General features: G+C 46.4%; 2 protein-coding genes across 2 annotated transcripts; one reads left to right on the top strand and one right to left on the bottom strand.

The window, feature by feature from the left end:
• Window positions 1–32,347: 32,347 nt before the first annotated feature.
• On the top strand, window positions 32,348–53,503 carry TSPAN31 (tetraspanin 31). Its single transcript, XM_033138473.1, has 6 exons — window positions 32,348–32,467; window positions 41,232–41,399; window positions 47,961–48,041; window positions 49,336–49,476; window positions 52,224–52,337; window positions 53,170–53,503. Exons 1-6 carry the CDS (start codon window positions 32,405–32,407, stop codon window positions 53,242–53,244), a joined length of 642 nt encoding a protein of 213 aa, XP_032994364.1. The 5' UTR covers window positions 32,348–32,404; the 3' UTR covers window positions 53,245–53,503.
• Window positions 53,504–59,591: 6,088 nt separating this feature from the next.
• On the bottom strand, window positions 59,592–83,419 carry CDK4 (cyclin dependent kinase 4). The gene is made up of 8 exons (XM_033138472.1): window positions 83,314–83,419; window positions 79,047–79,295; window positions 72,385–72,520; window positions 72,091–72,258; window positions 70,780–70,889; window positions 64,719–64,769; window positions 62,501–62,636; window positions 59,592–60,532 (listed from the first exon to the last, which is right to left on the bottom strand). Exons 2-8 carry the CDS (start codon window positions 79,262–79,264, stop codon window positions 60,440–60,442), a joined length of 912 nt encoding a protein of 303 aa, XP_032994363.1. The 5' UTR covers window positions 79,265–79,295; window positions 83,314–83,419; the 3' UTR covers window positions 59,592–60,439.
• Between the last annotated feature and the right edge of the window lie 36,624 nt (window positions 83,420–120,043).

Raw genomic sequence — 120,043 nt, 5'->3', positions numbered from 1 at the left:
TTTGTGCAAGATCTCAGTATTATTCTTTTAAAAAACACACAAATGGAAATGGATATTGTGTTCCCTCCACACACACCCTCTCTCTCGCACAATAAGGGCAGCTCTGACAGGAGGGCCAATATCCCTTCTTGAATCAAATAAAGTTGAAATATTCCAATTAACACTTACGAATTTTGATTTAACAGTGTACACATATTTGCACAACCCTTGTCTTTTTTTTTTAAGACTGCATCAGTTGCTTTTAAGCAAAGTCAAATATCAAGTTCCATTAGTATAATTAACAAAGTAAAAGCTCCTGTACAGTTTGAGGTGGGCTTAAAAAAAAAGCAGAACTCATTTTACTGTAGTGCACGAACGCCTACATTAAAAATAGCTAAATCAAACACATGATAGGCTTTGCATCTTGTGACTGTCGCCAGCCTATAAAATGTTATAGCACCAATGAATTTCATATTAAACACATTACAACTGCACATGCTCAACATCAAACTAACGGCATTCAAATATTGAACAGCAGGTATAGAATTGTTTATAGAAATAATGTAAGAATCCACATGCAGGCTCTCCAACCTCCAAGACTGAAAAGTACTGGGAAAATGTCAAATTCACATTTCTGCAGTAGGAACATACACACACACGTTAGAGGAGTCATTTTAGGTCTCACATCAACTCCAACATAACCTATAATCTGCCTATCTGGCAGATAGGGTTGCCACTTTTTGAACCCCTGTAGGAATCAGCAGGGGAAGCTTTTCACAGGCATGGAAGTAAATAAATATTATCACTTGCTAATCCTGTATATCCAGAGCCATTAAAGACACAAGAGCAGGCCATTCCAGTTTTCCTTCTGGTCGGCTGGCAACCCCACTTGCAGAACCCAGAAAGAAGCCAGTGGTTTTCATGGGTGCTTTCACCTACGCAGAAATCCCTGCTGACTTCCAGCTATACTTGCGTGCTCTCAGCAAAGCACGTTCATGCCAACGCAGCAGGCTAACTCAGGGGTAGACCAGTTCTTGTATATGCAACTATCAGTAGCTGCTAGCCAAAGTGAAATTCAACCGTGTTGATAATGACCAGATGAGACACGAGCAATGCAACTGTTTTCTTGAGTTAATACAATGGAGCAGTTTTAATATTTCAGACCTTCAAAGTGTCCCTATTTTCCAGGGACAGTCCCGGATTTACAGAAGCCGTCTCTGTTTCTGATTTGATACTGGATTGTTCTGCTTTTCCTTACGACGTCCCTATTTTCATCAGAGAAATGTTGGAGGGTATGGTAGGATGTTCCTATTTTCATTGGAGGGTATGGAGTTATGCAATCACTGAGCAAAGGTTATAAGTAACTATATAACCTTTAGAAGATATCTGAAGGCAGCCCTGTATGGGGAAGTTTTTTATGTTTAATGTTTTGCTATATTTTTATATATGTTGGAAGCTGCCCAGCGTGGCTAGCACAGCCCAGTCAGATGGGCAAGGTAGAAATACAACAACAACAACAACAACAACAACAACAACAACAACAACAACAACAACAACGGAACAAGACATATTGGACGGCATGGTGTTTTTTAAGGTCACATTCACATCATACATTTATTTTAAAGTACTATGATACCACTTTAAATTGTCGTGTGCTGAGTGTTATCAAAGAGCTACATTTTCCAGACTGGTTTAAAAATCAATCCCTCCTCACTCTGGGAATTGTAGCTCCATGAGGGGAATAGGTGTCTAAACCACAGAGCCTCTTGGGCTTGCCGATCGAAAGGTCGGCGGTTCAAATCCCTGCGACGGGGTAAGCTCCCGTTGCTCAGTCCCAGCTCCTGCCCACCTAGCAGTTCAAAAGCACGTCAAAGCACAAGTAGATAAATAGGTACCGCTCCAGCAGGAAGGTAAACGGCGTTTCCGTGCGCTGCTCTGGTTTGCCAGAAGTGGCTTAGTCATGCTGGCCACATGACTCAGAAGCTGTACGCCAGCTCCCTCAGCCAGTAAAGCGAGATGAGTGCCGCAACCCCAGAGTCATTCACGACTGGACCTAATGGTCAGGGATCCCTTTACCTTACCACCCGCACCAAACTGCAGCTCCCATAATTTTGGGGGAGAAGCCATGGCATCATAGGGCTTCAAATAGATGGTATGAATGTGGTAAAGTTAAATCTTTGAAAATGTTTTTGAATATGATTTCCAGGTTCCTTTAAAAATATATTCCTTGTTTACTAGATACCCGCGCTCATTCACGTTTTCTCTCTTTTTGCATAGGATCCATTTCCATCTTCCATATACTACGCAATAGGCCATCACTCAGTGGCAAATATTTTGCAAATATTTATCTTACTCAGTAAGATAAATCTGCATACCACTTCATTGTCAAAACGCCTGAACACTTTACATAAAGCACACGTTACAATTATCTATAAAAGTCAGAAATTAAAAACAAGTTGATATTAAAAAATAATAATTAAAATACAAATAAAACCAGTAGTTAAATATTTACATGTTCAGAAAGAAGAAAATTACCTATTAAAATGCAGGTCAGTTGTACATATTAGAGTAGGATTGCCTAAACAAAAACATGCGTTTATTTGTGAAATTACTACCCTACTCTTCCTCCCAAGGGAGCCCAGGGTGCCAGAAACAATATACTGTGAAGGTGTCTGCCTCATATCAATAGGCAGGGAGTTCCAGGGTGTCGTCAGACTGAAAGATTGGTTCCGTACAAGTGCAGAACAGACATTGTGTAGCACTTGCAAAAGCAGCAGTTCTGCAGATCTAAGGTGGCCTTCCCATCTATGGATTTATGTTGCCACGTGTCCCTGAGTATATTAGCATCCATCTGCTGGGAGAAACTATACTTCTGCCTGTGGCAATTGCCTGGGGAGAACATAGAAGAGCGCCTTGCTGCTGCCAGCAGCAGGAGGGAGCTCTCTGCTGTCAGGGCTGTTCATCCCCATTGTGAAGCTAACCCCAATGGACTGGATATCAAGGCAAGGGGGTTCTCCCCGCTGCTCCCTTTAGGAAGGGGCGTTCCTTTTAGGCAGCCAGCTGCCTGCTGCTACTGCTCAATAGATCCATTTCAAGCTGCTGAAGATCAGCCGATGTCTCCGAGTCCCCACCAAGATGGGAAGTGACAAGAGAGCCGAGCGCTTTTCACTTGCTGTTTCAGGCTCTGGTGCGCACAAACATTGCAAGGGATGGGCACACACACTAGGGTATCCTGCCTCCCCCGTTCCATTGTGAGAATCCCCTACTGAAGCCAAGTGGATGGTATGATTTCTTCATCTCAAGTATTGTCAAACAGAGCAGATGGGGCTCGTCATCCTGGGAAGGTAGTTCATCTAGGGGAAATAAGCACTGATCTTAAACCCCCACTGCCTTGTGGCCATACTCACTGTCGAGAAAAGCTTCAGGAGAAAACCCCAGGGAACAATCCATACCTGTTTCCTTGAAGGACATATTTGGGAGAAGAAAAGGCTAAGGAGTAAATCCTACAGAAACGTGGAGTCTCTAAGACGGTTGGATGGCACCTCATAGAATCATAGAACTGGAAGGGACCCTGAGGGTCATCCATTCCAACCCCTTGCAATGCAGGAATCTTTTGCCCAAAGTGAGGCTCGAACCCATGACCCTGAAATTAAGATTATCCTGCTCTACCAACTGAGCTATCCCAGAAGTTTCATACCAGGGCTGGGGAACCTGCACTGTTGCAACAGATGCTGGGTGCAATTCTCAACTTGCACACGATGTTGGCAGCAACATCAGAAAGCGTGTGTGAGTCCAGAGGCAGTTGAAAAGTCTAGCCTTTGCTTTCTAAGGCCTGTCAGCATGGAAGCAGACCCCACCAACAGTTTCCCAAGGCTGTGCACACATTACAGTTTGCTCCGTCTCCCATGCTGTCTTACCACTGGTGTTTAAGCTGTGCACAATGATGCGAACTATCATCCCTATCAATCCTGCAGCTTCTTGAGAAACGCTGCTGTTTGATGCATTACCCCTCAAACCAGCTTCCACCCGATTTGAAAACGTGTAATCCACATTCCCTTTGCTGTTTAAGCTGAGGTGTGTACGTTTGAGACAGCCGCTGCGCATGCTCAGACAACAGCTTTGTGAAAAGGAGTTCAGGGGTGTTGCAGATGTGGGGGGGGGGGGACTAAACAGGAAATGTGCATTAGGTGAAGACATCCCTTTCCCCTTTCTGGTGTGTATAGCAACATGCAAATATGACTTGAAACATACGGGAATGGCCTTGCTGAGTTTTAAACTGCTAATGTGTGCATTAAACACCTTTTAATTCTCCCTTGTGCTTTTAGACAACGGCTTAGGCCTTGGCTGTTTCATGCCTTCCCTGTTCCCTCACAGCCTAGTGCTGCCCTCATGAGGCAAGTCACCCGCAGGCCTGTCGATAGGGAGGAAAATACAGGGCTGAATTCAGGCCATTCTTCCACCCTAGACTATCACTGGTTTGAAATCATCCACCTTCTCCTATCTCTATCTAAATTCTTTCCCCTCCCATTCCTCTCATCAAATTCCCCCTCGCCCTGACAGATTTTTCATGTAGATCTCTGCTGGAAGCACCCCAAAGCACTCGGTGGCGGGATGTTGTGCGTGCGTGTTGAGGAAATGAAATCATTTCCTACAATTGATGAATTGACAAGTTGACATATGTTATGCCCCCTGCCAGCAGAGGCTGAGCTTTATGCTAGGGTTGCCATATACCGAAGAGCAAAAAAGAGGACACCTTTCTAGGTGGGCCTTACCTTTGCTATCTTCGGCCTCCTGCTCGCGAGACGCTGCATCTCCAGGCGATGCGAGGCTGAGCGGCCCTAGAAAGGCCAGGTCAAGCAGGCCTCGCGGCCACCAGAAATAACACAAGGCCTAGGCCGCACAAGGCCTCACCACCACGAGGCCTAGAGCGGCCCTGGTACGAATGGGGTACAAACAATAAAAAATAAAACCCAGGGCATTTTGCAAAATTTTAAAAATCCGCCCTGAACGGTGATTTTACCTTTGCAAAAGAGGACATGTCTGGGAAAATCCGGGTGTATGGCCACCCTCTTAAGACCAGACCTTCTGAAACAAAACACAAGTCAACATACTGGGGGACCATACAGGGTTGAAGGTGTCTTCTTCTGTTTGTCCCCGTGCTAGTTTTAGGTTGCTGGTTAATTTTTCTAGTAGGGCTGTTTCCCATACTACTTGGTACCATTGGTCCATGTTGACTCCTGACAGGTCTTTCCAGTGTCTGGTTATGATGTTTCTGGTTGCTGAGAGTTGATGGGTTATGAGTTCCTTGTGTAAATCAATATGGCTAACCTGATCCAAAACACCCACCCACCCCACTCACACAGGAAACCAAAGACCACCACAGCCAACCACAAATGAACAATCAAACCCTACGCCAATCGCAACCTCTCACTGCCAAAGAAACACAAGCAAACAACAGAGAACCAACACAAGTGACGCTGATACCAAATCCTACATATATTAAGGAAAATAGAAACATCATCTCTCCTCCCCACCCTCCTATCCATCCCACCCACTTCCTCCCCCCCCCCCTCTCCCTAATGTCTCAACAACTAAAATTGATCTGTAAAAATGTTTTATGGAAAAATACGAGAGACATTACACACACTTTGTAAACCAAGAAAATCTTTAATAATAAAAAAACATACTGGGGCTGCCACCCAGCCCAGCCAGGCTGATTACTGAGGCAGCTGCATTTTACTGCCGATCTACAGGTGCTGTTTGGTTTATTTATTACATTAAGTCGGCCATCCTAAACCCACTTGCCTAGGGGTAAGCCCCACTGAATTCCATAGGGCTTATTTATTCTGAGTCCATTTCTCCTCCATCTCTGGCTTCATGGGTGATAGAGCATGTGAAACCAAGTCTCCTCTGTCCTTGTCCAACACCCCTAAAGACGCTCTGTGGTTGGAATCTAACCACTACACCATCCTGGCTCATAAGGTTACCCATTCACATAAATGGTTCTTGCACGTGAACAGGCCCAGAAGGCCCAGCAGAGACTTTCCCTGCTTCTGAGATACCCACATGGTGACCTTCCCTTGTGTGAGTCAGCCCAGTTTACTTGGAACGTCACATTTAGGGACTGCTGATAAGCTGGTATTTCCATGTGTGTATATTAAAGGGGCACAGGGTTGTCTATGGACCCTCCATAATTCACATGAGACACGCTGCTACACACACTTAAGGGGGAATCAGAAACAACTTTTACACTTTGGAGAGGAGGCATTTTATACAGTACATGGCCTCTTTTACAGTGGCACCAGAGTTTTGGAGCTCCCCCTGCAATGGTGAGGTGGGGGAAGTACATTCTTTCCCCTCACTGCTAGTCTTCCAACAGCAAGGAAATACTGTTTTCTTTCAGACGGCATTTGGGGCATCAATATTCCACACCCACACCCACACCCAATTGCAGACCTGTGTTTCGTTATTTTTACAACTTCTTGTCTATTACAGCTGTTTATTAATTTTGTTGTAAGGTGCTTCAGTACAAGATGGTGCCCTGGATTTTTAAAAAATTAATAAGCAAAATAATATATCTTTATCACATTGTAGATTCTTAAACACAAATATTGATCCAACAAGGGCCCAAGAATGATGCACCAGAGCAGAATAGCGCCTGTTTGGGAGCATTTATGTATATGGCCAGATCACCATTGCTATACAAAGTGACTATTATTGTAACCACGATAAAGGCCGGTGTTCCAAGTCCACATGCCAAAGCCACCTCCATCCCTTTGCTTCAAAAATAGGGGACAATTGTTGAACCTGGTTATTACTATGCGGGACTAAAGAAAGACAAGGCACAACAAAGGCTCTTCAGATACAGTGCTTTGTTAGAAGTTTAATTTCTGCATGTAGCGCAAAGCAAACCCTGCTAAGAATCTTGCTCCCTCCTCCCATCTGAATCTGGCATGCTTTATTGCTGAAACCCTATAAATACCAAGTGCAGAAATACAATGGCCGTTTGGAATTACAATTGCCGTCTTGGCTACTGCTACATCTTGTGAGATAAACTACCTAGCATCACTTCCATCTTGGAATTTCACCACCTATCCCCTTCATTTCCCGTCATGAGCTATCACACGTGTGTGTTCCTCCCTCCCTTCTCCCTAAACAATGTTCTCAGCTCATCAAAGAAGCTAAATAAGCTTGCCAAGAGCTGAGCTGCTGGACCAAAGTAGAGTTTCTTGCAGGACCTCAGTTCATGAAGTTCATAAGAACCTAAGAGCCTACTGGATCAGGCCATCCAGTCCAGCATCCTATTCTCACAGTCAGGGCCGTCTCGTCCATAGGGGCTGGTGGTGCGGTGCGCCAGGGCGCCGGGCCCCCCAGGGGCGCCCCCGCGAGCCTGCCGGCATACCAGGTGCCCCCTCCCCAACCCGCCCATGCTGCCCATGCTGCTCCCGGGCAGGCTGCAAGCCGGCCGCCCTCGCCTCCCGTCCTGCGCGGGGACGGGGAGCCCCAGCTGGAGCGCTGGAAGGGCGCGCAAAGCCCTGTGCCGCTCCAGCGCCACGCCCCCCACCCCCCGCTCGCCCCCCCCTCCCGAGGGGCGGCCAGCGCAGGAGGGAGGCGGGCGGAGAGGCGGCACGCCGGGGCGCCGAGGGATCGCCGTGCCACGGCGGCCGATCTCTCTAAGACGGCCCTGCTCACAGTGGCCAGCCAGATGAAACCTGCCAGCAGGAGCCAAGCATGAGAGCCCTCTCCCCACCTGTGGTTTCCAGCAAGTGGTAGTCAAAAGCATTACCACCCCCAACCATGGAGGCAGAGCCCCACTCCCCAAGTCGATGAGCATTGCCATTCAAATGGTGTGCTTTGTGCCTCATCATACGATCAGTTATGCAGAGCAAGGTTACCTCCCCCCCCCCAATATTTTATTCAAGTTGGCACCCCTGTCCCAGAGTGCTGGTAACAGTGGCAACTAGTTTTGGGCCAGCAGCCTACCTGCTTCGTGTGCAAGGCACTAAATCTCTCATCAAAATATCAAATTTGATTACTTCTGTTTGTGCACATCCCCTCTGTCTCTTTCTCTTTCTCTCCCTCCCAACCACAGTGCCTAGAACAGAGATGGGTAACTTGATTCCCTCAGGTGCTTTTGTGCTCCATCAGCCCCAGTCAGCATGGCAAATGGGCAAGAGACAACTTCCCCCATAAGTTGTCAGTCTCTTGCCTGAAACTACATGGTTCACACACGGGTGTAAAGACAGGATATCAGTAAATGGGAGGAGGCTTTAAAAAAAAATCTTCATCACATTCTCCTACCCAGCCTTCTGAATGTGACTCTGTATGTTTCTGCTTTGAATTTCTGCAGTCAGGAGCAATTGTGCAGGAAATTGCAAAACCTACATGCATAACCACATACCTCCTTGCATGAGATCTACTACCCAGAAAGCTTAGACTGCATGAAGCAGTTTCTTACAATACTGTACATGCAGCTCAGATACATTTTATCAGCACTGGGGGAAACTGTGGCTTCGTACAACCTTGCCTTTCCAGTATGGAATATTGCCTGCCTATTGTCATGTGTGTGAGAATCTTACCTGCCTCTAAGTTGCTGCAAATACATGTCTGGGAATCGGATGTGGGAAGCTACATATGGAATTTGTGGGATTTTCTGTAGAACTTTTGCAATGCTGTTGAAGGGGAGTCTACTGGTAGATTTCTGCATGGTTTGCAGTAGACCGACAAGCGACAAATCAAGCTGCCGAGTTAAAGAAAGCTGGCCAGGTGGGAACTTCCACGCTTGCTGATGTAGCTCGGGGCAGCTCCACTTCTTGTGAAAAGATGGCGAGCTTTGTTCAGCTGTGGCGTTGAAAATACATTTCCAGGCTCAGAATGTGCTCCGAGGCACACTGTTCTTTTAGTTATAACATCAAGCACGGGCTTGCTGAGGCTGCTGGGAGATGTAGCTCAGCAAGGGAGGGCCAAAGGCTGCCCACACCTGCTCTAAGTCTTTTGCACCTGCCTCTCTTGAGTTCATCTTGGAATTCTAATTTTAAAAAAAGTAGGCCTGGCAAGCCCAACATCTGCCCGTCCCTGCAGTACACCCTACGACTGTGCTGCCACCTTCCCTCCATTCCATTAAAAGCCGAGAAGGTGATTTGATATAGATATACTGGAAAAGCAAAACACTGCCTTACAATCTTATTGCTAAGGTTTCTTAGCGGCATTTCACTTGTACTGTAAAGGGAAGAGCCACAGCAGAAAGTCCTAAGTTCATTCACCAGCATCTCCGGGTACAGCTGGGTCCCTTGCCTGAAAATCCTGGAGAGCTGCCGCCAGTCAGCCCAAACAATTCCAGGTTAGATAGACCAATAGGCTGATTCAGCATAAGGCAGTCTCCTATGTTCCCAATGCATTTTTAATATATTAAGTTAGACATTTTTAAAAGTTATTATATACCTTGCAAGACCTGATGTGAAAGGCACTATAAAAACCATGCAGACGACACATGCAGGATGCAAAATGCCAGTGTTTGTCCCTGCACGGAGCCTTACACATTCATGTGTGTGTGCATTGACACACACATGCGCTAGAGACGGAACACATCCACTCCCAGGGCTGTCTTAAGCATATGCGGCACCGGGGTACAAAGATCCACACACCCCAGGTTGCCCAGTTCCAGGTGCCCAGGAGGGCGGAGCTGGCCGGCCGCTTCAGCATCTCCCTGGCTCGGTCGCCCCCGAACTCGCGGCGTAGAGCCGCCCGCAGCAGAAGAGCCCGCCGTGGCACTCCAACCAATAGGTGGGCTCTTCCCCGGACTCAACTCTCGGGTCCCGGACTCTTGGCCTAGCGCCCCTGAGAGCCTGGCGCCCGGATGCCCTGCACCCTTAGCGCCTATGGGTAAGTCAGCCCTGTCCATTCCTCACTCAGCTCTCTTAGCTTCTAAATATCCTTCAGTCGAATGCTGAAGACTGACAGCTATAGCAAGCCACAATACAAAATAACAGGAACCATAAAGCAGACTGACCCTACTAAATGAAATTCGGAAACAAACAAAAAAACAAAACAAAAAACAACTCTCAACAGATGCTGAAGGGAGCGAGGCTTTTTATTAATGCCCAATGCATTTTGGCCCAAAAAGGACCTCCTCTGGACGAGAGCTAATAAACTATGCTTAAAAGACACTTCTTAAAATAAATAAATAATGCTTTTATATATTTTAAGCATGGTTTATTAATTGTTGTTCAGTTGTCTTGTTTTATTTTAGTAGAAAACCCCCCAAATGGAAGCACTTTGGAGCCGTAGCCATAGCAAACCGAGTCACTTGTGAGCATATAATCCTAATAGCTGATGGAGGCCCCTGACTGCAGGTGGCCATTGTTTCCTCATTACGTATATAATTTCTGCTCCAGTCTTATCCTAAACATTTGTCAGGATACTGCTGTGCAAATAATGTAGCGTCACAGCAGCGCTGGTGTAACAAAGCTGGAAAAGTGACCAGCGCAAGGCAGTCAAAAATTTAAATACGAGCAGACTAATTTCCTTTAAATTGACGCTTTTAAATGCATTAACAAATTAAACACCTGTGCTTAACAGTTAGCCCAGTGCTGTGTCACTCATTGGCAGGTTGCTGATCCATTGGTTAGATGTACTTGTTACTCATCAATTACTCATACAATACCGCCTTGCATGCTTTTCTTACGGTTGCAGACTTGGAGCATGATCCTGGTGACGTTTCGCATGCTTGAGTCCTATTGATTTCAGTGGGGTTTAATAGTGCTCATGCTTAGATTTTGAATATATTGTACCTCTCGCGTCCCCCCCTCCCCATTTTTTGTGATGGAAGCCACTGTGAAAAAGAAGCAGCAGACATTCTAGGAAGAGGGCTTATTGTAAATAATATGTATTAAATTCACCCGTATGATTAGTCAACTAAAGTGGGGTTAGGGAATTTCCAGTCTGTGGTCTGAATTGGCCTTCCAAGCCTTGCTGTGTACAGCCTTTGACAGTCTCCAAAGGCAACCCCCTACCCCTATATCCGCAGACCACCCCCTTCACCATCCCATCTCTGTGCCTTGCCAGATTCTCTTCTTGAGCTGTGAGGATGCTTCTTGAATAGACGTGTCTATGGGCATAGAAACGTCTGGCTCTTGTGCAGCTGGAATTCCCCCAGAGGATGGCCCACGAGGGAAGGTAATTCTCAGGCTGAAAAGGACCCCACGATCCTGAACTAAAAGTTCAGTCAGATTAGAAGCTTGCCCCCCCCCAACCCAGACTAGTTTGTGATGATGGCAAGTTACTCCTGGCAAGGTAACCAGGTTGCCAGTGGGGGTGGGAGCTGGTAGGAACAACCTGGGCAGCTCTTGTGCCTTTAGCATCAGCTTGGTGAAGCTTTGTGTCATAAGCATTGTGACCTGTTGATGTTGGTCATGGATGCTGCCTCCTGTTAAAGGCAGAGGAGCAGGAGGCAGTAAACAACAACACTTGGCAACTTTACCTACAAGACATTTCTATCTGGATGTTTTAGAGCCCTTTCATTTCAAGAGTCAATTTGACTCTTTCTCGGGTTACCACTCCCTTCCTTCAAGACTTTCAGAGACTTTTGAGGCTTTGTGGTATATGCAAATTGAGAGAGTTAAAGCAATTTAAAAGATTGACCCATTAACGGGCCCCCAGGAGAAGTGCGGAGGGAGGGGGAGAAGAGTTCACTCCAACAGAAAGTGTTTTTTAAATGAGTGGTCCGAGAGAAAAATGCTTCTAGCCTGCCCACACAGTCCCTCCATCCCTCCCTTTGAAAGGCCCAGCCCCCCGTACCTCTCACGATGCTCAGGGACGTCTTGATGTTGCTCTTCAGATGCGGGTCCCCGACCAGCTCCACCAGCCGGAAAAGTTTGTTGAGCTGCACTTTAACTCCCTCATATCTCTGTGCCTCAGTCCTGATGGCTGCAGATGTCAACTGCCTTTGCACATTCATGATGGACGTGAAAACACACACGCACAAACAAAACTCTTGACAGGGCAGGCAGAGGATCTCAGCCCATGGTACAGCCCCCGGCTCAGTGCCTTCTCTTGCCAGACAACTTACGTATGCCTCATGCGCAGATAAAGCACCAAACTCTCTCAGATGTTTGGCCTGTTTCTCTCTCTCTCCCCTCTCTCTCTCTTTCTGTGTCAGTTGCACTTCCTGAGCAGAGCGTCACATTTCAGAGCCACTGCTTTCGGTACCCCCATCCATATCTGATTCTGACACCAAGCAAGGGCGTAGCACAACCAAAATACAGCGCAGCTACTTCTCAGCCACGGCTGTGTGAAAACGTCCTCCAAGGATCTCAGGCAGAACTGGGTGCTCCCAAAGCAGGCGGGACAGGATTGGCAGGTGTTTGGAGCTCTGGCTTTCCAAAAGGTGTAATTACGGCAATGCTTTTTTTGTTTTGTTTTTTTCTTTCTGGCAGCTGCACCTAGATAAACAAAGGGCCATGTGAAGGCACTCGAGAGGCCAACAGGCACGCAGTTTGTCATCGCCGTCCATGCATGCAGGCACACCCATCCAACCCTGACGCATCATTTTTCGCAAGTGTATGCTATCATCCTAGCAAGGAGAAACCAGCACCAAGAGATGAAAGGGAGACTTGGGTCTGTAACGGGTGTGAATGCAAGACCATGAAAAGAGCCTTGCCAAAAGCCCACCTAGTCCAGCATCCTGTTCTCACACTGGCCAACCAGATGCCCGTGGAAAACCTGCAAGCAGGACCCAAGCACAAGAGCCCTCTCCCCTCTGGTGTTTTCTTGAAATTGGTAGTCAGTAGCAGATGGCCTCTGGCTGTTGGGGCAGAGCACAGCCATCACAGCTAGTACTAACTGAGAGCCCTCTCCGCCATGAATGCATCTAACGTATTTTTCGCTCCATAAGACACACTTTTTTCTTCCTAAAAATTAAGGGGAAATATCTGTGCGTCTTATGGAGAGAAGGGTGGTCCCTGGAGCCGAATTGCCCAGGGGCCAAAAGCAGATAGTGCTTTTTATTTTACAAAGAGAAAAAGGGGTGTTGAAAGGACCCCGCTCAGCAGCTGATCAGCAAGAGATCGGGAGAGAGATAAGAGTCCCGGCTCCCTTTCAGCCCCACCCTCCTTTGTTGAATGTGCTGCAGAGGGAGGTTGTTTGTTTCCCCAGTTGTTTGTCTGGAAACTGTAGAAATGGCTGCCTTTCCTTCAGAAGCTGCAGAAATGTGAGTTGAACCCCATAAAAAATGGGGCTTTTCCTCTTTGCTTTTCCCCTTTTGCAAAAGGAGCTTTGCTTTTCTCCCTTTGCAAAAAAGCTGCAAAACTTTTAGCTGATCCTCAAAAAAAACCCAGGGCTTTTCCCTTTGCAAAAAAGCTGCAAAACTTTTAGCTGATCCTCAAAAAAACAGTGCTTTTCCATTTGCAAAAAAAGCTGCAAAACTTTTAGCTGATCCTCAAAAAAACAGGGCTTTTAGAGGAGGAAAACCAGAAAAATATTTTTTTTCTTGTTTCCTCCTCTAAAAACGAGGTGCGCCCTATTGCCCGGTGCGCCCTATGGAGCGAAAAATTCGGTAATCCTCTTTTAAAGCCATCCAAGTTGGTGGCCATCGCTGCCTCCTCTTGGGAGCAAGTTCCTGACTCTTCCATGAGTTCTAATGTTATATGAGAGAGAGAGAGAGAGAGAGAGAGAGAAACTAATATGTGTCCGCTTTCTCTATGCCCTGCATAATTTTATAAACTTCTGTCGTGTCACCTCTTATTCACCCAACTCTACGGGAGCCTTTTTTTGAGGTGGGGTGGGGTAACCAGAACTGTACAGTGGTACCTCGGGTTAAGAACTTAATTCGTTCTGGAGGTCCGTTCTTAACCTGAAACTGTTCTTAACCTGAAGCACCACTTTAGCTAATGGGGCCTCCTGCTGCCACTGTGCCGTCAGAGCACGATTTCTGTTCTTATCCTGAAGCAAAGTTCTTAACCTGAAGCGTTATTTCTGGGTTAGCGGAGTGTGTAACCTGAAACGTATGTATCCTGTAGCGTATGTAATCTGAGGTACCACTGTATTCCAAATGTGGTCGCACCATAGATTTGTATAAACCCCAGCAAAATTTCAAGAAGCAAATGAAATTAGGGCGTGCCTATTTTGACCAGGATTGCAATCATACAAGGGTGTTAGGGACGGTGTGAGGGTGTGAGGGACACATTGTGTTCCTTCTGGGGTAGTTTGTCCACCTTTGGTCCCCACCCTGCACTCAACTCTCATCTGTGGCTCCTAGAAGCTGTCAGCATGCGACAGCAGCCACACCCCAGGAATGGCTTCAACTAGCCGGCTAAACCAGGTGAGTGTAACCAATTGGGTCTCAAACCCTTGGTAAGTTAGGGACTTCCCCTGCATGTGAAGACAGGCTCCGATTGAGCAGACAAGACCAACAGTGGGTCCCAGGGTCAAGAAGATTATTTCTGCACATGCCGTAGAAAGAAGTCAGGGGCCGATGGGGCTCTTCAGCCAGGGAAGGTAGCCCATCTAGAAGGAAAACTCTGATCCTAAACCTCCGCTGCCTTGTAGAATATGTGTGGAAGAAGAAAAGACTAAGGAGTAAACCCTACACAAATATGGAGTGGAGTCCCTAGGATGCCTTGCATGCCTCCTTCCAGCAGCTCCTGCAGCCCAGCCGGTGCTTAACATATTGCTCTGCTTTCCTTTGGGCCACATCAGTGAGGCCAAGACGGAGGTCTTGCTGTCTGGGCAGCCATATAACACCGGTCCTGAAAGACCTATGCTGGCTCCCAGTACGTTTCCGAGCACAATTCAAAGTGTTGGTGCTGACCCAAAACAGCCTCATCCCAGTATACCTGAAGGAGCATCTCCACCCCCACGTTCAGCCCGGACACTGAAGTCCAGCTCCAAAGGTCTTCTGGAGGTTCCCTCACTGTGAGAAGTGAGGTTACAGGGAACCAGGCAGAAGGTCTTCTCAGTGGTGGTGCTCGCCCTGTGGAATGCCCTCCCATCAGACGTCAAGGAAATAAACAACTATCTGACTTTTAGAAGACATCTGAAGGCAGCCCTGTTTAGGGAAGTTTTTAATGTTTGATGTTTTATCGTGTTTTTAATATTCAACTTCCAAAACGTTGGGAGGGTATAAATAATAAATTATTGTTACTCCATATACATTGCCCAGGCTTGTGCCAAAGGGAGGTCATTTCAGTGTTGCTAAGAGAGCCAGTGTGGTATAGTGTGGTTAAAGAGTGGTAGACTCGTATTCTGGGGAACCAGGTTCGCGTCTCCACTCCTCCACGTGCAGCTGCTGGGTGACCTTGGGCTAGTCACACTTCTTTGAAGTCTCTCAGCCCCACTCACCTCACAGAGTGTTTGTTGTGGGGGAGGAAGGGAAAGGAGAATGTTAGCCGCTTTGAGACTCCTTCGGGTAGTGATAAAGTGGGATATCAAATCCAAACCCTTCTCTTCTTCTTCTTCTTCACTCTCGAGGCACACTCCATTTCTCTCGAAACAGAGGACTGCAACAACAATCATACAGAAACAAGCCTTCTGATAGGGTCTGGGGGGCAACAGGTGTCATCCTCTGGTCAGGAAAGGCCATTGCTCAGCGGAACAGCATCTGCTCTGAACACAGGAAGGTCCCCACCAGGCAGAGCTGGGAAAGGCTCCCTGTCTGAAATCCTGAAGAGCCAAGGGTAAATGCTGAGCTTGATGGACCAACAGCCTCGCTCAGCAGAAGGCAGCACCCGACATTCCAATAAAAAATATTAACTATTCTGCTGGAAGGGGATCGTAGTCTGTGGGCTCGTACCACACACCTGTTCCTGTACCAGGGCAGAGTCATTGGATGAGGCATAATACTTTGCAGAAGTAGGTCTCAGGGAGGGGTGCTTTTCTGCCTCCAACCTGTCTCCCTGTCATTAAGAAAAGAAATCAGGATGGAATAGCTATCATTTTGAAGTTTTGCTTCAGGTGTGAAAAGATCTAGGCTCTCCTTTGCCTGAAGTCTACTTTCAGTGCTAGGTTTCTGTAAGCAGTGCCCTCAGCTGGTACAGATGGAGGATTGCCCAGGATCCATGGGCAGCTGAAAGACTCACTGAGCTAACTCTTGGAAGAGAGGCCACAGTGACGTCAGTCTGAACTCACATTCCATTCTGCTGTTCCAGTGTTCCGGTGAAGGCGGATTACAAGTTTTGGAAACAAGCTACAGGTGCGTTCAGGAGACAGCCCCAGGTCTTTTACACTGTGTCCCAGATCTTTCTGCACATAACACTTTAAAGAAAAGAAAAAAACCACACACACACACAGTGCCACTGAGAACCCAGCCACCTACCATCTTAGCTTGCCCAGAGATCCAAATTTGCATCTCAAATCAGCATATGCAAATTTGCTGCAAGTCTGTGTCATGGGCCTATGTACCAAACCCTCTAAGTAGCAATGCCCCTGGGTGCATTCTTCTTGGTGGGAAACCACCAAGGGGTGGAGGTGGGGGGAGAGAAGCCACTGGAGCAGGTGTGGAGGACCTGTGGCCTTCCAGATATTCATGGATTACAATTCCCATCATGCAGCTCTGATCACTGGCCATGCTGCCTGGGGCTGGTGGGAGTTATAGTTCAACAAGTATCTGGAGGCCCACAGGTTCCAGTGTTTCTCAAAATTGGGTCTCCAGCTGATGTTGACTGCGACTGCCATCATCTCTAGCAAGCAGGACCAGTGGCCAGGGATGATGGGAGCTGTGGTCCTACTACAGCTGGGGACCCAAGTTTGAGATACACTGGGTTAGCCATTCCTGCACTGGAAGGATTTTGCCCAGAAACCTAGAACGTTCCCCACCCAGAAGAATATTTTCTCGAACATGTCGCCAAGTGATTCTCTCCAGTGCTGTCAAGTATCCCGTTTCCCCCGGGATTCTCCCTTATTTCAAGCAGTTTCCCGCTGCTCTCCCTTATTTTTTCCCCCCTTAAATTCCCCGTTTTTAATGGAAGCAGCTCCTCCCCTGCTGGCCAGGGACTGGGTGGGAAGACCCCGCCTACTTGGAGAGAAAAGCCTCAGCCCTCAAAGCAAGTGGGAGCCATTTCCCGTGCTTACAGGGGGGTGTATTCCTCCCCCTGCATCAGTCCCTATCCGTTGCCGCCGAGCCCCTCAGCCGGCCAATAGGGTTAGCTGGTGGGTGGAGCCTGGCTGCCTTTGAGCAGCTGCTGCTTCCTGCCCTGTTTTGATGGGATCAGACAAGAAGACGATGGGGCTCCATTGCGCGGAGCACATGGCTGCCCTCCTCTTTGCTCCGCTCTGAGCCCGAGCCCCCTTGGAGTTTACATTGCTGCTTCGCCCACTTTTGCTTCTGGCTCTGCCCACCACTAACATGTGACTGTCACCGGGATAGGTGAGACTGCTGATCCCTTATTTTCAAATCCGAAACTTGACAGCTATGATTCTCTCACCACCGAGTAACCACAACTACAGTTGCCAGGCAGGGCCGTCTTAAGGATATTAGGTGCCATGGTTCAAAGATCCTTCTGGTGGCCCCTCCCCCCCCCCGCTTCACCTTTTTACAGCTTTGCTGGCAGCTTTGCGGGACTGGAGGAGGCGGGCAGCGGCTGGAGGGCGACTCCTTCGGCGGAGGCTCCGGCTGCAGCGCTGCTTCAGTCCGGCAGGCGAGGGCAATGAGCTGATGCCCGGAGGCGCTGCGTCCGGCCTCTGCCTGTTCCCAGGCTCCCTCCAGAACTTGGCGTGAACTTGGAGCCCTGGCGCCCCGCGCCACTTGCCTCTATGGGCAACACGTCCCTGTTGCCGGGCTGCAGCTCAGAGTTATGTGCTGTGCTTTTGAATTCACCGTTGCAATGGGAGACAAAAGATAGCCACAGCTTCTCCTGCCCTTCACCTGCCCATTATTCCACCCCCCCCCCCCCAGTCTTCTTGTGTGGCCTCTTGCCTAACTGCATAACCAGAGTCCTGCTCGCTATAGCAGGTGAGGAGTAACGGGAGGAAGAAGTCATGAGTGCTTGTCTCCAACCACACTGGGAAAGGCAGACGTACAACACAAATCTCCGAGTTACACCTTGGCAATCCTAAGCACATCCAGTCCTGCACATACACACACACCCAGAGTTAGAGGCTGGAGGCTTCCATGGCAGTTGGATTCACCTCTTAATTTAGAAATTAAGATTTGCAAACCCACAGTCACATGGAGAGGATGATTTGATGCTTAAGAGACTGGGGCAAGGCACCTGAGTGTCTCTTCCAGCCCTGCCACTGAACTTCAGGGCTCCTCGAGACAACCTGTTTATAGGAAGCATTTGTCCTGATTTGTTTGCACAAAGCTTACATGGAGCCCAGACCACAACCTTTGGAGGATTGGGTCTGTTTCATTTGCAAGTCAGTTCTATGACAATGAGCACTCATCCTGATTTGCTGTGGGGCAGTATTTACATGTCTTCCCATCAAACACTTGTTTATATCACACTTTTATGTGCATTCCCCCATCACTTTCCTAACCTATAATGCAGCAGGAATGGGTGGAAACAAAAACACAATGGAAGAAGGGTGGGACGTATTAAATTTGATGTTAATTTGTTAAAAAAATTAATTGATTTGTTATGCTAGGGTGACAGAGCACTTTTACTGCACACTCTCAGCTACTGCTAGAAAAATTATTTTCTTTGTGGCCAGTAGTGCAGTTAGATAATTTTAGACTCTAGACAAGACTTAATGATCACTTACTTCAAAATGTGGTAAGCCAACTCTGCTGTGTTTGGGGGCCCAGGACTCCACCCAAAGTCCTGTCCTGAAGGCACTATACCCCTTGGCCACCATTTGTTCCCTCCATTTCCTGTGGGGAAGAGATTATGGCTTCACATGGCTGTGTGTAGTGTTGTATCTTAATGGGGCCTCAAAGAAAAATCGCTTCTACTTTCCTTTTGGCAGCAAGGTTTTTTGAGTCAGACAGCCTAACAGATGGGAGTCAGCAACTGTATCCTATTGATAGTTGCCATATTTTCCTCAGATCTCTTAAATGCTAATGCAGTATGATCTTCTTTTGCAGCTGAGGGGAAGGCACACAGAAAAACAAAACTAACCGCCCCCCTCGCAGATCACACTCAAGAAGAAGAAGAAGAAGAAGAAGAAGAAGAAGAGTTTGGATTTGATATCCCGCTTTTCACTACCCAAAGGAGTCTCAAAGCGGCTAACATTCTCCTTTCCCTTCCTCCCCCACAACAAACACTCTGTGAGGTGAGTGGGGCTGAGAGACTTCAGAGAAGTGTGACTAGCCCAAGGTCACCCAGCAGCTGCATGTGGAGGAGCGGAGACACGAACCCGGTTCCCCAGATTACGAGTCTGCCACTCTTAACCACTACACCACACTGGCTCTCTCAAGGAGGCTACAGTGCCCACCCACTGCTAGTATGTGAAGCCGGGTACACATGACACTAGCCACAACCCCTCTCTGTCCTGTAGTTTGAGAAATACTCCTGTTTGACACTTTCCCCCTCAAACCAGCTTCCATCCGATTTGAAAAACTAAGATGAGGTGTGTAAACACCATACATTAAAAACATGACCCTTTCCCTCAGAATCCTAGGAACTGTAGTTTAATCAACAACAACAGCAACAACAACAATACAGTTGTACCTTGGAAGTCGAACAGGTTAGTTCTCGAACATTTTGACTCCTGAACGCTTCAAACCCAGAAGTGACTGTTCCGGTTTGCGAACTATTTTTGGAAGCCGAACGTCCGGCGGGGCTTCCACGGCTTCCGATTGGCTGCAGGAGCTTCCTGCAGCTAATCAGGAGCCGCGCTTTGGTTTTCGAACGTTTTGGAAGTTGAACAGACTTCCAGAAAAGATTCCGTTCAACTTCCGAGGTATGACCACTGGCAGGCGAAGGTGGGGGCGGGGGAGCGGTTCGCCCCGGGTGCCATCCCAGGGGTGGGTGACTTCACGGCCACCAACGCCCCCGGGACGCTTGGCGCACACCCCCAGGACGCTCGCCGCTCACTGCGCACCCCCGGGACGGATGCCGCTTGCCTGCACCCTCCCAACACACGCCACGCCCCCCACAGGCAGCGCGCCATGCCCCCTGGGACATGACCCATACCCCCTGGGACGTGACCCATTATTTTCTGTAATAATATGATGCCACACATCTGACTGGATTATATACCCAAATTAAATACCCAAAAGACAGTAGAAATGGTAATTGATTTCAGAAGGCACTCTTCCGTTCTGCCACCACTTTCCATTCTTGGTAACATGGTTCTAGTATAGTAGAGTCCTTTAAGTTCCTGGGCTCTATAATTTCTGATAACTTAAATTGGTCAAGCAACATCAATAGTATTATTAAAAGAACTTCCGGTTTGGCGCCATCCTCGCCGGTTGGGAGAAACCTCGCGTCCGAGGTTTCTCCGCCGCTGCGAGGGAAGGGGGTGTCGAGACTACGCCTCGACCCCCCAGAAACACCAGGTTGAGAGTCCTGGTGCCTTGGGATCCAGCGGGCCCCCCAGGGTGCCTCCCTTGCTCTCCGGTTCGCCCTAGTAAGGGCTGCCGTGACGAGCGAGGTAGAAGGCGCGGGGGCTGTGGATACACCACTAGCTTCGCAGCGGGAAGTAGCGATACCGGCGGGGGAGAGCGTCAAATTCTTCTTAGATTCGGCTAATTGGCTTTTGTAAGTACCGATCTGGACAAAAGTTTAAAAATTGATTTTAAAATTGGGAAGTTTCGGGAACTCTAAAAACGGAAGTCGGTTCCCTTAACGTTGAAAGAGGAGGAAACAGTGTAATTTTGAATTCCGAAGCAATGTATAGATTTTGTAAATAAGAAATTTCTGAAGCTTGTAAGTTAGCATTGCACCCTCTTTGAGACATTATTTTGGATTGCATAAGCTTGTTTGATTCTATGGACTTTATTGGTCGTATGGACTTTACTGACCTTATGGACTTTATTGATTTTACGGACTTTTATGGACTTTGAAGATGCCCAAAAGGAAATGGACTAAGGAATTTAAAATAAAAGTTTTGGAACTTTTGTGCAACTTAACAGATGGAATTAACCATTTAAACCAGCTAACGGGGACAGTACCAGCTGCGGACTTAGCTGCGCAGGAAAATGATTTTAGGACCTTTTGTGAGAACTATGAGGAAAAACATAATGAGGAGGAGAAAATCCGAGGAAAAAACGGTGGACACAACCCATCGAGGAAAGGCAGAAAAATTAGGAGGCAGAAAACAACAAGAAGAAAAAATGGGAAAACTGTTGGAAAAAAGAGTGCCTGGTGGAAGGTGGCGCAGACTCTAGTTGTGGAAAAATTTTCAAGGACACATGAGATAAGAATGGAGTACAAACCAGTTTCCCAGGACTGTGGAACTTCGGTATTTGAAAGAGTGGGGGTGGGTTGAAAACCTTTATGAACTGTGTGGAAACTCTCTGGGTATTATGGTATTGACACAAGGTACGGCTAATGGATAATGTTATGGTCTTAAAAGGAATGGTGAAGTAAAGGGGGGAAGGAGTTTTGGTTAAGAAAAAATGAAAGTTTAGAAATACAGTGAGTGTGGAGGATAGTTAAAAAAAAGAAGAAATAGATTCGCAAATTGGAAAAGTATTCTGCTAGAAATATTAGTAAATGTGAGAAGGAGAGGAAAAAGTATTGTGATTATTGGTAATAACTGTAAATTAGGTTTGATTTGGGAGTCAACGGGTGGGAGTCGGGGAAGTCCCAGAAGTTAAGATGATATGTGAATGGTAAGGTGATTAAATTGGCAAATTAGAAGTGTTTGCCCCAGTGAGAGGGGGGTCTATTTGGTACGCTCCTCTTGGTGAGAGAAAGGGGGGTTAGAAAAATTTAATCATGTGTTATAAATTGATTGTAATTTGGTTTGTAATTGGAAAAAGTCTAATAAATATTATTTTGAAAAAAAAAAAACAATAGTATTATTAAAAAGGTCCACCAGAGGCTGTATTTCCTGCGTCAACTAAGGAAATTTAAATTGTCCCAGGAAGTGTTGATCCAATTCTACAGAGGCATCATTGAAACTGTTCTCTGTAATTCTATAACAGCTTGGTACGGTACAGCCTCCAAGAGAGACAAGAAAAGGCTCCAATGAGCTGTAAGAATTGCAGAAAGGGTAATTGGTGTTAGCTTGCCTTCAATAGAGACAATTTATGCTACCCGAGTTAGGAAGAGAGCAGAGAGAATTGTGGCAGATCCTTTACATCCCGGTCATCATCTGCTTGATTTACTTCCATCTGGACGTCGCTACAGGACTTCATATACAAAATCGGCCAGGCACAAGAATAGTTTTTTCCCTTGTGCCATTAAATTTTTAAATTCATAGTTGCATAGCTTAAGGGGAGGTAAAATATGGGTGGGGTTTCTTTGCTTCTTTGTATTGTGAGAGGAACAGTGTCTGTATGTTTACAGTGCAATGTAGCCGAAACAAATTCCAAGTATGTTGGAAAATGTACTTGGCCAATAATAAATTATTCCTATTCCTATTCCTATTCCTACCCTCCAACATTTCTCCTATGAAAACAGGGGCCTCCTATTCCGTAACAGGAACAAAACTTTCAGGAATCTCTGGCGGTGTAAAGAAAGGTGCAGCAAGGCTTCATGATGGATGGCCAGCTGGGGACAAATCAAGCGTGCTCCTCTTACAGTAGTCCAGACATGAGGTCGTTGTTATCACAGGCCTGAGGGCCGAAGGATCAGAACCTCAATTCAGCACACAGCTTGATTTATTATTGGCAAAGGGAGGGATATATATCCCTTGCCTTGGCTGAGAAACTGATTGGATATGATGGGTTGATGTTCGTCTTTTCACTTAGAATCACCCGTTTTCTTACCCCTTCCTGCCCCCTTGAGGCACGGAAGAGCCGTAACATCGGTAAACTAAGCTCAGAAAACCACAGCCACAGAGGTTCTAATTATACATTAAGGCATGTAAAAAATGGATATGTACTAAAAAAAAAAAAAAAATCAGCCGTATACCTGCACAAGTGATTGCCAATGACTGACAATATATCAGAGACATTTTGTATTTATATAGCACTCAAAGCACATGACAAGGTATCAGCAATCCCTTACAACAATCTGGCAAGGTAGGCCATTATCTTCTGGGGGAGGGAGAGCTGTATTTTTAGAAAGTTTGCTGCTATTCAGCTCTTAAAGGCAGTGGGGCCTTGCAGGAAGAGGGGAGGTTGCCAATATTATTCTCAAAAAGTGTTCCAGTTACTCCAACCTGTAACAGCCGAAGCCTCTGTCACTGGGGCAAAATCCCAACAGCTGGAAGCTCTGCACAGAATGTGTGGCACCTTTGCTTCTTTGCTGGTCTTTACCTCTGAGATTGGGTCTCGCTCCAGATGCCATTTCCGTCCCTTGCTGGCATCTTTGTCAGCTGCCAGCTGCCTCCACTTCCTTTCACAGACCACCAAGCATCCCAGTGCTAACCTCAAAAATACAAAAAAAGGCAAGGGAATAGAGATGAATTCAATATGATTGCAGAGGCTTGTGCACGAAGGAGCAAAACAAAACTCGTGTTATCATAGATAACACAATCTGATAACCACGGTTGGGAGTGCTCTGTGGGTTCAAAGTGCTTCCTACATGACAAGCTACATCTGTTGAAATACCCTGCACTATTTAAAAGTGCAGGAGACTCTTTTGCATCTAACCACCCTGTGCTTCATATTTAGGAATTTAGGAATTTTAGGAATAATTTATTATTGGCCAAGTACATTTTCCAACATACTTGGAATTTGTTTCGGCTACATTGCAATGTAAACATACAGACACTGTTCCTCTCACAATACAAAGAAGCAAAGAAACCCCACCCATATTTTACCTCCCCTTCAGCTATACAACTACGAATTTAACAATTTAATGGCACAAGGGGAAAAACTATTCTTGTGCCTGGCCGATTTTGTATATGAAATCCTGTAGCGACATCCAGATGGAAGTAAATCAAGCAGATGATGACCGGGATGTAAAGGATCTGCTACAATTCTCTCTGCTCTCTTCCTAACTCGGGTAGCATAAATTGTCTCTATTGAAGGCAAGCTAACACTAATTACCCTTTCTGCAATTCTTACAGCTCGTTGGAGTCTTTTCTTGTCTCTCTTGGAGGCTGTACCGTACCAAGCTGTTATAGAATTACAGAGAACAGTTTCAATGATGCCTCTGTAGAATTGGATCAACACTTCAACAATATACCTGTATATTATCTCACTAATCTTTACTTTAAGCTTATAACACAGGTCATGAGAACATAAGAGAGCAGCCCTGCTGCTTCAGATAAGTGGTCCATCTGGTATAGCATCCTCCTTGAAGAAGCCCTCAAGCAGGGCTCAAAGGCAATTGTTGCCTGTTACTGCTCCAGCTCCTGCCTCCACCAGCTGTTGTTATTCAACAGCATCCGGCCTCTGAATTTGAGAGAAGGTTGCATGCAACCATCATGATTAGCACCCATTGCCCCAGGTCGGTAGGTTCATTCTGGAGTTGTTGAATATGGTCTAAACCACTGAGCCTCTTGGGCTTGCCGATCGGAAGGTCGGCAGTTCGAATCCCTGCGACGGGGTGAGCTCCCGTTGCTCGGTCCCTGCTCCTGCCAACCTAGCAGTTCGAAAGCACGTCAAAGCGCAAGTAGATAAATAGGTACCGCTCCGGCGGGAAGGTAAACGGCGTTTCCGTGCGCTGCTCTGGTTCGCCAGAAGTGGCTTAGTCATGCTGGCCACATGACCCGGAAGCTGTATGCCGGCTCCCTCGGCCAATAATGCGATGTGAGCGCCGCAACCCCAGAGTCGTCCGCGACTGGACCTAATGGTCAGGGGTCCCTTTACCTTTACGCCAACTTGTTGTTGTTGTTTAGTCGTTTAGTCGTATCCGACTCATGACCCCATGGGCCAGAGCACGCCAGGCACTCCTGTCTTCCACTGCCTCCTGCAGTTTGGTCAAACTTCGAGAACACTGTCCAACCATCTCGTCTTCTGTCGTCCCCTTCTCCTTGTGCCCTCCATCTTTCCCAACATCAGGGTCTTTTCCAGGGAGTCTTCTCTTCTCATGAGGTGGCCAAAGTACGGGAGCCTCAGCTTCATGATCTGCCCTTCCAGTGAGCACTCAGGACTGATTTCTTTAAGGATGCATAAGTTTGATCTTTTTGGAGTCCATGGGACTCCCAAGAGTCTCCTCCAGCATCATAATTCAAAAGCATCAATTCTTTGGCGATCAGCTTTCTTTATGGTCCAGTTCTCACTTCCATACATTACTACTGGGAAAACCATAGCTTTAACTATACGGACCTTTGTTGGCAAGGTGGTGTCTCTGCTTTTTAAGATGCTGTCTAGGTTTGTCATTGCTTTTCTCCCAACTTTTATGCCAATTTAGCATGTTCAAATTGCATAAAGTGTGGCAGGATTTGGCTAGTAGGCATTGATAGCCTGATCCCCCAGGAGTTTGTCTAATCTTTTTTAAAATCCACCCAAGTTGGCGGCCTTCAGTATTATTATTTTTTATTTATTACCTTTACCAGTCATACAAAAGTAAATGCTTCAAAGCGACATGGCAGGATAGAACACAAGAAACAAAAGCATTTTAAAACCAGAAAAAAAGTAAAGCAATGAACAATACAAAAATACGTAAAATGCTCAGTCAGTAAAATATTAAGGAGTCCTACTCACCTCACTAAAAGATGAGGGTCACCATAGGAGACAACTTAATGAAAAGCCTGGCACCAAAGAACTGACAAGGTGGGTGCCAGGCCTGTATCCCTGAGGGCGAGCCCTCCGCAGACGCAGGGGCCACCACTGAAAAGGCTCCTTCTCACCACACTACATCTCTGCACTACATTTTGTGTACGTTATGGAATTTTTGTGAGGAAATTCCATCATTTAACTGTACACTATTCAGTGTTGCCAGCTTTTCAACCGGCCTCTGTAGCTGCGCTTGCGAAGGCAGCGGGTCGTATCTCCAAGCTGCAAAATGCTTCCTCTGCTAAATCCTACTGAACATGCCTCTTTTAAAGGTGCATCTACAAGTCTGGTTGGAAAGTTCATGGCCCTACTTTCAGTTTCTGTGATTTCTACTATACAGACCTGCCCTGCGGTTAAGATACGCTGTGGAGGTTTCTGCTAGCTTTGCCAACCTCAACGGAGACCTGCTATGCAGCAATAATAGAATCATAGAATTGTAGAGTTAGAAGAAGAAGAAGAGGAGGAGGAGGAGGAGGAGGAGGAAGAAGAGTTTGGATTTGATATCCCGCTTTATCACTATTTGAAGGAGTCTCAAAGCGGCTAACATTCTCCTTTCCCTTCCTCCCCCACAATAAACACTCTGTGAGGTGAGTGGGGCTGAGAGACTTCAGAGAAGTGTGACTAGCCCAAGGTCACCCAGCAGCTGCATGTGGAGGAGCGGAGACGCGAACCTGGTTCCCCAGATTACGAGTCTACCGCTCTTAACCACACTGGCTCTCCAAGGGTCATCTAGTCTAGTGTTTTTCAACCACTGTTCCGCGGCACACTAGTGTGCCGTGAGATGTTGCCTGGTGTGCCATGGGGAAAATTGTGTTTATTTGATTCCTATTCAAGAGAATTACTTTATATATAGTCAATATAGGCACAGAGTTAAATTTTTTAACATTTTCTAATGGTGGTGTGCCTCGTGATTTTTTTAATGAAACAAGTGTGCCTTTGCCCAAAAAAGGTTGAAAAACACTGATCTAGTCCAACCCCGTCGTGCAGGAATCTCAACTAGATCATACATGAGAGATGGCCATCCAGCCTCTAATTAAGAACCTCCAAGTAAAGAGAGTCCACCACCTCTCATGGGATTCTGCTCCCCTGTTGAACAGCTTACTGTCAGAAAGTTCAATGGTTGTGTCCCATCTCTGGAACTCCCTCCCCTCTGAGATATAGCTTCCACCCACTTATTACGGTAATCCTTTTGACACCAGCTGAAGACCTTCGTATTCACCCAGGCTTTTTGCTGGACTTTAGTGCCAGCGTTGATGTTTATTTTAGTAGACTGGTAGCAACTACGGTACCTGCCTTGTTTACAGTACTGTACGTGTATCTGGGTTTGTTTGACTTTGTCACCAGCTTTGGAATTGCATTTGCAAGGAACAGCTAGTTAGAGATGCTTTAATGAGTTGATGTAAATATCATCCCGATCTGAACTTCCCACTACTTAAGGAGGGGAGGGTGTGTGAAAAAAATAATAATGCGCATACTTCAAGCGCATGCCAAACTCTGCACAGATCCATCTGCACAACTCATTTATTCAACACAGCAATTCAGTTGTGGGAATTGACCTTGACTCTTCGTCCTCCAGTTTTGGGGCTGGCCTCCAACTCCCACCAGTCCTAGCCAGCATGGCCAATGGCCAGGGATGGCAACAGTTGTAGCCCAGTTACAGGTGGGTAGCCGTGTTGGTCTGCCATAGTCAAAACAAAATCAAAAATTCTTTCCAGTGGCACCTTAGAGACCAACTGAGTTTGTTCCTGGTATGAGCTTTCGTGTGCATGCACACGAAAGCTCATACCAGGAACAAACTCAGTTGGTCTCTAAGGTACCACTGGAAAGAATTTTTGATTTAGTTGTAGCCCAGTACATCTGGAGGGCACCAGGTTGGCTACCCTTGCTCTAAATGAAAGTGGCTTCCAGGGAGGATTACTGCCCCAACACACCCCATTTTTCTTCTTCAATAGGCATTGCCCATATGTTTAATCAAAGTTTTGCTTGACAATGGAAACAAAGGAAGGAATCAATGTGCCAATACTACCAAGTGTTTAAAGCACAGCCGACACACGTTTAAATCACATTACTGTACTTCCCCCCAGAGAATCCTGGGAACTGTAGTTGGTTAAGAATGCCGGGAATTGTGGTTTTGGGAGGGGGAAAGCTGCAGTTTCCAGGATTTAAATGCACGGTGTGGTCTCAAACGAACAACAGCTGGAAGCCTCTGATGTGACGCCAATTTAAAAACAGCAACAGCAACTCTGCACTCGGTATTCTTTAGCCTTAGTAACAGACTTTGCATTGGTAAAAATGCTGAGAAACAGATGTTCTTTGCACAGCCAAAGGATGTTGCTGAGATGGGGGGGGGGAGAATTCTGCAGTGTGAGAGCCAGGTGGCCAGACGCAAAGGAGCGCAGGGATCTCGCACCTTTAATCACAGTGCAGTAGAGGGAGTTTCAGCATGCTGCAGCTTTTCTACACCTGCCCGAATCCCCTTCTGCTTAACTGTTTCTGCATATGGACCCCCTACTGGCTTCTTGAGTCACCTGACAGCAGCTGAGCATTCCTGCAGCGGTGGCAGCAAAATGCACAGAACAGCAGAGCAAATACTCAAACTTTGGGCAAGCTGCCAGGATGGCAGAGAGATCAAGGTCGAGACATGGTCTCCCGCTCCATGTAGCATGTCAAGGGAAGACAGCAATCAGCTTCTTGCCACCTTGGGTGTTGATCTATATGAAACCACCCATCTTCTTCAAAGCACAAGACAAAACAAGGCTATGTAGGTATGACGCAGGCAGTGGAGACTGGTCTAGCTAGGTTCGTGGAGCACTGAGCCACCAAGCTCAGCCAGACCCCCACCAGCCTAATTCCTTATTTACAACCAGTTCAAGGAGTAGCACTGGCTATCAGCTTCCTTCATCTTCCTTAGTCTCAGAATTGGCCTTGTAGAACTCAGCAGGGAGGAGAGGAGGCAAAACTAGAACCAGCTGGCTCTGCCTGTCTTTGGCTCTCTGGCGCCACTTACTGTTGGCATCTCATCCTTTTGCCCCACCAGATCCAATGAGGAGGGGGAGCTTTGGGGGCAGAGAGCTGGGCAGAGGTAATTGGCAAACGTCTTAACACCCCATTTCCTGCTAACGTGGAAACTTGCCCCTTTCTTTCTACGCCTGAGGAAGCTCTGTGTTTAAGCTCAGAGCTGCTGCTGTCATGTCTGGTATGGCCCTGGCACTCATCTGTCTCAATGGCAAATCAGGAAATGTCACAGGCTGCGCAGCAAAGAACATAATCCACAATTTTTTATTAATGAGGCCTAAATGGACAGCTTGGTGGAGAGCCGGTTCCTGTCTTTAGCTCTTACACCAGACATTCGTCTTTCAGAGCCGGAGCTGCAAGTCTGAGCTCAATTATTCATCGGCGACATGCACGACGATCCTTTATGATGCGCTACCTATAAGTAACGGCACTAAGAAAACAGGGCTGCACTTTTGACACACTACCTTTTACATCAAACTTCCCAGGGCTCCTCGATGCAAATGGTTGAATGAGGCTCTGCCAAACCTGACGGCACTCAGCACAGCGTGTCAATGCAGGGAACTCCTCAGTGACCACTGTAGTTTTGCATCTCTCTTGTAAAGCTCAAGTTCGAGGAATCTGCTGCAGAGGGAGATGCAAACATTACAAATGAAGAACATGTTAAGCAAAGAGCAGCTGCCAGACTCCTGTGTTCAGAAAAGCCACAACAACATTAAAAAAGCAAGTTAACAATGTGACGACGTGATACTGTTGGGAAGACCTTGAAGATTTTTACTAGCATTCATGGTTTTGGCTATTCTGCGATACTCTTCAAAGGAGTAGCTTGAAAAGAAAAAAGCACCCACAATTTGAGAAACTTCACATTATCACCATTGCTCCTTCTAATACTGAACTTGGGTGGGGTGTGCCGGTGGCTTTGTAGCAAAAATGGCTGCACCCCAAAACAAGAGGGAGGTATCTGTGAACTAGGGCGAAGCCCATGATTTGTAGAAACACAGTAATTAAATTCAGACCCCCCCCCCCCAAGTATTATTATTTATTGAGCATTTGTAATTCTGCTGATATATAAACTAGGTTCCTGCCATAGCGGCTTTCAGGCAGTTCCCAGGATACTTTGTACGTGCTTTAAATGTATGGCGTGTAACTGAACACAGTGGGGCTTGCTTCTGTGAAAATGTGTGCCGGATCAGGCCACATGAGTGGACAGTGAGACAGAAAGATCCTGGAAGGAAACGGAAAGCAAATATTCCATCATCTCTAAACAGGATCAATTGGCACAGTCCTCTCCTCTTGCTAATAATGGAGGTCAGTGGAGGAGACAGTCAGGCCCACATGTTCCCTACTGACAGCTGGAAGGCATAAGGCATGGCTGCAGGTATGGGAAACCTGTGGCACTCACTCCCTGAGCATTGGCCATGAAGGCTGGGGTTAAAGAGGGCTGGGAAAACTTCCAAGAGGCCAAATGGAAATGGTGGGTGGGGTCAGAGGCAAAATTGGGCAGAGCAACAGATGCAAGTTTTGCCTTTGTACAAGTGGGCGGTTTTAGGGTAGCGTGACTGGTGCGGTCGCACTGGGCATCGCACTGCAGGCAGTGCTGAAGCATTGATGTAAAATGGAGCGCAAGAGGCGTGGGGCACCAAATTTTAGCATCTCATGGGGCACTGCTGAAATTTGAGAGCCTCAAGTCTGCCACTGCTAGCTTCCACACACCTCTCTTCTGCACCCAGGCAAGCAAGAGGCACATCCTCAGAGTGCAAGGTAGAGCCAGAGAGGGGCGTGGCCTGAGAAGAGGGGGCGTGGCCTGAGCATTGGCCTGCACTCGGCTCCCAGGGCTGTAATTTCCCACCACTCTGCTAGAGACAAGGTACACAATGGAGCTTTATATGTGAGGGTCGCTGCAACTGCAGCTGCTGCCAAGCTTGCCGGCTCCGCCATTAGGCAGAGTAAGGCGGTTGTTTCAGGCTGCTGATTTGGGGTGCCATGAAAAGACAGCAGTTTATTATTGCCGTGCCTTTACTATCAGGGATGGGGAGAGATGCATGTGAGATTCTCTGCCTTGGGTGTCAAAATAACTTGGCAGACCTTCCGCTGCTATACATTTTGACCGGGGAGAGAAGCATCAAATGCTGCTTTCCACCTTAGGCAGCAAAATGTCTCGCGCTGGCCCTGAAGGGAGGGAGCGATGAGCAGAGAGCGTTGATGCGTTCCTCCAGGCTACTCCTCTATGAGTTCTAATAATCGTCCGCTAGATGTCAGGTTGATAGGAGGAGGAGAGAGGCACGCTGTCCGGCAACAGGAGGCAGGCAGCCAATCACTTTCCGTCCTGGAGAAGACTGCTTCCCTGCTGGTTCTGTGCAGCCATCAGGAACTGGCTGTCGTCAGGCAAACCACATCTGTGCAAAGGAGTCAAACCTGTAATGCAGGGTTAGAAGGGGGGGTGGGTGGAAGAGAGATTAATGGCAGCATGTAGAACTGAATGCAGAAAGCTGCAAAATGCACCTCTTTTTTATGCACGACATCCAAACAATATCTAATGAGGGCAAAACAACAAGTTTTTTCGGGAGATGGGGCTGCTACCCTAGACAGAGTTGCCTGGGTGCTGAATTCAGTGGGATTTATTTCTGAGTAGGCATACAAAAGATTGGGGTCTCAATACACACAGGACTATTTGTGGCACATGATAAACGTGTCTATAAGGCATAAGCTTCAGGTCTAACCTCATAGCGACACGCTGTGCCATTTCAGCTTCCCCTCTGTACAGAAAAAACTGAAAATCCGAAGAACCTCCTTGTATGAAAGCTATCGTGATTTCATTCTTTTCTATTCCCTCACCAACTAGTAAAGTGAGCTAGTCTGGAATTTTGCATTAATGTGAATAAAGCCTACATTATCACTGTAGGGCTGACCTAACTAAAACAGTGGCTGCAATTGCCTGCTAGGAAACCTCCAAGTGGCAGTTGGGGGGCAGGCAAAGGGAGGAACTCGGGCGGCGGGGACAGCAGCCTCCTTCTTCTCCACTGCCTCCTCTTCTTCTCCGCTCCTCTCCTCTCGCCCCGCTTTTTCCTCAGCCTAAATGGACGCGCCGGGCAGCCCGGGCTGCGGCTCCTCTCGCCCGGCGCCGACCATTTTTGCTTCTGGGGGGGGGGGCAGCTGGCTTCTAGGGGGGGGCACATGCCCCCGCCTGCCCCCCCTTGGGTACGCCCATGCTCGTACGTGAATCACTACGTACTTCCGCCACCTCCTTGACCCGCATATGGCGGAGCCGAACCGGCACCGGAAGTGAGGGCTGCGTTAATTTCCCCCTGCCCTGTATGTTGACGCAACTTCCTCCTCCTCCTCCTCCTCTTCCGCAGTGCCCGGATGGGATGGAACGCAAAATCCCCAATGAGGGAAGCTCCGCCATGTGCGCGTGCGCAGCAGGGAGAGGGGCGGAGTGGGTGGGGGCAAGAGTAGGCGCGCTAAAGAAAGGGAACGCGGCGCGGAGCCGGTCAGAAGCAGCAGTAGTAGTAGCAGCCGTCGTCGTAACAGCTGCGCGCAGGCGCACTGGTGGCGGGCTGATATTTAAAGGGACCGCACCAGCGGCTGCTGCTGCTGCTGCCCCCGGGAAAAGAAGGAGGCGCCGGTCTCTGGTTTTTTCGGCGGGGTGGGGGGCCAGAGAGAGAGAGAGAGGAGGCTTCGCTTCTCCCGTTCGAGAAGATGGTGTGCGGGGGGTTCGCCTGCTCGCGCAATGCGCTGTGCGCCCTGAACGTTGTTTACGTGGTGAGTGTGACAGCCGGGCGACCCCTCCCTTGTCTTAGCAAGATTGGGGGGGGGTTGTTTTTGGGGAGGAGGCCTGAGAAAGTGGGGAGGGGAGGGGGCTCGGCCATGAATGGGGCAGCTGTGGGCCCTTTTAGGATCACAGTAGGAAGTGTCTTCCTTCCTTTTTTGTTAAAAAAAGGAAGAAAGAAAGGGGTGGGGGAGGGGTTGAGAGGGGGTGGGGTTTATTTGGGGGGGAGGGGTTGAGGAGTGGGGGTTATTTGGGGGGGGTTCAGCTCCTCCCTTTCCCTGGGATAATAGGTGAGGGTGGAGCAGGGTGGCTCTCTGGTGGGTGGCCTCCTCCTGCTTGGAGAGAGGATGGCAGGCCCGTTCCCTCCCTCCGAGGTGGGGTGGATGTGATATGGGGAGGAGGGTGGAGGTGGTAAAAGGAAAGAACTGGGTTTTTAGGCCAAAGCCCAAGAGACCCGGCAGGACTGGAGAGGTGCGATGCCAGGCCAGTGCGGATGAGAGGGGATCTGGCAGTGGTACCCGCCTGGAGAAGACCGTAGAAGTTACAAAGTGTGGCTTCTGGGTGTTTTTTTTTTAAAAGATGCTGTGACTGGGGCTGAGCCTCCTGTTGTGTCAGTTGCCTGTTTCTCGCCCCATCTAGTTCTAAGGGGCTGTGAGTTTTACCTGTGTGCATTCTGCCAGCACCGCTGTACCTGTGTTTCTTTGCTAGAACAGGTCAGAGCTTTCCTTTCACGCTTCTTCATAGCAGATCTTGAACATTGCTTCGGGGTGCTCCTCCGATTACTTGGAAACTGAGATAAATGAGGAGGGAATGGCTATTACCTAGTTTCTTGCTTGTGGGTGTCGGCACTCCCCAGCATTGGCCTATAGGCCTCCTCACCAAAAATAATCTCTGCCGTTTACGAGGAATAACTTGAGCGAATGTAAAAAGGCTGCTTTAATAGCAGTGCAGTATTTCATGCGCAGGAAGTATTAGATAATGGTGTTATGAGCAATGGATGTCTCAACCACTTGGTGGACGGCTGTTCAGACCTAATTATACCTAAGATGTACAAAAGATTTACGGTGAATAAAGCATGTATGGGTGAATATAAGAGGTATGTGCTGCTGTGATAATGCTGGAATATTAGGTGGGAAGAAGAACAGAACTTTAAAAGACACCTGAGTCTGATTAACTTACTAAGTTACGCTGCAATTCTAAACCTACGCATTGGGCATTAAGTTCCATTGGACGCATTATCTGAGTAAATGTGCATAGGATTGCACAGTCAGGGAGGAAAGATCACCAAGAGTTAAGAGTAGGCCAGTCTGCACCAGGTACCCAGTAACCTGATTCCACATTTAACAGGCCAACCTGTAGGCACATGTAGTGTTCCTATGCAGATGTCCCTGAAAGTACAAGTAACTTTGAACTCATATTTTTAAGCAAAGTATGTTTTTATTTTTTATTTTTGCCTTGAACACTTAGACCAGTGGTTTTTAACCAGTGTGCTGTGGCACCCTGGGGTGCCTTGAATGATGGTCAGGGAGGCCGCAGGCTACACTGGCCTCTGTCCCTTTCCCCTTCCCTCCCTTCTCTGATGCCCTCTTGTCCCTCCCTTCTCTGATGCCCTCTTGTGTCTCTGCCTCCCAAAGGCTTTCACGGCTGTTTGTTGCAGCAGCCCTGGCTACAAGCTCCCCAGGAGAATGGTTCCTCTGGGGCTGGCCAAAGGGGTGTTGGTTGCCAGGAGCTGAGGTGGCCCCAGGATAAGCAAGCAAGCAAACGGGCGAGGGAGCCCAGCCAGCCAGTTCACCAGCCCTTGCTGTTGGGAATGGAGTATGGACAGACAAGTCCCAGGTGCCTATGGGGCAGTGTGAGGAGGCATCTCTCTTTGGGGCATGGGCAGGGCAGATCAGAGACCATCAGAGGACTCGCAAGGAGAAGAGAGAGGAGAGGGGGCTGAGGGAAAACTCCACAAAGGAGGTTGTTTGATAAAGGTGGCATAACTGGGTTCCTGAGCCCCACAGGGGTGCCCTAGAAAGAATGCAGTTGGTCAAGGGACCTATAAACCCAAAAAGGATTAAAATATCTGCCTTAGACAGTAGAAAATCTCAGCTAAAGATTCAAGTGTTTTTTGAATGTCTTGCAGCCACTGCTTCTTTTCTCTATAGTTTGTAGGATGGAATCTACCTGAAGGCAAGCATCCCTCTCCTCCTGTTCTTCAACAAGTTCTGGGGGGAGGTGTAAATGCTTCTACCAAGCTGCTAGTAGAGAGGGAAAGTATAGTGGAACCCCGGGTTATGCATGCGATCTGTTCTGGGTCGCCGTGCGTAATGCGGGTGTCTGTAACTGGAACGCGCGTTTTAAAAAAAACCCGAAAAACCGGACGCTGCGCGATTTGAGCACTTCTGCGCATGTGTGAAGTGCACAGAAGCGTTCTGCACATCCGGCAGTCATGCGCGTTCCGGAAAACACTTCCGGGGTGTGGGAGTGCATACCCCAAACGTACGCAACACGGAGTGTACGCAACATGAGGTATGACTATGAAGAAATGTTTGCTGATAGGACAGTCTCTGGGAATTCCATGTTTTCTGGTCAGATGAAACTGTAGCCCAGCCATGCTTGCATCTTTAGTGCAGAGATGCAGTTAAACAGTTTGTTCAACAGTGTTTCCTTGCAGCCACAATTTCTTGGCCCAAACCAAGAGGTGTTAATGTGCATGAGATATCCAGATATGTTGATATCCAGGGCTGAGCATATTCAGTATATCTGCAATTCCACATAAAATGTCCAGCTTTTAAAAGAAGCAAGTATTTGCCCCTTGATGGTTGCTGGGCTAAAATGTTTCTTCCCTCCAATCACCAGTCATTTCTCACACAAATCAAGAGAGGAATATGTGGGCTGTATGTTGCACATTCCCATCTCTCTTCTGTGTAACCCCTGTTCCCTGCTAAAAATGAATTGTCCTGATCTTGATGGACGTTTCGAAATCTTCTCAAAACTTGGAGTTAGGCCAAGCTATGCAAAATAAGCAAATACTGTAACATCATCTGATTCTGTTTAATTTATCCAAGTAACAGAACACGAATTCTTCTATGGTGCAGAGCATATATAGTCTTTTTTTACTTTACCAACAACATTCCTGCCATTATGATGGACATCCCTTTACATTCTCCTGTAAAAGTGGTTGTTCCCTTTGAGCCAAAGTAATGGGGCTGTGCTCATGGATGTAGTTACTTTGGGGGCAAAGTGTTCTTTTTGCTAGACTGGGCAGATTTTGGCTTCCAACTCAACACTCTTTTCTTGATTAGGAGAGTTGGAGGTTGACTTGAGGTCTTTAGTCTTTCTGCCCCCTGCTTCGTGGAGGAAATCGAGGAAGAGCCCCACCCCAACAGATTATGGTGCAGCCTCTGCTTGAAAACACCCCACAACCACAACGAGAGCCCACCACTCCTCTTGGTAACTGGTTCCTTTGTGTAACTCCTCTTACCATCAAGTTGTTTTTCCTAATGCTCTGCTGAAATTTAACCTATAACATCAGCCCATTAGATCTAGCTCTTGCCACCTGGAAAAGCAGAAAACAGGTCTTTGCAGAGGCGTAGGAAGGTCAGGTGGTACCCAGTGCAGAAAATTTATTGTCACCCCCCCATTGATCCCCCCCCCCCGCAAAAATGGTTTTAGATTATTTCATATTTTCTTACAAAGGAATAATAACAAGTAATAATAATAATAAACTTTTATTTATATCCCGCCCTTCCCGGCCGAATTCGGGCTCAGGGTGGCTGACATCAGATACATAACATTGGTATAAAATCAAACAATAATTAAATTACCTCCTAAAAACATCTCAAAATCAAATTAAAGTCTAATTAGATGGCTTTCCACAGGGTTAGGGTTGGGAACAGTAAGTGCTCCACTGAACTGAAATTTCAGCCTTCACAACATAGGAAAACAGCCAAGTAAACAGCTATTTTGGTGGAGGAGGGTCAAGATATTAACCAATATGCATGAAATTTCATATATAGCTATATAATCCCTAGTATAGTAAGATAAGACCTTTGGAGCAGGCATTTTTTTTAAAGTTTTTTATGAACTGCCCCAGTAGGGCAGTAATTGTTCCGTGATAATTTGTCACCCCCTCCATTATGGAAAATGGGGCGGACCACCCCCTTGCTACGCCCCTGGGTCTTTGCTCACATAGAACTGAAAGAGGACAATATTTAAGTACCCGTAGAGCTCTGTCATGTCCTCAGCATCCCCATCTTTGGTTTTTCCACCTCTAAATTATGCAGTTACTTAAATCTTTCTTCATTTATTTTCTGCAACCATCTTCAACGCCCTCCTTTGCGTCTGTTCCAGTTTGTCTACATTCTTAAAGTGTGGCACCCAGAACTTGACACACTGCTCAAGATGAGTGTGAGGACTGCATGGAAGTCAACAAAAGCCCTTCACTCTTACAAATATAGATGACCAGTGCTGGCAGCTGAGGAGCACGGCATCCTCTTAGTGGCTTGATTCTCAGTGAAGAGTGAGGATCTGATTTAGCCCTTTAACTCAGTGATGTCCTTGAGTGAACCAAGCAGAGAAAGCCATGCAACCAAAGATTCACTGTAAAAATACCAGAACAAAAATACAAACCCCATTTCAAAGAATATTTACATTTTTAAAAAATAATAATATTTATTAAAGTTTTTTTTACTAAAAACATACAAAGAAAAAAGAACACAACTACATTAATAACAAACATAACAACTTATACAATTATTAAAACGAATATTCCTTCCTCACATCATATTGGGACTTCCTCCTGTCTCCTCCTCTTGCGTCCCTTGTAAATACCTTTTTTGTAACTTCCAAAATTTCCTAAAATTCTTTTCTATTCTCTAATAACACAAATCATGAATATTTTATCTCTCTTAATCTGTATTATACCATTCCCGAAATAATTCCTCATATATCTCAATCCTAATCATCCTCTATCTTACTCATTTATCTTCTATTCTACAACCTAACTTACACTCAAATTATATCTAACTTTCAATCATACAATGATTTTTAAAATACAGTTTAAAAATTTTCCATTCTTTTTCCACTGCGTCATCCCTCTGGTCACGGAGTTTCCCGGTCATTTCTGCGAGCTCCATATAGTCCATCATTTTCATCTGCCATTCTTCTATCGTTGGTAATTCTTCTGTCTTCCAGTTCTTAGCTATCAAAACTCTAGCTGCTGTTGTGGCATACAAAAACAGATTTCTGTCACTTTTAGCAATATCCTGGCCTAGGATGCCCAGTAAAAAGGCTTCTGGTTTCTTCTTAAATGTGTTTTTCAACACTTTTTAAATTTCATTATATATCTTTTCCCAGCAGTCTTTCACCTTAGGGCATGTCCACCACATATGGAAGAAGGTTCCTTCTGATTGCTTACATTTCCAGCATTTGTTGCTCTGACCATGGTAAATTTTGGCTAGTTTCACAGGGGTTAAATACCACCTGTACATCATCTTCATAATATTCCCTCTTAATAAACTTCATGCTGAAAATTTTATGTTTGTATTCCATAACTTTTCCCAATCTTCCAACATGATGTTGTGCCCCACATCCTTTGCCCGTTCAATCATTGTTGATTTTACCATTTCATCTTTAGTATGCCACTCCAGCAACAAATTGTACATTCTGGAAAAGATTTTTATTCTTTGGCTCTATTAATTCAGTCTCCAACTTAGATTTTTCTATCTGAAAACCAATTTTCCTATCTGACTTGAATGTCAAAGAATATTTACATTTTATTGCATGTATATAAAGCTCTGGTAGGTCACCAATTTACTGGAATGATTTATAAGGAGGAGTGGAGCAGCTGAACTGGAGAGTCATCAGCTGATGTTGCAAGTGATACTAAGTGCAGAAGTGGGATGTTCTTCATTGCCTCTGTATGAGGGCAAGCACCTAGCTTTACACAACTTGCTACGGCATGTCTGCCCATGCTCAATTCCGGATCAGTAGGCCTGGGGACAGCTTTGAACCATTTAAATGCAGTTAACATAATTAAAAGTTAACATCCTGGATGGGTCCATGGCCAGCAAGAAAATCTTTGAGTGCTTTAGGTGAAATTGTTATTGCCTTAGTCACTATGTTGTAGTGTGATCTATTCTTCCACCTACTTTTATCTAGGTGTTTAGTATTCTGTGTTATCTATGGAATATGGCAACAGCAGGGAAGGAGAGCATGGGTAGGGTTTGGGGTCAGGGGTTTTGGTGGGCCACAGGCAGCTGGAAAGGCTCCTGGAACTTTGCCCCTGATCTCTTAGGAGATGCAGAACCAGTCTTGTAAGTCATCATCTGTTTCCTGCTGCAAGGATTAACAAAGAAGGTTGAACCTGCAGAGCAATGTGAGGCAATGGGTGTGCGAGGATACAGGAGCAGTGCCGTCATGGGATTCCACCAGCTGATCAGGGCTTCCCAAAGCCTGGTCCACAGACCATTACTTCATTCAGTTGGTCTGCCGCACATCTGTGGATTTGTGGCTGAAGACGGGAGACGGCAGTCCATCACATCAAATATTCATGCTGATTTTTAATTGTGTTTCAATTTCCGCGTTTATTTCTTACGTTGTATTTTATTGTACAACTGTTTGAATTCTGCGGAATACAACACATAAAGGAATGGCAGGGCCAACTAAAGTATAATTAAAATCATACAGCATCTAGTAAGAGTGCATTACCATTGCTACAGCTGGCAAATAAATAAATAAGCAGTCCACCTCCAGCAGTTTTCGAGTTGTCCATGGTAGGGTGGCAACCAAAATATGAAATGCCTTCTAGTTTTTAGGTATTTAGGGCGGAATGACATGTTTAATTGGCAAATGTGCTTCCCAGCTGGGGAATGGCAATTTAGTGACTGGGCATTTGATTGGGAGGGTGGGTGGTTTGATAGGCTGGGGTTTGCATGCGCACACTTGCACTCTTAACCATTTCCTGCCCACAAATGCTGTGTTTGAATTCCTACCCTACAAAGGTAGAACAAGTGCCAGGATGGAGGTTGCAGGTCAAAAATAGTAAGGGGAAGAAGAGTTAAGCACATCCACCTGTGAGCTGATCCTCCCTTGCGAGTGCTGCCAGGTCCTTTATTTGCATTTATATGGCAAACATGGTTTTGAGGTCCCTGCATGTGTTGTGTAAAATGTAATTCTGTGTTCTAGAAGCTGCTAATGGGTGTTGAAATTTCTCAAGGGCAACCATGAGAGCTAGAAGTATGCTTTAAAACAGAGCTAAATGCTTCTGATCAGGATTCCATTATTAGCTCTCTAATCCCATATTCCATGCTATTACTGCTGTCGTTTTCATACGGGTTTTGAGATTTCCTCATGTAGTCATGACACGCAATATAGATATTACACTTGCACAACCATAAAATAAAATAAAATTGCTTAAAACCAGGGTGGATTTGATTTAAATCACGATTTAAATCACCAGTCAGTAAGGCTCAGGGTGGATTTAAATTTTTTAAAAAATCCGATTTTTAAAATTTAAATCCACCCTGAGCCTTACTGACTAGTGATTTAAATCGTGATTTAAATCAAATCCACCCTGCTTAAAACGAAACAAATAGGGAGCAGGGTACATTGATGACCATTTCACGCAGGGGTTCTGTTCCTGACCCCCACGTGCATTGGAGGAGTGTGCATGAACGCCCACGCCCCCATTACGCCCTTTTAGGTTCGTGCTTTTTTGGGTCACTTCCAGGTCCTGCAATGTGTGCATGCGCGCAACCGCGTATCATTTAGATGCACATTAGTCGGTCATTGCCTGTGCTACCATTGCAGGCTGAGTGCACAGCACGGTGCAGTACAGGACTAAACTTATTTTGCCTTCATCACCTCAATATGTTATTTCATGTGGCTATGCACATATGCAAAAGTTCTTTAATGTACCAAATGTGTAAGAAGGTAATGGCAGTAGAGAGATAAAGATATCTTCAGCTGGGAACATGGGCAGTTGAACACTGATAACCTTCCAGTCTTCTCAAATTATAGCATGCACTCAGTTAACATTGCACACTATAACTTATCTGTGGGCTTGTGTAAATTCTAAATATGACCTTAGGTCTCAGAACAGAAATGGGAAATGTCAATGGATCTTCTAACATGAAGGAAAGTACCTAGGGACTAAACAAGAGGCGGCAAATAAGACAGGTGCAACAGTCAGAGTTCTGATCCTGCTAGTGCATGAATGATCCATTTTTCAAATAGCCCCAAACACGCAGTGAAGAGGTTAGAGAAAGGAGAAGGAAGAGGAGGTTCTTATTTGCGGAAGAATCTTGCAGAGTTCACAAAACAGCCTACAGGTTTTAAGTGAGTGGAGCTGGCTTCCTCTTGTTAGAAATGCTTTAAAATGCCCATTAAAAACAAACATACGGTGTGAGCAGCGATTTTCATGTTACTGCCCAATAAATTTATTGCGTTTTTGAAGGAAAGCCTTAGATAGGCCAAAATGAAATCATGTCACAGGTGATGGGAGGCCTGATCCAGCAACCTGCCGATTTAGAGGACTGTGATTTCTAAACAAGTATTCGTGCCTGTTGACTTCGGTGGGATTAAACCGCTTTAAATCTGAAGCATGCGTGTGGCTGAAATGAAGAGGGCGACCAGAAAGAGTTGGAAGATACGTATGAATGAACTAAGCCTCAACGGAAAGAAGTGCTGGTGCTGCCATTCCCGTCCCCCTTCTGTTCTATGCTTCTGATTCCTCCATTCTGACTCCCCTGAACTCTTCTTGCTTTCCAGCTAGTCGGGCTGCTGCTGATTGGCGTGGCTGCCTGGGGCAAAGCCTATGGCATTGTTTACAGCCTCCACATCATCGGAGGGGTCATTGCTGTGGGTTTCTTCCTGCTTCTGATCGCCATCGTGGGACTCATCGGTGCTATCAACCATCACCAAGTCATGCTGTTCTTTGTATCCTTCTGTGCTATTGCCAAGCGGGGACCATCACCATTCTGCCTTCCAGAAACCGGTACTTTATTTTCTTGCCGTGCAGGCACAAAGCTGGACATGCCCAGCTAAATTGCACCATTTGTAGAAGCAAAGAGCTCTGCCGGTCAAGAGAGGGTTATGGTTTTATTCTTTGTCTTCACTTGTGGGCTTTTATGGGGTGCAGGAAGGAAATGGAAGCACACATATTTAGCTTAAGATGTTTATAGGTTTTTCCTCTTAGTCTTTGGCATATTGGGATTGCCAGAAAGGACACACACGCGCACACACCTTTTTTGCAGCTAGCATTTGAGTTCGTACTGAGAATCTGCTGTGCAGATTCTTGTTCTGTCTGTGAGGTTGTGTGGCGAGCCTTGCATTGATAAAAGGAGAAGAGCAACTTAGTGGAGGATCCTATCTTAAGGCAAGTGGGGTGGAATTTGATTACCACCTAACCCAGGAGTCAGCAACCTTTTTCAGCTGTGGGCCGGTCCACCGTCCCTCAGACCATGTGGTGGGCCGGACTATATTTTTTTTTGGGGGGGGGAGAGATGACGAATTCCTATGCACAAATAACCCGGAGATGCATTTTAAATAAAAGCACACATTCTACTCATGTAAAAACACACTGATTCCCAGACCGTCCGCGGGCGGGATTGAGAAGGCGATTGGGCTGCATCCGGGCCCCAGGCCATAGGTTGGTTGCCTACCCCTGACCTAAACCACCCCTCTGACTCAATTAATTCTACTCCTGCATATTAAGTGTAAGTGTTGTGGCCTGAGTTGTGACAGACTTTTTCTTAAATTTTCACCTTGCCCCTTCCTCCGTTTTGCATCTCACAGCAGCCGTTCCAGGTAGCTTAAGTGGAGAGATGTGACCTCTCCAACCCAGTGAGATTCGGAACCAAGTGGGGTTTATGCGACACAAGGGTGTATGCTCTCTTCTTAAGGTTCATGCGGCTTAGATGCAGGGTGGATTTGGTTTAAATCACTAGTCAGTAAGGCTCGGGTGGATTTTTTTGATTTAAATCCACCCTGAGCCTTACTGACTAGTGATTTAAATCAGTTTGATTTAAATCAAACCCACCCTGCTTGGAAGTGAAAGCCACTGGTGTATGCCGTGCGCCTGGAAAGTCAGAGTTGGACATAGTGGAAGCCTGACAAAAGTTAACATCCCTGGGCCTTGTTCTCCGCTCTATGTGAAACTGAAGCAGGGTGTGATATCAATCATGCAGCAAGTTTCCTCACCCTAATGATCCATGCCATTGTATGCTGTAGTTGACTTAAACTTGCAGCACTATGACATCACAGGGGATGTGTGGACTTGCACGTATACACCGCACCCTGGGACCATGTAGCGAAGGGCAGGAAATAAGTCCAAATAAATAAGGACTTTGGGAGAGGTGGGGAGCCTCTTATCTGCCATATCACCTACCGTATTTTTCCGTGTATAAAACTAGGTTTTTCCCACCCCCTCCAACAAAATGTAAAAAAACAGTGGGCATCTTATACATGGAGGGTGGGTGGCGATTGGTTGTTGCCCCAAAATAGGGGGCGTCTTATACATTGGGGGGGGGGGGTCTTATAGAAGGAAAAATACGGTAATTCTGCCAGAGGGTCAACCCAGGCATCCTCATCTTCTGCAGTTACTCCTGCCGATAAGTTCAAAGCATACAAAAATGGAAGTGGGGGAAATAACGACACGAGGGCTGTTTTTTTCCTAGGGCTGCCATACGTCCAGGATTTCCTGGAAAATGCCAGGATTTGGCTGCCGAAAGTCGCATCCAGGCGGAACTTTCGTCGACCGGTTTAAATGTCCAGGGAAACCCAGAAGTATGGCAGCCCATTGTGGAAGTGGTTTGTTTTTTTTGCCCAAGTTTTTTTAAAAAAATCTTTAAAAAACCCAACAACTTGGTCAAAAAGAAAATAGCAACTTTTGTGTCCGGATTTCTACCTCCTGGAATATGGCAACCCTACTGTTTTCGTGCAATATAGTACGGTGTCCTGAGTTGCAGGAATACAGGTATCTGCCACAGTAAGCTTCATTCAGTCACTGCGTTTCCTGTAAAAAAATTAAAAAATAGAAATCCCTGTCTAAATATACTATTATTTTATTACTTTACTATGTATGGCATCATAGGTGCCAACTCCAAGGGGCCCAGCTCTTGATTCCCCCTCCACCAATATTTTCCCCCCCAAAGACTTATTCCAGCATGTTTCAGATATGCAGAGTGGCCCAGTGAGCGACACAGATTTATCAGGTGGATGTGTCTGCCAGCGATGTGGTTTTTTTAAAGAGACCGCTTAGTATGAAATCCCACTCCTCCCTACGGGGTCAATGAGATTGTCTGGGCACCGTTTGCCTCTGATTTTCAGTGCCTGGCATGGAACGATACGAGATGCCCCAAATATTCACTGGTTCCAGTGGCTTCTAGTAAAATTTGGCTTGGCAGGGATGGTCCAGTATACCTGAAGGAGCATCTCCACCCCCATTGTTCTGCCCGGACACTGAGGTCCAGTGCTGAGGGCCTTCTGGCGGTTCCCTTGCTGTGAGAAGCCAAGTTACAGGGAACCAGGCAGAGGGCCTTCTCGGTAGTGGCACCTGCCCTGTGGAACGCCCTCCCACCAGATGTCAAAGAGAAAACCAACTACCAGACTTTTAGGAGACATCTGAAAGCAACCCTGTTTAGGGAAGCTTTTAATGTTTAATAGATTATTGTATTTTAACATTCTTTTGGAAGCCACCCAGACTGACTGGGGAACCCAGCCAGATGGATGGGGTATAAATAAATTATTATTATTATTATTATTATTATTATTATTATTATTATTTTATTTTGATATAAAAATAGCCTTCCTTGAAGTGGTGATGGTTGCTTCGAATGTGGACGGGGAAACTCTTTTAATTAATAGGAAAGCACTTAAAAGAGTTAAGCACTAAAATAATAAACTTTTAGGGTGCTAAAAGTAAAATAACAATGTATCAGTGGACAAAAGGCCTATGTAATTCTTAAAGAAAAACAATAGCTTAAGGAAGATGTTCATTATTTTCATAGGGTGGCATTTTGTGGGGCAAGGGCTGCCTTTCTGTGTTTGAAGTTTAGCTTCCTCTGCCCACCCTGATCCCAGTACTGGCCAAAACCATCCAAGGGTTGCCAACATACGCTCCAAGGGCGTGTCAGAAATGATGCACACAATATTTGGTGATGAATAGCATTCTGCCTTCTACATGGCTTTCTTTCATAATCAGGTTTGGCAAACTTGTCTTAACAACTTCTGCTGTACAAAAAATGGATACCATTTAGCTAGCGAGGCTTATAATAAATCTTACTGCCACCTTCCATCTGATAATACCAGACAGCATGGCTTCATGTCAGTATCTCCTGTGTTCAGAGGGTACTGCACTCTTAGGTTGGTACTCGGTTAAGTTTTACGCAGTGTAAACCCACTGAAATTAACAAACACGAGTAAGTTAAGTCCTGAGTAAAGCTTAGTTGAGGAAGATTTTTGGCATGCCATTGAATTGTTCCGGAGCTTGCCGGAATCCACTAAGATGCCTGAGAATGGCCTTGGGTGTAGGAGGAAATGGCAATGATTGTGGAGGCAGAGTTTGGTCCCCAAGGTTGTGGTCCTTTCTGTCATTGATAACCCATAGTACATTGCTATGGTAACCCATGTTTTGTGGGATTGTTGCAACACACACGGCTGATGTATGGGTGATTAAATAAAAAAAATTGGCATGTGGGGAGGAAAGAAAGAAAGAAAGAAATGCAGTTGTACTGAAAAAGCCCTTTTTTTTGAAAAGAGCTGTAACCAAAGGAAGACTAAACCTGTGAGCTTCACCTAGTTTTCTGCTGACACAGTTAAATTTCCCAGAAATGAGATTTGGGTTTTTTAGAGGGAGAGGGTGTTTGACGGGAAAGGCACATGACACTCAAAATGAAACCACAGAGCACCTCAGAGTTTCAGGTGGTGCTTCTGTCTTGAGGCTGCTGTGTCAAGACCACAACATCTGAGAGAGGACTTTAAGAAGGGTGTGGCAAATCAGGGGTCTGGGGGGTGGGTGGGAACCACACACACACACCATCCGTTTTCTTTTATGGTAGTACTGTAGAATACATCTCTTCCCTCACCCATCCTCCAAATTGAGGTCGTTTCTGTTCTTGTGGATTTCTGAATGGAACGGCAAAGTTCATGAATGACAGGATGTACGCATGGGAGTGATCAAGTCACCACTTTGTTTCCTCAGAGGCCTGGGAAGTGCTGATGTAAGACTTCCTAGTAATTACTGTTAGGGAACTTCGGGTATAACCTATCCTGGTAGTTTCCATTAAGCAGCAGGACAGAACTGCAAAGGCTCCTTCTGTCTGTGTGTTCCGAGATGTCTGGAAGCAATACAGGTGAAACTCGAAAAATTAGAATATCGTGGAAAAGTCCATTTATGTAAGCAATTGTTTTCATTAGTTACTGGAGTTTAATATATGAGATAGACTCATGACATGCAAAGTGAGATATGTCAAGCCTTTGTTTGTTATCATTGTGATGATTATGGCGTACAGCTGATGAAAACCCCAAAGCTGAAACAAATAAAGGCTTGACATATCTCGCTTTGCATGCTATGTGTCTATCTCATATATTAGTTTCACCTTTTAAGTTGAATTACTGAAAGAAACGAACCTTTCCACGATATTCTAATTTTTCGAGTTTCACCTGTATCTCTTAGACGTATAAAATATCCCATTCTTGGATGGACTTCCCACTGGTTTCCTATCAGATTATTTATCATGTCCACGCACTCTCCTAGCTTCTGCCGCTTTGCAACGTCAAGCACTTCCATTCAGAGGACTCCTTCCGGCTAGATTTTAGGGAGGATGTGTGACCTCATTAAGGACGGCTGTAAGAATAAACCCAGCCAGGAGCTTAACACCTGTGGTTCCCTAAAGCAGAGTACTGCATCAAGGAGCATTCCAGAGAAAAAACTTCCCTGCCTCGCCATGTGATGAATGGGACCTCCATCTGTACTAGTCCAGGCTTTGAAATCCATGTTAATTGCTGAGATTCATCTCTGGCTAAGGAAGGTCCCACCACCGCTGTTCTAGCATTTTGTTTTTATTTAACCAATACTTGTTAAATAAGGGGACGCGGGTGGCGCTGTGGCTTGCCGATCAGAAGGTCGGCGGTTCGAATCCCCACGACAGGGCGAGCTCCCGTTGCGCTGTCCCAGCTCCTGCCAACCTAGCAGTTCGAAAGGACGTCAAAGTGCAAGTAGATAAATAGGTACCACTCCGGCGGGAAGGTAAACGGCGTTTCTGTGCACTGCTCTGGTTTTGCCAGAAGTGGCTTAGTCATGCTGCCACATGACCTGGAAAAACTGTCTGCGGACAAACGTTGGCTCCCTTGGCCAGTAAAGCGAGACCCCAGAGTTGTTCACGACTGGACTTAACTGTCAGGGGTCCTTTACCTTTACCTTTTTACGTGTTAAATATCTGACTGTAAGAGAACCTCTAAGCAGTTTAGCATGTAGTCAGAACAGGCGCCATAATATTTATTGGCTGTAATAGATAGGTTGCCCAGACGTCAATGCACTTGATTGCATCCTTTTACGAAGGGTGATCCTCTGCTTGTGTGAAGACTACAGAATTGCAGAATTCAATGTAAGACCCCTCTTAAAGGCCTCTAAAGAAGGACCGCTTTCAGAAGCTCCTCCTGCTGCTGTTGTTTCCTTCCCCACCAGAACTGTGTTGACTCAAAATCTCCCTTTCTTGCTAATGTATGGCAGATACTCTGTGTGTGCCTTTTAATATGATCTTCCAAGGGTGTCAGTGCTGGAGATGGGGAGCATTAAGGGACCAAGGAGATTTGGGTATTGAAAGTCTTAGAAGTAAGTTTGGTTTCGAAGTCGCTGAAAGAGATTGCAAGCCACCCTTCGCAACTAAAGGAAGGCAGCTTGGGAACCAGCAGTAAACTTTTAAACCTGGAGTTAAATTTACAACCTAAAGAAAAAATAAGGCATTTATTCCCTGTGTGTCCAAGATGTCTGCCAGAGGTGGGGGAAAACCTCTCTGAGAAAACTGTTTGGTATACCATGAAATGATAAGAGTCTAAAACACGGTGATTCAACTTTCTAGACCAAATGAGCCACACACACACACACTGAATTAAGTTTCGATGCCGTGAATAAAGTGTTCTAATGTTATTTAATATACACAATCAATCAGTATAATTAAATACACAATAGATTTAATAGATTTAATTATTAAGCAAAAGTAATAGATGTGCTCTCATCAACAATGCATTGCACAAATAATATTTTTAAGGCTATAAGGAGTTTTTTCTAGAATATTACCAAGTGCTGCCAAAAAAAAAAGGCACCAGGGACTGCATGCTGGACCACCCTGGTCTAAAAAGACGCGTGACTTAACGCATTTCAAGTTGAAAACTGGAAGAAGTTGGAGGTGTTTTATCTGCAACTAGCTCTTCACTGGTGTTTCCTTTTAGAACCTCTCTACTTTCCCAAGAATTTCTTTAACGTCACTTTCTCATCAGTACATGATCATTTTAGGGCTAGTGTTTCTCTTCCAGTTTGGAGTCTCCTGTTCGTGTCTGGCACTCACAAGAAGTAAACAGGTAAGGGCACCTTCTTGCCTTGAAGTTCATTCAGATTTTGAGGGAACTTGCGGAGTGTCTTTTTTAACCTGCAGCTCAGGTTGGGAGAGAAATATTGGTTGGGAGAAAAACGAAAGGTAAATCTTCATTTGCACGTCACTACTTCCAGCTCGGACACGGGTGGTGCTGTGGGCTAAACCACTGAGCCTAGGGCTTGCTAATTGGAAGGTCGGCGGTTCGAATCCCCGCGATGGGGTGAGCTCCCATTGCTCGGTCCCAGCTCCTGCCCACCTAGCAGTTCAAAAGCACGTCAGAGTGCAAGTAGATAAATAGGTACCACTCCGGCGGGAAGGCAAACAGAATTTCCGTGTGCTGCTCTGGTTTGCCAGAAGCGGCTTTGTCATGCTGGCCACATGACCCGGAAGCTGTACGCCAGCTCCCTCATCCAGTAACGCGAGTTGAGCACCGCAACCCTAGAGTCGGACACGACTGGACCTAACGGTCAGGGGTCCCTTTACCTTTACCTTTTTACATCCAGCTCAATTGCACCCCCTTCCCTCCAGTGCATCCCATCCAGATCTTAAGCACATCAGCGTGTTTCTTTTATTAATTGGGGATGCCGGACAGAAGAATAGGCTCAACCTCCTCTCCCTATAGCACCCCTACAGTTCTGAGCACACAAAAGTTGCTGGCTAGTAACAATGTGTAGTAGCCTGCTGGAGACTGGTGAAAGAGGGGCAGGTTTCAATCCCTGGCTGGGTATGAACGAAGAGATGTTCTTCCTCTGGCAGCCTACGGTCGTACCTTGGATGTCGAACGGAATCCGTTCTGAGAGTCTGTCCGTTCGACTTCCAAAGCATTTGAAAACCAGATTGCAGTTTCTGATTGGCTGCAGGAAGCCAATCAGAAGCCGCGGAAGCCCCATCGGATATTCGGGTTCCAAAAGAACATTCTCAAACTGGAACAATCACTTCCGGGTTTGCGGAGTTCGGGAGCCTAAACATCCGAGTTCCAGGGCGTTTGGGATCCAAGGTACGACTGTATTTGGTTTCTGTGCTGGGAACGGGGAGGGCCTCTTCCGCAAGACTTCTCACTCACCCACATGCAATTCCTTCTTGGCCATGGATACCAGGCTACTACTTAAAATAGCAAGGTTGCTTTAGTAATTGGTTTTTGGGGTGCTTTTATTCTAATTTAACCATTTACCATGAATTAAACTCCCTGTCCTCATTCCTGCTGTTCGTTATGAATTGAGAGGGGATTGTATTTCAATACGGAATGTCAGCCCTCACTATTTTTTTTACTTTCCTCTCAGGAAAGTCTCCTGAATGGTGCCTGGGAAATGAGCAACGAAACCAAGAAGTCACTGGAAAAGAACTTTAACTGCTGCGGGCTATTCAACAACTCTCTCGAAGCTGGCAAGAAATTCAAGGCTGACGTTGAAATGTGCAACGCGGTAAGTGTTCACTTCACCTTGAACCCTTCGTGTCTCAGGTGACGGAGAAAGATCTCCGTCCATCGCTAAATTACTGGGGATAATGGATCTCAAATTAAGAAGGCTTAGTCAAAGGTCTGCTGCTTGAAGGTTGCTGGGTGATTGTCACTATACACTGCGAAAAATAGGTTATCAATGAATATATTTAAATGGTGAAAACATATTGCTGTGATTGCGGTTGTTTAATTAAATTTCGAAGTCATGGGCAATGATGGAGGACTCTTAATCTTTGTGCTCTTTGCTGCACTTCTTCTAAAGTTGGATACAACCATGTTTGTGACTTGACCTAGCAGACCAGATCATCGATTGGGTGCTAAAAAAAATCATTGAGGTTTGTATGCACTGACAGTTGGCAATACCTAATGTTTTGCCAACTATCATTTTTAATATATATATATATTAAATTTTATAAAAACAACAATCAACAAAGACAAACAAATACAAAACAATACAACCAAACAAAGAACAAACCTACAATAAAAACAGAAAACCTTATTACTATCACTACATTCTATCCTTTACTTTGTATATTGACTTCCTCTCATCTCCCCTTCCTGCGTTCCTTGTCAATCATCTTTAGTAATTTCTATACATCTTGCAAAATCTTATTTTACTATAAAAATACCTAACCATTAGTCTTATCTAATATCTTAACTCATTCTCTCACAATTCCTAAACACTTATCCAAACTCTGAATCTACAGTTTTTCTTCCAAATTAGATCTAATTTTCAATCATACAATGATTTTTTAAATACAGTTTAAATTTCTTCTGCTCTTCTTCCACCGAATCGTCCCTCTGGTCACGAAGTTTCCCGGTCATCTCAGCAAGCTCCATATAGTCCATCATTTTCATCTGCCATTCTTCAGTCGTTGGTATTTCTTCTGTCTTCCAGTTTTTAGCTATTCTATCATTCTTGCCAGGTATATAGGAACTAAACTCTCAGCTTAAACAGGTTGGCAGAACCTTTCCCTTTAGAAAATGCCTTCTTTGGAGAACACAAAACTGACGTGGCGCATGAGTTTGGATGTGAGCGGCTAACACCCCAATCCTAAGCGAGTTTACATTCAAGTCTTGGCGACCTCAGTGCATAAGAAACTGCAGGTCTCAATGCTTCAAGTCTTTTTCATTTCTGATGCAATCAACCATTTTTCACCATCTTTATTTGAGAAGTCCATTTGTTCTTTTAACACTACCCTTTCCTTTAGGGTTTTGACATTTTTGTTTAGAAGCTCACTCGCATAAAACTGACTTGTTGGGGGCTATGCCCCAAAAGCTAGTTGATATATATCAGGGGTGTCCAGCAGGTCGATCGCGATCTACTTGTCGATCCCCGGGAGGTTTTGATAGATCGCGGTCGATCGCAGGCTCCCTTTCCTTTGCGGTGCCAAAAGAGCACCCGGCCCCGCCCCCTCGACCCGTCCTCCATTCGCGCATGATTGCTAGAACGGAAGATGGGAGTTTTCACTCTGAGGCTGATTGTTTCCTCAGCGATCTTTTGGTGAGTGACTTTCCCCCTTTCCCCTTTATTAAAGTGCAAAAGAAAGCGCAACAACTTTGGCCTGAAACACCTCCCCCCCCCAAAAAAAGTGGTAGATCGCTGCCAGTTTTTTATTCTGTGAGTAGATCGCAGTCTCTTGGGAGTTGGACATCCCTGATACATAAATAAATGGCACAGACACACACAAAATACAGTTTAAAACTAAACTGAATGGGTGGTAGTCAACTAATGAGTTCCACCAGTGGAAGCCAGTGCAAGGACACTTTGCTAGCACAGCAGAGTTTCCTCTCCTCTCCTTTCCCCTGTGCACCCCACCCCTTAAGATTGGTGGGGTGGGGGTGTCAGGAGAACCCCCAGAACAGTGTGCTGGGGGAGGAGAGGGCAGAGCAGAAATGCCTACACTGATGAAGCCATCTGCATAGTGCTGTGTAGGGTTTCTCCCAGTGTACGGAAGCAGTAGAGAACTGTGCTAAAACACAGGCCATTTTAAAATAAACGAAACGGCAGTATAAATCCCGACAGCTAAAAAAGAATGATGCATCTCTTTTTATGAGAGTCTCATTTTTCCTCTTCTGATGCTGCTGCTGCCGTCTTCAGAGGCTTACTTTCCTTTTTGAATACCTTTTCTGTTCTTTCTACCTTCTTCCATTTGGGGGCACTTAACCAATTCCTAAATTACCAGACCATCCCCAACTGTGTATTTCCTCTCATTGTGAATTTTGATCAGTATGGCTGGCCATTGAAGACTGAACAGGGATCGAATCCAGTTCTTTTGCCTCTTCTTTCCCCAAAGTGGTTTGATAGTCCTCTTTTTAACACTAGCGGTCCTTCTGTTCCTTTTGTCTAACGTGCCTTGGGGTATTTTCCCTGCCCTGCCCCTTTCTCTTTTCTGTTATTTTCCAAATGCAGAGTTGTTTGTTCCCCCCCCCCAAAAAAAACTTATAAAATGGGCTTTGCCTAGGGATCCCCAGCTCTTTACAGAATATTTTTGGTAATATACTTACTGTTTCATATAGGATGAGCCAGACCTGTTCTGTTTCACAATTGCCTAGAACATGGCATTTCAGGAGAAGACTGGCAAGCTGTATTTTCAGAGAAGTTTGTCCGTCGTTAATGATCTTTGCCCCCCTACATAGTGTAGAAACTGTGAGCATCTCCCTGCAAGTGATAACCAGACTCACAGTGCTTTTTTTTTTTTAACCCTGCAGCCATGCACAAAATCAAAAACCGGGTGCATCAGTTGCGGTGAGGTGATGATGGAACATGCAGACGAGGCCTTGAAAATCCTTGGCGGAGTTGGACTCTTCTTCAGTTTCACAGAGGTAACTCTGTCTGTTAGGCTGAATGGGGGAGGGACAGGAGAATATTCTTTGTACATCATTGGTAGCTTTTCCACCTCCTCCTTGGCCCCCCACCCCCGCCCAGGGCTCTTCCTGTGCAGCTGAGAAGCAGAATTTCAACAGCTGCAGACTTTGCTGGTATGAACGGTAATGCTGTAAAAACCGTAGCCGTTTGAATTTCTGCTTGCCTGATAATTCAGATATTTAATAAAGGAAACTATAAAATAAAGCTGGGAAAAGAGATCAGACGTCTCCAAACTACAGCCCGCGGGACTCAATTATCCGGCCCGTGGTGACCTCCGCCACCCTCTCTTAACGGCACTGCGCGACTGCCCACTTCCAGGTTGGCAGAGCACCGGAAATAAGCATGTGCGCATGCACAAGCGTCATTTCCGGTGCACATCCGGGTCCAAGGAGGCCGTGCACATGCGCACAAGCTATTTCTGGTGCTCCGTGGACCCAGAAGTGCGCCGGAAATAGCATGTGTGCACGCGTATGGGCGCACGCTCCCCCGTGCGATCGGTGCTGGAGGAACCAGCCCGAGGCCCAGTAAGTTTGCCGACCCCTGGCCTAGATGGATGGTTGCTGCACCTTCTCTTGAAATCCCATGAAGGAGATTCTGCACCTTCCCTAAAGTGACGCCTCTTCTCATTTGGAGAATTCAGTTTGAATTGCAGCTCTGATGTGACCCACACCATCATGATAATTAATGCTCCATAAGTAAAATATTGAACAAGGTGATTTGGGGTGTGATTTTTTTTTCTTTCAAGGAAGTCCCGTAATTAGATCCTCCCCTCCCCCTTTTCTCTTCCAGATCCTTGGAGTGTGGCTTGCCATGCGCTACAGAAACCAGAAAGACCCCAGAGCCAACCCCAGTGCCTTTTTATAGACCACCATTTCCCCCCATCTTCTCTCTACCACCTTTCCCAACCGACCATGTGTTTTCCTTTCAATTAGTTGCACGTCCCTTATTCAAGAGATCCTTTTTCGTCACACAAGAAGAAAAGCAATCCTTGAAGCAGCTGTGAGGGAGCTGGGGTTTTTGCCATTATGCCAAACTGCTGATTGGATGAAATAGCAGAGCTAAGGTTGCATCCTTGACATGAAGCCTTTGGTAGGTGGCAAAGACGACTCTGCCTTTTTTGGGGGGAGGGGGGAATGGAGTCATCCCTTTGCAGAGTCACTTATCTAATTGCGGCTCATAGCTACAATCACTTCTGTGTTTTTAAAACTTGTGCTTTGGGTCATTGTCTTTAGTGGGGGCCTTTGGTTTTTAAGGCACAGGTTATGGGGAACCTGTGGCCCTCCCAGATGTTGCTGGACTCCCATTTTCCATCACACTTGGTTTTGCTGCGGTCTCACTTGGGCCAAGGGCAGTAGACATGAGAGCCACATGCAGCGATTCTGTAAGGGAAGTTTTTAGATTTCAGCTGAACTACATGGGTGGGTCTTTTTATTATTATTAAGAAGTCGTGGGTTTGTTTTTAAAAAATAATAATCCGTAAGTTGAATTTTGCCCGACTTAATCATAAGTGCAGGTTCCCTCCTTCTGAAAGGAAAGCAGGGGCCTGTGTAAACCTTTAAAAGAACTGGATCACCCATAATGCAACTGAAGTTTTTATCTGGCGTACACATTTTTAAGCTGGCTTGAAAGTGGTTTTTCTGATGACTTGCTCTAAAGGAACAGAGGACCAGAATCTTGTCGGTCTACTGAGTCTCAGATTCCTGGTCCCTTTGCAGTCCTCCTATCCCTTTGGTTCCTTGACTGGGGAAAATAGGCTTGAAGCTGCTCGCAGAATAGATAAGCTCTGTTGCTCCTAGAATATTAAGCACTGTTCAGGCTCTTCTCGCCTAAATCGATCCAGTAAGGATGTATACAAGGAAATGCATAGCTAGCTCCAGGGGCCTGTCTTGAGTCCTAGCCCAGTTCATGTCCCTGCAGATACTTCCAGTCTTGGTCTACTGTCATTTAGTTATAGACGGGCAGCAAGGAGAAGCCGGAACCACAATTCCACTGAGCAGCGAAATGCTGTAAATTTGTACTAAGCTCCTATACTGCTGCTTTCCACTGGCAGCATAAGGGGGGGGGGGGGACTGCTAAGCTGTGGGTGCTTCTTTCTTCTATCTATTTGTCCCTGAAAACTCACCTTGGCTGTTTTAGAGGAGGTTACTTGGACGTGAGTAAGCCATCACCAATTTCTTCTCCAAGAATAATGCATATTGGTTATTGGGGCTCTTAGCTGCCTACAATGGACTGCTTTTGAAACCCAACATTACACCTTCCTATTCCCTGTAACCTTGGAAAACACCCACATTGGACTCCTTCCAGAGTAGCGGCTGGGCGGCGATGATGATGGCAGAACAAAGGATCCGGCAACAGGACCGTTCAGCAGCTCCACCGTCTTCAACTAGGGTACATGTGACCTACTGCCTTAAAAGGGGGAGGGGAGTTACAATGACAGAGACAATGACATCCAGAGCGGGACACATGGGGGACATTACAGCTGCAGCGAGAATGTTCCCTTTCCCCCACAAACCAAGCCTCTTAGGGCAGCAAGGACTCTCCCATAAGGGGGAAGGTGGGTGTGCCTTCAGCTGAGGAGCAAAAGTCTGTCCCCTTAACCATCAGCACAAATGGGCACGCACCCGCTTTCCCTGGCACTTGGCAGAGTTGGAAAGGTGGAGATGTTGGAAAGCTAGGTTAAGAGGGAGGTGGGTTGTGCAAGAAAAACATGCATTGATAGCATTAAGCCTAGGCCAGCTCAGGGCCATGGAACCTGTGGCTCACCAACTGCCGTCGGACTCCAGCTCCACTCTGCCCCTGTCAGCAGTGTCAGGGGTGATGGGAGTTGGTAGTTCAGCATCATCTAGAGGGACAGACGTTCCTCAGCCCTGGCTCAATGCGAATGAGCAAACAAGGAAGTTCAGAGCGAAGACTGTGGCTGCGGCGCTCCTCCTGTAGTGCTAGCCAACGCTAAACCATGGTTTGACACAGCGCCACCACCAAAACCATTCTCTCTTCCTTCTCCCTCCCCCCCTCCCACAAGCACATGTTAAACAAAGAACAAATCTTGGGTAAAAGCTTGTGGTTCGCATACAGTGAATGCTGAGCCAAACCATGGCATAGCCCTGGGGAGCATGGCAACTGCCACCTTTTCTCCAGTATCATTACACACACAAACCAGATTTTATACTACACCGCTGTGACTGCTCTAATGGGCACCATGCTATTTATTAATGGGGGTGGGGGGTGGGGAGACACCTTTTTCGAAACCTCCACCAAAGTATAGGGCAGTTTGGATAAGGTGGCAGCTTCTGCAGCAACCGTTGAGCCGAGGAGTGTTCTGATCAGGTGCAAAACTGACCTCGTACAACCAGTTACTGGCTTGAGCTTAGCCTAGCAAGGGCTAACAGTATTTAAAAGATAGGGATGGTACTGCTCTGTACTACCCTAGAGTAAGCCAGAAAGAGGACTTGCTCTAAGCTTAAACTGCTGGGGTGGGAGACACAAGGCAAAGCTGAACTGCAGCAGCAGCAGCAGGGGCTGATCAGAACAAGCTAAAATGCACTTTATTTAGGGTATAGAGCACATAAACGTTGCTATGACTCCTAGCCAGGTTGGTATTGCAAGCAGGTCTATCATCCTATTGACTTTAAAGGAAATACTAAACAATATGCCTGCTCAACCACACCAAGGTAGGCAGCTTTGCTGGCCGCTTCCAGGGGCCCGGGAGACTTCATTCAGCGCTGCCTATTTGCTAGAGACTATCCTTGCCCTGAACTTTTGGTAGTGGGGGGGGAAGGAAGATTGGCATAGGTTTAATGTGTGAGAAAAAAAGATTCAATGCTCAGAAGTTCACATCACCAGATGGCTTTGTTAAAACCAGTATACTTCTACCATCATGTACACTCTGACTGCTGCTGTTGTAGATTGGAGTTACTACTTGAATAAAGTACATTTCTCTCAAGCCCAGGCTTTTGTGAGTTTCGGGGAGGAGGGTCGTAGAGAGCATACTTAAAAAAAAAACAGTATGGTACTTGAGGGCAACATCCCACCAGCCATCTTGCTCGCCGTGCAGTTTTATGTTGTGACCGCCCTGAGACGCAAATTTAATTAATAAACAATAATATGCATGATGTTTCCCGAAGAGAAATTATGTTCGTGCCAACACTTCCTTTGTTCTCAAACTCTTAAAAGGACCCATCTTTATAGACCGGGGCTGGTGTTTCATCTACTAAAATCTTCAATCCGTTCTCAATTTTATTTTTTATTTTTTGCATATCGGCATTCTTTCCAGCAGAGGGCAACATAATCCCCATTGGATTTAAGCCAACTCAATAGGCCTATATATCAAAGGAATAGCGGAGCAAGGCAGCGAGCTGTTGCCATCTTTTGAGTGAGCGTTGTCCGCTACCTAGAATTGCTTTGCAAGATCAGATCGGGTCTCCCCCAGTCCAGCAAACCAGGCAGGTGAGAGGACAACAGGCTTTCCTTCGCGGTTTGTCCCTAGCATCTACTATACAGAGGTAATAAGCTTTCTTATTAAAAGTTCTGCCAGTAACTTAATCTGTCAAGTGAAGACTTGTATGTGTGACGGCTTGCTGCATCCCCTCCAAGCGATGTGATTTAATGAAGGAAGTTGACAGATTTGCCTGCAAGGCAATTGCAGTTTGGAGAGGCCCCGTGAAGTTATCTTTCAAGAGGTGGCTGCTGCTTACCAGAAAAGGGAACTTGACAATTTTCATTTGAGAGTAGTAGGCAGTTTACTTGAGATAAGATTGCCTCTTGCACCCAGGGCTGAAACGTAAAGAAATACCCTCCAAATTTGGCAACAAGGAAGCACAAGAGTATATTTGCATCTACAATTCTCCAGTTATGTGTTCGTTATTTAGAGATTCCAAAAGGGGTTAGGGCAGTGTTTTTCAACCACTGTTCCGTGGCACACTAGTGCAGTGTTTTTCAACCACTGTTCCGCGGCACACTAGTGTGCCGCGAGATGTTGCCTGGTGTTCCGAAGGGATCTTTGCGCGCACCCCCCCCCGCCCCATTCTCGGTGCAGGGCTGTAAATTCCTCCTGTCAAGCCACAGATGCAGCAGCAGCAGCGAAACCTTGCCGCTCTCCGCTCTCGCCGGGCTGCGGCGCTGCGCCCTGGCTTGCAGCCTTCGTGACATGCGGCAGCTCGTACTGCCGCTGCGACTGTTTCACCCCGGACTGCTTCGGATCCGGTGCGGGGTTTCCCACTCTGCGCGCTGCTCTGGGGCGCCGCAGGGTGAGGCCGCCGGCGGAGCGCCTGTCCTGCAAGTCCCAGCCTCGACGGCCCGCCCGACGGAGGTCACCTTGCGTCCCAGGAGGGGAAGGGGGAGAGGTGGAAACTGCGTCCGTCCCGCCTATGCCCCAGCCAAGACGGGCGACGAAGTCTCGGGGGGGACGGACGCCTCTCCCTCCTCCCCGCGGTTCCGAAGTGGCGCAGCACTACGGGGAAGGACCCTCGGGACTTTGGGTGGGGGGACACACCCCAGGTCTTGGGACCTTTGGCGGCGGGGAAAGACCCTCGACGAAAAGGTCCCAAGAGCTGCCCGCAGTAGCGAAGGTTGAGTTGCCTTCTCGGGCGTCGGGTCCAACCAACGACGGCAGCCGCTTCTCCACGTCGCCAGCCCCGATCTTTCGGGCATGCGAGGCATGTGCGCGCCCTCGCCACCCGCCTCCGCCCGCGTGGTTTCGCTAGCCTGGGGGTGGGGGAGTAATCGAGTGGAGCTGAGGCGCCCCCGAACTCGCGTCTTCTCCTTTCGCAAATGCGGCGCTTCGCTTGCCGAGAGTCGCGGCTGCACTTTGGGCATTTCTGCTCTTTGCACGCTCCGGGACTGGGCTGGGGAACTTTAGGGGTCCTTGCACCCTGGGAGACTCTGAGAAGGGGTCCCTTGGTAGAAATCCACTCAGGGGTAATTCCCCAACTGTGAATATGGGCTTTGGGCGAGCTGCAGTCACAGAATGGTAGAGTTGGAAGGGAGTCCCAGGGGTCATCAATAAAGTATTTTATAATTTTTCATATTTCTGTTTACTTACTATTTCATAATAAAGTAATTATAAAATACTTTCTTTGTGTTTATTTGATTCCTATTCAAGAGAATTACTTTATATATAGTCAATATAGGCACAGAGTTAAATTTTTTCACATTTTCTAATGGTGGTGTGCCTCGTGATTTTTTCCATGAAACAAGTGTGCCTTTGCCCAAAAAAGGTTGAAAAACACTGCACTAGTGTGCTGCGAGATGTTGCCTGGTGTGCCGTGGGAAAAATTGAAAAATTCAAGAGAATTACTTTATATATAGTCAATATAGGCACAGAGTTAAATTTTTTAACATTTTCTAATGGTGGTGTGCCTCGTGATTTTTTTCATGAAACAAGTGTGCCTTTGCCCAAAAAAGGTTGAAAAACACTGGGTTAGGGGGAGAGATTTTTAAGATTTTCAATGGGTAAGCACTGGCTCACTGGGCAGGGGTGTGTGCGCGCAGAGGGCGATTTTCCAGGAAGGCGCTCTAGCAGTCCTCAAAGGGACAGTCCACACATCCTGGCAGGAGTGGCCCGACTAGACACTGGGCAAATTCTCCCTCCTGTACCTGTATACCCACAAACACAGGCTTGCCAAATGCACTAAGTCCTATTACATTATAAAATAGTTACCTGCATTGTTACTGTATGGGACTCCACGACGGAACAGCTGTACTCTCAAGTGCCAAAAATCAGTTACTGGATTTTTGGAAGCAATTCCTGCCCCCGCCCCCCTTTAAGAAGATGGCCATTCAAAGCTGTTTTATACCGAATCATATAGCACTGAAACACTGGAGTATTGCTCTCCCAACCACATCCCCACAAAACTCTTAAGATGGGAACTGAACCAGGCACCGTTCTGAATGCAAATTTTGGGCTCTTTCACTGAGCCCAAAATACAACATTCTCTATTATGCACAGGGTTGGGGGGGGGGGTTGGTTTTTTTAAAATAAAGGTTAAAGGGAACTGTAATGTGCTAATTAAAATCAGATTCTTGGAGCCAACATTTAAGATTCCTATTTCAAAAAGCAAAGATTAAGTTGGTAGAAGATTCCCATTTCAGTCCTTAGCAGAAATTGCCCCCGCTTATCAGTGGATCAGCACTCAAGCAACCCATTCCCAGACATGCGCGCACACACAAACAAAGGTGTTCATTCATCATACTAATAAAAACACAATACAATCTTCAAGTGACAGGAAAGGGGGAAGACCAAGCTATACTTGCCTGGCCCCCCGCCCATCCATATTCTTTATTGAAATTTCGTTTTCGGAAGTTTTTATATTGAAAAGAAAAGCTTCACATCAATGACTGGAATCGAGACAGATGTAGCTGATCTCTCCATCTGAGCAGATCTCCCATGCCCAGATCCCTGATTGCCCAGATCCCTGATTACGTAGGTCTCTCCTGACCAGTGTCACGTCAATTCAATGAATTGTGAATACTTTATACAAAAATATCCTTTGCTCCCGCTTTCACGGCGTTTAGTGTAACAAGTTAAGGCAAGGCTTTAGTGTCAAACTGTTAAGCCACAGGAATGTGATAAAAGGCAGGAACATTATTGTGTGTAAACTGTTATAAAAAATTTATTCATTAAAAAAAAAGTAATTGGAGACGCCTTTGGCTATGAACTCAGATGGGCAAGAGAGAGAAGCCTCAAACTGGGCTTTCTAAAACACAAACTGACCTTCAAGAACACTGCTGGGACTCAACCCAGGAACACAGAAAGTGAGTGTGCACGTACATCTGCGAGGGTGTGTTGGCACAGAGATACCACAGGAATCCTATTTATTTCCAGGGCAGGAAGGATTTCAGCGTTGCACTTCCTGCAACATGCGCCTTTTCGTTTTCGTTCCGCATGTTGGCAACAGCTCCAGTCCCCTCCCCGCCCCTCAAAGTCCCAGCACAGCCAGGGGGCTTGGGAGACAGTCTGACTGCAGCCTCCAGGTGGGGTGCCCAATTATCCTCATACACACGCAAAGTCTTTTTTGTGTACAGTCTTTTCACCCCGTGCCAGGAACCTGCTGGGATGCCGCTAGCCTTCACCTGCACTCTGGTCTTGAAAGTACTGGTGATGCAGTGCTTGGAAGGCAGAGATCCGCTTGTATGGGTTGAATGTTAGCATTTCCTAGAGGGAGACAGAGTGGGAAACATTAGGAATATCACATCACTTTTCATCGCAGGCAGGACAGAGTCCAGACCTCCTCTGTGCAAGATCTGCAGGGTATCCTGAATGAAAAAGTAAAAGGACCCCTGACCGTTAGGTCCAGTCGCGGACGACTCTGGGGTTGCGGCGCTCATCTTGCTTTACTGGCCGAGGGAGCCGGCGTACTGCTTCCAGGTGATGTGGCCAGCATGACAAAGCCACTTCTGGCGAACCAGAGCAGCGCACAGAAACGCCATTTACCTTCCCGCCGGAGCGGTACCTTTTTTATCTACTTACACTTCGTGCTTTCAAACTGCTAGGTTGGCAGGAGCAGGGACCAAACGGGAACTCACCCCGTCGCGGGGATTCGAACCGCCGACCTTCTGATCAGCAAGCCCTAGGCTTTGTGGTTTAACCCACAGCGCCACCAGCGCCCCTTTAAAGTTAAAAAGGACCCCTGACCGTTAGGTCCAGTCATGGACGACTCTGGGGTTGCGGCGCTCATCTCGCTTTACTGGCCGTGGGAGCCGGTGTACAGCTTCCGGGTCATGTGGCCCGGAATGTATGCAAACCCCAAACTGGGACACAGTGTGCCATTACTCCCACCTCCAAGGATTCTTCTTGCTACACAGCTTTCAGCTCCCGAGCGTCTCTAAAATCCTATTTTGAAAACATGGCCCCGCATCATCCTATGACTAAGGGCGAGTTCACACGGTACATTATTCATAGGGCAGTGATCACCAACAGCCGGCAGTCACTCCCAGTCGCCAAACACTTGAGTCACCAACATTTGTTGCCTATTTACTTCCACAGACAAATTTCCCCCAAAGGCAGGTCGCTAAGAGCCAGCGACTAATGGCCATGTGGCAACTTACTCAAAATAGTTTGCTTAGCAGAAATGATAAAACTCTCCCCCAACCTCCAGATACTGCCGGATTCCCAACTGCCGTGAGGCCTAACAAGCAAGGCCAATAGTCAGGGAAGAGGACCAATTCTAGTCCCAACAACATTCTGAGAGCTCGGCTAGTCTAGGCATATTTAGTTTTCTTGTGCAGGGGTCCCACTTTGATAAATCAGGGAGAATTTAATAATGTCCCTCACACTTTCCAGCCAAAGCGATCTGCAATCGGGACCAGTTTTGCCACTGGAAGATGCTGCTCCTTTAGACTGCTCTCCAGGGTGGATTTATAGGTTAATGATGTGTATAGATTTATTTTTTTTAAGGTAAAGGACCCCTGGACGGTTAAGTTCAGTCAAAGGCAACTATGGGGTTGCGGCACTCATCATGGTTTCAGGCCGAGGGAGCCGGCGTTTGTTCGCAGACAGCTTTCCAGGTCATGTGGCCAGCATGCCTAAACCGCTTCTGGCGCAACGGAACACCGTGACGGAAACCAAAGCGCACAGAAACACCGTTTACCTTCCCAACGCAGCGGTGCCTATTTATCTACTTGCACTGGTGTGCTTTTGAAATGCTAGGTTGGCAGGAGCTGGGACAGAGCAACGGGAGCTCACTCCGTCACGGGGATTCGAACCGCCAACCTTCTGATCGGCAAGCCCAAGAGGCTCAGTGGTTTAGACCACAGCGCCACCCGCATCCCTTGTGCATGGATAGAAGGCATTGAGCATATGCACATTGCTCATGCGGTGCCATTTGGAGGCTACCCAAACCATGCTAAGATCTTCCCTCTCAGTGCAGAAGCAGAGTAGATCCCAACTCCTGGAGAAGAGCGCTGCATAATGTGCATTTAATCCACTCTTGAAGCCACCCTTTAAGACCACCTGGCGGAAACACAGCGAGGCCAAGGCTGCCCAGCATATTCAGGATTAAATCTGTGGAGGCACAGCTCATGCTCTTAACCATCATTCCAGCTCCAGCTCTCAGATCTACCTGCTCCCCTGGCCTATTCCCCCTGACTCACACAGTGACCTGCCCATCTCTGTGGAACGTACCAACAGCAGCTGAGCTCCCAGGGGTTCGATTTCCGGCACAAACTTCTCGACGGGCTGCGGGGAACGGGCAGCAAAGGCACAGCGTGGCAGAGACACGTCCAGGGGCCAGTCCTCCTCAGATGGGAGCCCAATCAGGCTGCAAGTCAAGGAGAGATTGTGAGCCAGAGTTGCGTGGTGGCTTCCCAGAAGGCAGCCCTCTGCCAAGATGTGTGGGGTCCGGGAGGTTACCGGGGTTCAACACCATCACCCCAGCAGCATGTCAGTTCCTGAGCTACGCAAAACCGTTTCCTCCTAATTTTAGTTACAGGTGGGTAGCCGTGTTGGTCTGCCATAGTCGAAACAAAATAAAAAATTCTTTCCAGTAGCACCTTAGAGACCAACTGAGTTTGTTCTTGGTATGAGCTTTCGTGTGCATGCACACGAAAGCTCATACCAAGAACAAACTCAGTTGGTCTCTAAGGTGCTACTGGAAAGAATTTTTTATTTTGTTCCTCCTAATTTTGCCACTGTTGTTCTGTTTCAATGTCTCCGCAGCCTTAACGGATGCTGAGCACAGCTATGGGGAACCTCTGGCCCACAGACTGAATTATGCTCACCAGGCACCCCCATTTGGCCCGTGTGTCAAGTTTGGTGAGGCCATGTTCACCTGCCTTAAGCTGTGCTAAGTACATTAAGGCTGGGTGAAAAGCAAGTGTGCCGGAACTACCAATTAGCAGGTGCTAATAATAATTGATAAATTTTATTATTATTTTATTATTTATACCCCACCCAACTGGCTGGGTTTCCCCAGCCACACATGCTCCGTTCACCTGGTTTCACGAGCCTTGGTGATGAGTTTATCACCAACACTGTGGACTGTGCCTTTGCCTAAGCAGTTTAATTTCAAACTATGTGGGCAAGAATGGGTCAAATCGCCCATGATGGCAGATGTCCACTTATCAGACCTGGAGCATGGAGGTGGGGTGGAGATATAAGGATCTGGCCCACAAGGCAGATCCAGTTCCCCACCCCTGCCTTAAGATATCTAATAGACTGGTCTTTAGTCAAGTCACCTGAGACCTGAACCAGGGACATTTGGTTCATGCCCACCACAACAGCGTTGGCCAACATGGGAGTGCTATTGTGCTCAGTTCCTGTCCGTGGGGTTGGCCTTTGGACTGCAGCTTCCTAACCCCCTTCCCTCACCTATTTCCATATCACACTGGCTCTTGTGAATGTGCCAGTAGTAGGCAGAGCTATCAACTTTCCCTTTTTTTTGCAATGGGAAACGGCGCTGGAATAAGGGAATTTCCCGCAAAAAAAGGGAAAGTTGACAGCTATGGTAGTAGGTCCCCTAAAATTATCCGCTTCAGTTTTTTTGTTTTTAATCCCCTCTTCCAACGTTTTACAGTTTTAAGTCACCCTGGGACATTCACAACTTTTCGGTTTCTTTAAATTCTCGTGCTTTTCAAGGAAACCTTAAGGAAACAATGCTTTCGATTTTTGCGAGGCTGAGCCCACTTACCCAGGGGTAAGCATCAGTGAACCCAATTAAGCTTATTTTTGAGTAGACGCATACAGGATTGTCTAAATGGAACTGGGAGACTTCATAGATCATTCTTGCCACTACTGTTTCCCTTCCTTTCTGCTGTTTGTCCCACTTCACGAGTGAGACATGCATCTTGAACTACTATAGCTTCTCACAGTGTTGGAATGAGTTTAAGAGATCCAACAGACTAAATAATCCAGCATTTGCATTCATTATGCCAGTAGCATATTTGGAAAACTTGGAAATTTTCTGACTTGTACACACACATACACACATATTAATTTCATTGTGAATGATCCAGAGACCAGGATCTTTCCCTGCTAACCACCAATCATCAAACCCAGTGCAACCTTCAATTAACTGGGGCTGTCAGAGCAGACAACTCCAACCGACATCACCAGACAGGTTTGTGCTCTGCAGTGGAGAACACACACTAGAGTCACTAAGATGAGGCAATTTGAACAGGGTGGGGAGGAATCCCTCAGGACCCCAGGGCAGAAATCACTAAGTAATAATAATAATGAGGAACTTTGCTTATGCATCCACATGCCTTGACTTAGCACACTCATAAAAACGAGCAGAGCCATGCACGATTATGCTGAGTAAGGCAGATGACCTAACGAAAGAGACTTCCCTTTCCCCCGGTGACTTTCACCATCCCTTTGGAGCAAACAAAAAGGCGAGACTCACTCAAAGATCTTGCCTAGCTGGTCAGCTTCAGAGTTGCCACAGAAGAGGGGCCTGCGGAGAGGACAAAAGGGAATTGCGGTTACTTGTCATCACGAGCCCTAAACATGAATTACCAGAAGCCTCTGTCATCCGTTTTTTTTTAGTTCACGTGTTTTACAGGCAGTCCGTCACAAGGCAGTTGTGACTTGATCCACAGAACCAGGAAATGTTAACATTCAACACTGCACCGGGCGAAGACAGGATTCCCTGGCCCAAGCCACGCCCCAGACAATGGTGAGTAGCAAACAATGAGAGACAGGGGTGAGGCAAAGAACAGATCTATTGTTGCACCTCAGGATGGTCTAGTTACTCATCTCACTGGTCAACTGGAAAGGCTAACCCAGGGGTCAGCAAACTTTTTCAGCAGTGGGCCGGTCCACTGTCCCTCAGACCTTGTGGGGGGCCGGACTATAAAAAGAACGAATTCCTATGCCCCACAAATAACCCAGAGAGCCAGTGTGGTGTAGTGCAGTGTTTTTCAACCACTGTTCCGCAGCACACTAGTGTGCCGCGAGATGTTGCCTGGTGTGCCGTGGGAAAATTACTTTATATATAGTCAATATTGGCACAGAGTTAAAAATTTTTAACATTTCCTAATGGTGGTGTGCCTCGTGATTTTTTTCATGAAACAAGTGTGCCTTTGCCCAAAAACGGTTGAAAAACACTGGTGTGGTGGTTAAGAGCGGTAGACTCGTAATCTGGGGAACTGGGTTCGCGTCTCCTCTCCTCCACATGCAGCTGCTGGGTGACCTTGGGCTAGTCACACTTCTCTGAAGTCTCTCAGCCCCACTCACCTCACAGAGTGTTTGTTGTGCCCCCACAAGGGAAGGGAAAGGAGAATGTTAGCCGCTTTGAGACTCCTTTGGGTAGTGAAAAGCGGGATATCAAATCCAAACTCCTCCTCCTCCAGAGATGCATTTTAAATACAAGGACACATTCTACTCATGTAAAAACACACTGATTCCCAGACCGTCCTAAGGTCAGATTTAGAAGGCGATGGGGCCGGATCCAGCCCCCAGGCCTTGGTTTGCCTACCCATGGACTAACCCTTCCCCAGTTGTCCACATAAAATGGATGTCACCAAGGAATTAAAGAGGATTTCATCATACACACAGCAACTTCATGAACCACTGTCTCACACCCAACCAAGGAAGAAGAAGAAGAAGAGCATGACAACTTTCAAAATTAAGAACTTTTCATTTAAAAAGGTTTATAGAAACAACACCATTGCTACACTTACGACCAACCCTTTCTCCCTCATTTGACCGTAGCTATCACCCTGCGAATTAGGTCAGGCTGGAAGAGATACAATAACTGGCTCAAAGTCTCACAGTTTCACGGCTGGGTGGGGATGTGAACCCTGGTCTGCCAGGTCCGAGTTTAACCACCACACCGGCTCACGAATGGCTCTGCTTCCCTCCACCTTTTGGTGGAACCAGGGATTTGCATGGGGAAGGACATCCCATCAACAGGACTTTGCGAAGCCAAGTCTACATGTCACGTTTTTGCGCTCCTGTGTCAAGGTGGAGAACCAGAAGCACAGGAAGTAGTCATGGAAAAAGGCTCTGGAAGGAGGCAGCCATCTTTTTGGCAGCCACTTCCTGTTATGCCGTGCCCCCTTCTGGACCTGAACATCTGAAAAGAAGCGTACACCTGGTGCGCCATGCCTCAGATAAGAAGCGCTTTTAAACAGCAGTCTTCAGCCATTTCAAACCTGAAACCTACCTTAATCTAAATCAGGGGTCGGCAAGGCTTACCGGGCATGGGCTGGATCACTCCCACAGAGATCCTTCATGGGCCGGACCGGCGCAGCGCAAAAGCAGAAACCGCTTCTGCGCATGCCCAGATGCTGAAAATCATGCCTGTGCAGAAGAGATTTTCGGTGTCTGGGCATGCGCAGAAGCAATTTCCGGATCCGCAGAAGAGAGTCCCCACACCGCACTGCACTGGTTTAGCGCAGTGCGCGGGGACTCGCTAAGTGGGTAGCTCATGGACCGGTTAAGCGACCCTCATGGACTGCTTCTGGCCCACGGGCCTTACGTTGCCGACCTCTGATCTATTCCGCCTGGCCTTCAACTTAGCCTGATCCTTCCTTCCTTTTCCCTTCCCCTTTTTTCTATGAAGAAACCCTACTGAGATCCCACATTGTCTCCTTGCTGACCCTAGCAGGATTAATCTGGCCAGTTAGCCCTGGTGATGCCACATTTATGTTGTATTTATGCTGTTTTCAAACTCGTTTTTAATCAATGTTTTTATGTTTGTTGTTAGCTGCCCTGAGCCAGGTTTTGATCGGGAAGGGCAGGGTATAAATAAATAAATAATAATAATAATAATAATAATAATAATAATAATAATAATAATTATAGCCAGTGTGGTGTAGTGGTTAAGAGCAGTGGACTTGTAATCTGGTGAACCGGGTTCGCATCCCCGTTCCTCCACATGCAGCTGCTGGGTGACCTTGGGCCAGTCACACTTCTCTGAAGTCTCTCAGCCCCACTCACCGCACAGAGTGTTTGTTGTGGGGGAGGAAGGGAAAGGAGAATGTGAGCCGCTTTGAGACTCCTTTGGGTAGTAATAAAGCGGGATATCAAATCCAAACTCCTCCTCCTCCTCTTCTTCTTCTTCTTCTTCTTCTTCTTCTTCTTCTTCTTCTTATCATCATCATCATTACCATTTGGGGACCCACTTCTTAATATATTAACATTATTTATTTGTATGGTGGTATGTTTGCTGTTACCCATCTTACGCCAGGCAGCAGTGGCCTCCAACTCTCCAGCTGAAAACCAGTGGATTAGACACAACAGCAATTGACAAAAGTCTCTTCGAGCAGCTTTTTTTCTTAGGGGGGTGGAGGGGGTGGTCAAAAAGGCGTCTCACTGCTCTGACAGTGCATGACAAGGAGGGTTTGCAGAGAGATTGATGAGCATTCTCATATGCCAAATAATACGCAGATTGGGTTGACAGACCAATCTGACTGCCACCTCACCGCAGCGGTGTCTTGAACAAAGACAGTGATCTCAGAAACACACGAGGCCTCTGCGAATGAGCACACAGTCGCAAGCCAACTTTGAGCCAAATACTGAATCATATTAATTCACCAAGAAGCAGTGGGAGGGGAATGCTGCTCTATCTGATGTTTTTATTAATTGAATAAATTTTTTTAATCATGATATTATATTTTACTATGTGTTGTACACTGTTTGGATTCCCCCCCACGCCCACCCAATATTAAGGCACCTAGAAATTTTCCTGGCAACCTTAACATTATTAGCTGTGAAGATATGTGACCATTTTAAAAATGTTTTTGGATGCTCTTAATTTTTTTTAGAAGCTTTGCTTAAATTTATTTGTAACTATTGTGTTTTTCTGTCTTGTTAGTTTGCCAGATCCAGAATCCCTCCCATCAGATGTCAAGGAAATAAACAACCATCTGACTTTTAGGAGGCATCTGAAGGCACCTCATTATAGGGAAGTTTTCAATATTTGATGTTTTACTGTGTTTGATGTTTTAATTTGTTGGAAGCCGCCCAGAGTGGCTGAGGCAACCCTGTCAGATGAGAGGCATATAAATGCCGTATTTATCTGTCTATAAGACACCACAATGTATAAGACGCCCCCTATTTTGGGGGACACAGAGGGGGAAGGAGACGTATCTGTGTATAAGACGCCCCCTAATTTTTGACACTATTTTTTTAAAAAGGAAAAAAACCTAGTCTTATACAGCGGTACCTCGGGTTACAGACTCCGCTAACCCAGAAATAGTACCTTGGATTAAGAACTTTACCTCAGGATGAGAACAGAAATTGCGCGGTGGCAGCGGGAGGCCCCAATAACTAAAGTGGTACCTCAGGTTAAGAACAGACCTCCAGAACGAATTAAGTTCTTAACCCGAGGTACCACTGTATACAGAAAAATACGGTAATAATATATTACTACTACTACGGCTACAAATTCCTTCCCAAGCAGTCGTTTTCCCAAAAGCCCGAACAACATAGCCGAAGTGCCTGCGTAATTGTAGCAGGAAGAAACAGAATGCCCCCAAACCATTTGCAAGCTGCTGCCCCCAACGGCGTCTGTTGCCACTCCATCTTCTGCAAAGCAGGTCACCAGCTCCTCCCTGCCTAGCAGTCCTCAGCCCGAAAGATAAGCAAGACAGGAGGTTTGGGGCAGGCCCAGCCCTAATCTATTGTCTTCCAGCTGTGCCGAAGGCTTGGGGATCTAGCAAGTGGAGCGTGCCCCAGAAATTCACAAGATCAGCCCCCCAACTGCAGTTTGCAAATCCTTGGCAGAGTTTATATTGTCGGGAGCGCACGGAAAGCATGCAGGTCTTCAGAAGGGTGAGGAGACGTAACATATTCTTGGGACCCACATGTTCTCCCTAACCCTACTTGTGTCTAAACCACCCCACCCCATTGGGCCTCCCTTGCTGCTTCCATTAAGTTGGAGTGGGGTACATTTGAGCCCACGAAACTCGCAGCACGACTTGGGCCAGGCACTGCCTCTTAGCCTGTGACGCAGAGTTGTTGTGGGGATAAAATGAGGTAAGGGGGAACTGTGTACAGTGGTAGCTCTAGATGCGAACGGGATCCGTTTCGAAGCCCCGTTCGCATCCTGAGCAGTCCGCAAACCGCAGCGCCGCTTCTGCGCACACGTGGGTCGCAATTCGGCACATCTGCACATGGCATCATTTCATGCGCATACGCGCCCAGCCAAACCCGGAAGTAATCCATTCCGTTACTTCCAGGTTCGGCGCGTTCGTAACACGTGCCATTCACAACCCGCAGCGAACGCAACATGAGGTACGTATCAGGTTATGTATGCTTTGGGTTGCGTACTTTTCGGGTTACGACCTCCGCTAACCTGGAAGCGCAACCTGAAGTGTGCGCAATTCGCGCATGCGTGTTTTCACGGTCTGTGCATGCGCAGAAGCGGTTTTCGAGTTTTTCGGTTTGCACATGCGCAAACCAAATTTTTTAGGTTACATACTTTTCGGGTTACGTACAGAGACCCGGAACCAATTAAGTACCGTATTTTACGGCGTATAAGACGACTGGGTGTATAAGACGACCCCCAACTTTTCCAGTTAAAATACAGAGTTTGAGATATACTCGACCGCAGATTCTCCACCCGGCGTATAAGACGACCCCCGACTTTTGAGAAGATTTTCCTGGATTAAAAAGTAGTCTTATACGCCAGAATACACAGTATGTAACCCGAGGTACCACTGTACTCCACCTTGGGCTACTTGGAGGAAGTGGAAAATAAATGTATTAATAAATAGAATTTTTTCCAAAAGGCTGACACAAAACACACACGCATGCAAACCTCCTTTCTTGCCCAGTCCTCCCTCGCCTCTGCAAACAGCCGATCCATGCCAATTTGTGCAAAGCTTTTAACAAAATACAATGCACAAGACTACGAAAGTCTGGTCAGACTGGCAGTGGTTTCCCAGGATTCAGACAGGGGTCTTCTCCCACCGTCTGGAAGTGCCAGGGATTGAACCTGGCCCCTTTTCCATGCAAAGCACTTGCTCTTTCCCAAAAGAGGGGTGTCCTTGCCACAGAATGTGCCCTGCTGTGTCAGTTACTGAAGGCACATTGGCCCCATCCATACTACCCATTGAAAGGAGCACCGTACCACTTTTGAGTAATCAATAGCGTCCCCCAAAGAATTCTGGGAAGTGTGCTTGATTGTTAAACCAGAGAACTCTCCAAAACAGCTCTCAGCACCAACAAACTACAGTTCCCAGGATGCTTTGGGAGAAGCCAGAGCTGTTTGAAGTGGAATGCTGCTGCTTTGAACGTTATGGTGCAGATCGGGACTTTGGCACACAGCACTAGTGCTACAGCAGATCAACTTCCCGCCCTACAGCGGTGCCCCCAACAGCTGCGTTGGAACCCCTCTAACGACAAAGGCCACATCTGCTTGGCCAAAGTATCACCCCATTCCCTGCGCTTGGTGAGATGCGCCAACCCTGCCGCCACACACCCCCTCGCGTGAACGGTCTTCTCGCGCCACTCACTTCCTCCGAAACATTTCCGCAAAGATGCAGCCGACGCTCCACAGGTCCACGGGGGTAGCATAGGCCGACTGGAGCAGCACTTCTGGAGCCCGGTACCAGAGGGTGACGACCTGCGGCAGAGATTTAGCAAGTGTTCACAGGTAAAGGAGGCGGCTTGTTTATAAAGCGCCCCCACCGCTTCCGCTCAATGCATCACCACGAAAATCCCTTGAACAGCCCGTGCACTTTGGACTTAAGGAAGGCCTAGTTTTCAAGAGACATGCTGGGCATGGGGCCAAGCCCCATTCCTTTCAGCTACACCGGATGAACTTTCTGTCTGCTACGTTGATTGGCAATGGGATACACCCAGCCCGTCCCACTTCCCATTCTCAAGGGGGCTCCTGGTCGGCCAGCCTCGGCTGGGATTCAGCATAGCCTTACAATCTGCAGCTCTGTGTCCCAGAGTCAGGTTTCAGGGAATCTGATCCCCCCTGCCTCACGGCTGGCAGCCAGAAATGGGAAAACAAGAAGTTCTTATCATGGTATTTTACACAATATTCACAGAGAGAGACAGATGATGCCAGCTCTCAGATAATGCCGTTGCTCTGAGTAAAGTCCCACCCCTTCAGTCCCTCCTATTCTACGTCATCCCTGTGCTGGCTGATCTGTGCTTTCTGCCTCTGAGCTTTCTGTTCTACTACTCTCAATGCATGCCTGGTCCTGGGAGAGGGGAGGTCAGGAATGCTTTCTAAAGACACTGAATCTGTCAACTGTCTCTCCCCGTCTTCCTGCTGCTCTCCCAACATTTCCCAGCTACTCCCCTCTGCAGCCTCTGAACTATGACCTTCTGCAAACCACTGTTCTAAATCTATAATGTCCTCCTCTTCTCGGGAAGGTTCAGGAAGAGTGGGGGGCGGGGCAGGGTGGTCCCCACCATTCCTCCTCAGTCCAGTCCCTGACACCCAGGCCTGCAAACGGTCTTCCGTGTAACATGGTTGGAGAACCTGGTACCCGCCCGATACTGTTGGGACTGCAACCCCCATCACCACCGCTTCCCACCGGCCATGCCGGCAGGAGCTGAAGTCCTTGCAACACCTGGAGGGCCACAGGTTGTTCTCCATCCCTACAGTGTAACGTACCTGCCCCATGGATGCTCTGGCGGTCTCCTTTTCGTGCTGTGCTTAAAGCAACAGAAGAAGAGGAGAACCAGACAGAGAGCCGTCCACCTCATATCAGCTGAAAAGAGCCAAAGATCTGAAAATTCCCTAGTCCATGTGCCAAACTGGTCATGCATGCAAAGGCCCTTGGATCTTCCGGCCAAAGTAGACTCACCAGTGGCGTCAGAGCCATCTGACAGCTGTAGATGCGAGCCAGGCCAAAATCAGCCAGCTTGACTTGACCAGAGCTGGTCACCAGGATATTCTCCGGCTTGAGGTCGCGATGGACAATGCAGTTTGAATGCAGGAATTCCAAGCCGCTCAGGAACTGGCGCATCATGCCCTGGGAGGGGGAGAGGGAAAAGAAGAGCATGTTTCACCAACACCCAAACTTTAAATGCCTTAGGGACCCCCATATTCAGGTGCCCCCACCCCAACACCAATCCAGGATGCTCGTAGGGATGTTTACCTTTATCACCTCCACGGGTAAGCCGGGAGGTGGCGTTTTTTCCAAATACACTTTCAGGTCCTGATCCACGTGCTCAAAGACCAGCGTCACTTTAGTCTCGCGCTCCGTCCGTGTCGTCGTGCAAACATCCATTAGCCTACAGGGTGAGGAAGATGCTTAATAAAGTGCTACAGAACTACAAGCGGGGCCGGGGGGGGGGGAGGATGGGGCTTGTGACATTGGGAATTTAATTTAAAAAAAAAAAAAAAAAAAGTCAGCTCCAAATAAGAGCCTCAAATAGGGCTGGTGCGATCCAGGCCCTTCTCCAAACGCAGAATTCTGGCCGACGGAATAGAGGAGAAAGACACATACATCGGACCTTCGTGGATAAGCCAGAGGCAATCTCAGAGTCCGAAGGCACATTCCCTCCGGGGCAAAACACTCAAGGAGGGTGAAAAGCAAGGGTCAGTGAGGGGTGTGGCCTGTGGAGGGGGTGTGGCCTGTGGGCCAGGCAGAGGCCCGGGGGGGGCGGAGATTCCCCACCCCTGTCTTGATGCAATGAATTCTGTGAAATGCTCTCCCCAGGGAAGTTCGCCTGGCGCCTTCATTATACACCTTTAGGCTCCAGGCAAAAACGTTCCTCTTTAACCAGGCCTTTGGTTGATCTGTTTGACATCCTATTCCCCTTTTAAAATGGGGCTCTTTTTGGGGGGGTGGGGAGGTGTTCTTGTGTTGTTGTTTATATTCTGATTATATATGTTGTGATTTTTTTTCTGTGAACCACCCTGAGACCTCCAGGTATAGGGAGGTATAGAAACTCAATAAATAATAATGGAGGAGGAGGAGGCTGGAAATGATGCGGACTGCCAACAACCTATGGCCGCAGCACTGAAATTGCGAGGACATCACTTGCTCTAACTTATGACACCCCACCCACTGCTAATTCTGGCCCAGATCATATCAAACTGCACCTTCCAGACCCATGTTGCTGTAGGCACAGGGTATTTTCATTGCCTGCTCATCTGCCAGAACCCTTGCGTTCCAGCCTCAAGACTCACCTCTCACAGGTGTGGCATCCTACGGCCCTCACACTTTCTCTCCTCCCATACTCCCCCCCCCCGCTTTACACTCGCTTGCTCCTCTCCGAAGTCCTCCTCCCATTCCAGCCTTGCAATTTCCCCCACAATTCACCGGCAGTTTCTGCTGAGAATTGTCCCTTAAGGCAAACACTACTGGGGTTGTAAACCGCCTGCCGAACCAAGACCTCTACTCTCCCTTAGTCAGGAAACAACTCAGAGAGTCAGGAAACAACTTCCCTTAGTCAGGAAACAACTCAGAGAGTCGGGGGACGGGACGGGACTGGGACCAGTCTGATTCAATGCTCCTTGTCTGCAGGCCCTGAAGCTGGAGGACCCAGATTCTGAGTTTGGCCCTTTCTGAGTCTCCCCAAAGGAAGGAGTGATCAACCCAACCTGCAGCCAGCAGGAAGAGTGGAAGCAGATGAACATATACCATGTGGCCGGTGTGGGTGGGCCGGCATAACCATAAGCAGTTGTTGTTGTTTTTCTGGGGGGACGCAGGGATATTCAGACCCCTAAACATTTTGTGAATCTAAGTTTGGTCTCATTGAGGGGCAGTATTTCAATATGAGTAGGAAAAGGAGAGTACCCCTAAACTTTTTTTTTAAGGAAAAAAAGCACTGACCATAAGTGAAATCTGAAGCAAAGCATTGTGGGAAGTGAGTTGCTTTTTTAAAGGTTCAGGATCCAAGGAACAGGGCCATCAGGAGATGTATATCACCGCCCCGCCCCCTCTTTTTCACTCTGGGGCCAGTTGGCCCTGCTCCCTTCCTCTCTAGGTTTCCAGGCCAGGTATGAGAGCAGGGGTCATTTGGTGAGTCCACTGCCTTTGCTCTGTCTGAATTACCTACCGACGGGGGAGCCTCAAACAGGTTTCACCACATGAAAACCCAAGTCTGGGCCCGAAGGAAAACTCCAACAGAGCGGACTGTGTAAAGGCCATAGGCAGCTTGCGCAGACATCAGCTGCCTTTTCCAAAATGTACATTCAAGCCCTGGTTCAGGGATAGGTAAAGGTAAAGGGACCCCTGACCATCAGGTCCAGTCGTGTCTGACTCTGGGGTTGCGGCGCTCATCTCGCTCTATAGGCCAAGGGAGCCGGTGTTTGTCCGCAGACAGCTTCCGGGTCATGTGGCCAGCATGACTAAACCGCTTCTGGCGAACCAGAGCAGCGCACGGAAACACCGTTTACCTTCCCGCCGGAGCGGTCCCTATTTATCTACTTGCACTTTGACGTGCTTTCGAACTGCTAGGTGGGCAGGAGCTGGGACCGAGCAACGGGAGCTCTTCCCGTCGCGGGGATTCGAACCCCCGACCTTCTGATCAGCAAGCCTGCCTAGACTCTGTGGTTTAACCCACAGCGCCACCTGGGTCCCAAGGTTCAGGGATAGGGAACCATTTTTATCCCTCTTTGGGATGCTGTTGGCGGATGCAGCTAAAGACAAGAGAGCAGAGCAGTAAATGTGAACTGAGGTTTGTACATCAGTCTAGTTTCCACACACAAACACAACCCCTCTCTCCACCCAGGGAAGCAAGAACCAAGATCAGAGATCAAGGACCCATTCCAGCCAGGCAAAAACTCTCCAGGAGAATGCAAAGCAGGGCCAGTGAGAGGTGTGGCTTGACAGTGTCAAGGACGAGACAGGCCTGGAGGGCCACAGCTGTCTCTAGGCCTGAGGCTCCCCACCCCAGCTGTCACTGCTTATGGAACTGCTTCCCATTCAGTGTATTTAGGGTTGCAGCCCTAATTAAAGAGGAAGTTCCGCCTTCCAAGGTTGGCTCCTACCCTACCCTTCCCCTAACAAACCCAACTATTGCCTCTATGCAACACACACACACCCCAAACCAATGGGCCAACGACGGAAATTGCTACCACCCCTGAAGGTAAAGGTAAAGGGACCCCTGACCATCAGGTCCAGTCGTGTCCGACTCTGGGGTTGCGGCGCTCATCTCGCTTTATAGGCCAAGGGAGCCGGCGTTTGTCCGCAGACAGCTTCCAGGTCATGTGGCCAGCATGACAAAGCCGCTTCTGGCAAACCAGAGCAGCGCACGGAAATGCCGTTTACCTTCCCGCTGGAGCGGTCCCTATTTATCTACTTGCACTTTGATGTGCTTTCGAACTGCTAGGTGGGCAGGAGCTGGGACCGAGCAACGGGAGCTCACCCTGTCGCGGGGATTCGAACAGCCAACCTTCTGATCAGCAAGCCCTAGACTCTGTGGTTTAACCCACAGCGCCACCTGGGTCCTGACGCCACCCCTGAAAGCAGTGTTCAAAATTAGCCAGGCGCATTTTGTACCTGGCTGTCAAGTGAAGATGCCTGGGCACCAGGATGGCAACTGGAGGTGCAATGCCTGGGGATCATTGGATCTGGGCTGTTTTCAGACACTAATTCCCCACCCTGTAGAATTCTATCAGTTATATTTTATCCTAATGAATTTGAGGAACCAAAATTCTTTTTCTGCGCAGCCTGAGCAGGAGCAGTGAGCAACGTGATAGTTAATTGTTGCAGCTCATCTTCACTTACCCCACCCCACCGCCCTGCTCACAGTTGTGAAAAAATAATGTTATGAATGGTCCGTGTCACCATTAAGAAAAAGAGGACGGAATAGGCCGGTATGTATGTGGAATGTCCCTGGATCAAGGGACTTTTCTTCTTTAAGTTCTCAAAGCTCTTAACCTAGCTCAAGGCTGTCATCTGAACTAGCCAGATGCTTAATTGATAGTGCATCATTTGAAAAGAAGAAGAAGAAGAAGAGTTTGGATTTGATATCCCGCTTTTCACTACCCGAAGGAGTCTCCAAGCGGCTAACATTCTCCTTTCTCTTCCTCCCCCACAACAAACACTCTGTGAGGTGAGTGGGGCTGAGAGACTTCAGAGAAGTGTGACTAGCCCAAGGTCACCCAGCAGCTGCATGTGGAGGAGAGGAGACGCGAACCCGGTTCACCAGATTACGAGTCTACCGCTCTTAACCACTACACCACACTGGCTCTCCATCCTGCTCCAAAATGGCAACTAGACGTTTTGTTTTGGTGACTATAACCTTGAACCTAGCTTATAAATCTGAGTCTCTAACACTTCCTAAAAGATAGAAGCAATGAGGGGGATCTTGCCCGTCAGCTAGCACATTCCTGGGGTGCCAGTTTTCAATAGCAAGACTCCAGGGACAGTCGAGGGAAAGGGTGCATCAGACAGATTTGAACCAGAAGCAGAAACAGAGGCTGACAAACATACTGTGTGTGTCTGCAAGTAGCCCACTTCCTTCCTAGTTCTTAAGAAATCCCAGCCTTAAGGCGAACCGGGCAAAATTCCAACTGGCCCAAGAACAAAGACAAGTCTGCTCCATCCAAAGGAGAGCTATCCACTCTGAAATGGGCTCTTTCAGGAGGGTCTCCATGCCTCCTTTGTAGAAGCCTCTCCTATAGGCTAGCCATTTCAACAATCCAGGCCCGAATACTACAGTCATACCTCTGGTTGCGTTCGCTGAGGGTTGCATTCACTACGGGTTGCGAACGCGCCAAACCAGGAAGTACTGGAAGAGGTTACTTCCGGGTTGCGGTGCGCGCACATGCGCAGAAACACTAAATCGCTCTTTGCGCATGCGCAGAAGTGCCAAATCGAGCCGCGCACAGGCGCAGATACGGCACTTCAGGTTGCGCTCTTTTCATGTTGCGAACGGGCCTCCAGAATGGATCCCGTTCGCAGCCAGAGATACCACTGTATAGGTCTCGCCTGTGAGTGTGCTTCACTCTATCCCAACGAACAGAAGCTCGTGTTCATGCCAGTGCAATTCTCAAAGAGGGTTCTGGAACATTAAAAATGGTGTGACTTAGGGCAAGCAATAACACAAGTTCCACCTGGCCTACAGGAGTGAAGACCAAGGCCTTAATTTGAGCTGGGCCTCTGATGCTAACCTCGTAATACAGTCCCTTCAATTCTGGAACATCACTGTAATAAGATTATATCTATGTACAGAGCGCGTCTCCCTCCCATTCTAACCTCAGCCTCCCCCTCTACCATGCTTGCAACCCTTCAGATGTCCCTAACCACTAGTCTTGCTGACCGGGGCTGATTTGGGAGGCCAACACCACCCAAAGGCCCAGAGGATCAATACCGGAATGGCCAAATACAATTTGGCACATTGCTCTACTAGAAAAACTGACATTACAAATAAAACCAATGAGACATGATAGATTACTTTTATGGTCAATGGTATAGATTTGCTAGATGGGCAAAAGATAGCCCTAATAAAATCCAGCCGCCCACTGAACTCTCTGGAGAGCCTTATTGGGAGAAGGACAATGATTAAATGGTAAACTCGTTAAAATACTTGGAATGCAGAATGAAAGATAACATCATCATGGATAGGTAAAGTAAACAGACCCTTTGACCATTAGGTCCAGTCGTGTCCAACTCTGGAGTTGCGGCGCTCATCTCGCTTTACTGGCCAAGGGAGCCGGCGTACAGCTTCCGGGTCACGTGGCCAGCATGACTAAGCCACTTCTGGCGAACCAGAGCAGTGCACGGAAACGCCGTTTACCTTCCCACCAGAGCAGTCCCTATTTATCTACTTGCACTTTGACATGCTTTCGAACTGCTAGGTGGGCAGGAGCAGGGACCGAGCAACGGGAGCTCACCCCTTTGCGGGGATTCGAACCGCCAACCTTCTGATCAGCAAGCCCTAGGCTCTGTGGTTTAACCCACAGTGCCACACCTTCATCATGGATACTCTACAGCTGATTTACTACCGAAGCAAAAACCATGCACATCATTGGTCTTTGTTGTTGACAAAGTTTCCTATGGAGCAAAATTTAAATATGAATAGTGTGCTTAAAAAAAAAGAAAAGATCTGAAGGGTCACAGGTTCTCCGCCCCAACCTATACCTTTGGAATTAATAGGCGTGTCTTAGCATTCAGAGGCCATTGTTTCAGGTAGCCTTGGAATGCCAGCCCCCTTCTGTGGAGAACTAGCCCAATGCCAGGTAGGGGTTAATTTTTGCTGACAGTTAGAACCCTCAGGGGCGGGCTTAGCCTGGGGATATAACACCCCTCCCAGTGGGCAGTGAGGCAGTTAAGTGCGGGGAGTTGGAGTTGAAGTGTGAGTCAAGAGATAGAGCTGGGAGTTTAGAGTCTTAGGTGGAAGTTAGCAGAGAGGATAAAGAGATTGTGAAACGTGTTGTTATTGATATTTAGTTAACTATTAGAGGTATTAGGCCGGTAACATTTAGAGGTATTAGGCCGGTATAGTACAACTGTTATAAGCTTATTGAACAACCTTTTATTTATCAGCAACCACAAGCTTTGTACGCAATAAACATCTTTTTAGTTCACAATATCCTCGTCTGTGGTGAATGAAGTAAGCAGGATCCAGCTAGTAGTCTGAAGGGCTGCAGCTGGGGACTGTTTGTCGTTGGTGCAGCACTCATAGACCGTAAAACGTCCGGGGGTGGGCTGTACAGGGCGAAAGGCCCGCGACACCTTCCTCTCCCGCTCCTGCAAGAAACTGATTGCAGCACATGCCACAAAACACACACTCCCAAGCCCCAGCCTGGGATCCTTGCAGTCACACACACACACACACACACACACCCCGTCACGCCCCTCACCGAACAATGTTGGGATGGTCAAAGTGCTCCAGCCGCTTCAGCAAGGCCACCTCGCGGACGGTCGACAGCGGCAACCCGTTCTCGCTGTTCTGCACGCGCACGTTCTTGAGGGCCACAAACTTGCCGCTGAGCAGGTCGCGGGCCTTGAAGACGGTGCCATAAGCCCCGATGCCAATCTCTGCCACAGGCTCGTACTGATCCCGCACTCCCATGGCCATCCTGGCAGTCTGTTCCAAGAGGCCGCAGAGGCTTCATGAGATCCGAGGGGAAAGAAGAAGGTTAACAACGGTTAGCTGGGCAGTCGACTTCCCTTTACGGTACGACAGCAGGTTCCCTCCAGTGTCGTTCCCTCTCCTTCGTTCTTCAGTGAAATGCTGGCCTGTTCCTCCCATGTAGCACTCTTTTCTAACATCACAACCACACCATAAATTTAAAGCGCACTTGTACCATTTTAAGAGACCCAGATTACTTCAAAGAATTCTCGGAACTATGGTTTACCTCTCACGGAGCTGCAATTCCCAGCACCCTTCACAAAACTATAGTTCCCAATATCCACGCATTTTAAATGTGTGGTATGGATGTGACCTCGGCCTATCTCTTTATTTCCTTCCCCCCCCCCCCCGTCACTCCAGATTCCAAGATTCTCCCTCCTCTCTAGTTATCACTCTAACCTTTGCTTTCCCATCCCTGAGACAGGAGAAAACCATAGGGGGAAAGTTGAGATGAGTTTGGAGCACCTTCCTTTAAGGCTGAAGAGACAGTCTGCATTAACACTGGCCTTGGACCAGAGCTTCCCAAAGCCCAGTTTCCATTATCAAGAAATGAGTACTTCTGGGCATGTGCAGATTATAGTAACCGGATAAAAGGAGACAAGCAGGGCAGCTATGCTTTGAATACTTAAGCAGGAGAGGGATTTTTGGCAGGCGCACAGCTACTCGCACCTTCCAATATCTCCTCCTTTGCACACCATTATTTACAGCATTAAGAGTGACAAAAAACCTGACAGATGGCTGTCAAGCCTCTGCTTAAAGACCTCCAAAGAAGGAGACTCCACCACACTCCTTGGCAGCAAATTCCACTGCCAAACAGCTCTTACTGTCAGGAAGTTCTTCCTAATGTTTAGGTGGAATCTTCTTTCTTGTAGTTTCTTTCATGCACACCCCAACCACTCCATTTTGGGCTAGCAGATACATTTGTTCCGCTGAACACCATTAGTTGCTAGCCCCTTTCTCAGACAGTGTAAGTGCAATTGCTCCATGTGCACTGGGGGGTGGGGGGTGAGCAGGTCTGCAACTGCAGAGACACTAAGCCAGGGGTAAGCAACCTAAGGCCCGGGGGCCAGATGCGGCCCCATCGCCTTCTAAATCCGGCCCACGGACGGTCTGGGAATCAGCGTGTTTTTACATGAGTAGAATGTGTCCTTTTTATTTAAAATGCATCTCTGGGTTATTTGTGGGGCTTGCCTGGTGTTTTTACATGAGTAGAATGTATGCTTTTATTTAAAATGCATCTCTGGGTTGTTTGTGGGGCACATGAATTCATTCATATTCATTCTTATTTCCTTCCCCCCCCCCAAAAAAAACCATAGTCCGGCCCACCACATGGTCTGAGGGACAGCGGACCGGCCCACGGCTGAAAAAGGTTGCTGACCCCAGCACTAAGCGCACATACTGTGTAAACTTGGCCCCACATAAACACACCATCAGGGACCCTGCAAAAGCAGCGCCCCCAACAGTGCTGCCAAGTATCCCGTTTTCCCCGGGATTCTCCCTTATTTCAAGCAGTTTCCTGCTGCTCTCCCTTATTTTTTATTTCCCTTAAATTTCCCGTTTTTAATGGAAGCCGCTCCTCCCCTGCTGGCCAGGGGCTGGGTGGGAAGACCTCGCCTACTTGGAGAGAAAAGCCTCAGCCCTCAAAGCAAGTGGGAGCCGTTTCCCGTGCTTACAGGGGGGGGTGTGTATTCCTCCCCCTGCATCAGCTCCTACCCGTTGCCGCCGAGCCCCTCAGCCGGCCAATAGGGTTAGCTGGTGGGCGGAGCCTGGCTGCCTTTGAGCAGCTGCTGCTTCCTGTCCTGTTTTGATGGGATCAGACAAGAAGGCGATGGGGCTCCATTGCGCGGAGCACATGGCTGCCCTCCTCTTTGCTCCGCTCAGAGCCCGAGCCTGCTTGGAGTTTACATTGCTGCTCCGCCCACTTTTCCTTCTGACTCCGCCCACCACTGACATGTGACTGTCCCCGGGGTAGGTGAGACTGCTGATCCCTTATTTTCAAATCCGAAACTTGACAGCTATGGTCCCCAATCACGCACAACTGAGTGGGTGTGTACTCAGCAGACTGTTTAGTGAACGTGTGTAGGCCAGAGCCTGCTGCCGTGTTCCCACTCTTGCAACCAACCTCACTCACGGAATATACACACAAACGCACGCGCGCACACACGTTTACTAAAAAGGACTCCTGCCTCATAATCGCAAACCAGGAAGAGTGGGTGCTTTCTCCACCCACTCAAGGCATGTGGGCGAAATGGGGATTCCAACTCATGTTAGTACGGAACCCAGGGTGATCATTTACACAGGGTACAAGTGTGTCATCCGATGTAGTTACTGACTCATTTGCACCTTGCTTCTCGTAATTCACCATCAACTTAAACGGATTGTTTCTTGGTCTCTGTGAATGCACCAGTGCCACTGGTACAGGGATGGCGGAACCTGAAGCCCTCTAGATCAGGCATGTCCAACAGGTAGATCGTGATCTACCGGTAGATCACTCAACGTCTGTGGTAGATCACTGGTAGATCACTGACTCCCCCCAAACAAACTGAACAACTGTGTTTCCCCTAAAAAAAGTTGAATATTTTACCTCCCTGAAAAAACTCAACAACTTTGACCCAACCCCCCCCCCCCTAGGCCTTGCTGCTTCCTTAAAAAAAAGCTCAACAACTTTGACCTGAACTCCAAAAAAGGGGGTAGATCACTGCCAGTTTTTAACTCTGTGAGTAGATCGCAGTCTCTCGGGAGTTGGCCACCCCTGCTCTAGACGTTAGGCTCCAGAACTCCCATCATTCATGGCCAACGGCTATGCTGGCTAGTTATTATGGAATTTGGGAGCCTAGCAACATGTGGAGGCCCTGTCCTTCAGGAGCCCAGCCTGCTGGGCAATGCTACAGGGGCACCTTTCTCCCACCACAATAATTGCTCCACACAAAAATCCCAACGGCCTCTTCTTCAACACCCAGCTGAGGCAACAACTGGCCTACAAGAACACACCCTGCCCCACAATGCAACAACACTTAATTCATCCCCGTTGCTCTTCACCACCTGGGGCAGTTCGGTCAACAGAGCGTGAGGCACTTCATCTCAGCGTCATGGGTTCGAGCCCCACGCTGGGCAAAAGATTCCTGCATTGCAAGGGGTTGGGCTGGATACCCTCAGGGTCCCTTCCAACTTTGCGATTCCATGTTTGGGACATGTTAACACGTTGAGTTAAGTGTCAGCAAAAGCAGGCATATGCAGGCACTGAAAGAACAACAGAATAGGAGGAAAGAGCCCCCCTTCCTCAGATGCACGGCGTTGTTAGCCTCAGGGGTTGCAATGCAAACTTCCTTCTTGAGCGTTAAAGATTTCAGCAGCAGCAGCAGGCCATTTTGCTGAGCCCAGCGCAGAAGCCAGAGAGAGCCTCTCCTCGGCAGCCTCTGCCCATCGCGACCCATAGGAGCGCGGTGCGGTCGGGTTCCCGCGCGCAGCTCGCGCACCCACTTTCCCCAATGCAAGAAAAAGGAAGGTTTGACAGCTATGCTTCGGGCCCCGACCCCCTAACCACACGGGTCCCCGCCCCACTTCCCCGAACAAAGCCCCATTGTGCTCTCCCAACATTGCAACTCCTTTCCCCCCCCCCCCAGGGCCTCCCCGGGGATCGCTGCCACATGCTCCTTTCCTACCCCAGATGGGCAGGGAAACAAAAGCTCCCCGACCCCGCGCTTCTTGCAAGAAACCCGAACTTGCAATAACTTGATAGTAAGTTTGCAAAAGGGAGGGGGGGGGGTTGAATCTCCAGGCCAAAGCCTCTTCCCCCGATCGCAACCCACGGAGCCCTGGTGCAATACTCTCCCCCCCCCCCCGCCCCACACATGCACCCACCACCCCCGCTATCCCATAATAATAAAGCCCCCCCCTTCCCTCTGCCAAGCACGGAGGGGCAGCAGGTGCCTTTGTCTCGAGAGGAGCGAGCACGTTGCTGCCCCCCGTTGCCAGCGATCGGGGCCCGGACTCACCCAGCTGCAGCGGCGAAGGGGCTGCTCCGTCCCCGCCGCGGTGGAGCGCAGGGAAGCGGGAGGAGGGAGGGGGCGTGGCTGGAAGACCTCGCGGAGCCAGAGAGGCGGCGCGGCCAGAGCGGCCGCCAGAGCGGAAGTGGGTCGCCATAGTTACCGGCCTAAGGGTTGTGGGAGGGGGGGCCGGGCGCTTGCTCTTCGCTCAGCTCCCTCCCTCCCTCCCTGGTAAAGAGGCAGCCGCGCTCAGTGGTTAAAGCCAGGGCCGGATTTACGTATAAGCTAAACAAGCTATAGCTTAGGGCCCAAAAAAAATGTTAAAGAAAAAAACAACCTGGATGTACATTTCCAAAATAAAATATAAAAAACAAATAAAATAAAACCTACACACAGCAACAGATTTTTGTGTGTGTGTTGTGTAGGCTTCCTATGATGTAAGTAATGGGCCCCGCCTGCTAGCCTGCTCCCCAAAATATCACTTCTTCTTAATTGTATTTCAGTTCAACAATCACTTTGATAAAATACATATTTTGTTATGTGCAAATGGCTTTAGATACCTATTAGGTCCATAAATTACCATATAGCATATATTCAACATTAAAAACAGCGACAATTTAAAGGGCCCCATTACCTTCAGTAGCTTAGGCAACATCAAACCTAAATCTGGCCCTGGTTAAGGCTACGCCCTCCTGTACAATTATTATTGTTATTATTATTATTATTATTATTATTACTACTACTACTACAGTATTATTGTACCCCATCCATCTGGCTGGGTTGCCTCTGGGCGGCTTGCAACACACAGACACAAATAATAATACAACATCAAACATTAATAGTAACAATCAGATCCTATATAAAAAGTCACAATGACCTTAAAATAAACAATTTATACCAAATAAAGCAGTATGCAATAATGCATTAGAATCCAATAGTAAACACTAAAATTAAGCATCAGCAAGTAAAAATCGAACAGTTTACAAGAGATCAACAGGTTAAATCTGTAAGGATACATTGGGCAAAGGTTTTGGGACATAACATACAAATGGCAGACCGAGAGAGGCTATGTAGAACAGAACTGAAATTCACGGCATGTTGTTCACTGAAAGAAAATTATATGAAAATGATGTATCGGTGGTATTTGACACCTGTCAAGTTAGCAAAAATGTACAGAACAAGTTCAAATATCTGCTGGAAATGTAAAGAAAAAGAAGGTACCTTTATCATATGTGGTGGACGTGTAAAGTAACTAAAATTTTCTGGGAGGTGATATATAATGAAATGAAAAGAATGTTTAAAATAACTTTTGTTTTAAAAAAAAAAAAAGCTTTTTTACTAGGAATTATAGGTACCGAGATACCAAAGGACCAGAAAAGATTGTTTATGTACGCCACACGGATGCTACTAGCCCAGAGATGGAAGGAAGAGATAACCCAGACCAGGGAAGAATGGCAAACCAAGTTGATGGATTATGCTGAAATGGCAAAATTAACTGGGAAGCTCATAAATCAAGAAGACAAGAACTTTAATAAGGAATGGGGAAAGTTTATAATTTACTTACAAGACCACTGTAAGCAGGTTAAAACACTAGCAGGATTTTAATCACACTTGTAAAGTAATGGAAAGTATGGATAATTTAGAAGGATTAAAAACTTGGATATGTATTGATATGCAGTTGTAAATAATATCAATAGGTCCCATGGAAAGGATGGGGGGGGGAATCAGGAGATGCGCTGAGCCCCAGAACGTGTGTGTGTGTGTAGAGGGAGAGAGAGCCTCTGAGCATGTGCAGATTGCAAAAAGCATGCTTCTCCTATTCGTGCAAGGGGAGCCGGTCTCAGCATGGACCGCTTTCCCGTACGCTTGGAATGCATGCAAAGCCTACAAGATGGTCTGTTTTCCACCCCATGCTGGCATCCGTCTGTCTCTTGGGAGAATGGGGTGCCCTAAGCACGTGCTCCTTTTGCTTGAATGGTTCATCTCATTCTTGGCTTAGAGGAAGGACTTTGCTGAAGGCTCCGTTTCTGTTCACACAGTAGGATCTGGGGTTCAAGGGCCCTTTGCCTGCGGTATGGGCTCATCAGGGTTCAAGTCAGCAGAGCCCATCTTACAGGCGTTTCAGAACTCGCTCAGTGTTTTCTGTTAAAAATGAGCGGCTGAGGATGAACCTACAAGCAGCTGCTGTGAGTTTCCTCTTGTGCTCTCTCTCCTCGCACATCAATGCTCAAAGGATGCTGTGGTTATGTTTCTGGGATGATAGCTAAGGGGTCTGCACTAGGAGGTGTGACCTAAATACTTTGGTTTGTTTGCTAACATTAATATTGCTTTCCCATACTCTCCAACATTTCTCTGATGAAGTTAGGGGTGTCCTATTCTATTATTATTATTATTATTATTATTATTATTATTATTATTATTATGCAGAAGAAGAAGAATATATTACTATTTATACACTACCCATGGGTTGCCCAAGCCACTCTATGCAGTTTCCAACATATGTTGTTGTTTAGTCGTTTAGTCGTGTCCAACGCTTTGTGACTCCATAGACTAGAGTATGCCAGGCACTCCTGTCCTCCACTGCCTCCTGCAGTTTGGTCAAACTCATGTTGGTATCTCCGAGAACACTGTCCAACCATCTTGTCCTCTGTCATCCCCTTCTCCTTGTGCCCTCCATCTTTCCCAACATCAGGGTCTTTTCCAGGGAGTCTTCTCTTCTCATGAGGTGGCCAACGTACTGGAGCCTCAGCTTCAGAACCTGTCCTCAGGGCTGATTTCCTTAAGAATGGATAGGTTTGATCTTCTTGCAGTCCATGGGACTCTCAAGAGTCTCCTCCAGCACCAGAATTGAAAAGCATCAATTCTTCGGCAATCAGCCTTCTTTATGGTCCAGCTCTCACTTTCATACATTACTACTGGGAAAGCCATAGCTTTACTATACAGACCTTTGTCAGCAAGGTGATGTCTCTGGCAACATTCAACATTTATCTGGTGAAAATAGGGATGTCCTAAGGAAAAGTAGGACATTCCAGAATCAAATCAGAAACCAGGACAGCTTCTATAAATCTGTAAAATTTGGAGGGGCTGTTTTCCCCTTTCATTTGGAGGTTCAAAGCTGCTACCAAAAAGTTGATATTTGAAAAATTCAGTCATTAGAAACATTAAAATATTTTGATAATTTTAAAGTAAAATTTCTTTTTTAAAAATCAAATCACATAAATTAAGGAAGCGAAATTTCCCTTCATTTCCATGAAGTAGCTTTGCCTGCTAAATTTATGGCAGGGTGGGGAGCCCGCGGCCCTCCAGATGTTGAGCTCCAACTTCTATCGGCCCCAGGATGGCCAACAATGAGGGGTCATGGGAGTTGGAGTCCAAAAACAATTAGAAAGTCACAGGTACGCCAGCCCTGCTTTGTGGAGATTAGGCTGCCATTAAAGGCAGAGGCAGTGAGAGATTTTACTATCTTGGGCTCCATGATCACTGCAGATGGTGACAGCAGTCACGAAATTAAAAGACGCCTGCTTCTTGGGAGGAAAGCAATGACAAACCTAGACAGCATCTTAAAAAGCAGAGACATCACCTTGCCAACAAATGTCTGTATACAGTGGTACCTCGGGTTAAGTACGCTTCAGGTTACCGGTAAGTACGCTTCAGGTTAAGAACTCCACTTAAGAACAGAAATTGTGCTCTGGTGGCACAGCGGCAGCAATAGGTCCCATTAGCTAAAGTGGTGCTTCAGGTTAAGTATGGACCTCCGGAACAAATTAAGTACTTAACCTGAGGTACCACTGTAGTTTAAGCTATGGTTTTCCCAGTAGTAATGTACGGAAGTGAGAGCTGGAGCATAAAGAACGGCGAATAATTGATGCTTTTGAATTATGGTGCTGGAGGAGACTCTTGAGAGTCCCATGGACTACAAAAAGATCAAACTTATCCATCCTTAAAGAAATCAGCCCTGAGTGCTCACTGGAAGGACAGATCCTGAAGTTGAGGCTCCAGTACTCTGGCCACCTCATGAAAAGAGAAGACTCCCTAGAAAAGACCCTGATGTTGGGAAAGATGGAGGGCACAAGGAGAAGGTGACGACAGAGGATGAGATGGTTGGACAGTGTTCTCGAAGCGACTAGCATGAGTTTGGCCAAACTGCGGGAGGCAGTGAAGGATAGGCGTGCCTGGCGTGCTCTGGTCCATGGGGTCACGAGGAGTCGGACACAACTGAACGACTGAACAACAACATAAAGGCAGAGGAGCAGGGCCAATAGTAAAGGTTGGCACTGCTATAATTAAATCATACCTACTGTTACAACACCAATGAGGACACCATCAAACCACAGAATAATCATTTGCTCAGAATGGGAGTGTGTTCAGAAGTTTCTGCTTAAATTGGCGTATGAGAGCAACTTGCAAAGGCATGATGGATAAGGCTGCATTTCCAGAGGAATGGTTGTGTCAAGACTCTTGTAGCAAAAACAGTAAGAGAATCTTTGGGCACCTTATAGTCTGCCAAATATAGCCTATTGGGCTTAAGCTTTCCTGGCCGCAAGCCCATTTTGTCAGAAGCGTAAAGTAAAATCCTGATAGACAGGTATATAAAGGAGAAAATTGAAAGCTGGGAGCTGAATGGCAATGAGATGCAAAAATCACAGTCAGTGGTGATTAGAACTTGATTCTATGTTAAACCTTTAGCCTTTTGCAGTGACCATTGTTGAGTTGATTAAATTAACATCTGAGGTGGGGCAGGAATTTATATGCAAAAATAGCACAGATATCCTGGCATTGGTTAAGTGGATTAATCTAAGTAGTGTGTTAACAAAATCCTTTGTCTCCACGGACAATGACTGATGGTATTGAACTTCTTGATTAACCATAATTCAGCTGTTTCACTTCTGTAGTTGTAGAAGATCCCATTCTGAGACCTCTTCAATTTTACCTCCTGGCCAGATGATAAATGATTGCTGTCTGTTAAGAGTGAGGGTGGGAGGGACATAAACTGTTCTCAAGCAAGTTATCATCATGTCTGTTATTGCTTGCATATTTTAAACGTAGATGACAGTATCCTTCAAATATTTTTAACATTTTAATTGAATTTTTTAATTTACAGTAGTTAATTCTTGTTTACAGGTTTTACTGCAATCAATGAGCATATAAAGGTAAAGCGTAAAGGGACCCCTCACCATTAGGTCCAGTCGTGTCCGACTCTGGGGTTGTGGCGCTCATCTCGCTCTATAGGCCAAGGGAGCCGGCGTTTGTCCACAAACAGCTTCCGGGTCATGTGGCCAGCATGGCAAAGCTGCTTCTGGCGAACCAGAGCAGTGCACGGAAACACCGTTTACCTTCCCGCCGGAGCGGTCCCTATTTATCTACTTGCACTTTTGACGTGCTTTCGAACTGCTAGGTGGGTAGGAGCTGGGACCGAGCAACGGGAGCTCACCCCGCAGTAGGGATTCGAACCGCCGACCTTCTGATTGGCAAGCCCTAGACTCTGTGGTTTAACCCACGGCACCACCTGGGTCCCTATCAGCATATACATTTTGTTAAATAAAGGAATACAATGAATTATCCCTGTGAATTGCTAGCGTTTTATTATTAATAATAATTTTTATTTGTTATTTAATAAATTTGTATACCACCTTTCATCCGAAGACCACAGGGCAATTCACAAGATAAGAATACAAAATAAAAACACCAAATACCAAATAAAACAAAAACCAATATCCCCCCCCCCCCCACAGACACATCTAAAAGGCCATAGAATGTCAAACTGGCCAAATGCCTGAATTTTGCATCTTCTGTTGGAATTATTATGTATAAAAGAAAGAATAAAGCTTATGCAAAAGTTTCATAGAGATATAAATAACAAACACAAGGAGTAACTTTCAGATGGGAACACAGAGTCTTGTGGCACCCTAGTGACTGGCAGTGCAATGCTAGCATCTACTCAGAAGTAAACGGTAAAGGTAAAGGATCCCTGACAGTAAGTCCAGTCACAGACAACTCAGGGGTTGTGGCACTCATCTCGTTTTACAGGCCGAGGGAACCAGCGTTTGTCCGCAGACAGTTTTTCTGGGTCATGTGGCCAGCGTAACTAAGCCACTTCTGGCACAATGGAACACCAAAAGCAGACCAGCACAGGGAAACGCCGTTTAGCTTCCTGCCGGAGCGGTACCTATTTATCTACTTGCACTGTGATGTGCTTTCGAACTGCTAGGTGGGCAGGAGCTGGGACTGAACAACGGGAGCTCACCCCGTCATGGGATTCGAACCGCCAACCTTCTGATCAGCAAGCCCTAGGCTCTGTGGTTTAATCCACAGCGCCAACCGTGTCCCTCCATGGAGCTTAATCCCAGATAAATGGGGTTAGACTCTGCAGCCTAAAACATTTATTATGGCACATACCGGTACGTTCAAGAAGAAGAAGAAGAAGAGTTTGGATTTGATATCCCGCTTTATCACTACCCTAAGGAGTCTCAAAGCGGCTAACATTCTCCTTTCCCTTCCTCCCCCACAACAAACACTCTGTGAGGTGAGTGGGGCTGAGAGACTTCTGAGAAGTGTGACTAGCCCAAGGTCACCCAGCAGCTGCATGTGGAGGAGCGGAGACACGAACCCGGTTCCCCAGATTACGAGTCTGCCGCTCTTAACCACTACACCAAACTGGCTCACAAAGTGTCCTCAGTTGCAGGTATATATGCACATAGGGTAAGGATTGTAAGCAGTGAAGTCAGAGGGAAATGCAGTGCAGAAAGTAGACTGGGATGATTCATTTAGAGCTTGGGTGTCTGCAGATAAACACAGCGACCCTTCACAACACCAGTGACAGGTGATAACACAATCAGCATTTGGCTCACCATAGCCAAAATGTGCCATTACCTGTCACTGCTGTTGTGAAGGGTCACAGCACTTATTTTGCGGACATTTAAGCATTTACGGCACAAAAAATATTCTTTGCTTACAGTTAACATTTAAAGCAGGCATAGGCAAACTGCGCCCTCCAGATGTTTTGAGACTACAATCCCCATCATCCCTGACCAATGGTCCTGTTAGCTAGGGATGATGGGAGTTGTAGTCCCAAAACATCTGGAGGGCCTGGTTTGCCTACGCCTGATTTAAAAATAAATTTAAAAAATTAAGTGTTCCTGCTTCTTTGCATACCTTCTTTCAGAACTCCTTACTGTAGGTCGGCAGTGTTATCCCCCACACTGAAGGTTAAAGCTGAGAGAAATTTTGTCTGAGGCCCAAATGCCCTTGCATTGCAGCAAAAATTTGTACATCCAGCGGTGATGTCAGGGCAGGTCAACAGCCTGCGCAGCAGAGGTCAACAGAATGAGCAGGCGGATCCCCATTGGGAGGGCCAGTGTGGTGTAGTGGGTAAGAGCGGTAGACTCGTAATCTGGTGAACCGGGTTCGCGTCTCCGCTCCTCCACATGCAGCTGCTGGGTGACCTTGGGCCAGTCACACTTCTTTCAAGTCTCTCAGCCCCACTCACCTCACAGAGTGTTTGTTGTGGGGGAGGAAGGGAAAGGAGAATGTTAGCCGCTTTGAGACTCCTTCGGGTAGTGATAAAGCGGGATATCAAATCCAAACTCCTCCAAACTCCTCCCCATTGAGCTTGCCACATTTGGAAGTGAAGCAATCCACATTGCCATCTAAAGATGGGGGATCCCAGAATATATTTACGCTCGAAGTCCAAACTGCACCTAACTGCACCAGTGCTTCCATTCACTTTGTTAACCATGCCTCTCCCTCCCCCCCCCTCACTGTTTCTGTTCTCTGCCCCACCCTTCTCTCTGCTGACTCTTGAACTGTCAAAATTTAGAATTCACATTGTAAATTCTTTGGGGCAGGGACCTTCCTTTTTTTCCTTTCTTGCTATAAACATTGGCGAGTTGCTCTAAACAGTATATTTTTCTGGTTTTCCTCCTCTAAAAGCCCTGGTGTTTTGTTTTGTTTTTTGGTTTTTTTGAGGATCAGCTAAAAGTTTTACAGCTTTTTTGCAAAGGGAAAAGCCCTGGTTTTTTGAGGATCAGCTAAAAGTTTTGCAGCTTTTTTGCAAAGGGAAAAGCCCTGGTTTCTTCAGGATCAGCTAAAAGTTTTGCAGCTTTTTTTGCAAAGGGGGAAGAGCAAAGCTCCTTTTGCAAAGGGGGGAAAGCAAAGAGGAAAAGCCCTGTTTTTATGGGGTTTAATTCACATTTCTGCAGCTGCTAAAGGAAAGGGAGCCCTTTCTACAGTTTCCAGACAGATAATCTAATCAGCCAGTCACAACCTCCCTCTGCAGCACATTCAACAATGGAGGGCGAGGCTGAAAGGGAGCCGGGACTCTTATCTCTCTCCCGATCTCTTGCTGATCAGGGTCCTTTCAACACCCCCTTTTCTCTTTGTAAAATAAAAAGCACTATCCTCTTTTGGCCCCCGGGCAATTCAGCTCCAGGGACCACCATTCGCTCCATAAGACGCACAGATATTTCCACTTACTTTTTAGGAGGAAAAAAGTGTGTCTTATGGAGCAAAAAATACAGTACTTTTCACAGGTAGCGTCTCCACCCCACATTGTTCTGCCCGGACACTGAGGTCTTGCTCCGAGGCCCTTCTGGCGGTTACCTCCCTGCAAGTGAAGTTACAGGGAACCAGGCAGAGGGAAGGAAATGTCAAGGAAATAAACCGACTTTTAGAAGACATCTGAAGGCAGGCCTGTTTAGGGAAGTTTTTAATGTTTGATGTTTTTAATCTGTTGGGAGCTGCCCAGAGTGGCTGGGGAAACCCAGCCAGATGGGCGGGGTATTATTATTATTATTATTATTATTATTATTATTATTATTATTACATTTCCAGTACCTGTGATTTTAATGTAAAAACTACCCCAAACGATTACCCTCTTAGTGCCCTTATTTTCCAGGGACAGTCCTGGGTTTACAGAAGCTGTCCCAATTTCTGATTTGATCTCAGAATGTCCTGCTTCTCCTATTTTCATTGGAGAAATGTTGGAGGGTGTGCAGTTAGAATTAAGGTTTAACAAGTTCTGCTTTTTTTTTTCTTTTGGTCCAGCATTAACTTGGGGGAATACCTAGAGAGCCAGGCAGCTTTCAGACAGAATGAAATTCTAGTTTCAAGAAATGCTTTTGGGATGTTGGGAAAATACCAAGTGAAACCCGCGATCCACACTGTCTGGCAGGAGGTCCCTCTCTCAGGCACCAGTGGGGAAGGAGTTTTGTCCAGCCCTTACCTGGAGATGCCGGGGACTGAACATGAGACCTCCTTTTTTGCAAAGCATGTGGTCTGCCGCTCTTGGTGCTGTGCTCATGACAGCTTCTGCTGTTGCCTTCCCACCCCCAGCAACAGACACCAGCCTGTATAGCACGATCAATTCATTTCAGGTGCCTGGTCTCAGTCCAAGATCCCAACCGATGCACCTGCTAACGGGGGTGGCTTACTAGTTTGTGCATCTGCTCTGAGGTCCCCTCCAGTTCTTTCAAACAGAAGCTGAAACCCCAGCGGGCCTGACTCAGCAATGCGTGTTTCTGTGGGAGATAATCTGAGCTCTGCCAGGCTTCTGGGAATAAGCTTCTGTCCCAGATAAGGCAGGAGGGAGGTTGTGGAAGGGAGAGGCCGCTGCGAGCAGAGATTTTACTTTCAAAACAATTTGGCCTCTGTTGCAATTTTTTTTTTAACGTTTTCAGACACGGAGATCCAACGACATCCCCCAAGTTCCCCAAATATATTTCGGAGAGGTGTTCGTTGGAGAGACGCCACTTGATTGATGATATGCAAGCAGCCAATTCTGCATAGAATTTTTCATTATTACTTTTTTTTGCTTGCTGCAATGACGATGACAGACTCGGGAGCTATGCGAAGGCAAAGGAGAGATGGGCTGGAGCAAAGTGAAAATATATTACTCGGTTTGTTTGTCAGTTTAGGTAAAAAAAAAAACACCACCCATCAGATCAGATTCTAGTGCAGTGTACCATGATATAAAGAACAGATTATTGAAAACCCAATACAATAAAATAACAATTTTCTATAAGAAAAGACAGTAAAAGGGGGGCACGGATCAAACTAAGGAATTATGCAAATTAAAATAGCTTTAGGTTTAGAACAAGGGCTGTAGCCCAATGGCAGAGCATCTGTTTTGCATGCAGAAGGCCCAGGTTCAATCCCTGGTGTCTTCAGGTGAGACTGGGGAAAAACTCCTGTCTGCAACCCACTGCCAGCCAGTGTCACTACTCAGCTAGATAGACCGAGGCCGTACGTCTTAAGTGTATAGCGTGCTTTCTTCCTTGTCTTTTTCTCTTAAAGAGAAGTCTGCATCCCAGGAAACCAAATTCTGGATCAGTTACAGCTGAATTTGGAAATGCATGTGTACATTCTGGAATACGGAGCAAATTTACAGAATTTTCCTTGCTATTTTACTCTTTTTTTTTTTTTTGCTAGTCGAAAGGAAGGGCACAGAAGTTCTTCTCTGACCATGTGAAATCTTACTCAGCCAATTCACCGATTTGAAAGATTTCAGCAGAAAATGGCTCCAGCCAGATCTTTGCAACCATAAGGAGTAAAACCTTTTCTTAAGTGAAAACCAATGTTTTCAGGATAGCAAATCTTGAATGCAATGCTCACATTATTTTTTTTCTGTGCTCCCGCAGAATCATGCCAATGGTTCCTGATTAGATATGTGATACACACACACACACACACACACACACACACAGTTAAATAATTCCGATTATAATATGATTATCTATATATTGTAGTCCTAAGCATACTTACACAAGCAAGTTCCACTGGCAGCAATTTGCTTCCAGGTAATATTTCAGGGCGGACATGCCAGAAGAATATTAGGACATCAGTTCAAAGTCTTATAAAGAGAGAGTCATAGAATCACAGGATAGCAGAGTTGGAAGGGGATCCCAAGGGTCATCTAGTCTAACCCCCTGCAATGCAAGAATCTTTTGCCCAATGTGGGTCTCGAACCCATGACCCTGAGATTAAGAGTCTCTGCTCTACTGACCAAGCTATCCCAGACAGCTGTCCAAAGCAAATCAGTTTGCTTTCAGGTATGAGGTTTGTGCACCTGTGGAACCACAGCTGTATATGAGCAAACCTGCACTGAATACAGCTGGCCATAGGCAAAAAGAACAGATCAAAAGGTCTTCCTTCTCTTTGGGTTGGCTGGTCCTGGATATCACTGGCAACAGGACCCAAGTTGCTGTGGATATGGATGGACAGGATGGGTGCATAATGCCAACATATTCCCCTCTGTCTTCTTGTGACGCGGATGGGGCGGCATATATCTTCAAATGCTACCTGGGACTACGGCACAGTTTCCCCCTTGTGTATTATTAGCCATGCAGCTTTTAAAATCTTTCATCTCACCTGATGTGCCTGAGGTCAAACAGATATTTCACAGCGCAAGATGTCCCCCTAGTGCTCAGCTGGGCCTGCAGTTGCTGCGGCTACTGAACACAGAGCAGGCAACCAGAGCAAGGAGTGGACTTGTGGAAGATTCGGGTGGGGTGGGGAGCCTAAATTTTGTTGTTTTATTTATTTATTTATTAATAATAATAATAAAGATTTATTCATGTGGGGATAGCCAGCAGATGGGACGACCGGTAATCCCGGAGTTCCTGCTCCCACTGCGTCGTGAAAGGGTCCGCTGGCTATGATCTGAAGGTAGTTGTCGTGAGTTCTGAAGGTTGCTGAAGGTTTCCGAAGGTTTTCTGCAGGTATCTGGAGGTTCCGGAGGTTCCGGAGGTCTCCGGATAGAAAGATAGGCTAAGCTAGGTAGTGGCCAAAACTTAGAAGGCCAAATAAAAGCTTTTTAAATAAAATGAAATAAATACTAAGAGACTGCAGTCAATGGTGAAGAAGCTCTCAACTGCTCTGTGCGGCTGGTTTTGCTTTTGGTTTCTCTCTGGCTTGTCTCGCACTGATGTTCGCTCTGGCTTGTCTCGCGCATTCTCCACACACGCTACAGAGAGCGGAGGCTATTTATTAAGAAATCAAACATCGTCATAACATTTACATGAACCAATCACAACCTTGTCTTTAAGCTGGTTTCAGGGCGGGAAACCATCTATTGACCGTTACATTGGCTAAATTGGCGCGCTTCGCCCAAACGCGGAGGGATCCATGCAGCAAACTCCCTGCTGGATCCTTTGCCCTTCCTTCCTAATGCGGAAAGTTACCTTAAAGTAAACATAAACAAACAGGTGCAGTAGCACCTTAGAAATGTATTCCCACATAGGCTATTTTTTACAAAAATATGTGCATTGTCTCTTTTTTTCCAAATTGTGTTTTCTACAGATCAGTTTCATTTGTTGTGAGACATTAGTGTTGCATGCAGTGCAGTGGTACCTCAGGGTTGCAAACACTTCGGGTTACAGACTCCGCTAACCCGGAAGTAGTAGGCCTACCTCGGGTTAAGAACTTTACCTCAGGATGAGAGCAGAAATCGTGTATCGGCGGCGCGGCTGCAGCGGGAGGCCCCATTAGCTAAAGTGGTACCTCAGGTTAAGAACGGTTTCAGGTTAAGAACGGACCTCCAGAACGAATTAAGTTCGTAACCAGAGGTACCACTGTATCATAGCTGTCAACTTTCCCCTTTTCTTGCGAGGAATCCTATTCGGAATAAGGGAATTTCCCTTTAAAAAAAATTGGAACGTTGACAGCTATGCACTGTATTAGGTTGGGAAGAAAAGGGGGAAAGAGGGAGAGTGGGGATGGTGAGTGGGGTGGGGTGCCAATGTTTCTCTTCTTCTACTTAGTGTATGTGTGGGGTTTGGTGTCAGCATCACTTGTGTGGGTTCTCCTTCTGTTTGCTTGTTGTATTTCCTTGGTGGTGAGAGAGGTTGGGGGTGGGTGGCCTAGGGTGTGGTTGGTTGTCTTTGGTTGGCTATAGTGAGATTTGTTGTTGTGGGGAGTGGGTTTGGGGTCAGGTTAGCCGTATTGATTTGTATGCTGTCGGTGGGTTCTTGTTGTTGTCTTGTTGGGCTATGTAAGTGATAAAGGGGAACCATACCGGGGTGAAAGCGTCTTCTTCTATTTGTCCCTGTGTCTGTTTCTGTTTATTGGTTAGTTTTTTCTAGTAAGGCTGTTTCCCATACTATTTGGTACCATTGGTCCATGTTTACTCCTGACAGGTCTCTCCAGTGTCTCGTTATGATGCTTCTGGCTGCTGAGAGTAGGTGGGTTTTTGTTGTTGTCGTTCAGTCGTGTCCGACTCTTCGTGACCCCATGGACCAGAGCACGCCAGGCACCCCTATCCTCCACTGCCTCCCGCAGTTTGGCCAAACTCATGTTAGTAGCTTCGCGAACACTGTCCAACCATCTCATCCTCTGTCGTCCCCTTCTCCTTGTGCCCTCCATCTTTCCCAACATCAGGGTCTTTTCTAGGGAGTCTTCTCTTCTCATGAGGTGGCCAAAGTACTGGAGCCTCAACTTCAGGATCTGTCCTTCTAGTGAGCACTCAGGGCTGATTTCTTTAAGAATGGATAGGTTTGATCTTCTTGCAGTCCATGGGACTCTCAAGAGTCTCCTCCAGCACCATAATTCAAAAGCATCAATTCTTCAGCGATCAGCCTTCTTTATGGTCCAGCTCTCACTTCCGTACATTACTACTGGGAAAACCATAGCTTTAACTATACAGATCTTTGTCTGCAAGGTGATGTCTTTGCAAGGTGGGTTATGAGCTCTTTATAATGTGAGTGGGCATTATTACCTTGGAAGATGTTCAGTGGAGCCAGTTCTGGGGTCATTTCTAATAATTGCTTAGTTATTTTGCCTATTTCTTGTATGACTGATGTCCAAAAGAGTTGTATTTTGGGACATTCCCACCACATGTGGAGGTACATGCTTGCGGAGGTTCATCCTCTCCAGAATTTTGGTGAGGCTCCTGGGCATATCAGCACTAGTTTCTGTGGTGTTAGGTACCACCTGCAGGTGAGTTTCAGAGTGAGTTTTTTTTCTTTTAAGTGAGATGGATTTAAAGGGAGGTTTAGACTACATTCAGGGATGTCTAACTCCCAATAGACTGTGATCTACTCACAATATAAAAAAACTGGCAGTGATCTACCCATTGTCATAAAAAGACTGGCAGTGATCTAACTAAAGTGGTGGATCTTTTTTTAGGAAGCCAAAGTTGTTGAGTAGATCATGATCTACCTGTTGGACATGCCTGTGGGTGGGGTTACCGGTAATTTCATAGCCTATGTCGTCCTCCCATTGTTTTTTTTTAAAAAAATTATTATTACATCGAGGGGGTTTGTGGGATTTTGGAGCAGTATTTTGTATATTGTGAGTACCATCCTTTTGCCGTGTTCCTTTGTTGCTAGGAGGAGGTTTTTGAAGGTTTTCAGGGGCCTAGTTGCTGCTGATTTTACTACTGGATTGTTTAAGACGGCATGTACTGGTAAAGCAGCCCTGTTTAGGGAAGCTTTTAATGTTTAATAGATTATTGTATTTTTAACATTCTGTTGGAAGCCACCCAGAGTGGCTGGGGAAACCCAGCCAGATGGGCGGGGTATAAATAATAAATTATTATTATTATTATTATTATTATTATTATTATTATTATTATTATTATTATTATTATTATTAGTGGTGTGTTAGCCAGTGCAATTGGTTGTCGTCTAGTTTGTCTTGTATTTCTTGTGTCGATGTGGGTTTGTTATTTTTGTAGAAATCTGCTAGGCGGTATTAGCTTTGGCTTACCAGGTTTTTATCTGGAGGTTTTGTGCTGCATGGTGGAATAATAATAATAATAATAAGAAGAAGAAGAAGAAGAAGAAGAAGAGTTTGGATTTGGTATCCCGCTTTATCACTACCCAAAGGAGTCTCAAAGCGGCTCACATTCTCCTTTCCCTTCCTCCCCCACAACAAACACTCTGTGAGGTGAGTGGGGATGAGAGACTTCTGAGAAGTATGACTAGCCCAAGGTCACCCAGCAGCTGCATGTGGAGGAGCGGAGACGCGAACCCGATTCCCCAGATTACGAGTCTACCACTCTTAACCACTACACCACAGGGGAGAGCCTAAATTTAATAAGGCCAGAGCCTCCTGCCTCAGATTAACATAGACAAAGTCATACTTCATAGGTGCACAAACTGAAGGTATAAAATGCTTAACCAATGTGGGTTTAACTGGCCTTACTAGGGATGCGTCAAAGAGGTTAGCCATACACACACACACACACACTGAGAGATTCAGGTTAGAGACAGAAAACTGCCTTGTCAGAGGGTGGTGTGATAACGTCACGGTTACCTATGGCGTTCCCATTCGTTATTTCTATACCCCTTGCATCTTTGGGCAAACATGTTTCCATTTTATTTTATTTTTTTACATAAACCTGTGAAACCTCTTTGCCCCACGATGATAATGCGCCAGAAAAACAGTGTTTGCCCAGCATAGGAGCGGATGGCTCCATCATACTGTATTCAACTGCCTCCAAAACCATTCATTGCCTGTCTCCAGGCACAGCTTATTTAATTAATGTTTGGGTGCGGAAACGCCCAGGGCGGCTCAGTCCCTATCTGAGAACGGCGAGATTAGCTTTTTTAGGATTTTCACCAATTCTAGTCCTGTGCTTTAATAGCTGTGCAACAAGTTAAAAACAAAACAAAAACAAACCCAAAAAGGTTTTATCCACAGCATTGCCACGAGAGGAAAAGCTTCACAGGGTTTATTTCTGTCAGTTATGTAGATAATAAAGGCCAAGCTACACATGACTGGATCACACACATTTTCTTTTTTTAATGAAATTGAGTGGGGCGGGGGGGGGGGCTTCAAGTTTGATTGGAGCAGAGTAGGAAAAAGCAAAGACATCACCTTGCCGACAAAGGTCCGTATAGTTAAAGCTATGGCTTTCCCAGTAGTAATGTACAGAAGTGAGAGCTGGACCATAAAGAAGGCTGATCGCCGAAGAATTGATGCTTTTGAATTATGGTGCTGGAGGAGACTCTCGAGAGTCCCATGGACTGCAAGAAGATCTAACCTATCCATTCTGAAGGAAATCAGCCCTGAGTGCTCACTGGAAGGACAGATCCTGAAGTTGAGGCTCCAGTACTTTGGCCACCTCATGAGAAGAGAAGACTCCCTAGAAAAGACCCTGATGTTGGGAAAGATGGAGGGCACAAGGAGAAGGGGACGACTGAGGATGAGATGGTTGGACAGTGTTCTCGAAGCGACTGGCAGGAGTTTGGCCAAACTGCGGGAGGCAGTGGAGGATAGGGGTGCCTGGCGTGCTCTGGTCCATGGGGTCACGAAGAGTCGGACACGACTGAACGACTGAACAACAACAACAGGAGGAGGTGGTTTTGTTTCTCTCTTTTTTCCTTCATGACTTTTTCCTACTCAGAATTGATCCCCCAGCTGCTGTTTGTCTGTGTCCTGGGGAAAGGGGATACTTCCCTTATGGGACGAAGAGTAGCCGGGGCGGGATTTTTATTTGAGAAATGACACGTGGTGTGTGTGTGTGTGTGTGTGTGTGTGTGTGTGTGTGTGATGATGATGAAACACATCTTCTCCCTGACCCTGCTGCTACTCTGATCCATTTGGCACCCCCAACGGAATAACTGCATTGGGTGGTTCTTCTTTTTATAAACTGACCCCAATCACTGTCCCACCTAACCTATCATTTTGTTTGACATGATTAATTTAATTTAATCTCTAGGGTGGTGATGTACCCTACCTGATAGAGGACTGTCCTGTGCTTGAAGGGCTCTCAGAAGACCGTCCTCTATTTGAACAGCTCTCCGGTCAAAGGCCAGTTTAAAGAACATAGTAAAGGAAGAGAGCAGGGAGGGGCCCCTGAAGTTGCCCAAGAGACTCTTCATCTCAGGGTCGTGGGTTCAAGCCCCACCTTGCTTGGGCAAAAAGATTCCTGCATGGCAAGGGGTTGGACTAGATGACCCTGGTGGTTCCTCCCAGCTCTACTGGGATCAATAGTTAGCAGCAGACTGAGCAGATGCAGAGATCCCCAGTGCAGTGAGATGCGTGGTATTTCTATTTAAACTGTGGTAAATATTTCTAAATTTGCATCTGTTGATAAAAATGAGCATATGAAACTTTTACACAAATCCACGGCCACTTTTGTTATTTGGGGTGGGGTGGGGAAAGATTTCACAATGTGTAAGTGGTCTAATATGGAATGTTATTATTATTATTATTACTACTATTATTATTTATTGAATTTATATACTGCCCTATACCTGGGGGGTCTCAGGGTGTTTCACAGAATAAAATCAAGATGTTGTTGTTGTTCAGTCGTTCAGTCGTGTCCGACTCTTTGTGACCCCATGGACCAGAGCACGCCAGGCACCCCTATCCTCCACTGCCTCCTGCAGTTTGGCCAAACTCATGCCAGTCGCTTCAAGATATATATTCACCTTACTTCATACTTGGCAGCTGAAACCACAGCACAGGGTGGGATTTGCCCTGATCCTTTCAAACCAGCATCATTTCTTTCTTTCTTTTTTGTTTTTCTAGAAGTAACTTTATCGAGAATTAAAAGTGGCCTCTAACATTTGCAATAGCTCTCATAGAAGGCATCTTGCTTAATCATTATAAAAAAGCGAACACTTTACAAGGTTGAAACTTGCATTTCTCTATTGTATTAATTATACACATTAGTTCTATTACATTGCCCTAATTAAAAAGTAAGTAGTAAGCTCCTGCAAATAACAATGGCATCGACTTTGGTTATCTATCTACTGGAAAATATGAAAAAACCATGAATATGAAAAATAGAAATACAAAATTAAGATATTTTAACCTCAGCACATGTACGTCAGTAATATCAACCAGGGGATGGAGGAATACTTATTGACTTTAACCTCGGCTCTTCTTTAAAACAATCTTTGCTGAAGAGAGAACGTGTCGAGATTTAATTGTTTTGCTCTTTTCTGCTCCCAACCAGCATCATTTCTGTTCTATCTGCATGCCCCTTTGTGACGAGACTGAACTCTCATTGTTACTCTCAGCTTGGTTTCATAATTTATTTCATAAAATTTATACACCACCGTAGAGAAAAGCCTCAATGCGGTTTTACACAGTACATTCTGACCATCCGCCTAATTCTGCTATATGGGTATTCTCTTAAGTGACTGAGGTTAAACTGTAGCAGGAGGAGGTTAGTTTAAACCCTACCAATCATGAATTGTGGCCTCCTTGACAACTCTTTTGGCACTTATGGGCTACTGTACTTGGCTGGTCAGCTGTGTTTGGCTCAGCAGCTGTCCGGGTCTGCTTTATAGAACCATAGAATTATAAAGTTGGAAGAGACCACAAGGGCCATCCAGTCCAACCCCCTGCCAAGCAGGAAACACCATCAAAGCATTCCTGACAGATGGCTGTCAAGCCTCCGCTTAAAGACCTCCAAAGAAGGAGACTCCACCACACTCCTTGGCAGCAAATTCCGCTGCCGAACAGCTCTCACTGTCAGGAAGTTCTTCCTAATGTTTAGGTGGAATCTTCTTTCTTGTAGTTTGAATCCATTGCCCCGTGTCCGCTTCTCTGGAGCAGCAGAAAACAACCTTTTCTCCTCTATATGACATCCTTTTATATATTTGAACATGGCTATCATATCACCCCTTAACCTTCTCTTCTCCAGGCTAAACATACCCAGCTCCCTAAGCCGTTCCTCATAAGGCATCGTTTCCAGGCCTTTGACCATTTTGGTTGCCCTCCTCTGGACATGTTCCAGCTTGTCAGTATCCTTCTTGAACTGTGGTGCCCAGAACTGGACACAGTATTCCAGGTGAGGTCTGACCAGAGCGGAATACAGTGGTACTATTACTTCCCTTGATCTAGATGCTATACTCCTATTGATGCAGCCCAGAATTGCATTGGCTTTTTTAGCTGCTGCATCACACTGTTGACTCATGTCAAGTTTGTGGTCTACCAAGACTCCTAGATCCTTTTCACATGTACTGCTCTCAAGCCAGGTGTCACCCATCCTGTATTTGTGCCTTTCATATATTTTTTTGCCCAAGTGTAGTACTTTACATTTCTCCCTGTTAAAATTCATCTTGTTTGCTTTGGCCCAGTTCTCTAATCTGTTAAGGTCATTTTGAAGTGTGATCCTGTCCTCTGGGGTATTAGCCACCCCTCCCAATTTGGTGTCATCTGCAAACTTGATCAGGATGCCCTGATAATAAGCAGTAGCAAGAATGGGAGGGTACAACTCTGTGCCACACTTTTTTTTAATGCCACACACACTTTAGCCCAGGGATAGCTTACCTGTGGCCTTCCAGGTGCCACTGAACTGCAACTCCCACCATCCCATCCACTGGAGCTGATGGGAGATGTAGTTCAGCAACATCTGGAGGACATTCATAAAATCATAGAATTGTAGAGTTGGAAGAAGTCCCGAATGCAGGAGTCTCAGCTAAAGCATCCATGACAGATGGGTATCCAATCTCTGCTTAAAAAACCCCAACGAAGGAGAGTCCACAACCTCCTGGGGGAGACTGTTCCACTGTTTAGTCAGAATCTCTTTGCTTGTAACTTGAAGCCATGGGTTCGAGTCCTACGCTCCGGAGCAGGAGAAAACAAGCTGGCTCCATCTTCCGTGTGACAGCCCTTGAGATATTTGAAGATGGCTGTCATATCTCCTCTCAGTCTCCTCTTTCCCAGGCTAAACATACCCAACTCCCTCAATCGTTCCTCATGAGCACAAGCCAGGCATAATTGTTTTTGTAGTGTTTCCATACAGCTGTTAAGCAGCGACCGAGTCGCCTCCCAGAAGTAGCTGCAACTCCTGTGTATCCCTGCTGCTTGTTGTATTAGTAAACTGCCACAGATATTTAGGGGCTTGTCAGTTGAAATGGAAGGATGCTGTCACCGTGTTTGTCCTAGGAAGGCACTATAGAAAAGCATGAATCCACCCACATCGCCAAAGTATCCTGTCACCAGAAATGATGGACGTTGTGCTCCAGGAGAGCCAGAGGACTAGGGAATGTAATCATTGCCCTTGTACTATCGTAGCAAATTTAAAGTCTTTCTGACTTATTTTTGGCAGATGTTCAAATCACAGATGAATGGACGGGATTGAGAACCGAGCCCAGAACGCTGCTGCTCTCCTTGATTCACACTCCAAGGGCAAGGAGAAACTCAGTGCAACTTTAAAGGCCTCGGGCACGAAGGCGGGATACTTCTTCACAGAGCCTCTAATTCGACAGTGAAACTTACCTCCAGAGGAAATGATCAAGGCCAAGGATCTTAACCTATTTCTGAGTAAAGCCAGTCATCCCTAAGGGTGGCGGCGGCAGTGGCGGCAGGGGGAATATAAGTAAACTGAATAAACTGAAATGATTTTAGGGTTTAAGCTTATTTTTTAAAGTGTCCTAATCACTAGACATTTTACACTTAGAATCTCTCTCTCTCTCTCTCTCTCTCTCTCTGTGTGTGTGTGTGTGTACCTTGGTTGTCGAACGGAATCCATTCCAGAAGTCTGTTCGACTTCCAAAAACATCCGACAACCAAGGCGCAGCTTCCGATTGGCTGCAGGAGCTTCCTGCGCTCAATCGGAAGCCGTGGAAGCTGCGTCGGACATTCGGGTTCCAAAGAATGTTTGCAAACCGGAACACTCACATCAGGGTTTGTGGTGTTCGAGAGCCAAAACGTTCGAGTTGCAAGGCATTTGGGATCCAAGATACGACTGTATATTAAAAACAAACTATCTTCTTTGCCACTTGGCAGGAGGACCAACTCCCCTGGCATACCCTCCAACATTTCTCCAATGAAATTAGGGACATCTTATTCAATCATCAGGGAAGCGGGTGGCGCTGTGGGTTAAACCACTGAGCCTAGGGCTTGCTGATCAGAAGGTCGGTGGTTCGAATCCCCGCGACGGGGTGAGCTCCCGTTGCTCGGTCCCAGCTCCTGCCCACCTAGCAGTTCGAAAGCACGTCAAAAGTGCAAGTAGATAAATAGGTACCGCTCCGGTGGGAAGGTAAACAGCATTTCCGTGCGCTGCTCTGGTTCTCCAGAAGCGGCTTTGTCATGCTGGCCGCATGACCCGGAAGCTGTACGCTGGCTCCTTCGGCCAGTAATGCGAGATGAGCGCCGCAACCCCAGAGTCGGACACGACTGGACCTAATGGTCAGGGGTCCCTTCACCTTTATTCAATCATCATCATCATATAATTATTTATACCCCACCCATCTGACTGGGTTGCCCCAGCCACCCTGTGCAGCTTCCAACATATATAAAAATAATAATAAAACATTAAACACTTAAAAAACTTCCTTATACAGGGCTGCCTTCAGATGTCTTATAAAGGTTGTATAGTTACTTATCTCCTTGGCTCGTGGGTTGATAGAGTGGCTGGGGCAACCCAGTCAGATAGGTAGGGTATAATTACTATTATTTTTATAATTGACTAGGACGTCCCTATTTTCATCAGAGAAATGTTGGAGGGTATGAGGTTCCGCACCTTTGACTTAGAGAATTCTTCACCCTTCATTAAATACTCTGTTAACCTGAACTGTTCCCTACTGATCAGTGGGGCTGTTGAGCCTGCTGCCACAAAGGGCAAAGGTTCAGCTTTGGGGTTCTTCATGGAAGAAGTCATGCCTGCAAGTTGTCACTTAAAATGTGGGTGTGAGGGGGACACAGATTTTGAGGAGGATGTGAATCCCCACAGTCTGGAGGGGGAAAATGAATCATGAAGTGATGGGATCAAATCAATTTCTGCTGAATTATTACGTGTTCTCTTCTTCTTCTTCTTCTTCTTCTTCTTCTTCTTCTTCTTCTTCTTCTTCTTCTTCTTCTTCTAAAGCAGATCAGAATTCAGGTCAAACATCACAATCCTGGCATCCATTGCTCATAACTTGGTGGTTAAAGCATTTGCTCTGCATGCAGAACACCTGAAGTTAAATTTCTGGGGTTGTAGCCAACATTATTCATGTTCACAGCAGATCCATTAAAATTAACGGATATTACAAATTTAGGTCTATTGATTGGGTCTACTTTGAGTAAAGCTTGGCTGGAAAGAACCCTTAGTGTCTCCAGTTAAAAATGCTATTACCTTTTAGGACAGCATACACCAGACTTCTTCTAATATTTGGACTTTTTTTTAAAAAAGGAGGAAGTACATGAGAAAGTGATCCTGTTAGCAGGGTTGCAAATACCTCTCTCTGTCTGGGATCCTGCCCAGAGAATCATTGCAGGGCACAATAGACAGTATTGCTAGACAGACCAATACAAACATAAGACAACTTCATATATTTGCATCCCTGAAATACAGCGTATATGGAAGACAATCTTGCTCGGCTACGAGTGATCGCCGAAGAAGAAGAATTGGTCAAGTAACAAGCGCTATATAGACTTATAAAATGTGCATTCCCATGATGTTTTATGTGCCAAATTGCTGTCTGCAGAGAGAGAGGGAGAGAGAGAGTATAAACACAAGGCTGGCTATCCTCTTTTCACCATTCACGTTGGGCAGATTTGCCAGCAGCTAATGTCATTGCTTCCTTCTTCCCAAGACATCCTTCGGCCACCTCATGTTGGTGTGCTGATGCCTGGCACATGGAGTCCCACCCAGAAAAGGAGGTCCAGATCTGAATCCAAGATTCCTGTTGCTATCATAGTTCATATAACCTGTACACACACAACACACAACACTCCCAGTATGTTTCCGAGCACGATTCAAAGTGTTGGTGCTGACCTTTAAAGCCCTCAACAGCCTCAGTCCAGTATACCTGAAGGAGTGGAAGACTGGGAAAAACTATGGAAAGTGAACTTAAAATTTACTGACTGTATATTGTTGAAAGAGAATTATATGAAAATGATGTATTGATGGTGTATCACGCCTGTAAAAAATGGCAAAAAATGTACAGAACAGGCTCCCACAAGTGTTGGAAATGTAAGGAAAAAGAAGGCACATTTTTTCATATGTGGTGGAATTGTAAAACAATCAAAAAAATGGGAAATGATTTATGATGAAATGAAAAGAATGTTTAAGATAACCTTTGTTAAGAGACCAGAAGCTTTTTTGTTAGGCATTATAGGTCAAGACTTGCCAAAAGAACAGAAGGAATTATTTACCGGTATGTATGCTACAACAGCGGCTAGGATATTACCAGTACTAGCCCCCAAATGGAAAGACAACAGAATACCAACTAAAGAAGAATGGCAAGAGAAATTGCTGGAGTATGCTGAAATGGCAGAGCTAATTGGAAAACTTAGAGATCAAGACAATAGAGACTTTAAAAAAGATTGGGAACCATTCATGGTGTATCTACAGAAACATTGTAAAGAAGTGGACTCACTAGCAGGGTTTGAGTAAACACAACTAACAAAATACAGTGGAACCCCGGGTTGCAGACGTTCGAGTTAAGTCTGCCCGCAACCCGGAAGCATTTCTGGAGCGCGCGCAACTCGCACGCGACCCCTGGATGCGCAGAACGCTTCTGTGCACTTCACGCATGACCAGAAGCACTCAAATCACGCTACTTCTGGGTTTTTTTTGGGGGGGGGGGGTTCACATTACGCACACCCTTGTTATGTAGCACGATCCAGAACGGATTGTGTGCGTAACACGGGGTACCACTGTAAAGAGAGAGGATAAGACGTAATAATAAAAAAACAACAAAGTATAAGAGGCAATTTTTTAAAAAGAATTTATTGGCATTTCCACACTAACAGCAAATAAAAACATATAAACTACAAAAATACAAATACAAATATGAAACACTACAAATACAAATAACAAAAACAAAAAAGAAAACTTATACATACCTAACACCACACGAACACTGGAACACACCAAAATTATTATTTAAATCTTGTTTCAAATCTTACTTGGGGACTTCCTCCGTTCTCTCATCTGTGTTCAGTTAGAATTTACTTTAGTAACTTTGTAACTATTTTAACATTCATTCACCATTATCCTTAAACAAATCAAATAACATCTTAACTTATCCATATCAACTTATTACTAACCATAATATTTTACACAAAAAATAAAACACAATCTTAACTTCATCTATACTATTTTAACCTAACATTGTATAACTAAAGCCTATAATATTCACTGATTTCACTTCAAATGTCCAATTTTTCACGTTGTTTTAGATATTCTTTAAATTTCTTCCACTCTTCTTGCACCTTCTCCTCCCTCTGGGTATAAGAGGCAATTTGAAAACAATTATGGTATAAAAATGATAAGAATACAAAAATATATAATTTTAAGAACGTAATATTAAGGTACTGTATAATAAAACAAGCAGGAGAAGTTATTGAGTAAAGAACCAGAAGAGGTAGTTGAGGGAAGACGTGAGGGTGGGGTGGGAGAGTTGGGGAATTGTATTGTTTTTTATTTCTGAGAGAATGTTATTGTGATGACACAACAATTGTAAAACTCGTGTGTGTGTGTGTGTGTGTGTGTGTGTGTGTGTAATGCAATGGGAGTCCTGAATATGTCCCAGGGCACAAACTCAGTTTGCACATGGTGACAATGAAACAGTGAGGGAGAGGGAGAGGGAGAGGGAGAGGGAGAGGGAGAGGGAGAGGGAGAGGGAGAGGGAGACACAGACCCCTGGAGGACCACATTTGAGGTTCCTCACCTCTGTAGTCATAGATCTCACCTGACATCCATGTAGCCCAATACCTTTGATGGTTTGAATCAAGAAAACACCTTTCCCCATAGCTGTCAACTTCCGGATTTGAAAATAAGGGATCAGCAGCCTCACCTATGACAGTCACATGGCAGTGGTGGGCAGAGCCAGAAGCAAAAGTGGGCGGAGCAGCTAGAACGCGGCATCCGCGCTCTTCCCCCATTTTTTTCCATGCTCCTCGCTCTGCTTTTTTACAGACAGAAAGAAATGTTTGCATTGCTGAGAAGGAACCAGAGGAAAGGGGTGGATTCTGTGTGTTTGCGCGCGCGTGTGCTTTAACACCAAGGTTTGAGGGGTGGGGGTCATGAGCAGACTCCTCGTTCTCCTCAAAGGGGAAAAAGCAAGGAGCAGCAGCAGCAGCAGCAGCAGCAGCAACCGAACCGGCCCCTTCGCCTGCCTCTTTGGTGTCTGCTTTCCTCCTCCCTTCCCTCTCTCCCTCCCCCCCCGCCACTCGGCACATCTCCTCCCCTCGGAGTTGGGCTTCCCGGGTGGGGGGTGGACTGCTGCTTGGTCTCGCCCCGCCGGCCCTCCTGCAAGCCAGCCAGCCTTTGCGCGCTCTGCATTCCTCCATATGAGCGAGCCTCGCCGTGCAGACTTTTGTTCCCCCGGCAAGAAGTTTGTGTGCTGAGAAGGGGCCGGCTTTGCCGGGTGGGAACGCCCAAGGGTCCGGCCAGCGCGCCCCGCCCCGCCCCACGGGGGGCAGGGGGGCAGACAGCGCGTTGCTCAGCAGGCCTGCAAGGCGCACGGCCGGAGGGGAGCGGAACAAGCTGCTGCCCCAAAGCACCCAATCCACTTTCTCACGCAACCCGGGAATATATGGGTATTTGCGTCATCCGGGACAGGAGCGGGAAACACGTTTAAATATGGGGGAATCCCGGCCAATCCGGGATACTTGACAGCACTGGGCTTTCCCCCTTCAACGAGAGGCAAACATCTTTGGAAGGTGGATGCTGGACTGCAAATGGACAAGTGGAATGAGCACCCAACAGCAGGAGCTGAGGTGAGTCAGAAGGCCTGGCTTCACAAAAAATCTGATATGGAAATCTTGTCAGCTGCTGCCGCCGCCGCTGCCATTTCCTGAAAGTCTGCATTTGACTTCCTTTCTCAGAGCCTCCAGACAGGCTTGAACTCTGGGTAGCAGGAATTGCCCTCTGCTTCTGAAGCCAGACGCATCTCCAGGCCTGCAGAAGCGGCTTTCTAGCTGCAGGTGCCTGGAGCTCATGAAGATCTTTGCGAGCTTATCCAATAGACAAATCCAGGGCAAGGGCAGTTTTAAAACAGAAAGCTGCCTGTTTTATCACTCCTTCACAGCCTCTGACCTTTGCACGGCAACCGAAATCTCGGTTCCATAGCGCAGTGGTATAGGATAAGTGCTCCAATTTGGCAAGGCATTCTGCATTCCAGTTTCCCTCACCACTGTTTTCTGCCTGTCTGTTCCATCCCTAGAAAGGAATACTCTTATCCATTTGTGTCTTCACTACTGACCATTGAAAATCAGTTTATTTCCATCTGCAAAGAATCTGAAACGGGTTTCTGGATTTGCCTGCCTTTCAGGCTTGTCACAGCATTTCTGTCATTTGCACGCCATCCGAAGAGCTCGGAGTGGTGGCACATAGTTCTCTTTCCCCATTTTCTCCTCACAACAACCCTGCAAGGTAGGTCAGGCTGAAAGAGAATAAGTAGGCACCAACGAGCACCACGACTGAGAAAATATTTGAACCCGGGTTTCTCCGGCCTTAAGTCCTATACCCACATACACATTGGCTCTCCATCTTTCGGGACATTAAGGAGGAATCGTCAAAACTGTAATCTGTCAGCTGAATCTGTCAGTTTTTGTTGCACAGCGGTACTTTGGGTTACAGGTGCTTCAGGTTACAAACGTGCTGGTCCAAGGGTAATCCAAAAGGCGAGGTCTAGGCAAATCTAAAAATCTCTCAAGGCAAATCTTAAAAAAAAAAGTAGTATAAACACTGACAACTGGGAAACACTGGCCTGCGAGTGCTCCAGTTGGAGAACAGCCTTTACCAAAGGTGTCGTGGGCTTTGAAGACGCTCAAACTCAGGACGAAAGGGAGAAACACACTAAGAGGAAGGCACGCTTGGTAAACCCCCATGATCAACTCCTGCCCAGAAACCTATGTCCCCACTGTGGAAGGACATGTGGATCCAGAATTGGTCTCCACAGTCACTTACAGACTCACTTTTAAAACCGTGTTTATGGAAAACAATCTTACCCGGCTACGAGTGATCTCCAAAGAAGAAGAAGCCTTTGAATACCAGATGCTGGAAATCACAAATGAGGATTTCCAGCATCTGGTCCTGTCTGCCTTGCGGGCTTTCTGTAGGCATGTTGTCGACCACCGCAACAGCAGGATGCTGCAGTAGATGGGCCATTGGCCTGATCCAGCAGAACTCGTCTTATGTTCTTAAAATACAATGTTATGGGGAGAAGAGTCATGTCGTTGAGAAAGGAGGCTTGAATGAAATGGCATGTTTCGATTCATCTGATGGCCTATCTGCAGAGGGAGCACGTTGAATTGGAGACGCTGGGATAGAGAGGGAACATCCCTTCTCTAAAACAGTTCTAGAGCCCCTTGGGGAGGAAGGAAATCATCCGCACATGTAAACAGGGGAACAATTGAATGGATGTGGGATATATTCGCAACAACTGTATAAACAGAATATAAGATAAGGAGGCCTGTTAACCTTCAAGCACATCTAATACTTCAAGAATGGCTGTGCCTTGGTCACGAGAACTCAGAAAACCAACAGAGGACCGTCTGTGTCGTATCTCCACCGCAGTAATACCCGTAAGCAAACAAAAATGATTTTATTGTATTTAGTGCACAAGTCCCAGGTTAGCTCACCGATGTCTTGAGCGACCTGCAGCAAGCCACTTAGCATGGTACCTCAGTCCCCACCCTGTGCCATCAAGCTGAAATTAAAAAGCACTGTTCGATCTCCCCGTAGGCTCGGAGGCGAATTAAGAGGAACATATTAAAAGGCGTCAAGGACCAGAGAGAATCCCAGATGGAACTAATTAAATGTTCTTTGGCGCAGAGACTTTCCCTGCCTCTTCTGGAAAGGGTTAAAGACTCAAGGATCTTCTTCCACCGCCCCCCCCCGAAATGACTTTGATTGCAGTTCTGACCACACAACTTCCTTGTCCATTACCTTGATTGTCTTCTGAATGTGCTAGATAGGCATCAAGTACTAGGAAGGCATTGGCCAAAAAAGAAAATAAAATCTAATCGGGGGCTCTCCTTGAAAGACAGGCAATAAGGCCCCAGCTGTCTCCTTCAAGATCTTCCCTTCAGCTGCATCTCTGGCTTTGCAGCATTAGTTAAGGCTCACAGTTTTTCTAGCCCAATGCTTTTTCTCTAGGCAACCATGTCAACGAGACATGTTTTAGATGGGACCGGACAGGCTACTTCAGTAAGGGTTGTCTGAAATATGTCTTGTGATGTCAAGGCAATTGATCTGGGCACCTAGAATGCATGGAGAGGAAAAGAATCCTTTTCGTCTGGACTGTATGCACTTGGGGGCAGGGGACCCACACTGGGCTTCTTCAGCCTTTTGGTGCTCACACCCGAACTTAGGAACCTAGGAAGCTGTCTGATAACGTGTCAGACCATTGCATACACTTTGAAGCCCAAATCTTCTATCTCCCATCTTCCTGGACACCACCTCCCCATTTATCTCCCCATTATCACAAGAGAATGGCAGCTGTTTAGGTTGCCATGATCTCGTGTGATTTCGCTCTCCAATCCCCCACAAAAGAGCATTTATTAATTTTTTTGCATGGTGCCCGAAATGTACATTTGGGGGCATTGCACAAGATTGTGGCCAGGGAATCGTGTTGCAAAATTGTGTGAGATCGTAAGAACCAAAATGGCTGCCATTCTCTTGTGATAAAAAAATGGGATGTCCCATTTTTTTCTGGGACACTTGTGAGGTATGCCATTGGGGCCTCTTGCTCAGTGTTGTCTGGCTCAATATAAAATAGCTACATATGCTCCTAGCTGCTGGGAGAGATGGGGCTACTTTTTTTTTACTTTTAAAATAATAATTTTTATTTCATTTTAGAAAATATAAACTTATAACAAAGTCAATTAAAAATTCAGAGATTGCTCTGAATCTCGAGACCCATCCCCTCCATGGGTCCTAATGTCAATATTTACAACTGCATGTCAGTGCATTATCCAAATTCCGCCCCCCCATCCAAATTGTCCATAGTTTTTACTACTTTACAAGTGTTATTTAAATCCTGCTAATGTTTTCATCTGCTTACAATGGTCTCCTAAATAAATTATAATTTCCCCCCATTCTTTTATAAAGTTCTTGTCCCCTTGGTCCCTGAGCTTTCCAGTTAATTTTGCCATTTCAGCATAGTACATCAACTTGGTTTGCCATTCTTCCCTGGTTTGAATCATAGAATCATAGAATCATAGAGTTGGAAGAGACCACAAGGGCCATCCAGTCCAACCCCCTGCCAAGCAGGAAACACCATCAAAGCATTCCTGACAGATGGCTGTCAAGCCTCTGCTTAAAGACCTCCAAAGAAGGAGACTCCACCACACTCCTTGGTAGCAAATTCCACTGCCGAACAGCTCTCACTGTCAGGAAGTTCTTCCTGGTGTTTAGGTGGAATCTTCTTTCTTGTAGTTTGAATCCATTGCCCCGTGTCCGCTTCTCTGGAGCAGCAGAAAACAACCTTTATGACATCCTTTGATATATTTGAACATGGCTATCATATCACCCCTTAACCTTCTCTTTTCCAGGCTAAACATACCCAGCTCCCTAAGCCGTTCCTCATAAGGCATCGTTTCCAGGCCTTTGACCATTTTGGTTGCCCTCTTCTGGACACGTTCCAGCTTGTCAGTATCCTTCTTGAACTGTGGTGCCCAGAACTGGACACAGTATTCCAGGTGAGGTCTGACCAGAGCAGAATATAGTGGTACTATTACCTCCCTTGATCTAGACGCTATACTCCTATTGATGCAGCCCAGAATTGTTTGGATTGTTTCCTCTTTCGAGAGATGGGGCTACTTTTTTGTCAAAAGGTAGGATAGAAATAAATGGTAACATATACCAAAGGACAACAGCGGATAAAAATAAAACTTCATTCCTCCACACATAGACTCTATACTATCTGGCAGCAGCTCTCCACAGTTTCAGACCAGCCTGTATCCAAACCCTACCTGAAGATGCTGGGGATTGAACCAGGGGCCTTCTGGATACAGAGCAGGTGTCCTGCCACTGAGCTATGGACCTTCTCAAAACACTTCAAAGAGCAAACGTAAGGGAAGCCCACAATAATCAAGAAAATGAAAGGTTAAGAGCACCATTGCAATAACACCACCTCTGTTTATTGTGAAAACAAATGGCTACATAACGTTTTTCTGTTCTTCAGAAGACACCAGAAAGCAGTAATATTATAGCAATAAAAAATATAATTTAAAATCTATTTAAACACCAGTAAAGAGAGCAGCAGCATGAAATAGCAAAACACCTACTGTACAATAAAAAACGAAGGCACCAGTTGATTCAAAACAACCAAGCAGACTTCAACTCAGTTCACACCCAAATAGGGGCGTAGCAAGGTAAATTGGTACCTGGGGGCAAAAAAATTTTGTCCCCCCCCCGAGGCATGGGAGGGTCAGGTGGTACCCAGTGCGGAAAATTTATTGTCAACCCCACATTGACCCCCCCCCAAAAAATGGTTTAAAGTTATTTCATATTTTCTTACAAAGGAATAATAACAAGTAATAATAATAATAAACTTTTTTTATATTCCACCCTCCCCGGCCAAAGTCGGGCTCAGGGTGGCTGACATCAGATACATAACATTGGTATAAAATCAAACAATAATTAAATTACCTCCTAAAAACATCTCAAAATCAAATTAAAGTCTAATTAGATGGCTTTCCACAGGGTTAGGGTTGGGAACAGTAAGTGTTCTCTGAACTGAAATTTCAGCCTTCACGACATAGGAAAACAGCCAAGTGAACAGCTATTTTGGTGGAGGAGGGTCAAGATATTAACCGATATGCTGTATAATCCCTAGTAAAGTAAGATAAGACCTTCGGAGCAGGCATTAAAAAAAAATCAATTTTTTTTTCAAAACAAAAAAGTTCCTTGATAATTTGTCACCCCCTCCATTATGGAACACGGAGTGGCTTGCCCCCCCCGCCCCCCCTTGCTATGCCCCTGCACCCAAAGTCTCTCTGTAAAGCCAGACCTTGGTCTTAACTAGGTGTTCTATACCTCCTTATCTTGGCAATAAATTGGGCTTATCTCTAGGTGGATAAATATAGGGTTGCCCTGTTGACTTTGGGGACTAGGTGGGCCTCCCTAGTGTTTGATGCCGCCCGATTGATGCTACTATCGAAAAGGCCCTGCTCTTTGGGATATATCATTTGTCTTTAACAGGCTGCCATCCACAGGTGGGTTGTGATCTAATGAATGACCTTATGGAGGAATGGTTGAGGGAGTTGGGTATGTCTAGCCTGAAGAAACCAGAGAAATGATATGCCGGCCCTCTTTCACATGGAAGATGGAGCAAGCTTGTCTTCTGCTGCTCAAAGACAGATCCCAAACCAATGGATTCAAAGGACAAGAAAGGAGATTCTGATATTATGAATGATGTTCTGAGGGCGAGAGCCATTTGATGGTGGAACAGTGTCCCTTGATAGTTGGTGGACTCTCCTTTATTGGAGATTTTTAAACAGAAGCTGGATGGCCATCTGTCATGGATTCTTTAGCTGTGACTAAGGGTTGGACTAGATGACATTTGGATCTTTTCCAACTCTACAATTCTATGAAAGGTAGTGCCACAGTCTCACTTTCTGGAAGGGAAAAAGGACACAGAAAACAAAAAGGAAAGCAAGCAGATTACTGTTGGCTGCCTTAAGGTTTTTCATTGAAAAGGGAGGGACGCAGGATGTTAGATGCCACCAGTAAACAATATAACTTCAGTCAGGGCCCAGTAGATCTCAGCATGTTTAAAGCCCTCGTGGTCCTAGCATTCAGGAGGCAGAGCTTTGTTGCCTTTTGCGAACAAAAAGCCATACATTGAATTTAGGAGACAGTTTTAAAACCTCACTGGAAATTTAATGGATAAAATAAAACTATCCTGTCTAATTTTTCTGAAGTGCCAAATATGGATTTTCCTTGTGCATAATTTAATTGGGTTTCTGGCCAATTTAGCATTATACATCCCTACAGCATGCCATTCAGGTTGAGAATTAAGCAAGTGTTCAGCTACAAGTATGGTATAACATACTGTTCATCATTTAGCGGGTCTGATGCATAACATTATCCTTCAACTCTTCTCTTTGCCTATGTTCAGAAACTCCAGGGGATTTCAGATGAAGGTTACTTTGCTTATTTATTGAACTATGAACTCATCCTCCAGAGATAGAGGCCCTGCTGTAATATACATTATCAGGATAAGAGAGTGCTGGGTTGAGCGGTTGTCGATCTTGTTTGACTCTGGATTTGTTCTTTTAAACATTTTCAGCTAACCTTTGATCTTGTAGATTAGGAGTGATCTGAGGTTACCTTGTAGGGTCTCCCTCTTTTTACACTATAATCTTCATTCTCCACCAATATGCTTTAAATGTATAAAGCTCAAGTGTGTATTTAGGATCACTTATCAGCTAAAATTAAATTAACAATTTGTCTACCTTAAATGATTCTGCGTTTGTACTCTTGCATACTCAGAACCTTGCAGGCTGGCTCAAATCCACGTAGTCCAGCTTGTCTTTGAGAAAATCCCAGCAAGTGCTGAGTAGTCCACTAGAAATTAACCCAATGGATCACTGGGAGAGTGCAGTATGCCTTTCGTCTAGTCCTGGTATAAGATTATGGCATGAAATGACCTGAAACTAGCTTTCTGTGTTAGAACAGGTATGTAAATAGCCACTCAGAGTAAATGTCTATCCAGAAGTAAGCCTCACTGAGTTCATTGTATCAGGTAAATATGCCAGGGATACAGTGGTACAGTACCTTGGTTCTCAAATGCCTTGGTTCCCAAACACCCAAAACCCAGAAATAAGTGTTCCGGTTTTTTAACGTTTTTTGGAAGCCGAATGTCCGGCTATTTTTTCCAGGGCACCTGCACCAATCAGAAGCTGCGCCTTGGTTTTTGAACATTTCGGAAGTCAAAGGGACTTCCAGAACAGATTTAAGTTTGGCACTTTTGTTTTTGCTATTTATTTTGCGTTTTTGTTTTTGAGGTTTTTTTGGTTAATTTGCTTTTGTGACTGTGTGGAACCCAGTTCAGCTACTGATTGATTGATTGATTGATTGCATGACTGCAGAAATGGATGAAAGGCCCCCATCCAAACAGTGACTATCATCAGTGCAGGTAAGAAAAAAATAAAAATTTTAATTTTTATCATCTACAATACTGTCTTATTTATTTTATAGTATAATACATTGATTATTGCTTTCATTTTATGGATCAATGGTCTTGTTAGATAGTGAAATTCATGTTAAATTGCTGTTTTAGGGGTTGTTTTTAAAAGTCTGTAACTGATTAATCCATTTTGCATTATGTTCTATGGGAAAGCATGCTTTGGTTTGGGAACACTTTGGTTTTGGAACGGACTTCCGGAATGGATTAAGTTTGAGAACCAAGGTACCACTGTACTCTGAAAAGGTAGTGATTTGGAGGAAAGCACCATATTGACTAAATTATGGTGCTAGAGGAGACTCTTGAGAGTCCCATGGACTGCAAGAAGATCAAACCTATCCATTCTTGAAGAAATCAGCCCTGAGTGCTCAGTAGAAGGACAGATCCTGAAGTTGAGGCTCCAGTACTTTGGCCACCTCATGAGAAGAGAAGACTCCCTAGAAAAGACCCTGATGTTGGGAAAGATGGAGGGCACAAGGAGAAGGGGACGACAGAGGATGAGGTGGTCGGACAGTGTTCTCGAAGCTACTAACATGAGTTTGGCCAAACTGCGAGAGGCAGTGAAGGATAGGTGTGCCTGGCGTGCTCTGGTCCATGGGGTCACGAAGAGTCGGACACGACTGAACAACAACAACCATATTGACAACTGAGAATTAACAGAGGTACAGGAAGCGATAGTAAGCAACACATTAAACAACCGTATAGATGAGCCCTTACTTCATTGCAAGGAGCTGAGATGCATGATAATTAAAGGGGATTGTGACAAGCTCTCCTTTCAAATGCTCTTTGAAAGAATGGAGAAAAATCCATCCATACAACATGCTTACATCAGCTTGAAGATGTTTAGGGGTGCAAAAGGAAGACAGAAAGAATGAAAGACAGTCAGACAGAACAATTTGTTGCAATATATCTGTGTCATTGGTTGATGGCATGGCTTTGTATTCATTTCTGTATTTTTGCTTTTGCTCTGTGCAAAGCCGTGTGCCTCCCATTGGCTTCGTGCCTTCGGTACAGCATTTCTGGGAATTGCCCTTGTGGCAAGATTTCAGCACCACGGACAGAGTTTTGCATTCTCTGGCCTTGCTCACTCTAGCAGAGAGCAATCGGGTTGACACTATGACATTTATAAGGAGAAATTGTTGCACTTACACACTAAGGCTTCTGCTTGCGTTCCCGCCCCCCCCGCCGCCGCCCCCATCCTTTCCTTATGTCTTCCCTCCAAATAAAATTTGTCTGGTGGCCACAGTGCCTTCCTCCAAGACACAGCAGGAGTTTTGCTTTACAGTACAGTATCTTAAAATATTTATTTCTGGTTTTTCGAATGCCAGGAACAGACTAGAGAATATGGGATAGTTGCCACCAAAGAGCATACAGCCCAGTAAACAAAATTTCAAAGACCATGAGAAAGGGAACAAGCCCCAGGTAAACATTCACCCAACCAAGATTTTGAAGCATATGGGCTCAGCTAGTAATTTATTCCATGTTTAATACATAAGTAGCAGAGACTTGGGGAATGATAGCATTGCAAACTGGCCTCTTTGATTTTGTTTGTTTGTTTATTTATTCATTGTTTTCTTTTGGTGGTTTTTTTTTTAACAAATGGACCAAAGATCTCAAAGTAATTCAGCTAGTGAGCCTTCAAACTGTGCAACCTCATTCATCAAAGGAAAAGCAAGCAAGTATCATAGAATTGCAGAGTTGGAAGGGACCCCAAGGATCATCTAGTCCAACCCCCTGCAATGCAGAAATCTCAGCTGAAGTATCTATGAAAGATGGCACACTTATCCTTTACAGAGGTTGACACTACTTCAGCTTCCTGTTATAAGTGCAATGAAATAATGTTGGCCAGGTTTACAATGAAGTCATAACAGGTGACCCAGTATGGATATTATCTTGCCATAATACCTAGGAAATGTGGAATTAATGACCTGCAAATATATCAGTGTTTTAGCTGGGCACTTTGGCCACAATCCAGCACATAGTTAGGCATGCTTAATAATCCCTCAGGGAAGAAGAAGAGTTTGGTTTTGATATCCCGCTTTATCACTACCTGAAGGAGTCTCAAAGCGGCTAACATTCCCTTCCTCCCCCACAACAAACACTCTGTGAGGTGAGTGAGGCTGAGAGACTTCAGAGAAGTGTGACAAGCCCAAGGTCACCCAGCAGCTGCATGTGGAGGAGCAGGGAAGCGAACCAGGTTCACCAGATTACGAGTCTACCGCTCTTGACCACTACACCACATTGGCTCTCTCAGAGGATGTCAGTGGCCTGGAGGAGTCTAATGGTGTAGAACACACATCATCTCACATCTAATTATTCATGCCTGAAAATAAACATATATCTTTCCACTTGCTGGACATCCACCGGTGAATAATGAACATCACATTTAGGCAACTGTCAGCGCTCACCGGTGTATCTCTCGAGTTTTGGGCCATTTGCAAAAATTCATATTGAGCTGTCAACATTCCCAGACTGTCTTTATTTATCAAATTTTGAACCTTCACTGTAATGTCAGCTTTGCTGACAAAGACAAGCAAGACAAATCTGTATGTTATGGAATACCTCCAAGAAACCTATATGTATTCATGCCATACAAATCTATTTTATTATCACAGTACACTATTCAAGCAGCACAGTGTGAAACCCAATGAAACGTAATCTGCACAACACAAAACTATCAGGGCACTGTATCTTATGGTTCTACTCCATACACGTTTATTCAGACAGATGTCTCTGTATATTCAATGGTACTTGTTCCTGGAAAGGAATCAATGATATGAACTAAGCAGGCCTGGGCCTGGTCAGGACATGGATGGGAAACTGCTTTGGAACCCCATGTATGTGCCATGAGGAAAAAAGGTGCATAAATATATAAAACAGGGATGGGAACTTGTGGACTTTCAGGTGTCACTGGACTACAACTCCCATCAACCCCTTTCAGCATGGCCAGGCATGATGGGAGTTGTGGGCCAGCAACACCTGACCACAGGCTCCCCACCCCGAAATAAAATAAATGTGCACAGGGTTGAGATCATAATGTTGTAACATATCATTGCACGACAGTGTGTACCAAACTGCATCACACAATGCGGCACAGATTGCACTTTCCCTGTTCATTATCTCCACCAACAGCCTCTGATAGTGGCATATATAGCTATTGTGACAAGTAGTTATTTCCCGCTTGGACTACTGCAATGTGCTCTACGTGGGGCTACCTTTGAAGGTGACCTGGAAACTACAACTAATCCAGAATGTGGCAGCTAGACTGGTGACTGGGGGCGGCCGCCGAGACCACATAACACCGGTCCTGAAAGACCTACATTGGCTCCCAGTACGTTTCTGAGCACAATTCAAAGTGTTGGTGGTGACCTTTAAAGCCCTAAATGGCCTCGGTCCAGTATACCTGAAGGAGCGTCTCCACCCCCATTGTTTTGCCCAGACGCTGAGGTCCAACGCCGAGGGCCTTCTGGCGGTTCCCCCACTGCGAGAAGCAAAGCTACAGGGAACCAGGCAGAGGGCCTTCTCGGTAGTGCCGTCTGCCCTGTGGAACGCCCTCCCATCTCATGTCAAAGAGATAAACAACTACCTTACATTCAGAAGACATCTGAAGGCAGTCCTGTTCAGGGAAGTTTTTAATGTGTCATGTGTGATATTTTCATGTATTTTAATCTCTGTTGGAAGCGACCTAGAGTAGCTGGGGAAACCCAGCCAGA

This window comes from Lacerta agilis, chromosome 2 (genome assembly GCF_009819535.1).
Source record: "Lacerta agilis isolate rLacAgi1 chromosome 2, rLacAgi1.pri, whole genome shotgun sequence".
Taxonomy (NCBI): Eukaryota; Metazoa; Chordata; class Lepidosauria; order Squamata; family Lacertidae; genus Lacerta; species Lacerta agilis.
The sequence above is the reverse complement of the archived record's forward strand: the minus strand, read 5'-3'. Positions and strand labels throughout refer to the sequence as shown.

Excerpts from the sequence above, each read along its gene's own strand:
- TSPAN31 (XM_033138473.1), top strand. The coding sequence starts at position 32,405 with ATGGTGTGCGGGGGGTTCGCCTGCTCGCGCAATGCGCTGTGCGCCCTG. Across the intron at positions 49,477-52,223 it reads ACGTTGAAATGTGCAACGCG|CCATGCACAAAATCAAAAAC; the intron begins GTAAGTGTTCAC and ends TTAACCCTGCAG. Across the intron at positions 52,338-53,169 it reads TCTTCTTCAGTTTCACAGAG|ATCCTTGGAGTGTGGCTTGC; the intron begins GTAACTCTGTCT and ends TTTCTCTTCCAG.
- CDK4 (XM_033138472.1), bottom strand. The coding sequence starts at position 79,264 with ATGGCCATGGGAGTGCGGGATCAGTACGAGCCTGTGGCAGAGATTGGC. Across the intron at positions 64,770-70,779 it reads GCGGAAATGTTTCGGAGGAA|GCCCCTCTTCTGTGGCAACT; the intron begins GTGAGTGGCGCG and ends TCCTCTCCGCAG. Across the intron at positions 62,637-64,718 it reads CAGCTAGGCAAGATCTTTGA|CCTGATTGGGCTCCCATCTG; the intron begins GTGAGTCTCGCC and ends CTTGACTTGCAG.